Raw genomic sequence first — 144179 nt, forward strand, 5'->3', positions numbered from 1 at the left:
CCTTTTACGACAAGCTTAGCGCTGCTGCAGGCCTATTCTTTTAACACCCGGACCTGCACGGGGCCTGGATAAACCAGAAACCTGTGTACACCAGACAATCTTCCAAAGTTCCTACATGTATGTACTTATACAATAGTAGCTTATGTAGAGGGCATTATACTAATAACTTGACTGTGCAAGGTACAATTATATTGTACAAAACTTTGCACTTCAGTTAAAGCATTGTGCCATATCATCCCTTGCATCAACCCTCAATCCATAGCAGCCATTGAACAGATCTCTAGGGATTGATATGGAAGCTCATCTCTTGTTAATGCTCACCTCAATGTAACAATCTATAAATATTTAATGTTACATAATTAAAAAAACTGTACAGTACAACATGAATTACAGGGTATTAAGATATGACTCAAATCCTAAGATAATTAAGACCTTGACACTGAGATGGTAAGACTGTTATTAAAAATACAACTGTTTTTTGTCAAACAAGAAGTTGTACTCTGGCCCGACTAAAGGCAGACTTATTGAAAGCTTTTAACAAAATATAAAGCAGCAGTGATGGGCTGTTGGAGAGGAAAGTATGTGTAATAGTATAACATAGAATATTGTAATGAAAAGAAGATCTGAGGTAAAACAGAGTATTGTTTTTATCCTAGAGAAAAAAAAATGGCATTTCAAATTCCATGACTGCAAATAAAGATATCAAGCAGGCAGGAAATCATATAGGGCAGACTGAGCAAATCCCACCTCCTTAAAATTAGGAAATTTCATAGTAAATTTTTTTCCATGAGATCTTGAATTTTCATAAACTCATCTCCAAAATATTTTCTTGTCATTGCTTTGCTTGTCATAACCTGAAAACCTGTATCTGTCCTAGTGTTAAATATAAGTTCAGAACCTACTGTGAATCAATCCCTCATCAACATTTTATGTCAATATATCCAGCAGTTCCATTAGTAGTTTAAGAATGAACAAAAGTAATAAAGAAGACAGGAAAAGTGAGGAGGGTATTTGTCTGGCTAGATGATCTGTTGTTTTGATAAGTAGTCAAAAAAAAACCCAAAGAAATATGCAGTTGAATTCTGTACATCAAAGAAACACAAAAAAATCAATCACCATCAAAATTAGGTCAAAAATAAAGAATTTATACAATTAAAATAAGTCATTATTTGATTTTGAAAAATGACTAAAAAGTATTTTGTAAAACTTACTCTAAAGAGGTGTCTTAAATCATGCAGGCTTTGCTAATTTTCTTCAATCCAAAACAGTTCCGAATTCTAAATAATAATTTGTTCAAATTTTATACTCTCTCATCTACCTGATGGATACTATATAATATCCATAGAAGTCTACTATATTTAACCAACCGAATAACAGAAATTCATCTAATTCATCAGATTCTATAAGGGGACACCTTTATAGGGTTGAATAATTGTTTATGCTAATGAAATGACAGAAAAACTATATTTTTGTGAAGGATGAGGAACACTTAAGACAACACTTGTTCATTGTCTATCTGCTTGTTATACCTGGAAAAGTGTTAAATGGACTACCATCACATTTCCTACAGCATCGTCCTTTGGTTTACAGAGAAAGTACTTTAATTTGTTAATACCATTTTCATGGCTTAGGGAAGAAACATAAGTTCATGGATTCTTGAATTCATAGTTTTCAGGTTTTCAGTATACATACATGTATCAATGAGATTCTCCTTTCCACTGGGAACAAAATTTCGTGGTTTGGCGTACGAAAGAAAAACCACAGAAATTGGTACCCCACGAACAAAGTACTTTCACAGTACTTTACATAGGGGTAACCACATACTGAAAGTAATATTAAACAACTCAAAGTAAAATCAAAGCAAACTTTATTCAGCAACATTTTCTTTTATTATATTTTATATTTTATTTATTTATTTATCAAACTTTTTTCCAAAAGTGTATTATATCTACATTAAAAAATACATCACAATATTGTCTCTACAATAACACCATATCTGCACTGCAGGAAATCCAACAATGAAAATTAAAAAAATTAAATGTATATCTATCTACATGTATACTATAGGATTAATAGGTTTTCATATGCAGCCTCATATCACCACGTGGGTAATATAAAGTAAGGGATCCTACATTTGATATGAACGTGGTGGTTATAATTATATAACATATTTAAAGATGTATTCTCATATGTGTCTTCTGTTGTATTTATCATATATATCATATTTGTCATTGCCCCTTGTGAATCCTTAAGTAGCACTCTAGCTAAGAATCATGCAAAATGTGATTCATGGGTAAAAAGCCTACATATTTTTATTTTTGATATTTTGTTTGAATTGCCATAGTAAACAGAAATTAACATTCAGTTTTTCATATAACCCGTGTTTTTAGGAGATAAAAAGTATATAGAATGCACTGTAGATTTAAAAATTAAGGGAGATAACTCTGTAAATGACACTCAAATACAATAGAATCTTTTGGATTTTCAATGTTGATTATCTCCTAAGAGCAGGCAGATTTGAATTAATTACACATTTCATAATATACTCCCATAAAACAACTTAATTACAAAAATAAAATTATGTAGCCTTTTTTGGAGTGTATTACATTTTTAAGATTTTGCATGATTCTTACAAAGACAGCTACTAAATCGGAAAATAAAGATTCTGATTTGATTTTATTGATTAGTTATCACAGTATTTTCTTACTATATAGCTCCATTAATACAACCCTGATATTTAAAGAAGTTTTTCTCTATTTGAATTTCTATCAAAGCTGAGCAACTTCAATTAATTACTTTGGAACAATTTTTTTGCAAATAAGAAACTAAACTGCATCACCTATGCCAGCACATATTGTGACAACTTCACTACCTGCATGTACCATAAAAGACAATTGACCACTGTTTGTCAAAATGCCAATAAAAAGCCTCAAATGCACAAACAATTTTAGGAGCAGAAATTGAAGGTCTCCAATTAAGCTGCTTTAAAAGTTGATGAAAACATCATGATCATATTTTTAGTTGGCAGTATAATTGTTCATAAAGATAAAAATGAGTAAAACATATTTTAACTGTGCTTCATGCAGCTCATGTACACATTTATTAGTCCCATTATGTCCTATGAACAAAGGAGTCCCAAGCATTTTTTGGGGGATTTTTTTTGCTTCCAAATAGGCCTGACATTTACAAATTTGACCAATTAGTTTTAGAGAAAAAAGCTTAAAAATACAAAAATAATGGTTACCTCCATATATGACTATTGCGCTTAATCCTTTGACCTTTCAGGTAAACAGAAAGTTCATTCTTCAAAACACCTGTCAGCAACAATGTATTAGTCTGGTCAACAAGGTCATGCATGACTGCATACAATATGACCTTTTCCATAACAGTTCCTGGGGTCATGGCTGCACCTATGTTAATCAGATAATGTATAAGGTTAGAGGCGATTGACGAGGTATAGATAAAGTATGCAAATTAAGCTGTTTATGTTGTTTGCATGTTATAGTTTGAGGCTAAAAAATTTAAGATAGATTTTCTCTTACTTAAAAAGTTGATGGACAGATTAATTGTTTGATTCTGAAATTTTGATGGTAAGATGTTATACTTTGTCAGCTTGTGTATGAAGTTGACAAGCCTAATCGTTTAATGACATAAAAGGATTACAAAATAACAATACACAAAACAAATACCAAAGAAAGGCCCTAAAATCACCATGGAAATCAAATTTAAATGAGACTGAGTGATCATTACAATGATGTATTTTGTAAGATTAACATCATAGTAATTTGCATTCTTATTGCTTGAGATTAAGTCATAATTTGTAATTCGTGTAGATTTTTAAACCTTTAAATTTACATGATAGTTGTAAATAATGGAACACATTAAAGTTTTACTTAGTCATGAAGCTGTCAATATGGTTTTTAAATTTGGTATCATATTTTTCTAGCAAAGTATAGCGGATCCAAACACCTTGAGGTGTGCCAGATGTGGTCCCTCAGAATAAAGGGGTGCTAGGACATCATGGACATTATTTACAATTTTTTTGTCAATTTAACACATGAAAATGACAAATATTTTTCCAGAAAAAGGAGGATACTAACCCCCTGCACCCCTCCCCCTGGATCCACCATTGAATATATTGTTCATTTACTATTCTTGACACAAATTTATCAATTTTACCTAAAATAATGCATGTTGGTTAATGAAAATGAAAGATAAAAAATAGTACGCATACAATTTATGAATCTGGGTTGTACATGAATTGGCCTTTGAATGGGATACCTGTTATGTAATAAAGTTTATAGAAAGTTCAGAGAAATTCTTAATTCTCAAGAAGATCTGGACCTGTAGCATTTAAGAGCAATTTGCACTTTTATAATTATGTAGTTAAACTGAAAGTTTTATACATGTTCTTTTTTATATTACTGTTTTTATATTACTGTTTTTATATTACTGTTTTTTATATTACTGTTTTTTGCAGGTGCCTTATAAGATTAAATGATGAAGAAGAAAACTAGTTATCAATTACTAAACCAGCTAGTGTTCTCATACACATTTGCCATTTGTTTGTTTGTTTGTTTTGTTTTGTTTTTGTTTGTTTCTGAATAGTTTTTTTGTTTGTTTTTTTTTTTTACTTTTTTTTTTTTTTTTGGCGGGGAGGGGGTATGGAGAGGGGTTTTAATGGGATCACTGCCTCATAGGAACATCTAATTTGCCATTACTATGGCTTATCATCAGCATGAGTATTGTATAAATGGAGGTAACAATGAGTTTTCATCCATATATGCTGACGTTGATGTCACTCATGGACTATATCCCACTGGTGTTACATGTGAATACAAAAGGGGGTTCAAGTTATACTTTATCCACTTTTGTCAAATTCTACCACAACACTAACACAATTTTCAACCCAAAACAAGAGGCTCTCATGATCAAGAGCCTAAATTATTCACCTGGTTACATAACTTTAAAAAGTTTACTACATGCTAAAGCTAAATATGGTTGAACTCCTTTGACCAATTTACACAGATGATATTTATCATGATACAGAACATTTTTGCTATTGACATTAATGAACTTTCTACTTATATTAACTGAATAACAGGCTAAAAGTGAAAAAAAATCACTAAAAAATGAAGTCAATAGATTTGTTCCAAATTTGCATTAATCAATGATCTTTAATTACTTAGAACTTCTTTTTCAATTTATATTAAACATCAGTCTGCTGTTGTTTTGTTAACAAAGGACAAAAAACTGGGAAATGGTAAATTCTGGAACAGAGTTTTCTGAAATTTGCACCAAAAATAGATTTTGAAATACTGAACACTTTATTAATTTACCTAAATCTTCAATCTACTACATGTATTGTTTTTTGAATAAGAGGCAAAACTGGACAATTTGTAGAAAATGACATTTTCAGGAACCATAACTCCAAGAATAAGCTACCGATTTTTCCAAAATTTACATCATTGATGATTCTTGTCTTTTTATTGATAATAGTTTAAATTGTGCAGCTAGCTGTTTTATTTTTCAAATATATAACCAAAAACTGACAAAAAGTGAAATCAGCATAAAAAGGGCAATAATTCCAAAATCTGTAAGGTCTCACTAACCACTTCCGGGTCAAATGGCCACCCCCCCCCCCCCCCTATGTAGTACCACAAACACACTGAACCTAGCCATATGCATTGTAAGTGCATTATTTGTTTGTATTATGATTAAAAGTAGTCAAAATAAAGCTGAGAATGTGTACTTTAAAATCATATATGTAATTAACTACACAAGTGTATGAATATTGTTTACATATGAGTAATTTGCCTCCAAGCTGTCAGTTAGCAGAAAAGGTAAAGATATGGATTTTCAGTATTATTTATTCAAGTAAATTTTGTGAAAAATTTCTAAAATCATTGTACCATTAGCATAATGATTTTGGAAGCCTTATTTTCTAAGCTTCGCAATGTATGCAATTTTAAGATGTCATTTGTCCTGGGAATTCACAATGAAACTTTGAAAATTATTTTTTAACCTGTAAATGAATGGAAACCTTAGAAGTGGTTAGTGAGACCTAAACCTATTATTTTGAAATTTTCCATGATAGACCTCTTTGAGCCAAAGAGCCTTAATTGTCTCAGATTTCTTTTATCTGTTATAGTTTTTGATAAGTAAACAAAAATACACTCCTTGAGTTGTAGGATACCCAAATACACGCTAAACGCTAACTAAATGCATAATAAACGAACGATTCTATTGTGTGTGTAAACGCACAATAAACGAACACTCCTAGCGTGAGTTTAAATGCACGATAAACAAATGTCCATATCGTGCAAACGACAAAAAATAATAATATTAACAAATGATGAAAGAAAAAAAAAGAAAATAAAATTATTTAAATTATATAAACTAATAATAGCAAAAAATATAAAAATTACAGTTGAATCAAGGAAATAAAGTACAAAAATAAACAAACACGTCTATCTTGTGTTTGAACGAATGCTCCTATCATGCATTTAAATGAACGCTCCAAGCATGTGTTTAAATGAACGCTCCTAGTGTGCTTTTAAACAAACGCCTCTATCGTGAGTTTATCTTGCATTTAAACGAATGCAAAACTCTGTGTAAATGCTCGATAAACAATGTGCGAATGCTAAAATGGGAAACATGAATGTTTCAAGGAGCGGCCATATTTTTAGACAAGGAACCATACAGAAAACAGTAGACATGCCAAGGATTCCAAGATGACTCATGAATTTTCTCATAGGGTCAACAACCAATTCTTGTAACATGAAATGGGTGATTTCAAATAAAACTATAATGGGCCAATAATATAAATAATACATTATTTTACATTAACATGGACCATTGACCAATGCCTACCTATATTGGGTCATTATAACATTTTTTGTTATGACCTCCTTCAAAAGTGATCCCTGAAGTTTCATAAAATTCTGTTCAGCTGTTTCAAAGGAAATGATTTGAAAAGAAAAGTTATCGATGGATGGCAGATGACAACAAAAACTATGATGAACACCAAGTGATGACAAAAGCTCACTTGGCCTTTTTAGGCCAGGTGAACAAAAAAGGGGGACGAAGAGGAGGTTCTGTTACTTCTGGAACCATCATCCTGCTGATTGGCCACTGTATTTTATAGGTTAAATCTATTAATAGGTGTTACTACAGGTATAATGAAGAAAAATGTACATGTAGTGTTTCATTCAGTCTATTAATTTTTCACTGCATACTAACAACTTGATTGACTGTTTAATAGTCCTTTTCACATTCTTGACTTTGGCTTCGTTTTTTAAGATTTTAAGTAAAGTAGAGTAACTTTCTAAAAATTTGTCATCCGACAGACTGGTTTACTGTCGAGTATTCAATTTATTAGAGCCAAGGTAAGTACTTGGATACATCAGACTTACTTATTTCAAACCATTCGGGTATTTATCAAAGTGAAAATAGTTTCAGTTTCAAAGAAAAATATTTGCTGTTTCCCCTTTCCCCAATAAGACCATCAACCAGGTTGTTAAGTGTTAGTGGGTTACGTCCCTTTGAAATATGTGCTTAAATGGCTTGCATTCCGTAAATATTAAAAGACTCATGGTACGTTATTTGAATTGACATGAAGATAAATCCTCTGTATCCTCTGATCTGTTGACAGGTCATCTTCCTATGGGGACTAACAAGGGGTCTGTATTTTCTCCCATTTGTCCATTTTGGGGTATATATGTAGACTATTAAAAATTTTCTGGAATAGGGTCAGGGTTTTGAACTAACAGAAGCCTACCCGCGTAAGACCTGGTGCCTCAGGCCTGTTCCCCTCTTAAGAAAATGTAAACACATATTTGTAAGTCATTCAGATGGAAAAGTAAATGGGTGGTGCATGTTTGTATCTTGTGATAAATAATTTGTGATAGTATCAACAAATTTTATTCAGTGGTTTTAAACTTTCTAGTGGAGTTGCAAATTAGTACACAGTCCCCAACTGGGTCCCCAATACCTGCTTTATGACCAACTCCGTGTTTTCAACCAGAAAGCCCAAAAAAACTCTTTCAAATGTTAAAAGAGAAATGAAATAGACAGTGCATTTCATTACATCATGTGAAATGATAATCCCTTTTAGTGAAATGAATGTGTGAACGTTTTTCAAATTCCAATCAGCAGTTTTAGTGGCGTTGTGGATTAGACCTAGGGGCGGACGGACGGGCGCACGGACAGCATGATTACTTCCGCTTTGCATGAAGTACGACTTACAAGTCTGAATTGTATCTTCAGATGCTATAACAGATATATCAAGAAGATAGCAATTTTTAGACCGGGGAATGAAATGAGCGCAAGTACATAACGCATACCATGCATATGTATAATTATTGTTATTCCATCCAACAAAGCTATATTAGCCTTCTCTACCAGATACATCATTTACTTAGATTAGACATGTCAATTTCATTTAGTATCAGGCTTGCATAATTTGTGTGCGTGCATCAGTGCGCCAACAAGGGTCGTTAATTCCACTGAGGCAGCCGGAAGAGGTCAGCTGTCCAGAACTTCAATTTTTTTCGTTATCAACAAAACTATGCCAAGTCTTTGCGGAATTTATTCTCAATTTATTGATATTAATAAATATTTAATATAAAAACAAAAACAAAAACAAAAACGAAAACAAAAACAAAAACAAAAGACAAAAGACAAAATAACAAAGAAGAAGGTCGTTCAGGGGTCATTTCATTCACAGAGGAATAAGATCGAAATTTTGGTAGGGAGGAATATAGTTCACAATTGAAATTATCAATGTAGGCCCTTAATATAAATGTAAAAAAAACACATGATTGTCACTTAAGTTGCATTTTCCATTTAAGTGCCAGTCTCTGTACGAATCAGGCAGTGGCTGAAACATGGTATGAAAAAAAAAACACCAAATAGAAGACGCTATGGAAAATGCAATTCCACCAACACTTGTACACAATTCTTGCGTGCTTCATCTTTTTATAATATCATATCTATGATCGTTTTTGGGTTGTAAGAAAATGTGTATATATTCATTCGTAAATATCACATAAAAAAATAGTGTTAAAACATAATTAAGGAAACTACAAGTACGCTCCGGTGCTTCTATTTTTCTTGTAAAAATACCCGACGTCATGTGTTATCATAATTTACAAATATAGAATGGAGTGTTGATTTGTGTACGTAGTAATCAGTATAGTACCCAGCGTTTCTAGTCGAACGAAAGGAAATCTTCGTATGTCCCAGGCACATTATTTACACACCATTTGTCTTTAATTTGGACGGTCATTGGGGCCATATTTTATATTCCGGTTTTCGTTTCGTCAAAATCATAGTGTCATGTAGCGTCGGTGGTGTAATGATTAGCATGGTTACTTTAAAGCAAGCGACCCGGTTTCGACTCCCGGCCGACGCATGTACATGTATATAAGCTTGAACTATACGGTCATAGATCAATTCTAAAACTTTGGTCTCATTTTGTTGAAATTAAGCCGTTTGGGACAGTCAGTCCACCAGAAATTTCAAGTGCTTTTTTCATAAAAAGTACATACTTACAGTTCTTGGTAGAGATTCCTCTTACTTTGTAAGAAATAATTCCAAATCATCTTCCAAATATACAGAGAAAGATGTTTACAAAATGCTGGAATTTTTAATTGACAACATATTTGTCCAGCGTGGTGGACGTGTATTTCAACAAAACGGTCGGCATTCCAATGGGAACAAATTGTGCTCCTTTAGTTGCTGACCTATTCCTTCACTCTTATGAGGCTGACTTTATAGCTGATCTGATCCGAAAGAAAGAATATCGTTTGGCTAGATCCGTTAATCTCAGTTTCCGCTATATAGATGACGTATTATCTTTAAACAATCCTAATTTCGGGGATTTGATACATCGCATCTACCCAAAAGAACTTGAGATAAAGGATACTACAGACACTGTGAAGTCGGCCTCATATCTTGACCTACACTTAGAAATCGATGGTAAAGGAAAACTATTGACCAAACTATACGACAAACGTGATGACTTTTCATTCAGAATTGTCAACTTTCCTTTCATCTGTGGCAACATCCCTTCAGCACCTGCGTATGGAGTGTTCATATCACAACTCATACATTATGCCAGAGCTTGCTAAAACTACGCAGACATTTTGTATCGCGCTAGAACTCTAACAAATAGGCTTCTGGAACAGGGTTATGTTGCCACAAGATTGAAGTCATCACTACAGAAGTTTTATGGTCGTCATCATGAACTCGTGGATCGTTATGGTGTATCCATCTGCACCATGACAATTGATTTATTCAACGGGTCATAGTTTTCCTTTTCTCGTTTGTCTACCCCGGACTTGACTTTTTATGAGCAACTCGGCGGGTGTTTCTAGAAAAGCAGAGGACGCTTACCCCCCCCCCCCCCCGGTGCACCTGGTCCATGCTCCCAGTTTTTAGTGGAGTCCGAGTTGCTCATTTGCTTTTGTTATTTTGTATGTATGATTTTAGTTACATTATGTTCTTTGTTGTGTATGTCTGTTTTCCATGTCTGGTCATTGAGCTGATTCGAATCTGGTTTAAATGGAATAATTATTGATTCATGTTTTTCTTGCCATACCTTTTTGCAATAGGAATGAATAAAAAATAAAAGTTATAATAATATAATAATTGTTTTATGCAAAAATAGCTTAAATCATTTTTTAAAGCTCATTAGTACAAAATATAATAATAATAAATAAATAAAAATATATATAATTTTTAAATACAGGTTCTTCATAAATGTACAATGTATCATATAAGCAATAGAATTATATACAATTTATCCATCCAGTTTCCTAGAATTCAGAATGGTTCATTTGCAAATCGAATCAACGTCTGTTTTTGCTGTGTTTCCCTCACTCTCTGTTTTTTTCTTCTCGACACTTTGCTTTCGCTCACCATTTCGAGCAGCTGCAAATAAAAGCAGTTCTTAACTATCATATCGGTGTCAAGATCCGATGCAGTAACTGTCGATCTGTTCTCACAGCTCCTGTAATGTAGAACATTGTCTGTTTCACTATCAAAAACAGATGTTCACGCTTGTGTTTTTAAGTTCTTAATATTTGCCACACAGTTCTTGGTTTCATTTTTCTTTTAAATAAACACATTTTTATTTAATCACAAACACAGACACATACACGTACACACACACAGTTAAATTACCAATGATATTTCATACAGAAAATTAAAGACTTAACTGGTCTCTTTTCTTTAGATTTCTGGTGATGATTAATACAGTAATTTTTCCAATATTTATAGGATAAGTGTTCGACGCGTATAATAATTATGTTGGAAAACTGATGTTTGTAACAAGGGCCAACATTTCGACTTTTCAAAGTCAGTCACTCATCTCTTTAACAGGCACCACGATTTCGACCTTTCAAAGTCAGTCACTCATCTCGTTGACAATCATCAATATTTCGAACTATCAAATCCGCTAAACACACGAGAGTTTGACCATTTATTTCAATCACTCAGTTACGAAGTTAGTCTCTTTATACCATACCATAAATGTAAGATTTGTTTTATGCAAAAATAGCTTAAATCATTTTTTAAAGCTCATTAGTACAAAACATTTTACAGATACTTACTCCAGCAGGCCAATCTACAAAGTGGTAGAATATTTCACATTAATCATTTAAAATACTAACATCCTCTTCAATTTGAGCGTCATTGTCCTTTCCTTTCCCTTTGAATGTCGGAAAATATTTCCCCTTCCCCTGCTTTACCATCATGGATACCTTTGAGTAGAAGTCTGAAAAATATCATCATAACATATTATTTTCTATACGTTTAAGTAATTTCATCCCCACAAATCAATTGGGGAAGGGGAGGATAGAACAGCTGTCGTGATACCTTGAGCTCAATGTAAAAACTTTTTAATGATAATGTGTTTTAATCTTCATGATACGTATGCATATATATATATAAACTTGTCCCGAATAATAGAACTAAAAATTGTGTGAAAAGTAAGACGAATTTGCACATATATGTACATTTCGTTTTGGCTCGCCGGGTTTTATAAACTAGATAAGTAAACAATAATGCAAACATATATCATCATACACTCATATAATTTATACATCTAGTTTAGTGTGTGGAATTAATAAGAAATTAATTACTCCTTTCTATGATATTATCTTAATCTATCCGACTCGACACCTTATCACCTGATCAGCGGGAGTCTTGTAGTCATTGTAAAGATGGCTGGATTATACAATGTCCATAATGAAGTGAATTAACCATGCAATGTATAATTAATTTAACACTTAGTTCATTAACATATAAGACAGAATGTGAAAATACTAAAATGCTTCGTTTTTGGAAGGTGTGTGTATAGCCTACGAAAAGTGGCATGGGGTCAAAGTTGTCTAGTTTAATGGGTCACCGTTCGAATCTTAGTAAACGAGAAGGAAGTTCAAAAAATATTTTTTGCAAAAATCTAACAAGCTAAATAGTAAAACTTAAAAGTAAATATAAAGATCTAACTTTTCAGCTGCCAGTGAGATGAATTTTAAATACGATTGTTTGATTCTGTTGTAATGAAATGCGCGCGGATTCTTAACAGCGTGGTGAATGGACATTTGATACATCCCGCACTCCTCTATCTATCAGAACATCAGTGTTTAATTTGTGTTTCATCTTTATACATGTTATGAAAAGCAAGACTTAAATGATATGCGATGAAAACATTTTCAAGAATGCAAAAATGATCATATTAAAAAAAAAAACAAGTCATAATTCACTTAATAGTACCTGATTAAGTATTGTTGTCTGTGTAATTTTAAATGTTCATATTATAAAAAAAACCCACACACACACGAAACATAAATTGAGCCAAGTCAGTTTGAAGTGGTAATTTAACACGTTTTATTATTACTCTTTGAAATTAGAATCTGTAAATAATCATGTCAATATTTATGTAGAAATTTTCGAATAGAACATTGGCATGGTGTGGTTTGCCCAACATCATACCTACCTTTGACATACATGTATATATATCGGCCCACCATCGGACCAACATAGACAATTTAACTTGTTGGACAGGTTTCAATGGGCCAACACTGGCCCAACAATATACAGCCAACAGTTGGTGAACACACGTTGGCCCGATGTTGGCCCGATGATGGCATGCAAACGCCAACAAGTTGCCAACTGTGCCAACAACTCGCCAACGTTGGCCCGACATGTACATGCTTTCTGGGCGCAGGCCATATATGACTGTGTATTTGATCAGGCGCGGGTCCAGGTGAGGGCATGATGAGCGTACTCGCCCCGTTTTTCAAAGAAAAAGAAAACAAAAATCTAAGTAAACGTAATCTGCTAAAATATTGTACTGAAAATGGCAATTTATTATATTAATAAATATACTGATTCTCATAATTATGCCCCTCCCTTCATGAAATCCCGAATTTGCCCCTGTTCATGTGGCTTTTACAAATCTATTATCTCTGGCGAATGCATTTTTCTATTCTGATCTTCGATTAAATTTGATAAATATCGTAACTGTTATGCACTTGAATCAGTCGATAGAGTACCATTGTGGCATAAACTATTGCACCATAGTGTTGATGATACATGTAAAGTGTGAAAACCTTTTTTGGAATGCACGGACTTTCAAGATCTAAAACATCATGCAGATTTTTATTTTAGTATGGGTAGCAAGGAAAGCCGAAAATTTGTCTCCTGCTTCGCTTTTATTATTAATTTAGTGACCTAATGGAATTTTCTTATGATGGTCTTACCAATATTTCTGGCGCCATTCACACCATGCCTGATACAGATGATTTTGAAGTGTATTTGAAGCTTTTACCTTTTATTATAAGCTTATGACGCCGTGTTATTAGTGGGATCTGAAAATGAACTACAAGCTGCTCTGAATGCCATGTTTCTATATTGTAAAAATTGGAAATTATAGTAGAATGAAAGAAAGACAGAGGATAAAACAAAAACCCATTTTTCGGTACGAAAGATGTATTTAAATGTTGTTTGATGAATTTATGCATCCTGGTATTTTGTTTTCGAGTAATGGTAAATTTGATAAAGCCAAAAATAAAGCTCTTAGGCTAGATCGAAAGCAATGTTTGGTACTTTAAAGAAAATCTAGAACATTGAACTGAATTGCCTATAGATCCACAGATTAATTTGATTTGACCCTACAGTGTATTCAACACTTATGTATGGTTTTGAGATACATTGTATACATCTGTTACTTTTTACAAAACAATCTTGAAAGTTAAAACAATCAACTCTTGGTGTTATTTTGTATGGCTACTCATCAGAGAGAGAAACATTAGAAAGGACTAGCAGAACAATCAGAGACAGAAGCGGTAAGCAGAAACTTAAAGCAGCTATATTATATCACCAAAAAGTAGCTGGAAAAATTAAACCACCTGAAAGACCAGTAAAAGACAAAGATGAAAATGTCCTGATATAGGCAGAGAGACAGCTCAATAGATGGGCAGAACATTTTGATGATCTGTTGAACCAACCAGCACCAGAAAACCCACCAGATGTACAAGCAGCAGATACAGACCTCCGTACCAACTGCGAATGATCAACCAGGGACAGATAAGATCCCAGCTGAGGTACTTAGAGCAGACCCTGATACAATGTTTGGAAACATCTGGAAAGAAGAACAGATTCCATCAGATTGGAAAGAGGACCTTTTGATCAAGATGTCAAGATGGGAAACCTCAGCTGTGGCTGTTTTGTTCACACTAGGCGTAGACCACAACCAGAGGACAAAGAAAGGGATTTCAGTGGACACTCTGTAAGTTAAACCAGCTCGACAACCAAGACTTTGCAGACGATCTAGCACTCAAATGTCGCACAACCAATAACAGATGCAGGAGAAATATTCACACCTACGCTACAGCTCAGCCAAAGTATGACTAAACATTCACTAAGGGAAGGCGGAGATTCTAAAGGTTAATGCAATAAAATGAACCAGTGAACCAGACAGCATTCCTACGTTGGGCAAGCGTTGGTTCAACGATGTCATTCACGTTGGGCCAACGTGGGGTACCCAATGTTGTAAGTGCAAAGAGAGCCAAAGTTGGCCCAACGTAATGCCAACATTGACCCAACGAACATCCAATGTTGGCTCAACATAAGCCCAACGTTTACCCAACCAAGTGGTCCGACAATGGTATTCCTTGAGATATATTAGAATAGTATTTTATAATTTGTTATCTTTTTATGTCGCAGAGTGCTGATGCCATGTACTACGTCAGAGAAAGCACTCAAATTTTCTCTCGGTTTATCATATATATTCTTTACAGTTAGAATATATCAGTGACAAGCTGATTGCAGTCCATGAAATTAAAACAAGAAAATCTATTATAAAATTAGTAGATATTACAAGCATTGGTATACTAGATATTGAAAACTTGCAAATCATTTGCATTTGATAGAAACATGATAATGCCTGTCACTGTTTTTTGTTTAGGTAGAATTTACATTAAAATTATTTTATACTTACGTTTGTTCAAAATGAAAGAAAAAATTGTTTTGAAAAAGGTGTATTACGCTATCAGTTACAAAACTGCATAAGGGGGGGGGGGATATTCACGTACATTATTGTTATCATAGGTTAGATTTGGTTATTTAAGTTTGTGTGTTATTAAGTTCTAAATATTAAGCACGAATACTCGTTACACCGTTGGCTCTGGGTTGGACAAATGTAGAAGAATGCAAATTATTTTATCATGGTTTTGATTTAAAAATATTGAAATATAACACAATACTCTCAAGTACAAATAGCTTCTAAAAAGTTAGTAAAGAAAAATTAACATAAAATGCAATGGTTATTCTGAATAGTAGGACCAACGTTGGGGTAACGAAAAACCTTTCGCTAGTATGAATATTAATGTATTTAAACCTTAAAAACGTCATGTTTAACCATTGGCTTGACAAGTATTGACCATTTCTGTAAAAATAAATCAAGAGGAAATATTTTAAAAAAAACGCTCACTGCTACATTTGGCCAATGTGAGGCTAACGTAGTCTTGCCAACGCCAAAAAAGCCAACGAACCAACCATCAGACAACGTTGGCCCAACGGGGGTATGCTGTCTGCATGGGGAAGCTTGATATGGAATCCCTGAGGCAGTCGAGTCCTTCGCGTACCTTGGTAGCGTAATTGACCAGAGGAGGTCACAGATACAGATGTAAAGACCGGGATTAGCAAAGCCATAGGAGCTTTTACACAACTTAGAAGCATCTGGAACCCGAGAATGGTTATCCTGCACATCCAAGTCCAACTGTTTAATTCGAATGTTAAACCCGCCCTGCTATATGGAGCAGACACCTGGAAATTTACCAAGAACACCGCAAATAGGATGCAAACTTTCGTCAACTTATATCTTCGACGAATTCTATCACAGACTGTGCACTAGCCAGACACAATAAGAAACACCGAACTATATAGAGACGGATCGACTGGCGTCCAGTGGAGGAATACTATGAAGGAGAAGGAGTTTAGACCATGCACACCCTGCGTAAGCCAGTCAATAACATCACACGACAGGTCCTTACATGGACACAACAGGGAAAGAAGGGAGGGAGACCAAGAAACACCTTACGCCGAGACTTAGATTCAAATGTTAGGCTGCCAGGGAAAACATGGGGACTGGAGCTGACAAAAAAGAACAGACAGTGCTGGAGGACATTCGTCCACAAGTAACTAGATTTGGCAATTTTTTTTTAACGTATTGCCTCCCTTGTATTGCTACGTGTATTTCGTAGTATATTTCACTTACCTTCATTGATTGCCTCATCTTAAAATTTTGTATTCAGTATATGCATGTATAAGCTGCATATTAAAATATGTAAAACATACATTACTTTGGGTAAGTATAGGAGAAACAAATCTGTCTACATTCTGAGAACTTAGGCGTAAACGTTTTCCTTCGCACTTCGACATATATAGAAATCAATGTTAAAATATAGAGGCATATTGACTCGAAAATTTAGATATATCTGATCTGTTCTTGAAAGATGCATGCATATAATCCAAATCAAAATATCCGTCATGGTATGGATCAATATCGTTTACTCTAAAATAAATTAAAAGTTGAAATTGAAAAATACAAGTTCTTATATACATATAAATTATATAGATTTTCTTTTTTGTACAAAACATATTCATACCAGTATTATTTTATAGAAAGCTGACAGAAGTGCGGATGGAAAATTATGTACCAATATTACTTTCTTAAACTTTAAGAAATCTTTCAGTTTATCCACTAGAAATATTAGGTATATTTTACATGTACCTTGCAATGAACAGAGTAAAACATTTCAGGGTGTCGAACTCAATTTGGGCCGTAATGATATATATAGAGCCAAAACCGAAAATTGGCTATAGCTGCTATAAATAGAAATAGGAATTCTCAAATTGTGGTGATGATACATGTGTAAATGCTTTTATTTCAGACCATTCTAATACGATGAAGATTATGTTGGATCATTTTACGAATTTCCATGAGAGGCTGAAGCATTATTTTTTTGTTCATTTTAGATGTTTATTCTGCAGTAGACCTGTGCGCAGACATACCGGACTGCTCCTTACACTTACAGTTACAGACAGTTGCAGTCTGATTCTCCTCCCCCAAACTGCCAAAGGCCCTATTCAGCGATAAAAATGTTAACACCAGGTCACCAGTAACTTGAAACTGCTTTAAAATGACAATCAAAAGATAGAACCGAACGAACATATGCAGGTGTCACATGACGAGGAGCTGAAGTATAGTTAAACCTAAGAAGTTAGTGTTAGTTTAGATTTGATAGAATAAGGAACAGCCAGGGCTTGCTTTCTTTCACAATCAAATATGTATAGAATTCATTGTAAGTGTAAGTATTGTATGCCCCCTTATAAATTTGGAAATGCTTTTTTTTTGCGTGATATCTTGATTTTCACAAAGTTTACCCCCATCATTTTCTATTTGTTTTGCCTTGCCTTTAATTCTATTTAAACTTTGTCCTAACCTAAAATCTTGGGTCCGCCCCTGCACCTTTTATGAATGTATGTTTATATGTTAGTCTAGCATTCTTCCGTAGATGTACTTCCAAGACAGTTAAAGTGGGGAAATGCTCCCAGACCTTACATGGGGTCAGAGTAGGCCAGAGCATCTACACAGCAGTCCAGCTGCTAGTAGGACATACTCTGACCGAGTTCTTCAGTCAGGTATCTCAAAGGCTGGGCTCCGCCACCTGAACACAAGTTGGTTCTTCTAACCTACTAACATTGACCGTGAGAGACCTGTATGGATATTCAAGGTCTTAAAAAAAACCTCATAGGTCGTAAAAAAAATTATCATTAGTCTGGCTGGGTATTTAATAGTGGAAGAAGTCCCTAAGTATTGTGCTTTAGATTTATATTATTATTATATTATTATTTAGATTTGTATTTTGAAGCAAGAAATTATGTTTTTCAAAGCATTTACAGTGTATGGGCCGGGATCTAGAAATATCTTTTTCTGACGATTAAAAGTATATCATAATTTGGCACACTGCACTAACTTTCATTTCTCACTACTGCACTACAAGTTTAATAACAAAAATACATGGGTAATCTTGTGACACTCAAAGCTCATTTATATTTTGTTAAATTTTCTAGATGAACTTAAGAAGAGACATGTAAATTGGATTCAGGAGATTTGTGTGGAAGGTAATTATACATTTTGTACTTGTATATTTGAAAGACAATATTAATTCAAACTTTTCTATTTTTGGATGATTGTTTTTTTGTCTGATGTTTTAAGGTTTTACATTCTAAGCTTGTGTTATGTTAACAGTTACTGTATATGCTAAATGATAAAATATGTATGCATATTCCTGAATGCTCATGGATAATTTCTGACTAGGAAATTCAGGAAAATAAATACACTGCATAAGTAAAATAAAACATTTTTTTTGTGATACTTTGATGGTTCTTTATTTTAAAATAATCTTCATCTAGTAATGATAAAAAAGAAATGGTTGTTGATGACATGTGATTACCAAAATTATTTTATTGAAGAAAGGGATTTTGTTCTGCAAATTAAATAATGCATCAATGTTTATTTAAACATGATAAATGATAAGTGAAAAAATAGGCAAGAAATCAGGAAGTAGATTTTATTATAATGGCTGAACTTGAGCTGAAATAAGTAGTTTTGTGTAAGAATCAGGCAATGGGTGGCACATTGATTTCTCAATTTGGTCATTTTTGCCTCATACTTATTCAGTACTTCGAGAAGTTTTAAGTTTATTCTGAAGTATCTGTAACATAGATATTATTTTACTGGTTATATAGGTTCAGGAAATTTTTCCTGCCATTTTTTACATAGTGCATTTCAAGTAAATTTGACCTATCAATATCTTAAAAAAAAGCAAACTTTACAAACATTTTAATGGTTATTGATTGAGTTTATCAGGTATTAATACTTAGATAAGGCAATCAAATCTCTGTGTTTTTTCTTCGTGTGCCACAATGCATATACATTTTGCCAGATTTTTAGAAAGAGATGATTGCACATCATTCTATTACAGTTAGAATAAAATGGTGTACTTTATAATTGGAAGATTTGAAAGAGTAACTTTATATTTTTGACTGATTAAATATTCTTAAAAATCTCTGAGAATTTTATTTGACAAAATTTTGTTGTGTCCAATTTACCAATGATTTAATGTAATTATTTTTACAAGTGATGACAATATGTCATGGGACAACTATAGATGGGCAAGGTTATGAACCACTTTTATATCCAGTTTAATAACAAGTAAGTTTGAAATGCTATATTTTCAATACCCATATCTAAATATGCAACACATCAGGTTTATGATCTGTAGCCACTTGCTCACTCATTTTGGAAGCTTATTTGGCGCCATTTTACTTTGATCTATTGTTTTTGTTAAACCATAACAAATTAAGAGTCCTTTAATGTTATGGCTCTGCTCTATTGTCCATGTCTGTGTCATCTCCTGTAGACACTCAGTTTTCATATTACATGTATAACTTAAGTATTAGTTGGTTGTTGGCATAGAATTTCTCAAAAAGATTCCAAACTACAAGATGATGATTGTTATTGAATTTGGGGTTTATGACCCCATATGTTTTAGAATAAGAGCCTAAATTAGGTCAGAAGAAGCAGTTCCTAGAATTTCATTATACAACTCAAATAACAGCATATTGATGTTTATAATATTATTCCAAAATAATCTGTACAAACAAGGTCTGGTCATACTGGGATTTATTTTAGAGGGTTCAAAAATTTGAATGTTTTATGAGTGAAGGGACAAAAAGGGTCAAGTAACAAGCATCTTTTTGACAATTAGTTGACTGTAAGTAAATGCATCTCCCTGAAAATTGTATAGGTATCATACCTGCAAAAGAGGACTGAGACTTTTTTGATGGGCTATGACTGTACCCATACTTGGAATTAAAGGCCAGAAAAGGGGCATTTTTTATTCTAGTCAAATTTTTATATTGTGTAAAATTTCTAGTCACAATCAAACCTCAAAGCTGCATGTATCAAGCTTAATTGTATTTCCATACTTGCCCTTAGTGTTCAGGGTTCAACTTCAGTAGTCGTACGGTCGTATCAAGCGGTGTTCGAGAAACATTTTATTTTTATCTTGTTTAGTAAAGTAGTACACACTTTTAAAGTATCATACATATAGATGGTACAATGGTTATATCTATGGAAGAAGAAACATACTTATTTAAGATTTTATGAAGAGAAAGAAACCATTTTTGATAAATAAATATATTGCCTTTCAGATAACATAATTATGACAAGTGCTGGGCATTCACGTTACATGAAAGCTTTAGCGATATCTCTTGGACCAGCTGCTGATGTACTTCATCTGTATTTTGAAAACAAAGTCATTGAAGGAAAAGAATTGTGTGACTTTCTAAATGATGTCAATATTAAGCACATCTTGTTCCATGAGAATATTCCAACTGTCCCTTGCTGCGAATGCCTTAAAGTTTCAATAGCAGCTCCAAAGAAGAGAGGAAATTTAGGCAACACTCAATTTTCTTTGTTATATTCTGATAATAGGACAAGTCAACCAAACCACATAATTCAACACAAGGGGAATATTAAGCAACATTGCCTATGCAGGTACCTTGCGGGAACGTCTTTAGCTGTTGAGGACCTTGATATAACCATAATGTGTATTATCATAGATAAATGTTGTCCACCAAAAAAACACTCTTCTGTATCAGATTTGAAAGTAATTCGGGATAGGTTGGTTCACTTAGGAGATAGGCAGTTGAATGAATCCCAGTTTGAACAATTCAAAAACGAGTTACAAGGTGCAACAAGAAGATTAGCAAATTTAATTGGGAAATCATATGCCAAAACAATTAAGGACCAAATTGAAAATTTATGCACAGAGGATCATATTGATGAGTTACGCAAAATTGTTCTTAAGTCTAAAGAAGATATCAAAGAGGTAAGTTAAAAAGGAAGAGAGAGAGAGATATTATTACATATTCTTGTTAAGCACCTACTACCTAGATTATTTTCTTGTATTTGCCCAAATGTGTTACAAATTTCAAAATTCTTTGACTGTTTTCATTCTGATCAGAAACTTTTTCTGTCTCAAACATTCAATCACAATCAAAATTTTGAGCTCTATCAAACTTGAAAGTTGTGTCTATACTTGACCCAACTGTTCAGGGTACACACTTGTGGATGTATCAAGCTGCCCCATATGTAGAGCATTTTATGTAAATTACATTTGAAGATCTGGAGGCATCAACTATGGATTTGATGGCGCGGCAAGCTGAGTTTACTGGCTATGCATTAGGGGAGCAAATAGACTGATATATGCTACTGTAAAAAATTATGGCAGTCAATCATGGAGTTGACACCCTCATTTTACTGTATTTTCCTATGAAATATTCTCTGTTTTAAACATTGTTGCATTAGTGTTGTTTTTACAAGTGTTGAAATTGATTATTACATGTATGTTATACAGTTACGTATTGGAATGAATGGAGTTCTGGAAGGTGGACAATTTACATCTGAATTGCAAGACATCACTAATACACAAAGGAAGCAAGGAGAAGATATTGAGCAAATGAAAGCTACATTAGGCATGTATATTAAAATATGTGACTCGTGGTGACCTCTCATTCAGTCAGTTACAACATGTACAAAGAAATGCTTGATAAAAGGAAAATGCAGAATATATGTTTTTTTTTGTGGAATTGGCTTTGGGTTATCGACCTATTTTACAGTGAGTTGATTGTTTCAGTGTGTTTCTAGTTCAATTGTATGTTTTGTACTGTTCCACTAGTACTTGACTGGGCACAAAAAAAAAAAAAAAACACACAAAAAAAAAAAATAAAGCAAATACTAGAAACAAGAATACAAGAAATAAAATAAAAACAAACAAACAAAAAACAGGAGTGACATCAGGTGTCCAAAAAGGGTACTCCCTGTTCCACCAGACAGCAGCACTCATCATAATTGTCAGTGACAGTGACTAAAATCCAATTAGCGTCAAGTTCAATGGATTGAGAATACTATAAGACATGAAATCTGACTGAAGAAATCTTGTCTCATCTGTGAGATAAAAATGTCATATCAGTCATGTAAATTGTGATGAGGACCATATATCTTCTGTAGTGATTATAATTTCATAGGCTGAATGTACCTCTGTCTAAGAAGCTTATTTGATAGTATCCTTGTTTTACTAAAAAAATTAGTGGAAAAATCCCATGCACAATAGTAATAGATCAACTATGAAATTTATACACCATAGTCTGGTATATCCACCCAGATAGGGGAAGTTCACAATTCGAAAGTCTGAATCCTAATGTTTATTGTTAAGTTTTCATATCAAACATCCTGTATCATAAATGTAAACATGTATATGCATAGATTAAAGTCTAGGTGTGAAATCCAGAATAAGAGGATGTATAAGATGTCTCTTGAATTAGAAATGAGGTGTACAAGGTAACAAATTGGCTATTTTTTTTCCTAAAAATTGGCAGATGTTTTGATGATTGTTTGTGTCTAATTGAATCTAACCTTGATTTACAGTGACCCAGAAGAAGGGATTGAGGGGGTTGGCACCTTTTTTGTCATTTTTACGAGTAAATTTGACAAAAAATGGCAAATAATGTCCTAGCGCCCCCCTTTTTCTGGGGAACCCCGGCTGGTACCTCTTCTTTGCAAAATGCCTGAATCAGCACCTGATTTCTTACAGTTGGAGTTTAAATTTAGTCTTCACAACAGTGACTGATTTTTGATGAAATTACATTCCATTGGAAATTTCATAGATATATTAATAAATATGCATAACGGAGATAGCTTTGTATGAAAAGAATATTATGTATATATGTCATTTACAAATTAATGCTTATGAAAATAAAAATTGTATAAGCTCTTGTTTCATTGATTCTTAATGGTGATATACAGTTCATATTTGATAAGGCATGCAACTTTCAAGTTACAAACTATATCAGAATTATTGATTTTGTTCAAAATAATTTTAATCTAGATTTTTATTTTTTCTTATAAGAGTGTTTGCTATATGCACAATTTGGAGAGGTTCAGACTCTTACAGATGTAAATCGTCTTCCAAAGTGTAGCAACACAGTTTGTGAAGAAGCATGTAATTTGAATAATAGTGAGTACATTACTATTTTTAGATATTTTTTTTAGTATATATGCTGTACTTTTTCTAGATCCTATTAATAAAATTTATGACCTCAGCATCTGTCTTGAATATTTTCATTGTCAGTTATATTCACTGTAGTGATAAAAAATTGACAAAAACTTCTCCTTTGAAACCATTTAGTAAATTTGGACCAATATTTGATAACACTTAGTTGTGTTAATGTTTAAGGTAGTACGGTGTGTGTTTTTTAAAGAAAATAATGTTTAATTAACATTCTGCGCAAAACTTCAATTTTTTTTATTCGTCATTTGGAAATTCCTCTTCTGACCAGATCAAATCAGATCTTACTCATGGATAGAAATTAGCAGTCTCCCAGTAGCCCATGGCTACTATATTCTAAGCTTGGCTACAAAACATTTTGGTAAAATTTAGTTGAACATATTGAAAACTTTCAACAAAAAATTAGTCTGGGCTATCCACTTGTATTTCCTACTCCTCATCCCTGTAGTACTGGTGTTTATCTTTATGGAATTCCTATAAACTCTGAATACTGTCTCAAAAAAATATACATGTAGCAATGTTTTAAGCTGTCTTTTTGTTAAGCTTTTAGGCTGAGCTTGAAAGCAAAACAAAAATAGAAGTAACTTAAAGTGATGTAGTAAGTCTTATGTCTACATTATCAGTGCTTCTTAGGATAGATTTGTAGAAGTGATTAACCAAAAGTTCATATCCTAGAAAAGTTAAAATTATCCATCTAACTGTTCAGACCTCAAGTGGCTGCTATTTATTGCAATGTTTCCACATAACCACTTGGTATTCTTAGAATATCATTTACAAATGACATGTAAGTTGTAGTCAAAATATATATTCTAGGTTAGCTGTATTCACAAGATAGCTTAACAGGCAAAATTATGAATAACCACTAAGTACATTGGGTATATTCCTAAATCCCAACTCCTGGCCCTTATATGGAGTGAAAATTCGGCTTACCCATTTAAAAGACTTTTTAGTGAATTTATTGTGTTGAACAGAGACAAAAAAAAAAAAAAAAAAAAAGTAAAAGGATTTACTAGATGCTACAACATTTACATGTAAGAAAATATTACAAAGTATGGTTTCTAAAGCTGATGCCAAGGAGCTGTACATGTATTATTGTTGCTAGACTATAACCATATTGTACTCACTTGCAATACATTTCATATTCATCGCCTGAATATAGCTGAAATATTGCTGCTTGGTCGTTAAACCCCAACAATCAATCAATCTTTGTTTATGTAGATTGTCATTGTTTCCTGTTTTTATGTTCGGGCCATATTTTTTTTTATTTTGACGTATTTGAAATATCCCACTGCTGTTGTCTCAGTATTTTGCCAATATTTTATTCAATTTTCAAATTTTTGGGCTGGTTGCACTTATGTTTTCGTCACATTTTTTTCTCAGCAACTATAAATCATAGCCATTAGATATTTGTTATGCAACTTCAATATGGGGTCCCATATCCTGGGATGCTATTTCAGGTCTGTCACATTTCTACATCCTTTTTACGACAACCCAACCATTTCTGTCTTTGACCCATTTTTTTTTTTTTTGCAAAATTGATTGGGTTGCATTATAAGGGAGGGAAAAGGGAATGTTTTGTAGAAATTGAGACCATACAAATACTAATATGAAAACTTTATTTAAACTCGGTATTAATCATAACAGACAACTTATGGTGAGATTCAGCCACATTTGTCAAAAAGTAATTATGAACCTTGAAATGTAAAAGCAGTAGAGAGAGTTGCTAGAAGCAGCTAAAATAAAGACCCAATAACTTTAGGGTACTGTAATTTTTTCAGGGTACTGGTGCTTATTTTTAGCTATTACCATCACTTGGCCTCTGTCGTCGTCATTAACAATTTATCAAAACTCTTCTCCTCTAACACTACTGGACCAATTGGAACCAAACTTAATATGAAAGTTCCTTGGGATATACTACATAGAAGTTATATGGGGATTTTTGATCCGTTGAAAAACATAGCCGCTGTTACTAAAAATAGAACATAGGGGTCAGACAGTTGTTTTTTGCATAAATCTCCAGAACCGCTTGGCTTAGCCGTATTCTGGTAAGGTAAAAGTGTTTAACACAATGAGATCTATCTGTGGTTAAATTTCCATTTTAATCTGTTCAGCCGTGTTGGGGTTATTGCATTTTTTGGGTTTTTTTTTATATTTTTAATATTATTTGTCAAATATCTTCTCCTCTGACACTACTTGACCAATTTGAACCAAAGTTTATACATTTATGAATGTTCTTTGGGTAGCCTGCATTATAAGAATTGATGTGGGGATTTTTGATCTGTCGGAAAAACATGGCTGCCATTACTAAAAAAAAAACATAGGGATTGGACAGTAGTTTTTAACTCACCTGGCCAAAGGCCAAGTGAGCTATAGCCATCACATGGGGTCCAACATCGTCCGTTGTCGTTAACAATTTTTCAAAACTCTTCGCCTCTGACACTACTTGACCAATTTGAACCATACTTGGTTTGAATGTTTCTTGATGTATCGTGTATAGAACTGACGTGGGATTTTTGATTCATCAAAAAACATGACTGTCGTTACTAAAAATAGAATATAGGGGTCAGACAGTAGTTTTTCGCATATATCTCCTAATCCATTAGGTTTAGTCAAATTCTGACTTAAGGGTAAATGTGTTCAGCTTGATGAGATCTATCTGTGGTCAAATTTTCATTTTGATCCATTAAGGTCTCACTAACCACTCCCGGGTCAAATGGCCACCCCCCTATGTAGTACCAAAAACACACTGAACCTAGACATATGCATTGTAAGTGCATTATTTGTGTGCATTATGATTAAAAGTAGTCAAAATAAAGCTAAGAATGTGTACTTTAAAGTCATATATGTAATTAATTACAAAAGTGTATGAATATTGTTTACATGTGTGAGTAATTTGCCTCTATGCTGTCAGTTAGCAGAACAGGTAAAAATTTGGATTTTCAGTATTATTTATTCAAGTAAATTTTGTGAAGAATTTCTACTATCATCGTACCATTAGCATAATGATTTTGGAAGCCTTACTTTCCAAGCTTCGCAACGGTATGCAACTTTAAGATGTCATTTGTCCTGGGAATTCACAGTGAGACTTTGAAAATTACTTTTTTAACATGTAAAGTAATGGAAACGTTAGAAGTGGTTAGTGAGACCTAAGCCATGTTGGAGTTATTGCCCTTTTTGACGTTTTTTTTGCTATATTAATGTTATTTCTTTAAAAAATCTTCTCCTCTGACACTACTTGACCAATTGGAACCAAACTAGTAGGGACTTTTGATACTTTGATAAACATGGCCGCCCTTACTAAAAATAGAACATAGGGGTCAGACAGTTAAGTTTAGCCAAATTCTTTCAATAGCTGTAATGATTCTTATTATAAGGCCTACTGTAAGAGTTATTGCCCTTGAAAGATGAAAATGGTGTTTTTTCACAGTTTTCACAATTTCTTGAAAACTATGATAGATAGAAAGAAACTTTCAGTTGCTGAAATTATTCTTATGATAAGTCTTACCAAAGTCTTATTGATTCATAATTTTTGGACAACTTCTTGTTAAATTAATTCCCTTTGAAAGGTAACATTCAACCAGGTGAGTGATTTAGGCTCCCGGGAGCCTGACTTGTTCATATATATATCTCCAACACAGATAGGTTTAGCCAAATTGTTTCAATTGCTAACATTGGAAACTCTCAATTGCTGAAATGATCCTTATGATAAGTCCTACCAAAGTCTTTTTGAGTCAAGATTTTTGGACAACTCTTTGTTAATTTTATTGCCCTTGAAAGACAGAATTCAAACAGGTGAGCGATTCAGCCTTCTGGAAGCCTCTTGCTGCTTTTTGTCTGACAGGGACCAATTTCTAAGTGGAAAACACAACCTGTGATGCTTTTTTACCCTATGAAATCTGCTAATCATTTGAAAAAAAATGATACTCTCGAAATATGTTCACTTTACAAAATTTGCAAAAAATGATATACTTACATTTATTTATCATGTATTTATAGACACTGATGGTGATGAAAGAACTCATGATGTTCTAGTGAAGATAAAAACTCCAGCTGATTGGGATAAAGGAAAGATTGCAGAAAAAATGAAAGAACGTGTCGAAAAAGACCACAAAATGAATTCCAGTAGAGACATACAGCTAATTGACTTTAAATTTAAATGTCTGCTTTTAAAAACAAAAGTATCAAGTTATCTGTTACAAAACAGATCTGAACTGATGTGTGCCATAGGACGGTTTCTTAAGAGCATTCTTGATGACTGTGAAATAGATTTTTCTAAACCAGAAACTATAATGATTACAATTGATGTTCAGTCTTCAGAGGCATTATGGAGAGGTATGTTCATTAATTTATATTTTTCAAGAAATATTTCAAAGAATGCAGAATATATTGTAACAGTCACCCCAGACAAAATGTCTCTTAATTTTAGAATTTTTACCGCCACCTCTCTGTTCAGAAATAGCCAGGGGAAACAACGTTGTTTTCTCGCTTGGAATTATCTTTTCAGATTATTTACCCTTTTATTTAAAATCATGGTACTGTATCCAGTGTCTCCCGAATATTAAAATCATCGTAGTATGGTTCAACCAGCTGAGTTTTCTCGTGTTGTTAAACCACATGTTCACTTTCATTTTTGTCTGTGTGTAATTTAGCTATTGTGGCGCCGCCTTTTGTTTTGACGGTGTAAACATTATGAATATTTATGAGATAGTGAGTGACCTTGACTTTGTTGTAGTCAGAATATAGACAAAAATAGAGAACGCGCGTATGAATGACATACTAATTTTACAGATAGATTTTCTCTTTATTATTGTTTTAAAATATCAGATATTATTATTTCACTGCACTTCTAAAATATTTAAGAGTTCCGTGAACATATTTTTGTGAAGCTTTTCCCAATAATTTATGACTATCGGGGATTATTTTTCTACTTTATAGGTTTCCCTGATAGGCTTATCGGAAATCGATAGTTGTCCCGATATCATAATATATCACTGAAGGCTAAAAACCACTAATTCCACTTTCCATAGGCTTCTATGCTAATTTCACAATATTCAATGGCTTCTCTGGACTTTACCTTAACTTTAACCTGCAGAGGACTATATATCAGCATGATTCTACATATGTCAGCTCACAATCCTCAGAATGGCATGTGGGGTTAGCAGACTTGCAGTGCAGTACTGGTCACCGGAAGTGAAGGGTCTATAAATAGCATGGGAAATCCCAGTGTTTTCACAAGATAGGGGTATATTTAAAAATCATTATGGAGATTAGGCTCACATCACAAGAAGCAAAATGCACCTATAAAATGTACAGAAATGTTTTACCTTTCAGAAACTGTTTAAAATTTTTAAATAAGATGAGAACTTTTTTCACAGCACTATGAGGAAAAGGGGTAATTTCTGCGTAGGACTATTTTTGCGTACGTTCCAAATGCTCATTGGTTGAATTGGTGGTCTGTAACCTAAAGAGTCACTTTTTGTCTTAGAAAAAATAAATAACTATACAGGTATCTTCCTACACACATACTGAATGCATTTGCAAAGTTTCAGTGAAATGTGACAAGCACTTTTTTAAATATTTGATTTTTAAATATAGGGTAACCAAGTTGTGTGAGCAAAAAAGTGACAATATTCTACCATACTTAAATGCATTAAATATTTGCAGAGAACTTTTTCTGACTTTTCAAATAAAAAATATCAATTACAACTTGTTTTTTAACAATAATAATGAAGAAATAGTTTTAAAAGTAATCATTTTCTGAGAAATTGGTCTATTTTTAAAAATTTATTTCTGACATGCCTCCCCCTTTTTCTTGATCACATGTCAAAAATCCTAAATCTTTAAATTTTCACAAAAGGTGATATATTTGGCTTTAAATTTGTAAATACAGTGTTTTCACATTAAAACATGACCAGTAAAGGGCACCTAAAGCAAAAAAGTGCTCAATAATGGATTTTCCATGTTGCCATAGGGGAATGCTTATATGGCCTTAACCGCAGTAATGAAAGTGAGTTTTTCCTCATTTCTAACCTAATTTTTGCTCAAATCTACACAAAACTTGATTTCAAGTGCTTATTACCACCATATTTAGTTAAATATAGCCCTCAAAGTTTAATATTTGATATTTTTACTAAATTTTCTACACTTTTTACAAGATAGGACATAAAAATCAGCCAAAAAGACCAATTTTCCATAATTTGGACCTATAACTTAAAAAAATGCATATTTTGAAGGATTTTTGTAGTGTATTCCTCTCATGGCAAAGTTAACAAGATCTTCAAGTAGTTTAAAGCTATTTCAAGAAACTTTTCATTTTGCCATGGCTTCCACTTAAGGCTAAAAACCACTAATTCCACTTCCCACAGGCTTCTATGCTAATTTGACAATATTCAATGGCTTCTCTGGACTTTACCTTAACTTTAACCTGCAGAGGACTATATATCAACATGATTCTACATATGTCAGCTCACAATCCTCAGAATGGCATGTGGGGTTAGCAGACTTGCAGTGCAGTACTGGTCACCGGAAGTGAAGGGTCTATAAATAGCATGGGAAATCCCAGTGTTTTCACAAGATAGGGGTATATTTAAAAATCATTATGGAAATTAGGCTCACATCACAAGAAGCAAAATGCACCTATAAAATGTACAGAAATGTTTTACCTTTCAGAAACTGTTTAACATTTTTAAATAAGATGAGAACTTTTTTCACAGCACTATGAGGAAAAGGGGTAATTTCTGCGTAGGACTATTTTTGCGTACGTTCCAAATGCTCATTGGTTGAATTGGTGGTCTGTAACCTAAAGAGTCACTTTTTGTCTTAGAAAAAATAAATAACTATACAGGTATCTTCCTACACACATACTGAATGCATTTGCAAAGTTTCAGTGAAATGTGACAAGCACTTTTTTAAATATTTGATTTTTAAATATAGGGTAACCAAGTTGTGTGAGCAAAAAAGTGACAATATTCTACCATACTTAAATGCATTAAATATTTGCAGAGAACTTTTTCTGACTTTTCAAATAAAAAATATCAATTACAACTTGTTTTTTAACAATAATAATGAAGAAATAGTTTTAAAAGTAATCATTTTCTGAGAAATTGGTCTATTTTTAAAAATTTATTTCTGACATGCCTCCCCCTTTTTCTTGATCACATGTCAAAAATCCTAAATCTTTAAATTTTCACAAAAGGTGATATATTTGGCTTTAAATTTGTAAATACAGTGTTTTCACATTAAAACATGACCAGTAAAGGGCACCTAAAGCAAAAAAGTGCTCAATAATGGATTTTCCATGTTGCCATAGGGGAATGCTTATATGGCCTTAACCGCAGTAATGAAAGTGAGTTTTTCCTCATTTCTAACCTAATTTTTGCTCAAATCTACACAAAACTTGATTTCAAGTGCTTATTACCACCATATTTAGTTAAATATAGCCCTCAAAGTTTAATATTTGATATTTTTACTAAATTTTCTACACTTTTTACAAGATAGGACATAAAAATCAGCCAAAAAGACCAATTTTCCATAATTTGGACCTATAACTTAAAAAAATGCATATTTTGAAGGATTTTTGTAGTGTATTCCTCTCATGGCAAAGTTAACAAGATCTTCAAGTAGTTTAAAGCTATTTCAAGAAACTTTTCATTTTGCCATGGCTTCCACTTAAGGCTAAAAACCACTAATTCCACTTCCCACAGGCTTCTATGCTAATTTGACAATATTCAATGGCTTCTCTGGACTTTACCTTAACTTTAACCTGCAGAGGACTATATATCAACATGATTCTACATATGTCAGCTCACAATCCTCAGAATGGCATGTGGGGTTAGCAGACTTGCAGTGCAGTACTGGTCACCGGAAGTGAAGGGTCTATAAATAGCATGGGAAATCCCAGTGTTTTCACAAGATAGGGGTATATTTAAAAATCATTATGGAGATTAGGCTTCACATCACAAGAAGCAAAATGCACCTATAAAATGTACAGAAATGTTTTTCCTTTCAGAAACTGTTTAAATTTTTAAAATAAGATGAGAACTTTTTTCACAGCACTATGAGGAACAGGGGTAATTTCTGCGTAGGACTATTTTTGCGTACGTTCCAAATGCTCATTGGTTGAATTGGTGGTCTGTAACCTGAACGCAGACTGAATTCCGGGTTTTTTCTTTTTCTTTTGAGTGTGGAGGTTCCCGGTTAGATGTGCTGAAGTTTATATTTTCGATTAGTTTAAACTTGCCTTTTGAAATGATTTTCCATACATTATGGAAACTATAGTTAGATATTTTGGCTATTAATCTATATTCAGATTTACCTAATTACGCTTGCTTTTGCAGTGTTTTTCTATTCAGTAGACACAGTTGTCTACTAGATATTTTCCAAATTAATTGCAAAATTTAGAACTGTGATGTTTCTTGACTATACTTGTAGTAAAGAACATAAATAAAATGTTTCTGGTGATTCCGAGACATGTAGACTCAAACTTTGTTTAGCTAATGCTATTACATTGGGTTTCCATGTTGTAGAATGCTTAAATTACTAATACCCATTCTCTTGAAATAAATTACAATTATGCCTGACCTTACCCGATCCAGTCCTAGTAAGGGTTGTTCAACTGTGTGACCTTGGATGATATTTGTCTTTTGACAGTATTAAAGGTGCATTTAAATAAGGAATTCCAACTCTGGTATATTAGGGATAAATTAATCATCTACTAAATAAGGAAAACTTGTATTTCCTAAGATAATCTAGGAAGTACTGATTTCATCACTATTTATTCTTTATTATAATTAATTAAAAGTAACACAATATTGAATGACTAGATAATCATTATAAGTAGGTTTTACAGTTAAGTTGGCTGGTTGAACACATGGCACTATGATACATGTATTTTGACTATAGATTGTGTTGTTATCATTTATATATTGAAGACGTAGTAGAAAAATGTATTGTCCTGTAATTGAATATTGATCTCAAATTAATAGATATATTCTGCTCCATATTTGTGTAGATTTCATATTACCCTATATAGTTGTCCGGTTGGTCTGGCTTTGTCGTTCCATGGTAGTTAATCCTAGGGATTGTCACATGAGAGAATAGCATCCCAAACCGAACACGAAAATCTATTAATCATCTGACAAAAACACTCATTTGCTGGCGAGATGGATCCTAATACATATTTAGCTTCCTCGTGAATGTAGTACATCACAAAACACATGTATAATAATAATGTTCTAAAGAGTGGAACCACCCCACACCTCTCTTTTACTTAGAAATGGGCAAGAGTAATCAAGGGAACCAAGGTTATAGCAGTAATCAAAAGAATGTAACCCAGGGACAAAGACCAGACATGGAAAACAAACATACACAACAAAGAACATAAAGTAACTAAAATCATACATACAAAGTTGGCCTTCCAATGGGCATTACTTGTGCTCCTCTATTAGCCAACTTGTTTTTGTATTCATACGAGACTGAACGTTTTCAGAATATCGTAAAGAATGAAACTATAAAAGATGCTAAATCCTTTAATCTCACATACATGTGTATTGATGATTAACAACCCTTTCTTTGGTAAATGGTTATCTTCAATATATCCACCAGAGTAGAAAAGAGAATACAGAAACAGCTTGTTCAGCATCTTTTTTGGACCTACATGTTAAATTTGACAACAGTGGTCATCTCAGTACTTAGCTTTATAATAAAAACATGACTTCAGTTCTAAAATTATAAATTTTCCTTACCTGTGCAGCAATATACATTTGTACCATTATCTCCTGCAATTATGGTGTTTATATATTTTATATTATTCTTTGTACTGATATTAACACTGATTTACTGATTATGACACTAATGCTATTTAATCACCCATGGTATATTTATGCCACAATTAATGGAAAAGGGAGTTTTAACGTGCTGGAATTGTTTGAATTGCGTGTACCAAGTCAGGACCATTGTGGTGCCAGCTACTCCGATGATGTTGTTGTAATCTTTATTTTCAATTCTTTTTCCCAACCATTTTATTGATGAATTAGAGTTATCTTTCTTGGATTGTAAATAATGAAATTATTTTTTTTTTTTTGAATTGGAGTTATTTTTCTTGGATTCTGAAGTTCCTACGAGGTTATGGAGTCTAGATAAAGTTTGAATTTGGGGTCAAAATGTTCCTATGTGATGATTTGTAATTCACTGTTAGTTGTCCCATTAGATGCCCTAATTATTGGGTTGTAACTTTAACCGTTTATGAAAAAGGATAAAAGAGGGACGAGAACCATGCATTTTTTCTGATGTCAAGACTCTAATTTGAAAAAAAAAAATTTTGTAGAGATCTCTTCAAAAATGAATCAGAAGATGCTCTACAGCATGTGCAGTAAAAGAAAAGTTGTGGTTGCTTTTGGAGCATGTGACTTAGTTAAATTAGGACTAAAATGGCACAGAAAACAAGATTGCTCTGTTGTCTGGACAATATTTTGATTATTGGGATGAAGATATGCACAATTTCAATACACATAATGTCAAAATTTTGAATTAAATGTATATCATATAGTTTTACTGATGATACACGTATAAGAGGATGGGATGATTTTACATGTATGTGGTAATACAGCTTTCTTTATTTGACAATACTTTTGATAAGCATCTAATAAAACTAAGAAACCATGATAGGGCATAGGTCAAGTTCACAAGGTCAAATTATACACTAAGGAGTAAGTATGCTTAAATTATCTATTGTTTCCAACATTACTTAGAATAAGTTAATTCAGGTATTTTTTTTCAAACAGATGAAGATGCTGACATGACTGATATGATTGTTGAAACACAGAATGCAAAACAAGACACAGTAAAAGGTACTTGTACATTCTGTGCCACAGTCAAATTTTAGTATATTTACCATAAAACTTGTATAGTGGTAATTTTAATTTTGTAGCAACATAACTCTTTTCCAGAAGATTGGAAGAAGTCTGTATAATACTAAAAGTCTGCATAAAACAGGCATTTCTTAGTTTCCAAGCAGTTGATATGGATCTCAATGACATGGTAGTACAAGTTGACATATTAATAAAAAAAATAATTTGGTGAATTAAAATGGTTTGGCTTTTACCTTTTAGGAATTAAGGGCCACAGGGTACAGAGACAACTTTCTATGAATTACCTATTTCTTTTATCACTTTTGTTTTGGTCATAAACTTATGCTGTATGCATGGTATGTGTTAACTATTGCATCACAAATTGATTTCAGATCTGTATCTGCATGTTATTCTAACCATTTTTGTCCCAAATGTTGAGGGTTATATATCTGTGGTGGTATCAAGCTGCACCCTTTGAAGCATTTCATTTTTAGAATACATTTAATAACACTAATGTAAACACCATAGAGTCAACTGTGAGAACTATCTAACCATAATAGGTTAAAGACCAAGGTCCCTATGTCTAGCATGCCCCTTGTTTACTTTTTTAAACAGGAATATTTGTGTATAATTTTTTTTTATAGATACAGATTCTGATATGGAACCCCAAACACATAATGCTGGACAAGGAACAGTAAAAGGTAAGTGATCATTGATAGCAGCTTGGATAAAGTTTCTTGTATATATTTGATATTCCAGAAATTTTATCAAAGCTTTTTAATTTTTAAAATTTGTTATATTATTTTCGATTTTTTATTTTAACGATTCTTCGAACCTTATGAATATGGTTAAATTAGCAACTTCCGAGAATTTCTCGCTTTATGGTACCTTCTAATGTTTCTTTTACTGTAGAATGAAGAATTGTATTCATCTCATGTAAAAAACAGTGTATATGTGTATATGCAATCATTGCACAATATAGGTTGAAAGAAATTGAGATAAAACAGCTATTCTTATGTGATGTGCTTCAAAGCTCTTTAGACCACAGCCATATTAAAAAAGTGAAAATCACATGACTAACATTTTGTGCAACTCATTGGCTGTGTCTATTCAAAAATATGGAGAAACTAGTCCTATTAGAATTGAAATGAATCCATAAACTCCATTATATCATTTTTTTACCACAGGTTGGTGTAAAACAATGCAACATAAATGGCCAGCTTGTGATAAAGCAATAATAGACAAAACGGAGTTTCCGTAATTTATTTCTTAATTCTATGTTCCAAAATAAATTTTATGGTCAGTGCTTGCTGTGTTCGAACTTATTCAACTATCAAAAGATTTTTAAGAAGTCACAATCAAATTAACTCACATGATAAGATAACCTGCATGCATAGGTTCCTGAATTGCATTTAATTTTTTTTTCTTTTTTACTCGGGTACTAATATATATATTTTTATCATGTAGAAAATTCATCATGCTCAATTTGCAATGGTGGGGTTATTTGTAATGTCTGCCGTGAAAACATTGCTGCAGAAATTACAAATAGTGAGTATGAATACCTTCAATTTATTGAATTTAATGGTCATTATATGATATATTTTATATACTTGTAGCAAGTTATAAATGTTTATTATAAAGATAGCAGTGATTTACTGAATGTTCCCAGCGTAAAACTTTCAATAATTCACACTGTGAAATTTCACTATTGCATTTTCTCCTGCCAAAACATCTCAAAAAACACAACAAGAATATTAATCTGGTGTTCACAAAATTTAAAATTTATGAATTTAAAAGTTCAGCACACTCGTTGAATCTAGGTCTTCTTCGGCACGCATATTCATACTTTGGTTATTCACTCCTTCCAATTAATTATCCTATTAATATCAATAATAATTAATTCATCATTTATTCTTATGAAACACACACATGGAGATATGGACAATCTAGATTTGTAGTTGAAATATTTTTGTGTCTTTTTCTACAAAATCAACACTATAAATGAATGTAATACTATTTTGTTTTTATAGCTTCATAAATTAAGCATTTCATATTATATTCTCCTTCATAAAGTTTTGAGTAATTACATTCCCATGGTAACTTTCTCCTATAAAAATATAAGAGATGATCATACAACCAACGTCTAAAATTATATTCTTATAACACTTTTCATATATCATATAAATAATGGTTTTCTTTAATGGGAAAAAAAATCTTTACTGTCCATGTGAAAGGGAAGGACTGGTTTCATACAATCTCGCTGAAAATATGAATACTGAACTGTAAAATTGGAAAGATTTCTTGAACATTACATTTTTTATCAAATAATGGTACATAAGGTTTTTTCTCCAGATTCAGATTCAAAAGCAATTGCACTAATTGCCATGAAACTTTATGAACTTTTTTCCCATAGATTTAAACAACTTTTCTAGTTTTTTTATCATACCCTCCAGAAGCCAAGTTTTGGGATTTATAGAAATTACATTCTTCATTTAGCTGGTTATCAGTCTATGAAATGTTTGATAAGTCTTATATATTGCAAGCATTTAGGTAATTTAATCATTTTCATCTTGGTCAAAATCATATCTTATCAAATATTCAATCAAAGATCAAGTTCAGAGCTTAATCAAGATTGAACTGAGTCCCTGATTGCCTTAGGATTTTACATCTGTGTTATATCAAGCTGCACTCCGCCAAGCATTTTATGTAAGTGCAAGGAGTTAAATATAAATCCTTGGTAAGAGATATTTGACATTTTTCAAGATACTCATCAGTAGAAATTAAATGATTTGGAATCTCCTCTAAAATTTCCTGGTAATTGTCTTCTATCGTATGAATTTATTGTTAAGAATTTCGAAGTGTATATATGCATACCATACCACTAATTTGATGTAGCAAATTTTGAAGTTCTTATGGAACTACTTCTTAGTGGTGGGTACATCAAATGCCTCATCCATGATATGATTTTAGACTTTGCCCATGAGGAACAGTTTTAAAACCTCTAGTTTGCATTTTGTACTTTGTCTGTTTGTAGATGACCAGGCTAAGTATGTATTATCCACTAGGAAAAACTCAGTCCAAGGTTTGGGTAAAATTGAAACAGATCAAATACTTGGTATGTATAATAAAATGCAATTTTTTATTATTGTTGCTTTTCAAGAATTATCAAATTATCGTAAAGTCAAATAATTAGATTCATATTTCTACAAATTTGACCAAGTCTGTATCCTCTGCCTTGATTGAGGTATGCAGTAATCATGCTGACCATTTGTATGCAGTAATCATGTTGACCATTTGTCTGTCTGCGCCTGCATACATTTGTTCATCAGTTTGCCCTTGTTTTGCAATATGTTTGTATTCTCAAAAACCACTTATCAAACTTACTTGTTACAATATATACAAATATGTCTTTTTGTGGGTTTCGATTTCTTCCTTTTTGAAGACTTTGCTAAAATTATAATAATATATTTTTTGCATTACTCATTGAGGGGTAACATGACTATGTAGTTATATGTAGATCACAAGTGGTGAAGGACACTTCATGCCTGTTTTATGGCTTTTCCAATCAAATGAATGAGATTGTGACATGAATTAGGAAGAACAAATGAGTTTGAATTCAGGTTTTTTTGACAATTAAAGGCCTAATTTGACCTTAAAAAATCCTGATTGCTAGAAAAATTGCCAAAATTGTGTATAACACTCTAAATCATGTAAGTGTGTAGGTTTTAGGTTTTACTTCATTGGGTGTATCAAGCTTCTTCTTGTGAAGCATTATATGTAAGTTATACTTATTTATGATTTTTATCAGTCAAATTGTGGAAGAGTTACAGGGCTAAGACAACTTCAATTCTTAGCAGTAGCATAAGGTATGTCAGTTTTGTTTTTAATAGTATTAAATGCTGTTTCCCTTGACCCAATGGTTTGTTGTTAGGCTTTGCCATAATGGACAGAGCTATAGAGCCTGAAGTTTTCAATGTGTACTTTGTGTTTTGCAGTTGACAATTCCAAATACACAATGCCTTCAATGGTATACCCAGTATCAGCCTCTAAATACATTAGAAAGGGTTTTAAAGTAGGTACGTACCTTAATTATGAATTTTCATTAATCATTGTTGATATTCACAAATTATCATATAGTCAAGTACTTTGATACATATTAATCCAAATTTTCCTTATCTCCCTGTGACCGTAGAAGAAATGTGATGTCTTAGTTCAAGGGTCGCTTTAGGAAATGCGAGGTGTCCGTCTGTGTGTCCATCTGTCCTACACAAACTCACAATTACAAATTCACACGGGGTGTGAGGAATGTTTTAACCAACTTTATTTATACAGAGAGTTTAAAAAAATGATAATCAGCATTGTATGATAGTTTCAGGGGGAGTTTTGCCAATTTGATTATCAAACATTTTAGCGTCAGTAGGGTGGGAAATATGTTACAATGTTCTTTTCTTGAAAAAATAGATCTAGTTTTCGTAATCCCAACTAGTTGAAAATTTTGGGAACAAGTCATTATTTATGATAGTCCTGTATTATTCCAAATATGATTAGAGTGCAAGTATTACATATTTTATATTTTTTATATGTTTCAGTAGAGAGGTCTTGCTACAAATCCATGCATATATTTAGATAATATCTTCTTTTACGTTTTGGCAAAATGGGTCTGAACATAGCCTAATGAAACATAATTCAAAATATCCAAAATTACAAAATTTTGTTGCTGTGGTATCCAGTTTTAAACCAATCAGATTGTTTTGTACTTTATTGTAAATTGTTTTACTTAAGACATATTTCATTAATATAACTATGTAGTTTGACAAATTTCCACCATTAGATATAAAAAATTACATTCAATTGTGACATTTTTGTGATCAGTAGGCTTTAAATTGATGGTTGCTAAGCAGTAGCTGTTGCTATGGTAATGGTGAAAATATTTTTGATTTTTTTTTTATTTTATTCATTGTTTTTCCAATATGTCCAACTGATTTTAAAGTCAATTTGGATCAGATGAAAATTATGCAGAAATGGGACACAAATGTGATTAACTTTCTTACATGATCGTTGACTCCCACTTTTTAAAGTTTATAGCATCAGCTAATGGATACCTTTTCATACTGCAAGTTTGAAGTCAGAATATGGTTCAAAAGTTAGGTTTTTTTGTGGGAAACGATAAAAGGTTCTTTTAAGGCAGAAAAAACTTATTGTAACATGTTGATTCTTTGGACACTGTCTGTCGAATTATAAAAAATGCAAATAAGGTTGACCTAAACCTTTTACTTTTTCTTATTATTCACCAATTACTATTTGGGTATTATTGTGTTAATTAGTATTACTAAAAGGCTTATTACTATTCCAGGAGAGCTATTTAAGTTACTTAGAACCCAAACTTGGGTTGGTATTAGTAATATTCAACTTGCTTGAATCAAATTGGAAGATTATAAAGCAATAACACTATTTAATTGACATGATTGAATTATTGTTTAGTCTTGGCTTTATTTACCATACCTGTACACCTCCCACTTTTTGGGGAAACCCCTGTATTTCAGCTATGTCTTCATAAAGAATGTATCTTCTGCCTTTTTCTCAATAATATGGGAAATGCAAATGTATATCTTTAAATTTTTGTTCATTCTACAACTTCCACAAGAATGGAAAAAACAGTGCTAACAGCACTTTGATTCATTTTGTACCTCACCTGGCCACTTGGCGTTCGTCATCGTTATAACATTTTCAAAACTCTTCTCTATTGACATTACTTGAATAATTAGAACCAAAAGGTATGAATGTTTCTTAGTGTGTTCTGCATATACTTGATGTAAAGATGTTAAGGGTGATGAGATCTATCTGTTGTCATTTTTTTTATCCATTGACGAAAATGACAGCCGTTACTAAAATTAGAACATAGGGTTCAGACAGAAGGTTTTTGCACGTATGTCCAAGACTGTAAGGTTTAGCCTAATTGTAACATGGAGTAATATGTTCATAATATATATCATATATATATGATAATATATATGAAAAGTGAAATTTGCAGGTAAATGTTTTTGGTCATATTTATGGCAAGCCGTTGTGGAATTTATTTCCCATTTATTGATATCAACTTGGCCGGTGTTTCTAGAAAAGCAGAGGACGATTACCCTACCGGTGCACCTGGTCCATGCTCCCAGTTTTTAGTGGAGTCCGAGTTGCTCATTTTACTTTTGTTACTTTGTATGTATGATTTTAGTTACTTTATGTTCTTTGTTGTGTATGTCTGTTTTCCATGTCTGGTCTTTGTCCCTGGATTACATTCTTTTGATTACTGCTATAACCTTGGTTCCCTTGATTACTCTATCAATAAATATTTAATAACATGTTAATAAATATTTATCAACATGTGCATAAATGATTTATTGATATCAATAAATGGATGAATTATTAACATGTTGATAAATATTTATTAAGGTGTTGATTAATCATTTATTGATATCAATATTCATTTATTAACATGTTAATAGATATGTAATATTTATTGATATCCATTAATGCCAATTTATTGATATCAATAATTAATCTTAAATGAATTATTGAGGTCAATAAATAATTTATTGATATCAATAAATGGGGAATAAATTCCACAATGGCTTGCCATACATGTTGGAGTTATTGCTCTTTTTTTTTTTACATTTGTTTGCTATTTTAATGATGTCATCTTAAAAAAAAAAATCTCGAAAACTTGACAGAAATTAATTGTTCCTTAGGTATGAGTGTAAGGAATTTTTATCCCAGAAAAAAACCTGATTGTTTTTATAAAAAAAAATAATGTTGATTATCGAGACTTGTACACTATTCCAGCACTTTAGAGCTTCTAGTATTATATGGCAACAGAACTTTGCAATTGTATAATGTTATCGTATAACGTCAGTCTCGTTTTTGTCAGTAGGCAGTTTCGTGCAATGCATTAATATTAATTTGTTGATCTTTAAATAATATATTACAAAAGGTTTCAAATTACAAAAGGAAGGTTGTATATGATAATAAGAATAAAGAATAAGTGAACACAAGTTACGTTTAAAAAGCACCTACATGTGCATTCAAATGAAATATAAATAAAACCGTAAAATATTTAAAGAATGTGTGGCCATATTTTTGTCCTGAAGGCCTTCGTCAGGAACAAAAGGTGATGAAAAGCTAATGATTTGTCAGTGATTTGGGGGGTTATGACTGCGGTTCCTGGTGTCCTAATAAGTCCTAAGCTTGTCGTAAAAGGCGACTAAATAGTGCTCAGAATCCTGGCCGGGGGCTAGAGCGATCTGCCCACAGAACAACTGGGTCGTGTGCCCCAAGTGGTAGAATGGGGTAACCCTGGCATGTAACATTCTGGAATAGTTGGACTATATTATGGAAAACCTGGCAGCAAACCATAGTGGTGCAACGTGTTGGGAAAGATGCCACGTTCCTCGCACATTAAAGAACCCTTCTGTGGTATTCTCTCGAAGTAGGAAACCATTGGGCTCCGCCACAGGAGGCTAAATTGCCCGACCCTACCCACCTCTCCCAGTTTCCAGTGGCAATCAAAATTTGTCCTGGTGTCCCATCCCATTTTTCATGACATCATCATTTCATGTTCATTTTATCATCCATTACATGTTCATCGTCTGAATATAGCTGAAAAATTGCTGCTCAGGTGTTAAACCCAACAATCAGTCGATCAACAATCAATCAACCTGTTTGGAATAAGGAGCCGAAAACGAGCATTTCATAGAATTTAACTACTGTAAACGTATTAATTTTCGCGGTTTTTGAAAAGTCAACATGTTCGCGGGTATTAATTTTTGGCGGTTTTCATGGTTGATGAAAATGAAATTTTTCGATAGTCTGGGCAGTGTGTGATTCTTCTTTTGATCAGTTATTTTATCGTTATTTTAAATAAATTAATGAGGCCGTTAATACGACATTACCATGGCCATTTTAATCTAACAGTGTATATATTCTTATATAAAACTAAAAAAGGAATGTACTTGATTGTCCAAGCTTTAGCTAATTGTAGGGATAACTTTTGACACTTTAATTGCATGTTTACGGATTAACTTTTTATTTAGAGTACTCGGCGTGTGTATTTAACAGTAACCTTTCATCGGTGATTACCTGTAGTGCGTGTTTGACACTTACATTTTATTCTTTTTGTTAATTGAATGTTTCCATGTAGTATTTTCTTGATGTAACAGGTATTCTATGGCCATTGATACAAATCATTAGGTAAACAAGATCATGAATTTAGAAATTATAAACCTCATGCTTAAATTACTGTATACGTTTTTATAAAAGATCAAGTATAAAATTCATACTTGATCACATTGAATGATACAACCTTTACACAAAACGAAGTTTCTATTCAACATTGTGGAAACCATGTTTATAACTGTCAAAGGACTTTTGGTAATATGAATATATTTTCGCTGGTACTATTTTTTTGCTATTGAGGCAACCGTGAAAATGGTGAAAATTAGTACACCACGACAATTAATACGCTTACAGTATTTAACTCCATGAAAAGCAAATTGGCGTCTTTGATACTGGTCAACAATCTTCTATACCATGAAAGTTAGGCTGGGATTGTGGCCAAGACTTGAACCGTTTAGCATGAGCGACCAAAAAGGGACCAGAAACAAGCATTTTCCTGAGGTCCAGACAAAATATTGACTATAAGTAGTTTGATCTTTTCAAAATTGTACGTAGGGTTCAGACAGAAGTTTTTTGCATATATCTCCAAAACTGTTAGCTTTTAGCCAAATTCTTACAGAGGATAACGTTTATCAGCATATGATGAGATATTTACGTGTAAATCTGTTAAGCCATTTTGGAGTTATTCCCCTTTTTCGACGTTTTTTTTCTTTCAAGTTTTCTCCTCTAACTTAACCTGACAGATTAGAACCAAACTTGATATGAATGTTCCTTACGGTATTCTTCATACAACTAGTGTAGGTAATTTAGATCCGTCGAAAATCCTGGCACTCGTTACTAAAATAGAACATTGGGAGCAGACAGAAGTTTTCCGCAGATATCTCCAAAACTGTTAGGTATATAAAAATTCTGAACAGGGTTAAACGATCAGCATGATAAAATCTATCGGTGGTCATTTTTATTTGGTGTTAATCTGTTTGGCCATGTTGGAGTTATTGCCCTCTTTCCCAATTTTTCGCTATTAGGTATAGCCTAATTCTGACACAGGATAAATGGTCAGCATGATAAATCTAGTTGTTGTAAGTTATTCATGTTGTAATGTGTTAAGCTATGTTGGAGTTGTCACTTTTTTTCAATGTTTTTTTTGCTCTTTTTAATGTTATTTCTTTAAAAATATTTCTTCTCTGACTCTACCAGACCAACATGAACGATATTTGGTATGAAATTTTTAAGGTGTTCTGCATAGAACTGATGAGGGAATTTTTTATGCGTTAAAAATATGACAACTATTACTGAAAATGGAAAAAAGGGGTCATGCAGAATTATTTTCCCCCTCAGCTAACCCCTAAGGCCATGTGGGCTATTGTCATCACTTGGTGTTTGTCATCGTTGTTGTCATCTGAATAGTTTGAAAATTCTTACAAATTTTAACTGTTTTCCCTATCCTACTCTAATCTTGGTTACCTTGATTACTCGGGCATTCGGGAGGATTTACTGCCAGAACTGTTTTTGCAAAGATATGCATGTATCACTTATTGTATGATTTTAAATGATTTGTTGTTGGAATTATATTGAAGATGTTATTTGCAGGAGGAAGATAGCGATGATTGTGTCTGTCCATCTGTCGATCTGTTCCTTTGTCTGTCCACAACTTTTTTGTTACAGTTTCTTGTTTCACTGATGATCACAGCCATTTCATATTTTGATAGAAGCTGTATAAGGGTTTGCATAATTGCTAGAGCCAATAATTTAAGGCTGAACCAACATGATAATCCTTTCAAAAGACTTTTTTAATCATATTCTATGTGGATAGGTAGTGAAGTGTAGTTAAGCGTGCTCAACTAGTTTTCCGTACAAACACACCATCAAAATAGTGGTATCTACAGATCACTGACTAGTAAAATTTTTTTGTACTTTTTTTTAGTTCCTTCATTTCTTTTTCAGGACCTTGGCCTTACAGCTCAGATTCTGAAGTCACAGTTACTAATGATGATAAAGAAGATAGTGTGTCATGTATGTAAATTTATAATTTCAATTATTGATATTTACCATGAATCATTGTATACGTAAATGTTTTAACCCATATTTCTACAGATCTTTCTAATGCTGTATTAACAGAAGGTATTAAAGGTATTAATCTGCTTGCTGCATATTATTTGTTTGACGTGCAACTTTAAGTGAACGTTTGCACTGCAATTACATCATTTCAGTATTTTTTTTTAATTGAGGACACCTTTAAATTTACAAAAAAATAGGAATGATAGGACTCTATGATTATCTTTTTTAACTCACCTGGCCGAAGACCATGTGAGCTAATGTCCTCACTTGGCGTATGTCGTCTGTCTGTGGACACACTTGCAAAATCTTCTTCCTTGAAACTACTTGGCTAGATTGTTTTATGTTGGGTATCCTGCACAAATTGACCGAAAGGTCAGTCTTAGGCCACCCATTGGTCTTCAATGAATGACGAAGAAACCCTCACACCACCGGGCAAGGTGCAGCTGGCCCCAAAACATCATTATACACAGGTACAGCGAAAGAGTTGCCCCTTATAATTCAAATATAAACATTGGAATGTATAATTTTGTTCCACAATATTCTATACAGCAATGGTCAGACTTTGATTTATTTTCAGAAATTAAGTGTAAAATATGGGTAAAAAAACATGCATTTTCCTGATGTCCAGACAATTACTTGATTATTAGTGAATAAAATTGTTTATAATGTGTCATACAACAAAAGGAAGACTAGGATTGATTTTGTGGGTTGTGAATTAAGCCAAGTAGGAATAAGTGGCCAATAAATCCTCTTTTTTAATTTTGGTGCGACTTTCGTGCAGATGTACAGACACAGTTATCACTATATACCTCCTGCAAATAACATCTTCAATATACAAATCATTTAAAATCACACAATAAGTTATACATGGATATCTTTGTAAAAACAATTCTAGCAGTTGTCAGACTTGTCTGACCCTGAATTATATCATATTGTATCTACCCTATTTATGAAACCTTGCAGTATTCCAAATTTAAAAATATGTAAAACACTGAGGCTTAATTCCCTGCATTGCATATGGTAGAAACTCTCAGTGATGGGTTTGGCTTCCTCTTTCAATAGTTTTGGCTTTGAGTACTTCTTGTATACACCTAATATTTTATTTATATTTAATATTTATTTACAATATATAAAACTGTTATTTTTTTTTAATTTGAAGACTTCTTTATTAGATTTCTCATGAAAATCCCTGTATGGATGTTTCCAATCAGAATTCAGATATTTCTTACCAAAAGGGACCACACTCAAGAAATTTGACTTTTTTTTGGTGTGATTTAAACTTTTTGTTGTTTTGGATTCCATATGAAAATCCCAGTCTCAATTCAAAGTCTTTAAGTAGTATGCTGACCAAATCAATCGTATTATTTACTAACACACGACTGTTTTTTACAAAGAATAGAATATTGCTAATCGTCCTAGGTGAGCGATTCAAGCTCTTTAGAGCCTATACTTTTCCTTGTTTTAATAAAGCCCTTTACAGTACATAATAGTGCAAAAGTTCTTTTTTTTATACCCTATGGCAGGGAGGGGCGATGTATTATGTAATATCCTCAGAAAAGTTGTGAACCTGTCCTTTTGTCCATCTGTCCGTCCGCCCCCCGACAGTTTCCAGATGATAACTTTAGAAGATATCTATGAATCTTTTTAAACTTTGTGTTTTCTTAATGATCATAAAATACAGTTCAAGTTCGAAGTTCAGTGTAATAGGATAATATATACAAACGTTAAGCCCATTTTAAGTAGTTCCAATCCACAGAAAAATGTTCTGATTAATTGGTGTTATCTTTCTTTGAACATAATAGAATTAGAGTTTGTTCTGTTGTTCCCGTGTAATGAATTGTAATTAAGCATGTTTTCATTGATTTTAAGTACCAGACATTATCAATGGTTAAGTGATTCACGGTCAAGAAAAACCCACCAAACAAATGATACATTTTAGTCTACGTGTGATATACTTTCACATACTTTCTGCATTTAGATCTGCACTTTATGGAAATCATACATTTATCTCCCAGTAAAATCAACCAAATGAAGCCAAATAAAGAATGATAACTCTTGCAAACTTGCAAATTTCACATACATTATATATAATTTTTATCTCAAAAGTAAAACAACCAAATGAAAAAACTAGACCTGGTTATGTGATCAGTTACTGTTTCTGAACAAGAAATAAAACTGAATTCAGTTGGCTATTGACATGCATAAATCACTTTCTGTCTGAGTTTTAGAAGGACTGCATCTTAAATACAACACAACATGCCATATGCCATAACTATCCTACTTTTGGATGAATTTATTTCTGTTAAAATGCTTTATAGGAAATCTACTTTTTCTCGTACACCATGGATATTAGGAAAAAACATATTTTATAATATTTTTATTAGATAAGGGCTCGGAACTGTTTGAAAGGCAATATGTTTTTCCATAGGGAATTAAATGTTTGATAAATAATTTTGAATATGAACATTGTTCCTGTTTTGCATAAAATGTGTATTATTGTAAATTTTCAGGCAAAACTTTAGATTCCGGATACTCAGTTTCTTGTGAAGATGAAATAAATCCTGGTGTAAAAATAGGTGACTTTTAAATTAACTGATTAACAGCCAATTTTTCCACAGTAATACTTAACAATTCATTTTCTTTCACCCATATGACTTTTTTATATGTTTAATATCACTTAAGATATTTTCGAGTGGTGTGGACAAAGGAGTTTACAAAGTGAACAGTGCTACGATTTTTTCATAGATTAAAACCTTCCTTTGAGTAATGGTGTTTGGATTTCTTTGAACTTATACCACAAAATGCATACCACCAAAGGAAAGTTTTGATGAGTTTTGGGGTTCATGACTTGAATAAAATTCAAAATCAAGATTTTCTGGGTTTCTGGTTTGAATAAAAGTATATAGATCTTTAGATCTTTTGAAATTATATTCCATATTCAAACCATAAAGGGAAGGCTTTGATAGATTTAAAGGGTTGTGGTCCTTGCTTTTTAAAAGTATTGGGGAAACAAGAGATCCGAAATGTACAGTTTTTAAACTGTATAAATTTCCAAGTTAATTTGTGTGCTCGCAAGTTCATTGAACACTTTTATTCTGGTCAGAAGATTATAACCTGTCAAACATGAGACCACAATTCCAATTCAGAGCTGTATTGTTTGAATGTTGTGTCCATACTTCTTCTAACTATTCAGACTCCAAACTCTGTGATCATACAATACTTTATATTAAACTTTGCCATGCAAAACAATTTATGAAAAATTGTGGCTGCAGTTAAAAAAAAGAAATATATATCTCAATTTGTGTCCTGTTTTACACCTAATACTTGGAATCAGAGGATATCTATGTCCATGAAATCTGTATATTAGTTTGAATAAAGCCCCTATACAATGAAGAATATGACAAATGAAAATTTGGAATATATATGTTACACCTATTCTCATCAAAGACGTTTTATTGTAAACTTTCAGGCAAAACAGATTCTGGATTTTTAGACTGTGCTGAAAATATAACAGATCCTGTTAAAAGTAGGTAAATTATCAGTACAGTAATGGTGTTTATTATATTTATCAAGCGACATCGAGTCCTCAAAACTTTTACTGATATCACTGTTCTCTAAGTTTTCTGTACCGAAGCGATACTTTTGCCGGAGTTCTACAATGATCTTCCTATAACCATTACACTCTTTTCTTACCAAATTTGCAGAAAACTATAAATAATTATAATATAAATAGCAGTGATTTACCGAATTTTCCCTGTGTAAAATGTTTCAGTAATTTCTCCCGTGAAAAAGTCACAACATGAATATCAATCTGTTGTACACGAGAATTTAAATTATATTGAAAACATCAACAAAGAATGGAATATGATAAAAAGGATAATCAATTTGTTATCATGAATAACCACAATATGATCACTTGTCGAGAACAAATTAAGATGTAACTCATGCGCGGAAAAAGTTCTGCACACACGTTACATTAGGCGTTCTTTAGCACTTGTTCTTGATAACATAAAAAATATAATGTGGAAAACAAAAGTTGTGAATAATTTATAAATAACAAAAATCCAAGAAAAAAAAGCTTTAAACATACAGATCCCCAACTTGATACCAAATTTAAAGTTGCTAGTTAAAGATTAAGAAATAAATGATTAAGTAACATTTTCATGAAATAAACTATGCTTTTGAGGTTATAATATACTCGATTTAAATCATTTTGTCTCAAATCTGAATTAATTGAATACCGGATTTTTAATTCAAAATATATACATTGAGATATCATACTTAACTAGTTCCAATTCCAAATTATATATGTATATATTGTTCTGACGAACATTAATGAACTTAATTCAGAAGTGTAATTTCAATGAAAACCTTTCACGTAAAGCACACAATTACAATAGCACTACAACATAGTCAAAATATTTATTTAATTTCAGTTATATAATTGCACTTATTCCGAATGTTTTGGCTCCCTCCGCAATACGAAAGGGGGATAAAGAAATACTGATGTCTGTGTGCCAATCACACTTTGTGGCTGCAACTCCTCAGAAACCCTCAATGGATTTGGTTAAAATATTGTAGGATTGTTAGTCATAACTACAACACAAATGAAAATTATATTTATCGTGGAACTTAATCCAAAACTACGAAATCCAGTGCAGTTAATATCAAACAATCTTATTCCAATGATAATACTTCAAATTTTATAGAGTTTACTTAACTAATAACACTTTTGAAAAAACAAGATTCATATGAATGTAAAACTTATTACTTGTTCCATAACTATAATAGGAGTTATACACTTCTCACTAAACTGGCACCTTATTAGGACTCATCTAATTAAATGAAGGAGGGAATAAACATTAACTAAGGTCTTATTTTTATTGTAATTTTTAAGACTTCTATGGAATGTAGCTTAGAATAAAAATTGTGATTTTAATATACTTGTCTAAATAATGTTTTTCATGTTGTTTGGTAATTTTTGTTACCTTTATTGAATCTTTCCAACAAAATATAAAACGAAAATTAATTAATTAAATTTTAATTACTCCAACCATTCAAAACTAACCCAGGGAGCTGGTCATTAAAAGTTTCAATGGTGATTGTTTTCATTAACTCTGGCAACTTGCCAGTTTTTACTCCCAAAAAGCTTTATCAATTTTCGTATTGTTCAGCAGATTGATAGCAAAAATGTGTCCAGGTTGTAAGAAAGTCACTGTAGTTTTTTTCTCTGTATGACCTGTAAATATACATATAGATATTTCTATCAAAATTTAGCAGCAAAAATTCATTATTTTAATAAATTTTGATAGCTAAAAATTGGACGAACTTAAAACTAGGCAAAGGTTTAGAAATGTCTCAGAGTTATTGCCTCTTTCACTCCTAAACACAAGAAGTGAGAGGATGTCTGTGAAGCACCAAATTACTTTTTATAAGTTTGAATGGAGCTGTACATAATACAACCTAGCACAAATTATCTAGGTTTCTTCAAACGCTGTGATTTACTTTTTATGGTACTTTTGCTGTGTTTGTAGTGGCATGTTTGTATTTCCTGGTTTTTTGCATGGTTTTCCTTTATAATACATGATTTTTTTTATACTTTGTAAGGAAGTTAAATTCATTGTTTAAGCTTATCATGATATATCATCATCCAAAATACTCCAAATTGTTCTTAAGTTTTATTACCTGAAAAGATGAATAATCATGTGATATAAATTTTATGTTATTTAACTTTTTATGAGCAACTCCGCGGGTGTTTCTAGAAAAACAGAGGACGCTTACCCTACTGGTGCACCTGGTCCATGCTCCCAGTTTTTAGTGGAGTCTGAGTTTCTCATTTGCTTTTCTTACTTTGTATGTTTGATTTTAGTTACTTTATGTTCTTTGTTGTGTATGTCTGTTTTCCACGTCTGGTCTTTGTCCCTGGATTACATTCTTTTGATTACCGCTATAACCTCGGTTCCCTTGATTACTCTTTTACCTCATTGTTCTATGTGCATTATGCGAAAAAAAAAAATGAATGTTTTTTTTGTTTGTTTTTTTTTTGGGGGGGGGATAGGAAGATTTAGGTGCCCTTTTTTCTGGAAAGCAGATGTTTAAAAAGAAAGCAAGGTAGTTTATCTCCTGCTGAATAAAAATGTAGAACATACAGATATATGGTCTATATTTAGAAACAAAAGCCTGCATTGCACAATCTAATTATAAGTTCATAATTTAGTTGCTCTTTTATCATGAGATGCAAGCTCATGCACCGAACGAAAGCCTGTGTACTATCTTGATATTGTGAAGCATTTTGTATATTTTATTTAATGAAATAGATTTGCTTGTTGCTCCTAAATAAGGCACAAACGTTACAAATAGTCTATATCATATCCACATTTTACTACTTTCTAACTAGGTCAAGAATTTCAGTCTAGTAGACACCCCCCAAAACATCCGTAAGTGCTTCTTGTCACTGGTGTTTTCATCTGTGGCATCTTTGTCCAGAGAAACAAGTCATTTTAGTATTCAGATAATAACCTAAGTAAAATTGAAATTATCTTTTTGATATTGTACCACTATGTGCCATGCTACCACAAACATTTTTTAATGAATCTTGGGGTTGTGACATGACCATTTAGGAATAAGGGGCCATAACAAAGGTACCAGACACAAGCTTTGTCTTGATGGCTTGACATTTACCTGAGTATAAGGGAATGGATTTCTTTGAATTGTACCTCAAAGTACCATATCATTGATGGAGGATCTCTTTGATATTTTTCCACAAGGTACCATATCGTGATGGAAGGCTAGAATGGATTAAGCAAAAAGAGGTCACTTTACTTGTGGTCAAACTCAAATCGCTTATTGTGTCAGAAATTTGAGACAATCCAAATATGAGCTGTTTCAAGCTTAAATGGTATGTCCATACATGTCCCAATTGTTTAGTGGTGAATGTTTTCAGTTATATAAAAGAGTGTCCTGAAAAGCATATCAAGCAACTGATCCATATATGAGAGTAATCAAGGAAACTAAAATTCTAGCGGAATCAAAAGAATGCAATCAAGGGACAAAGATCAGACATGGAAAAAAGACGAACACAACAAAGATCATAAAGTAAATAAAAACTCCATATGCAGGTGCTGAAGGGATGTAGTTTGTCTTTCTGTGTATTTTGAATAAAACTTTTGAACCATTCAGTGTAGTTTGATTAGACAAGGTAGTTTGAGTCTAACTATTTGCAAGGAATGGTAAAGCATTTTTAGTTCACCTGGTCGATGGCCATGTGAGCAATTGCCATCACTTGACGTCCGTCGTTGTCCGTCGTTAACAATTTTTCAAAACTCTTCTCCTCTACACTACTTGACCAATTGGAACCAAACTTGGTGTGAATGTTCCTTGGGTAATTCTGCATAGAACTGGTGTGGAGATTTTTGATTTGCCAAAAACATGGCCACCGTTACTAAAAATATAACAAAGGTTTCAGACAGTAGTTTTTTGCATATTTCTCCAAAACTGTTAGGTTTAGCCACATTCTAACTAGGTTAAAGTGCTCAACATGATTAGATCTATATGTGGTCAAATTTTCATTTTGATTTGTTAAGATATCTTGGAAATATTGTCCTTTTTGGACATTTTTTTTTTGCTATTGTTAATGTTTTTTTTTAAAAATATTCTCCTCTGACACCACTAGACTTATTGTAACCAGACTTGGTATGAATGTTTCTTGGGGTATCCTGCATAGAACTGATGTGGGGATTTTTGATCCGTCGAAAAACATGGCCGTCATTAATAAAAATAGAACAAAGGGGTCAGACAGTTTTTTGCATATATCTCCAAAACTGTTAGGTTTAGCCATATTCTGACATAGAATAAAGTGTTCAGCATGATGAGATCTATCTGTGGTTAAACTGTTGAGCCATGTTGGAGTTAATGCCCTTTTTAGATGTTTTTTTTTTGTTTTTAATGTTATCTCTTTAAAAAATCTTTACCTCTGTCACTACTTGACCAATTGGAACTAAACTTACTTTGAATGTTCCTCGGTGTTTTCTGTATAGAACTGATGTGGGGAATTTTTGATCCGTTGAAAAACATGGCCACCGTTACTGAAAATAGAATAAAGAGGTCAGATAGTAGTTTTTTGCATATATCTCCAAAACTGTAAGGTTTAGCAAAATTTTTAATTAATTTAATTGAAAGATAAAAAACGACGTTTTTTTTTTTACAGTTTTCTGCCAATGTTTTTAAAACTATGATAGGTAGAAAGAAACTTTCTATCACTGAAATGATCCTTATGATTGTCCTACTAAAGTCTTCTTGAGTGAAAATTGTTGGACACTCCTTGTTAAATGTATTGCTCTTGAAAGACAAACTTTAACCAGGTGAGCGATTTAGGCTCCTGGAAGCCTCTTGTTTCATGTTCAGAGTCAATGTGAAGACATTCATGTTTTGAGCCTGCTCACATTTCCTTTCATTTTTATTTAAATATGTATATCAGTTGTTTGAATCATCTATATATTATTATACTGCTGTTTTCTACTATATGTGTATAAACTTACTGTTTTCAACAAAAATTGTTTCTTATTATTAGCTGTCATTACTTTAATTTCATAGAAAGGTTTTTAAAGATGCTTAGGAAAGCATGGGAACATTCCTGTAGCAATGGAGGAACAGGAGGGAGCTTGGCAGATGCTAGTATGTTTGAACGAATGGTAATTCAAATTGCATATATTGTTATACATTAAAAGGAGCCGTTTCACTGCTATATATTAGTTATGTAATGTATGTCATATGCATTTAAATGTAGGGGTATTATTATCAATTCAAAGGAGTAATATTTTCGACTCGCGTATTAGCTTTGTAATTGATTGCTGATTTTTCAAAAACTGCAGTTTTAAAGTCGAGACTGGATATCAGAGTGAGTGCTTAGTTTGATTTATTGTCGAGGCAACTATTAAAGCTTATGTATTCTTTAATCTACATGTAGCAACCCACAATCATCCATTTTTCAGGTTTTCATTTAATATTACTCATGTGAGCCCATGCAAGCATTTGGCATGGTCTCATAACTATTTCTTTTAAGGTTTCACTCGTCAGAATCTATTTCATTGATTTAAACCTCACTCGGAAGGTTTCTACAAATGATCCATGTTTTGTTCCACTTGATTGAAAAATGTCATTTCATCTTCTGAAGATATTGAAACTGCGTTGATCTGTAAAAAAAAATTCTATAAGTATCTACTTTTCCTGAGCTAAGATTGCTAAGCAAACAGCTTTGATTACTCAAAGTTTCTGTAACAAGATGACATTGGGACTCATTTGGCTAAACTGTCATATATCTTTCTTCATACTAAGCCATTGGCAACAAAATTTGCAACATTGATGAATGGAAGTCCATTTCTAATTTAAGATTCATGTTCATTTAAAAATTAGGCAATTAATCTGCATGAGCTTTTGCTTACTTGTAATAAAGGAATAACTTGTATGCAGTCAAGTTGAGTTTCCATAGCCCTTTGTTAAAACTCTGATTTACTGTTATTACAGAGCATTGAAGAGATATGGACAGAAGTTTTTGACAACTTGATATTATCTGGTTTGGCACAAGTGATTAATTTTACTCAGTTATTTCCTGGGTTTACATCATTTTCTGAGTCTGATCAAATATCTTTACTAAAGAATGGTAAGTTGAATAAAGATTTTGAAAAGAGAATTTGATCATGCTGTATGTTTGTATGCTTAGTTTCTTTACACTTTAAGTATTTGAAGCTTTGTTTATGGTTATAGAAAAGAGACTTGTCTTTATACCTTTTACACTTTTTTTTAAATTAAGCTTTAAACAGAAATTAGAGTTTGTTGGTCATATATTGGCTTGCTGTTATTAACTGTTTCTTCGTCTTATAAATTTTAGCACAAATATGTTTATTACTTAACAAACAGGAAGTTTGGATTTGAATTTGAAGGTTTGGGATATAAGTTTTTATTTATTTTGGTAGACAATTTCAATGATAGTGTCACCAAGATAATGTGACATGGAATATAAAAAAAAATCACCATAAACTGCTAAAAAAGTTTTATATTTCCTTGTTAATTTATCAGTATCATAAAATGTGTAAAATATAAGTATATAATAATTTCTTAAATGTTTTGACACATCTCAATTTTTTTAAGGATGTTTCCAGGCATTACTGGTTCTGCTTTCCGACTTTTTGAAGGACAACGCATTTAGTAATCAAGTTTTTCTTTCTAAGTTGCAACAAAAATTAGGTAAGCATGCTGATTTCATATTTTTTAAAAGAAAATATCTTAGTTTTTGAATTCTTGAAATAATTTATTATACCACTGCAACAGAGTTGTTGGGTGAATACTATGAAACTTCTCGACTGTCTGTTTTTTCATCAGTTTGTCTGTGCACTTATCCTGTTTGCACAATTAAATCCTTAAATTTGATGTGAATTTCAAAAGATGGGTAAGAATCATATGTAGGTATGTATGAATATATTCATTGTGCAATACCAGAATAGAGATGACATCCAACTTTAGAGTTTACCATATTATAACTTTATAAGTACTAATAACTCCTTAAATGGTTAAAGTATTTTAATTTAATTCCGTAGAAAGGTTAGGTGCTGCATGTAAATGTGCAGGAATAAATGTAATAACTGTATGCTTCTGATTCCTGTAAAGGTAGATATTCCTGTAAAGGTAGATATTCCTACTTAAAGGTTTAACTTTTATGTCTATTTGATGCTGGGAGTGGTTTTAGCTCGCTCACATTATTTCAAGTTTCTATAATCGGAATATGTGTTTTTTTCCCTGAAGTTTTTTCAGATTCCTTTTCATGGAAAAGCGAGTGACATATTTTCCTATATTAAATGGACACAATCCTTCAAAAAAGAATTATTGAAGTGTGTGTAATAAAAGCATAACCAAAGGGTCCATAAACAACAAATATAGGGATCCCTTGTCCAAAACTGAACTCAGAAGTGAACGTTTCGATACATGTGGACAAGCATAATTTCCAATATTCCAGTTTTTTTAATATTCCTGGATGGCAAGCAAATGTGTGTAGCCAAGGATGACCAGCTGTTCTAGCTGTCTTTTAATCGAAAGTGAAAGTACACAGATATCGTTTTCTTATAATGTTGTGTCACATACGTTGCTGTTAACGATGAGTAATAACCATCTTGAGAGTCAGAGGCTGAGAGCGCTCATATTGAATATTATGATTTTATGTGATATTCCGCTGTTATTTATTTTATTCTTTAAATGTATGTTGGAACTTTTTTATATAAAGATATTTATGTATATTTCAGGTCGAACTGAGCAATTTTTCTTTGCTAGATGCATAAAAACTGCTCTCATCCTACAACAATTTATGCAGTTGAACTGTTGTGTAGAAATTGTTCTTGCCTTTATTCTTACAAATGGAGGTAACCATACTGTATGGCAGGATATTTTCCCTTATTTTGCTAGGTTGGGGTATTGCGAAAAAACTTGTCTAATATATGTCATAGTAATCTCCAGTAGGCTGTATCTTCGGAGGCAAAAAAATTAATATCCCAATTTGCAACCGTGAAAATTACACGCTTTACTGAACAATATGTCAGTTGCACTTATGTTGGTAAAATTGTCCTGAGCAGTTATTCATTTTCCATAGGATTGCTAGCGTTATATGGTAATCTTAAATGAATCATATTCACCTCAATAAATAATGATGATAATAATAATAATAATAATGATAATTAAATAATGCAATTAACCTTGTAGTAGGTAGCAATGGATATTTTAGGAATCCTTTTGTGCTTGCATATCGGCATTAATACTGAAGCTTCAGTACTGGAGCAATTCAAGTACGCCAACATACAAAAAAGACATAGCCTGAACATGAAAACAGGAAACACAGATGATTGACATGGACACAAAGCATTCTCTTAACAAAATCTATTTTATATTAAACTTGTTGTTTAAAGTCGTTTAATTGTCGATCGGAACTTCATATTGACCTAGTGCATTACATTTCTTACTTTCAAATTTCTCAACGAGGCAGATTCCACAACAAAAAATGTATTTTGGCCTGACTTGTATTATTCATTTGGTATTTACACTTGACAACAGTGCAGTAGTATTGTATCAGAATGCAATGATTAAAACTTCTGTGCAAATACATTGATATATTACACGTTCATTTTATCAGCTTTTTTATTAAAAAGGAAATATCAGCAAAATAAATATGCAGAACCTTTAATGATAAATAAGATGTTTATAAGAAGTACCTTTTAACTGTCCAAATTTCCTCTGACCCTTGAACTCTTCCCTTTTATTTTGATACTCATGAGTAGTAATTATTTTTTTTTGCATTCTTTTATTATATGGCATTAAAATACATTGTAATTTCATTTTAAACAAAAGTTGAATCATTTTTTACAGCAAAACCTTTGATGACATTTTTTGACGCTACTGGCATATCACTTTCCAAAATTTAAAGGGTCATTTACATAAGGTTGCTGACAAAAGTGTTGCCAGAGTCCCAATAATGGAGTGAATAAATTAGCATCATCAATTTGCAAATTAATTTTGAAAAATAATGTAAATATGCAAAATTGGTATTGAATTATAGTAAAGACTTTTTACATCTTAATGAATATCATTTTGAACAACTTAATTTTTTGTAGATTCTATGAGCCTACAAAATGGAAAGACAATACAGTCACTGAAAACACAGATACTTGGCTACATAATTGAGAACATAACAGAAGATCAGTATGTGGAGTTTTTGAGCTTAGTAGGAGACCTGAACACTCTGAGAGTTGATTTCATGCCTTTGTTTCATAATTTTGTTCGTCGTCATCCGTCCATAAAATTTCATCCTTTGATAAAAGAAATGTTTAGTGTTAATGCTATTCACTGTTAACAAGCTACAATTATCTTTATGCTGTTGACTTATTATTTAAAATAGGTTATTAAGTTACAATTTCTGTTTTGCTCATGGTATCAGCCCTCGTCTAAGGCTGGTGTGGGTGGAAGGCTGTTATGAGGCAATATTTTCAATATAGATAACCAATTCATTACATATTTATGGATTTAAAGAGAACAAAACATAATAATAATGGACATTGTATTAAACCAACACCAAAGTGTTAATATTACAACAAGAATAAAGACCAATAGCTTCGCTCAAGTTAGTAAAAAATTAATTTGACATTGCATTTCAAAGCATTTGTCATTTATTGCCACTTATCATAACTATGTATATTAATTGTCTCACTGGTCTATAACTTAATAAGAATAATTATTGATTCATTATTAATTCTGGATTAATTCAACATGTGGTCAGAAATGCTTTGAAGCATTGGAATACCAAAATGTCATTTCATTACTTTTTTATCATTGTTGCAAGTTCAATAACGTAACAATTGAATTATCGTGTTTGCCTGATCTAGTAGCAAACTCATTTTCAAACGGTATTATTATGTGCTTGCTTATTCACAAACCGGTACTGAATAAATGGGTATTAGCCCCATGCTGATAGCTGCTTAAATTTGCTTCAATTTAGTTTGGTGCACTTATTATAGTATTGAAATATAGCTAATTGATAAATTACCATGGATATACCAGTTTTTATTATCGAAAAACAATCATGCTGAGAAATGATATCAAACAAATTTGATTAAAAAAATCAAAATTTAAGTACCAGTCCATATTAAATAATTCATGATTCATAGTGTAGAAAGACTCACCGAACAAATGATGTTCATTTATTCATATGGTATATTTTTATATAATGATTGTCCTTTTTGTATTTTGATTTGCATTTCTGAGGAAACCACACACATTCATCTCCCACTAAAATCGACAAAATCAAACAAAATCAAACAAAATCAAGAATGATAACTCCTGCAAAGTGCCAATTTCATAATCAATTGGTATATATATTTTTATTTCAGAAGCACAACAACCAAATGAAAAACTTAGACTAGGTTTGTGGTCTGTTACTGCTTCTGAACAAGAAATAAAAGTGACTTTGTCAGGTTTTTGACATGCATGAATCGCCTTCTGTCTGATGTTTATAAAGACTGCTATGCTACTTCAGTACAAAAGCAAGGCAAAAAAAATTTTTTTTAGTGATGTGCCATAGAACTAATTTTGATTGAAAGTCTGGTACAAGTATCCAGCACTCCCAGTTTGGTTATTTTTTGTAGTGTGATGTCACCAATGCTTGCAATTTTGAGCCTCAAATTCCAGGTTACTTTCCCTGTATACATGTACCATTGTTATTTTTACTATAATCAAGTGTACGATGTTTATAAAGACTGCTATGCTACTTCAGTACAAAAGCAAGGCTAAAAAAATGTTTATAAAGACTGCTATGCTACTTAAGTACAAAAGAAAGCCTAAAAAAAAGGTTACTTTCCCTGTAGACATGTACCATTGTTATTTTTACTATAATCAAATGTACGATGTTTATAAGGACTGCTATGCTACTTCAGTACAAAAGCAAGGCTAAACAATTTTTTTTAGTGATGTGCCATAGAACTAATTTTGATTGAAAGTGTGGTACAAGTATCCAGCACTCCCAGTTTGGTTATATTTCGTAGTGTGATGTCACCAATGCTTGCAATTTTGAGCCTCAAATTCCAGGTTACTTTCCCTGTATACATGTACCATTGTTATTTTTACTATAATCAAGTGTATGATAACCTTTCGTAGCCTATGGGAAAACAATTTCGGGTTATTTTGTCGTTATGTTAATCATTCTTTGTACTTGTTCAGTTACATTTTTGAATATGCATAAAAGTAGCAGTCAAAAAACATATCAAACAGAAGGTTATTCACGCATATGAAAAACCAAAAATTTACCAAATTTACTTTCATATAATAGACCACATTACCAGTCTCAAATGAGTTCGCCATTTCATTGTTTCACTATTGAGATAAAAACTTAAAAGATTGTGCATGAAATTGGTACTTTGCAAGGGTTATCGTTCTTGATATGGGTAAATAAAGTTACAGTTTCTCCAAAAGAATGAAAACTCTTACAAAGTGCCAAATTTATGTACAATCTATATAATATTTATGCATAATGGACTAAAGTTACATTAAGGTATGGTGTAAAGAGGGTTTTTTTTCTGTGCAATGAATTATCCCTACTGTTGGCATTGTCTGATTTTTCTACAAATTGGTACTAAATGTACAAGTACTTAAAATCATAATTGACTTTTGTTATGTATAGTGTAGAGGCAAACTTCGATCTTTATTTGTCATTTTTCTTTGATTTGTAATGTTGTGCCTGTCCAGTGTTACGTACAATTTAAAGCTTATTAAAGAATATTTTCAGTCGCTAGAAATTTCTGTATTTTTAGTTTTTGTATTTTGTCGCGGGTAAAATGTATTTTGATATTGTATGACTGAATCTAGAATGTGGTATAGAAGAGTTTTTTTGAGTTTTCTGACCGATGTTTAGATTAAGTAGCAGTCTTAATAAAGATTAAAATAAGACCAGATGTGATTTATGCATATCAAACCCCACAAAATTCATATTTTATTCTAATTAGGTTATAGACCATATAATATGTCTTACTTTGTCGCTCGAGTGTTGCACTTTCGAGATGAAAATAATGTGCGGCTATAATGATAAGTAACTGTGTAAGACAATGTCACTTTAAAAGAGTTATCGATCTTGATCTGGCTAATCAAAATGGGAAATGAAATGGCTTTTCCGAAAGAAAAATACGGATCAGCATGCAGACAGGACTATAGTTACTGGTACGTAAGTGTATGGCATATTATAATACATATAGTATGTACAACGGCATCGTGTATTTGGTGTTTTTATTCTGCAACACGAATAACTTCTACTATTTGCAGTGGAAGGATTGTATTTGGACTATTTAAATTTTACAGTGAACTGTTAAGAGGAACATTTTTATCATTGTTGATGATTTCATTTGTTGATTACTTTATTTTGTTATTATACATTGTCATATAAATTCTAATGATTACCAGATGATATATTTTAACATTGAAAACTGTGTTACTGTATTTTTGTCGTGAGTTAGTCTTGTTGTATTGAATTATTGGTATCAATGAACTGCAGAAATGTATTCAGAGATAACATTATGAAATATATATATGTAATACACAGTTCATGATAGAATGGTTAAACTAAATAAAAAGCATGTTTGCACATATTTAGATTTGGAGAATTTATCTAATGTATTTTTTTAACACATCAATGTAAAATGGATTTATGGAACCGCCAGCACGCTAGTCGGTGATGCTGATATTAATTCCTTGTGGGACGATACAAAATTGTCAAAATGGCCAATTTGACTTGTTTTTGTGAATTTTTATTAGTAAGTATACTGACCAGTAACTGTACACCTGGATATTTGAAGAATTAGAAGCTCCAGCATCTTTTTAAGCTTGGTATTTATATGTTTACTTTTAACTGATAATATTTTTTGAAGAAAAATTTCCATTAAGAAATATAAAAAAAATATACAACTTTGAACTACTGAAGTGTAGATATTCATAAGACCAAGGCAATAGTTGATTCGTGGTAACAACATGAGATTTTTTTACATATCGATGTGATCAAAGGCGATACAGATTTATTTTTTCTCAAAAACTTAATTTCAAATTATCTTAAAAAAAACATACGAAGAACAAGTAAATATAAAAAAAGTGCAGGATATTTTATTAGTGTTGTTATTACACCTGCATTGCTTTTAGAAATCACTGTACATTAGCGATCGACAGTATATTACATTTTAATGTTGAATACTTTTTGAAGAAATATTTTACATTTACAAATTACTCAAGGAACAACAGTAATTGAAGAATGTGAAGCTATGTACGAAAATGTAATATTTAAAAGATGGAAATAAAGAAAATGCCGTTATTCCCTGGGGTATTAAGTAAATATGTTTGATTCATCATTTTGGATAAAAGGCTAATCTAAATTGGAAGGTTTAACTTAAATGGTCAATGGAAGGTTAATAGTGTATTATTATAAGAATAAACATGTAATTTGATTTGAAACATGATCCTATCGGCCAACTAATATAATGCGTACAGCATATACGTATCACTCAGGTTGGTTGTTAGAATATTTTCCACCGGTTTTTACTGTTTTTGGAAGTCCATGCCTAGAACAATATAATAATTTTGATGAATGTGTTTAGACGGACATAGAAAACCTACAAATGAGACATTTAAAAAGTTAAAATGACCTTGGAAAAATTTGAAAAGGCGTTGCATTTCGCCTCGTGTAGTAGCTAAGGGTTTCAATTTGTCCTTTTCATCCTTTAGATAAAATTTGCAACAACGAGGATTTTTATTTCAAATTTTAACTCCTCTCCGGTCAATACTCGTTATCACTGATGCGTCTGACCGTTCAAGCTGTCCAACATAAACTTGAACGCCTTCGTCTTGAAAAAAAACCTTTTCAAAAACAAGTTCTTTTCTTATTGTCATCTAGTAGTTGCTAAGGATATTGTCGGAAGAGTTCGTCAACACAACAATGAATTATTTGACTTCCGGCAGACAAGTCAAAATACAACGGATAATCCAAGATCGTCATCAATCAAGGGAACCAAGATTCTCGCAGAACACAAACGAATGTAATCCAGGAACATAGACCAGATATGGAAAACAGACAAACACAACAACATAAAGTAACTAAAATGATTCATACAAAGTAACAAAAGCACATGAGCGACTAGGGCTCCACTAAAAACTGGGAGCATGGACTAGGTGCATCAGTAGGGTAAGCGTCCTCTGCCTTTCTAGGGACACCCACCGAGTTGCTCATAAATAGTCAAATCCAGAGTAGACAAAAGAGAAAAGGAAAACTGACACATTGAACAAATCAATTGTCATGGTGCAGATGGATACACCGTAACGATCCACGAGTTCGTGATGACGACCATTAAACTTCTGCAGTGATGACTCTATTCTTGTAGCAACATAACCGTGTTCCAGAAGTCTAACTAAGAATTTCAGCGCGATACAAAAAGTCCGCGTAGTTACGGCAAGCTCTGGCAGAAACCTATAAGTTGTGATATGAAAATTCCATATGCATTTGCTTAAGGGATGTTTCCACAAATGAAAGTAAAACTGACAATAAATTCTGAATGAAAAGTTATCCCGTTTGTCGTAAAGTTTGGTCTATAGTTTTCCTTTACCACCGATCTCTAATTGTAAGTCATGATATGAGGTTGACTTCAGTGTCTGTATTATCCTTTATCTCCAGGAACCTTTCAATTGCTCTAACCTATAACCCTATAGAGGCGAGATTGACGAGATTCTCCGTTGTATACCAGATTTTGTAGCCTTAAGCGACCCTGAAAAAAGTCTGAAGTCGAAGGGATTGAATCTTGTCCATAGGACACCTTTGGCCGATTCATTCCAAAGTCAAACCGACCTCCAGCATTTCTTCCGCCCTCTCCTGTTAAAGTCATATTTGTTTATGCCAAAACGTTCTGAAGTCGCTGACGCCACTTATTTTTTGTTCTCTAAATTTCAACCTAATAATTTGGGTTTCACTACTTAAATCTTACTGGTTCCCCATCCTTGACAAGTACACAAGAACATGTCAAAGCCAAACTGAAAACTTAATACAAAACCCCTGAAAGGATATATCATGATGAGCAGGCCGCCATCTCAAGACGAGTACAGACATTGCCATCAAAACTGCGAAAAAAAGTCAGCTGTAGTTGCCTGGGATGCTTAATGCTATGTCTCAGAGCGGGATTTTCAACTTTTATATACTAAATTTTACATAAAACGCCGGGCTAGTAGTACAAAAGACAATCAGAAAAACCAACGAATTTATTTCAACATCAATGGATAATCATGATATCCCAAAAGAAGCCCTCAAATTGGTTGTATCTCTGTGCAGAAAATCACCCTTCTAAATGCTTTCTACGATACATAAAATTAGGAACACTGAGAGACCGTTTGTATCGGTCTGTAGCTGTCCTACTGAATACATTTGTCGTTTTCTCATGATATTTTCATGTCCATCATGGAGAACCTACCAATATATATCAAGGCCACTATGCTTATCCTCAATATTCTTGAGTTCAGAACTTCAATACCTTTCATTTCGATGGCAAACACTAAAGCTAGTCCGTTAGGGTTGATGTTGGAACTAAAATAGGACTCTGCTTTGCTTGTATATTTGTTGGCTACATGGTGGAAAAATGTTCTCTGAGTACATAGTCCCATACCAGATCTGGGGTATCCTCCGATGACGAACATGATTTCATGTAATTCATCAATTTTGTTTTTTTCACCACCCAGTCATCAAGTATATCTTCAACATCATCCAGGAGAGCCTTTCGTTTCTTGACATCAACTGTAAAATCCAAGATGGTAGAATTTCCACACCAGTTTTTTTTACAAACCAAGGAATGCTCATTGTTACTTAAGTTATCAGTCCTGTCATCCTCGGTCATGCAAAAATTCCATTCCTAAAAAACAATTTCTGCAACGATGACCAAGATTTTAGGGCTCACTGTAACACGATGAAATCTTTTTTTTTCAAGAGAGGCTATCTGAACAAAGTTCTGGATCGAGCGATCGCGTCAGTTTCCAAAGTTAAGAGATATGAATCTATGGAAAAGTGGGTGACACCAATGACCGTGTTCCTTTGTTCTTGACATATCATCCTCATGATATTTCATTCCAGAATAAACTGATTTGCAACTTTAAATCTATAGTTCTTAAAGACGAATACATGTCGTCAGTATTCAACTATTCCCGTATATTTTTTGCCTCTAGAAAGGAAAGAGTCTGAAAGGGCATTTTGCAACTAGTTCTTTTAAGAGTGCCACTAGACAACCCCTGCTTGTTTCAACGGCACGCGACACTGTAAGCAAAAATGCTGTTTGACATGCCTTCACTAGGGAAACTGACGACGTCGTCGAGCCAGCCAACGTCTGTAAGTTAAAATATGGTTGTACTTGTACCTCTGAAAACGTCGTTTACGCTGTGGTTTGCAAACGCTGTAAAATGGTTTACGTGGGCAAGACATATCGGAAGTTTGGTGATCATTTTGTAGAACACAAACAAGGCGTCAACAGTTAAAAGGATTGTCCAGTCTTTTTGGAACCATGTTCAGGCGAAAAACAGCAAAAGTTACTAGAACAAAGTATCATCAGTTTTCTTGGGACTGCTTACCCCTTTGGAATGAATGTCAAAATCCGCATTATTAAGTCACCATTACACGAATTTCAATTGCTTTTTTTGTCAGATACATGTACACTTACAATTTAAAATTTTTTCATCTTGAACTTGACGAATATTCACAATGATCAAGATAAATTTTAAAGGACACCTCGTCTCTGTTAACGTTATATGTTTAATCTTATTTGTATGTAGTTGCTTTTTAAGTTTTAAACGTGGCTATTGTTTAGTATTCATTATTATTTTTTTATCTAAAAAACCGAGCGTGTTATTCAGTAAATAGTCTTCGCTCATAGTTACATTTTTCATAACTTACAACACCTTTTGCTGGACTTGACATGGTTGTAGTAATTGATATAGCAATAACGGTTAAATCAAGTCATACAAACTTGTATCTAAGTATTCTACTGTTGTTATTGTGACCATCATATTGATTACATGCACGCCTTTTTTAAATACGTATTAGTCAAATATTACACAGTTTTACCAAGATAACAAATCTATGATCGAGGATATGATACAAATGTAAACATCAACAGAACATACACAAACATTGAAACACGCATATTCAGAGAAAAATGAAGTCAACAAAATCATGTTATTGTAATATAGTGATGGAAGTTGTAAATTTAAAAGTGGAACAGCTAACACACAAATGCATTAATCATGCAAAAACCACTGGAAGTATTAAGAATTAAAAGTAAACACACACAAGGGGAATTATATCAAGTTTTGGTTCTCTGTGTGTAATTAATTTAATTTTTAAAGATATGAGTAAATATTGCACTGAATGTAAATTGTACATGTATAGAAAAAAGTCTTAGTTTTTGTAGTAGTGCCCACCCCCCCCCCCAAAAAAAAAATGCACACAAAAAAGTGTATGCGTATGTTTGCAGTATTTTAATCGTTTTGAAAGAAGAAAATTCCTCGGAAAAAGATAGTTATATGATCCCTGTTAACATATAATGTGAAAAAAATTGCAGAACATATCAGAAATTACGCCACGCAACGTATGAAGACTTCGACCGTACCATATATGAACACAAAGTTATCAGTCAAGACGTCGTCTGTCTTAATATTGTGCGAGTAAGTCTTTATCCATACCATGTGTTATTTTAATCATTCATGACATTTATGGATTTGATCTGAAATTAATTCAGAAGCATACAACTCCTGAATAAAGTGTCGGTGAATACATACACGGCCTGATCTAATTTGTTGCTTTTGTGAGACGTCCAAATCTGATTTAAAAATGAATTATTGATCAAAAGATGACATATTCTGTTTTAATTTGGCAACTCTTTATTTTATTCCATTCTTTTCATTAATTTTACATTAGATAAAACCGTGAACTTGGCACAATAACAGGGAAGGACCAGACAATTTACTAATATTTCGTGTAAGAAACGCATATTTGTAAACATTACAATTTGAATATGATTCGTTCATATAATGTTACAACAAAATCCAGATTTTATTTGACTACGTTTGTAAAATGGCTTTTAACTACCGGATGTTAGTTGTTCATAACATTTTGTATGACAATCCGGTCACAAGAGTTAATTAGTAATATGTTCGTGTACAAAGGAATATTGAATTTCGTTTAAATTCGTGTTTTCCATGAAAATTTTCTGTGTGACTATCCTCTATATTATAATGTGCATAGTAGCTATCTTCCATAATCGTTTGTATGTTTATTGGGATAATTTAGGGATAACGCGTCAGTGACGTGCTATATATGTAAATGATCTGAAACATGAATGGCGCAAAATGGTTCTGTCGGAAGTGAGGTATCTCGGAAATGACTCATGTAATTAAGAAACGATTGCTTGAACTTTTAACGTAGACGCGCGGCGTTTGTCAAAGGAAGTCTCGCATATTCCCCTATACGAGACACTACCCATAACAAAGTCTTTATTTGAGTACAAAAAGTTCCATCCTCATAGACAAATTAAGTGTAAAATCTTAGAAGTGCTTTACTTTTGAAGTCAGTTGCTCCTTTTTTTTTCGCGCGAACCAATGAAAACTAAACATTTCATTTATCTTAACAGAATGAAAAGGAGTTAATTGATTTTTTTTATCTTAACAGGATAAAGAGAAGTTAATTTAAAATTTCTGCATTGTTTTGTTCGAATAATTTCTGTTTATGACTTTTTAATGATGTAATCGTAACAAAACATTTCAGTGCACAGCAACTGAACATTTGTGGCGTAAGCAAATATCACAAGGTGGTTTTCGATCTAAACTAAAAGCGTCGATGTCGACTCTGATAGTTCTTCTATCACCTTATTTCCGATAGTTAAAAAAGTAAACAAATCACGCTACTGAATAGTTAAAGACGGTGTCAGTCATTGCTAAACCAACTCTCAAAATTAAAACATTTCTAAATGTGCTTAATTATACATTCAATTTCAGAGTTTGTTATGCTGTGTGTTCGAAATAAAATTTATGTATCTGTAACAATAAAACTGGTAAAGCTTACAACATTTATTAACTTAGAAAGTTGGGAAAAGGGGATGGTAACGAACAATGTGTTAAGATAATCGGGATCTCCCAAAAGAATATAAGATATGTCCAAAATTAACAAAGAATAATTTTACATCTTCTTTTCCTTTACAAAGAAATAAACAGCTATGATAAGTTCAAATTTAAATAGATTTAATAAATCAATGTCTGCAGAATTTTTTTTACAATTGAATTTCACAGTCAAAATAAATCCTTGAAAACTTCAAAGTCCTACTCTAAGCACGAAAATAAATGAAAAGCTCCGATGCTAAACATGAAAATTAAAGTCTACAATTTGTAAAAATTTCATGTTTAACGAGTCGCTCAAATATCTTTATGCATCTTCCAGATCTGGTGATAACGATTACACCAGTGTTCTCATTGGCTCCACTGACTGCAGATATAGTAGCGTTAGTGTCATTTGCAGTGTTGTTTGGTTCGTGTTCATTTGGTTGAATGTCACTCTGATCCTCATTAGCAAAATTGTCACTTGAGGTATCTCGTTCATAGTCCTTTGAAGCTGTTGTATAAGTACGCAATTGTTTATGATTTCTGCGGAACAGTCTATTATTTTCAGGGTATATCACTCCGATCAACATGCGATCTTGGATTGTAATTATGTTTCATTAAAGTTCATGGTATCCAGTTCTTTGTACCGAGTAGATGTGTCATTCGGACGGCACTGTCGGTTTTTAAACGGTTGAAGTTCGTTTACCTCTCTACGCTTATCTTAATAACATTTTTTTTCCCTCACGATTTGAGTGTTTCTTCTCAGAAAGACGGTTGGTTTCAAAACATCATTCGATGCAAGTAGAGTGTTTCCCGGTTTTCCACCCATTAGAAGTTGTGAAGGTGATAAGTTAATACCTTTTAATGGTGAAGTCCTGTAGTCTAATGTTTGTCTTCAGAATTATTTTTGGTTTTTGATAGTCTGAATTGCTCGTTTAGCTTCTCTATTGCCACCTTGGAAATGAGAACTAGATGTTACATGATCAATTCCTAGTTCTTTACAAAACTTTTTGAATTCGGACGAACTGAACTGAAGTCTATTGTACGATCTGAGTTTAGCAGGAATTTTATGGGTTGCACAATGGATATCAGAGCATTAACGATGAATGTTGTATTTGATGAATCCAATGGCAGAACATCAATGTTTTGGAAATAGTACAAAGTAAGTAAGTTTTGCTCTGAAAGTCAAACAAATCACATCCTACATAAACGCTTTAATTTATGATAACTCAATTCCTGTTCGCTTTCCAACATGAAATGTGCAAAAGATTTCAAGAGTGATCTAAGTGGAGCGTCCCCTTGATTCATTATAAGTCAGTAACTTAGCGAAGTACTAAACTAGTCCTAGAATTCTTCAAACCCTTCTTTGTTCTGGGGAGCAGGTATGTCGACAATGCCGTACTTATGCCGGAACTAGGCTAAAGACGTCAATTATAACGTGTTCCATGAATGTAACTTCTGAATTCCATACAAAACACTTGTCAAAGATCAGACGAAGTTGTGACAATTTGCACTCTCAACTTCCAATATATCGTCATGTTTCTTGACGTTGCGGCCAGTGATAAGAATGTCGTTAATAATAGCAGTGACACCTACAATAAATTCTACTAACATCTGATCCATTATGTGCTGATACATTTCCGGTGCACTTTTTATTCCTAAAGGTAATCGGAGTATTGAATACGGACAAGTAAGAAGATGACTCTTCTAGTTTTATTTGTATAAATCCTGATCTAGCATCTTAAACTGAGAATACCTTTGCGTTCGAAATCAACGGAATTTCAAACTCCACAGTTTACAATGGGTAATTTTCCCGCTGAATCGCTTCATTAAGATCCATGGGATCTATACGGATTCTCTCGTTTTCTTTGCGAAAAGCTACATACACAGAGAGTCGACCCACTCTGTCTATTCTTATTTAACCGTTTTACCTGTGATTTGAGCTCAGTGTCCGTAGGAATTCGTCTTGGTGGATGTACTACATTTTTCGCATTGTTGGCAATTTTAATTTGATATTCACCTGGAAGTGTATCTGATCTTTAGTCAATTCTGGAAGTCGTGCAACAAATCATTTGGTGTGTCAAATTTATCGACTATTTTAATCATTTGAACACAACTGAGATTTTGGGCAAAGGCACCACTGATAATGTTGTCCTGTTTAATCTTTCCTTTTGTGTGCACTGATTTACAAAATTTTCTCGCCTCGAATCATCTTAAGTTATTTTTCGGCGGGTGTTTCTAGAAAAGCAGAGGACGCTTGCCCTACCGGTGTACCTGGTCCATGCTCCCAGTTTTTAGTGGAGTCCGAGTTGCTCATTTACTTTTGTTACTTTGTATGTATGATTTTAGTTACTTTATGTTCTTTGTTGTGTGTGTCTGTTTTCCATGTCTGGTCTTTGTCCCTGGATTATATTCTTTTGATTACCGCTATAGCCTTGGTTCCCTTGATTACTCTTTTAGAAGGTTAGATTTTTTCCCATCTATATAGTCTTTTCTATTGTCAAATCTGATTTTTTTTTGTCTAACCGACGTTCTTGCACTTTTGCATGTCTAACACCACTTATGTTAAGGTCAATATGTCGTCAGTATTTGTGCGATCACAATCAATCAATAAAAATCTCAAGTTTTTCTACAAAATTATCAAAACTTTTACCTTCCCCATGTCTACGTTTACCTGTTTAAAATCGTGCTACCTTTATGTAATTTTCAAGTTTGAAAAGAACTTTGGTTTTGTTCATCTTGTTTATCTGTTTCCCACTGAAACGTTTTGTACACTTCAAGACCTGCCTGCCTTGTCAAAAGAACTTACCAGTCTGCACGGTCTTTAGGCTTTACTTTTACTTTGGCTGTCGTTCACAACCTCATTATCCTTATTGATGTTTAATTTGAGACACTTCACAACATAGATTATTTTTATTTTACTAGTGGGGCCTTGAATGTGTATTCTACATGTTTGAACCTTTGAAATTCTTGGTAAACGTCTGATGCCCTCTAATTAAATGACGGATGTTAAAACTAAAATCCGGTTTCCATTATGATCCTATATCACATGTTGTTCTAAGGTATTACGCTGAATTGATTGTCTAAAACTTTCATGAACTTACTGCTGACAGGATGAAATGAAACAGTCATTTACTTCAGGCATTTAATGTCATAACACCTAAGATCATGTAACAACAACACTGGTGCAACTTGCAACATTTAAAAACTAAGGGAGTCTGGTGAACGGTGATGGTAACGATCAATGTGCTTTGATGTGTCCAAATACAAAGTTAGTCAAAAATGATATTACAGTATCGTTGTACAGAACATTCTTATGTTTGGCAGGTGAAGTTACCTTTACATGATGACAAATTCACGTTAAATTTACACGAAGGCTCTATTAATATGGTTTTATGTTACCTAAGTCAGAAAATGCATTTTCTGAATTTAGGTTAAAATAATTTCAATTTATTCCAAAAAATATAAGAATATGGTTTTCCTCCAAACATATCTAAATTAGACTGTGCATTCGAAAAAAAAGAACAACAACATAAAGAATAGCAAAATATGCAATTTTATTTAAAAAATAAAATTGTGATTCTATACTTTGTTTCAGTTTGGAATAATGGGGGCCTTTTCTATTGGAATGAGTCATAGAGAGTTTGAGTATTTGTAATGTAGAAATCAGAAATTTGGTATGAGGGATATTAAATGGTGCTTACATGACGTCTACTCCTTTTTAGATCTATTTATATCATTGTGTAAAGCTACACTTATATTTTATTTGTATATGTGATATAACCACTAGTTGTATACAGTTCCAGTGAGTTGCGATTTATACACTGATTTTCATATTACCGCGTGGATTGTTCAGCCTGTGTTGTTATCATCACTACAGAAACTTTTGATTATCAACACATAATTTGATTAATTGACAGTTTCTATCTCACAAAAAAATCTTCATTTTGTAACGTCTTACCGGATTGACAACCCCAAACACTGATAAAATTGTACATACATGCGTCATGTTAATAAAGTTTTAACAAATTATGCAAGGCACGGTTTTTTGTGAGAGTTCATAACGTAAGTGCTATAGGTTTTAATTTTTGTCGTGATTTTCTTATCTCCAGGTTTTGTATTTAATTCCATTTTTAATCTGATGTCAATATCATGTCTCTGTGGATATTCTGTTTCATGTTTTAGTAATGTCTTTAGACTCTGATGACTCTGCATGGTTCTCTGGTTTTAATGGTTGGTTTTTTTTGTTGTTGTTGATATCTACATCACCAGACAAAAAGGATAATTATGGCCATAAACAGCAAAGCAGTTCTTTTAAAAGGTAAAGGTAAATTTTATTTTACGTCGGTGAATGCATATATGTCAACAATGAACATAAGCTCTATAGAGGTTTTGAACCAACGGTAAAGTTTTGCTAATATGTATACATGAATGAACTTCTCGCATGGTTATCAAGTGTTTTCTTTGTAGGGAGGAAAGCCCGATATCCAACTTGGAAAATCAGTGAAACCCGAGTCTAGGGAAAGTGCCATGATACACATGTGGAGCTTGAACCCACAGCGCTATCGACCTTATGATTATAAGCACACGTCCAACCTACACCTATGAAAGTGATTGTTAATGATGCAAACATAGCTAAACTCTATCGAAAAATAATACATTTTCGTAATTTAAAAAAAGAACCACTTATGCATGTTTGCTTTAACTGTCTATTGCTAACATCCTGAAACCCACTCAAACCTTGATGCTTTTTTTTTAAAATATAATTAACATGAGCACTGTCTCTTACTATGTAATGCCACTTTAATTTTTCATTTTAATTAAACTTTAAAATACAGAAAACATACTGTGGTTTAAATGATGGAAGGACCACAAAAGTTGATTGATAATTATTTGGAAGCTGTAAACAGACATTTGAAGATGTACTCTATTTAAATTCCCGGTGCAGGATTTGTCTTCCTATTTGTTAACGACATTTACACAGCATAAGAACCTGTTTGGTGTAAGTCAAACTATCACTGCCTTGACTATTTCTTATATACTTATAAACAAAAGAAACAAAAGAAATATATCAAAATTGATATTTTTTAAATTGTTCCCAAACGGATTTGATGACAGTTACTCTTCCGTCCGGTCAACGACTTTGCCATGAATCAATAAAGTGGTAAAAATGGTTGGTCTTGTAATTTAGGCTACTGCAATCGGAACCAATTTGTCATAAAAAAGATAAACATAGAATTGTATGCCACGGTTACTCCCAGGTGAGTGCGAACAGACAGTTGTAATGGCTTGAAGTTGGTTGACGCCCGCTGACGTTGCAAAACATTGTCATTTGGTAAGAATGACAATACAATGTAATAAGACATGGTTGGCTCATCAAATGAAGTCTACCCCGGACTTGACTTTTTATGAGCAACTCGGGGTGGGGGTGTTTCTAGAAAAGCAGAGGACGCTCACCCTACTGGTGCACCTGGTCCAGGCTCCCAGTTTTTAGTGGAGTCCGAGTTGCTAATTTGCTTTTGTTACTTTGTATGTATGATTTTAGTTGCTCTATGTTATTTGTTGTGTGTGTCTGTTCTCCATGTATGGTCTTTGTCCCTGGATTACATTCTTTTGATTACCGCTATAATCTTGGTTCCCTTGATTACTATTTATAATACATGAATATTTATCTATATACATTTATCTAAAACTTACTGAAATGTATTTAAATGCATTTTAACTTTTCATGCAATTTCGTTCAACCCCTTTTATTATTCATAATAGAATTGGTACTTCATCTTTTTCCAAATTGTAAATTTACTACATAGGGAAAACGATATTTTGGGCATATTCATATGCTACAAAACTTACGACAATAATTTCAGGTTTCAGTTTAAATAAATAGAACTAAAAGCAATGATAATCTTTAACATAATAAATAACCCCAAAAATGGCAAGAAATGCCCCTTATCGATAACAGTAAATGCACCAACCCAAAACCAAAGACCAATTAGTAGGGTACAAGTACATGTATTACGAAAACTTACGAAACTGGCAAGGCAGAATTATGAGTTGGGAAATGTACAATAACATTTATGTTAATGTTAATGGAAAGGGGATATTTTATCGAACAAACTAGCAAAATCAATTTAAACCGGAAAATTAAAAGGTTCCGTTAAAGTTTAGAAGTAATAACATTACCCTTGAAGTTAATATTGTATGTACAATGCCATAACAGTGAATGCCCATCTTAACTAGCAAGTCCCTGAATTGCGTAAGAGCAGATACAAAATGGATTCATATCATAAATAATGACATCTATAGCAGAAAGTCAATTCAAGCAATCTGTACCTTTTGTACCTACAAATGTTTTTATGATTAACACTTTATTTGTTTTTTTCCTTTATACTTTTTTATATTTGTTTTGTTTCTATCTTTATCTTAAATTCGTCAGGTATTTATAATATTTCTACCATAGACTTTAAACTCACAGAATATATTGTGCTTATTTAAAAAAAAACAGGAATGATTAAAATACGAATTATGTAATGATTTGCAATATAAAAAAGGATATGTCAAAATATTCTCTACTCTTGGTGTAAATGTACTTTAATCAATGGAATATAAGCATGAAATAAGATAATATCCACATGCATTGATAAAACCCAATGACAGTCGTATATTTCTAAAGGATATATTTGGTTACATTTTCAACAACGATTTTTGTAATACAACAAATGAAACATTTCAAATAAATTTAATATTGTCTAGAAACTATTCAAAGGTGTGTGTTTTTCTGTACTTTTCAGAGGTGACTTTCCTAGATAATACTATTTATTTTTATATGTACACAAATTGCAGGCAATTTGTAGGAAACAATGAACGCATTCATCAAGGCATGATATAGTTAGACTCACATAAAATCTCATAAGACCAAGGATATTGCAGAACCTTTATTAACTCTGTTTCATCCGTTCAGGATGCTTGGTACCGTGACAAAAGCGTCTATGTTCCAGGGGAATTTTCGAATCACTTCTATTGTATACAGTAAATGTCCTTTGTTAAAAGCTTTTATTTTATTTTACGAAGATCAAATTTTAAGCAAACTGGCTCTTAAGACAAATAAATCATAACACAGACCACGTGTTAATTCTGTGAGTACGGACATCAAAGGATCATTCGCCCTCTTGACTTTCCATAAATGGATTAGTGAAATAGACCTTCCCGCCATTGATTGACGGAAAACCTATTGTCTTACCAGCCATAATATGTGTCCGATATTCTCGCGTGATCTTGCGGGAATTTGAACAAATCACATCTTCGTAAAAGGTTAATTAGCTGTAATTGCTTGTCAATAAAAACAGATTTTATAACGCCCGCCTCACCACGTCGTTGTTGGCGTATAGATTTTTTGACGGTTTATAAGCGACGTTTTTATTCGATGCAATCACTTTGTACAGAAGCAGACAGCGCCGAAAAAAGGTAGGAAATTTTTAGATGATTATCTTACATTTGGAAAATATATTATATCCGTATCACGGATTAATTTGATTTCATTTTTTTTCAACATCTTGGAAACTTACAAAATATATCACTGATTATACATTTGCAAAACATTTTGTGAAGAGGAAACTTTTTCGGAAATTTTCATCAGCTCTTTAAGTAGTTACACACTATACATTCCAGAAATTTCAACCCATTTTTTTTATTTAAGCTGCAACCTATGTCAATGTTTGAAATAGGAAATGTTTTAAATTGTTACGTGTTCGTTAATAACGAGTATGCTGTATTTATACTTGTATATTTTTGATGGTGTAGAAACTATATCTGTGATATCCGTTTACTGCAGAGGTCTTTCATTTTATCAGAGAGAAATGTCGGCTTTCATTTCATTTTATTTTTTTATTGAAAATTTGAATTTTATTCTGCAATAAGTGACTTTCATTGAAAGCACCGACAATGACTACTAACAAGATGATTTGTGGGAGTAAAGATGACCACCTTAAAGACGTCTCAAATTGACGGAAACCCAGCACTATCTATTATATTGTTTTCCATGATAACTTGTTTTGAAGATATTTTCCTCACTAAATCTATGAACCGACAGATCACATTTTGATAAATGAAAAAGTGTTAGTAAATCAATAAACGGCAAGCTGAAAAGCATGAATGAAAACATTCAAACGATATTAATGTTAACACGTTGGTCTTTCAATAATCATTCTTATTAAGTTAAACTAAATGTTTCGATTGATTGAATATAATAAACTTATTTTAACTAAAATTGGTTATTTGTGTGCTTTTTTATTTACATTGTTTTTGTAAAAAAAAAAATCATTTCCAACATATTTCAGTTTTTAAATAAAATTCTTGTCTTTTGTGTATTTTAGTGATGTTAAATCTGGCTTCACTTATGATTTTCAATTAGGAAGTTTAAATTTCCCTTTTTAGAATATGTTAAAAGACAAAAGAAAAAAAAATCATATTTAAACGTTACTTAATAAGAACAGCCCAGAAAATAAAGCAGACGAACAAACAAGCAAACAGACAAACATACAAAAACAATTCAACTGTAAAAAATTAGAAACAACAAACTACAACTCAACCTATAATAGAAAAAAATAAGAATATAAAGTTGAATAGTCTTTAAACTGACAATTTCATTTGTGCATTAATAAAAATTTCCATATGTGCTTTTTATTAGGATTTACATTTGCCCTTGTTTTAAGTCTTTTAGAAATGAATCTAATTTAGTTTAATTGTGCACATAGCCATAAGATTCACTTGATAAACAAACATATGTACGCTTTAAAATTTATTGGTATGGGTTCAGTATATGTACAAAGAGGTACAATCTTAATACAAAAAACATAAATCATTGTTAAAAGATAGTAATAGAGCAGTGATGTTGTATGTTTAAATCAAACTGGTTAACTTTCCTATCAGAAGGACTTTTAAATTTAAGAAAAGTGGCTTCTGTGTTTATCTAACTGAAGTTTTCATTGAAAATGATACTTCAACTTAAGATAAGTAATTTGCGTAAATGCACTTTTGGGCAAAACATTTAATTACAGCGTCAATAGAGACTACTTTACAAACAGTTTTAGTATTTCGCTTAAATTTCAATTGTCGCAATTACCACTTGGTGTTAATACGATTTTGAAACTCAATTATACTTGAACATTCTTAAAATATCTAATTGTTTATTAGATTTATTGAAAAGATTTTGTTACATTTTATAATACTAAAATGAAAAAGTAATTCTCAGCTCTTGATTGCACGAACGGGTTTTGAGTAACACGCCTCTAGCCTTCTGCGCTTTCCAGAAAAGATGCGGACACTAACTAATGCTTGCCAATTAGGATTTTGTGAAGGTTCTCGTTTCATATTCTGTCTTCAGGATTTCGTATTTAACCTATGTTTTCTTTTTTTTTGTTTTTTTACAGTCATCGATACACTTCTAGAGTTCTTTTCACAAAAACTTAGGTCATAACTTACGACTAATTTTACACTACGACTTATTTTGTGAAAAGGACTACTGCTTCTTTTAATTTTATTAACTGAATTGTATTTTAGAGGAACATGGTTTTTATATGACACAAAATTTGGCAAAATAATTGAAAACATTCATTTTATAACTTAATTTCTTTTTTTTTTTCAACGTTATTTTGTTGTTCATTTACTATCGTGTACTAGTGGAACAACAAATATTATTGGAATACTGAATGAAACCATATACTATATATGTTTATATATATAAACGCCAATTATCAATCTTAAACACATATCGAAGGAGTCGTCTACGTGTCAAACAATGCAACTCAATCCATGCAAACATAGAAATAGCCTTTTAAACAGACGTGATTTGCGTATTATGTCTGTCGTTTTTTTGTAAACAATAGTGGTGTATACTTTTACCAGGTTTGCCTTCTGGGACAAAAAAACCAAATTGATATCCTGAATAAAACAAATATAAAGAATTTTCCTAAGAGGTTCGGATTTTACGAACCATTATATTATCAATATCCAAGAGCAATAGCAGCAATAGTTTGTAGTGAATGTTTTGTTTAAAGAACTTTGTATGCTCGGCCTGAAATGTGAAAGACAATGGAATTTTTCCCACATTAACTGGAGACGATTTAATGATAAATGACACCACTGAGAAATCTTGTCCAGATGTAGTTAAGCGTCCGATGTCTGTTTTAACAATTAATGTAATTCATGAATCTTTTTTCCATTTAATAAACTACAAATATGTTTTAGTTTTGGCCGGAAATTTTGTGGCGATTGAATTTTGAGTTTATCTCACTCATATCACGTAACAATTATCTTGCATTACTAGAAATTATACTTAATAGTGCTTTTTCATGAGTTAGGTACAGAACTTCCTGTTTTGTGTTTACTAATTAAAGTGTATTGAAACTACAAGCATCAGATAAAACTTACCACAATATAGTATTATTGCGTAGGGTTTTCCATATTGGTCTAGTTATTTGTCTGAGGCTAATAACTTAGCCACCATGGAAAACTTTACGCAGTGAAACCGTTATTGACTAACAAGTACAATATGTCATGTTGGCTAACTCGTCCAATATAGATTTTAACTCGTCCAATATGACATATTGGACTGGTAAAAGCTGTATTGGACGGCTTAATCCCGTGTTAGCGCACTTTTGCATTTGGTATTGTATTTGGTATTGTATTTACAGTTCTGATCATATTAAGCCTACTATTTGAACGTTAGTCAATGATATTTATTATAAACTTTAAGATGTATATATCAATGTTACCCATGATAAATCTTCGTACTCATGAATGTGGTGTTCATTCATATTGTAAATTTCAAGGAGTTTGTACAGATATATTCTAATCTTATCTTATATAATTTTATCATATCTATTAATAGAAAAAAATGTTTTGAAGTTAAAGATATCATTTGTTATGTATATTTTGGCTATTTTTTGAAAATTTAAGAAAGTACCAACTTGAAAGGAACGATTTCAGAAATTTAAACTTTAAAAGCTTTCTCACTGTGAGAACCTTTCTCAGTTAAAGAAATAGTTTGTCTTCAAATATTCAAAGCATGAATAGACATGTGTTACTTGTTTCAAAGTATATAATACATTTCTACTCAACTGCCTGTTAATTTATATTTCACATTTCATGAATGCAACTACTGAAATGTATTTATTATTTGTGACAGTAAATATGAATTTAAATATGGCACATTAATCGTTGCTAGCAGTAGCTAGAAAGCCATATTTAAGGAGATAGTCCTAAGGTAAGGGACACAATTGGAATATTTGTATCCACCATTTTACATCAAATCTCATGTAAGCATCAGAGTAACTTGGACTGATTTCATTATTTTTCAAAGAAAGCTTGTAAGGCTTTGGTAAAATTGAATATAATACAAACATACCACTGACTTCAAGAGTTATGTCCATTACCCTAGGTCTACCTCCTTAAGGAGTTAGAATTTCCAATTCTGAAATGTTAAACTCCTCTTCATTCGTTTGTACAGTTTCCGTGAGACTAAAAACAGAACAAAATTATACCTCATTCAATGATGATATTGACAGAAATAGTTGTTCATTTAAATATACGAGAAGGATAAAATCATATTGAACAATTGACAAAACGATGCATGATTCTGATCGATATACACTACACAGTATATACTAAACTAATTTATTATACAAAATATATGGAAAAAAATATAGTATTTAAAGTGTATGAAGAATTTTATTGTTTAAGAAAGTTTTTTTTAACTTTATAACCCGTTATACTGCAAATGTATAAGGATATGCAAAACACAACTTTTTTTTAAGAATGTTGGAAAAAAAAGTTTTAAAAAAGTCGACGACGCAATTTTCAAAAATAATGATCTTTCCATTGTTAACCACAATACACGGCTTTGATGAAGTTAAGTCTCAAAACGTCAGTTTCTAATTTTAAATTGTTTCCGGAAATACTGTTTTATTTAACGCTGGTGAAAATATCGTGCCGCTCTTTTGTTGTTTTATTACGCAGCTTCATGTTGGAAAATGAAATTACCACATGAACAATGCATATAAATGAAACTTGCATTGCTCTAAAGTGATAATCAAAGCGTACTGTTTGATTGAAGGAAACATTTCTCGTCTGATTTGATGAAGTTAGATTTTTAAATCAAATATAAATTTAAAGCTTGAAATTTTGACGATTAAAGGAACTATGCGATTTTACACTATTTTGTGATATATCAGGGTATTTTGATTTGGTGTCTAAAATGGAAAATAAATATAATAATAAAAGGATTGTCATTTTACATTCGTAAGTATGCATTGGCATGCAACTGTATAATAAAAAAAATAAATGGGTAGACTTTAAGATCAACCACAAGTAACAGTCAAATATAGGATACATCGTTCCCAACAAATGTCTTCGTTTAAGGTTGAAGGATCCATAAAGCATACAAAGTCATTTACTGAAATGAACAAGATATATAACCACTTTGACAGGGTATCGAAGCCGGGCAAGCAATATTACCATAACTGACTAATACATATTGGCTTATTTCATCTGCTACACGCATGCAAAAATGTTTAAAAAAGAGCTCTTAAGGTAAACTTTGTTCTTCGTTCACCCGTACTTTTAAGTAATAACAGTAATTTGAAAAAGGCCACATTAAAAAAAAAAGAAAAACAAATATTCTTTACTCTTCTGTTCACTTAACAATTAAGTAGTAGTCTTTGTAAGAATCGCGGAAATTCTATAAAATGTGATACATCCCAAAAACTCTACGCATTTTTATTTTGGTAATTAAGTTTGTTTTATATGTCTCTCCAATGAAATGTCTAATTATTCATTCCAGTCTCTCTGTTCTAAGGAGTTATTTTACATGAAAAATCAAACAGGTTCTTTTGTATCTTAGTGTGATTTATCTCCCTTGTTTTTTAAATTCTACAGTGCATTCTACGCTATTGTTATCTCTTATGAACAAGGGTTCTATGAAAAGCCACATGTTACTTTTTGTTTACTATGACATTTTAAACAAAATATCAAAAATAAAAATATGTAGGCTTTACAACCATGTATCACATTTTGCATTTGATTTTCAACAGGAGTGCTACTTAAATGGAACAGAAAATAAAAATTGAATATGGTTTTCATTATAATAAATTTAGCAATACAGAAAAGAGCAATGGACAATGTGAAGTGTTGCAGAATAATTTCTATTAAATTACAATTTTTCATGAACCCCTAATAACAAAATAAATCATCTAATTAGCAAGAACTATATCGTGAAGAATAGGATATGAAACTGCTCGCTCTAATACAGTTCCCCTGCCTTATACATCAATGCATTCAAATAGAGTTTTCATGATTATTTCAATCCGAATTGCACTTTAATTATAATAAAAAGATTTAGGTTCAGATATAATTAGAATGTAAAAATCCATGATTCAGTAGAATATTTATAAACAAATTGTATTCGACTACTTAAGTGCCTCAGTTGTATAAAACAGATATACAATTCTTTATAACTACTAAATATCAGCAGTCTTCTTGTGCAATTCGTGTCTTGAAACAATACCCTTCGATGAAAACAAAATAAAAAGCATAAAACACGGTGTTTAGAAGAGCTCTTGTTGCATAATCGTATAATTTGTTAACAATGTGACAGTTATCGCATCAATTTCCAGTTAAATTTGATGTAACGGAAGGTACAGATCTTGAAAAGTCGTTTTCGCATCTTTACCATTTTAAGAAATTTATGATGGAGTAAACCCATTACAAATCTGCACGGCAAAGATTACTTATCATTTCTTATTGTTGATTTTCCATACTTTTGTGGTAATATGCCATCCGCTTCTGCAAATGAAATTTCCATTTTACAACCAAACCTTGACGAAATATAACTTTTCTCTTGCATGCATTAGAATTAGGTAGCCTCTAGATTAAAGTTAACTTCAAAAGGTATCCGGTCATATGAACGTGTCGACCGAAATGACGTTTCCATTATATCAATGAAGACAATATGTTAACTGAATTCTTTTACCTCATAAATGCATTTACTAAATAAATGACGTCAAACCTGTTACTTGATTCGTGTAATTATATACTTTACATTAGTAGCATTCAAGTATAAAACAAAATTCGTACAGAGTTGTGTTTCATTGCTCTTTATTGCAAATGCAACATCTAACCAAAAGACTGATATTAGAATAATACGTATAAATAAGACATCATATTTGCATAAATAAATCTGTATCACGCATTTGATGTTCTTTTCTATAACAATTATGTTTTATTGACAAATATTTATGAGACGTCTAGCAATTAATGTGTTCCATTGTCAGGACAAGTCTTTCAAATTATCAAAAACGTGCATTAAACAGACAATCATATTGCATTACTGTCATTCATACAAACATGAGTCGAGACGTTAAATTCATAACCTTAAAGGGATAGAATTATTATATTTCAAATGCATATTAGAAAGGCTCAAGATATTAGAAATTTATAATTTGTCAATAAAATCAAAACATTTTTTTAGTTCTCAAGTAAAATAACAAGGATTACTTTATATCAATATGAATATTCAAATAGTATTATTTAGGTTATTATTTTAATGCATGACAACTGCATTGAGTCAGAACTGAAATAAGCTGGAAGTAGTAATAAAATAAAGTCATGTTCAAGTACAGGTAAGCTTTTCAAGCCAATAAAAGTATTTGGAAATTTCAGTTAAATCTAAAGGAATAGCCTCCAGCACATAACTTTCTAAGACGATGTAGGCTAACTGGTTTCATTTATATTAGTTTTGATACTTTAGAATCGGTATTATTGTATTGTCGAAGGTTCTGTCGAACGACAGGTTTAAGAAAGTGCAAAAAAGTGAAAAAAGGAGAACAAATGTTTTGAAAATTTCGGGAAGAGGGTACTCTATATGATGACACTTATCTTTACCAAAAGCCAAGTAAATAAAAACAAACAACACAAACACAATACATCGTATGGTAGAAAATTTCCGCGAGGATCGGGAAATCGCGAATCCTACGATTCGCCATATTTAGTCCTGATATTTCAAAGTTATCTCTCGTAGACCGGATTCATCAACACAAAAAAAAAAAAAAAAACCAAAAGAATTTATTACCCATTTTAATAAAGCAAATCGCGAAATTAGCCGCCGTACGTATTACAGAGATACGACGTCCGTATTTTTTATTTCGTTCTAAACATCCGAAACATGTAAAACTGTACCAAATATAGTCATGCATATGGGCACGGTTGTTTAGATACTCTAGTACAAAGAAACCACAAATTTTGTTCATTTGCAATTATTGCGGTATAAACAAAAATTAATCAGATCATTGATCGATAAAAGTCAATGACAACCAATATACGGATAATGCAATTAACAAACAAATACGCTTAATAGTTATAATTTATCAGGATAAATGTCGGAAATTGTTTAGAAACAACCATTCAACCATATCATTAATAAGTATTACCTTTACTTAGGTGGCATTTGTCTTATAAATTGTTTGTTGTATCAAGTCGTGACTTTGAGGAATTACGCAAAGTTAATGACGACAGCATCATTCATATTATTAAAGATAGAAATTTAGAAATAACTACATTGTCAGGAAGTGATTTTTTTAAAATTCAGTTCATCATTGGGATATAATGTTATTTCCCCAACAATGCGCTTACAAGAGGTTGTTAAATAAAAGCATTTTGGCGATTCTAAACATTTATTGTCATTTCTCGAAAAAAAAAAAAATAAATAAAAAACTTTTTTTTCTTCCAATCCTTTCTTTTAACCGAGTGTTGAATATACTTTCTATCGATGCATGCAATACTCAGAATTTTGATAATTAATTAAACGTAATATTATTTTTAAATCTAGATGAATACCAAAGTGTCATGTTTCCTGCTCGTGGCAGTGATTGTACTAAGCTGTATATGCAGTGTGGAAGGCATTACAAGGTCCACAAGTCGACTCATTGGACAACAACCTCTTCTGTTTGGGAGAAGAGGAATGAATCCAAATATGAATAGTTTGTTTTTCGGGAAAAGGTCATATGAGGCGCCAACATTTGATGACGTAAAAGATACATGTGTATCAATTTACAACAGATGCCAAAAATATATACAGTCAAGACTTATGGAGATGAGCGACAGTGGAGAAAAATGAAAGCTATATACTATTCTAATGAGGTAAATTTTAGTTTTGTTTTAGCCTGATTAGTGTTAAGTTTAGTTTAACATGCAAATTAACAGTTATAATATTTGAACCATGTTTTATTTATTTACGAAATCCGTCATGTATTATTTTTGAATAATCGAGAATGACTTAAAGATCAGTTCGATGGTTTAGCTCATTTGCTTTCAACTCGTTTGCTTTAGATACACAATAAAGTGCTGTAATCGTAATCCCAAATACCTGAACAAATATCATGTATTGTCTCGTGAATTTACCAATGCAGTATTTTTTTTCACACAAATAAAAAAGCATAGGCTTTAATTAATAGTTTTATTTAACCTTATTCAAAATGGGGTCTAGAAGGGTTCCATTCTATAATTTTCCAATTTTGCCCACATTTCCGAAAATTAAAAAAAAAAATTCTTATAAAAAGAGAGCTCCAGCCGACCTCCCCCCCAAAAAAACAATTAATTAATTAATACCTCGTTGAAACGTGAAAGTAAAAGATGTTCCAAAAGGTTAAGTTTTTGTAGAATTATTTCCTCTTAACAGTGCATATTCCTTGAAACATTAGGTCAGAGAATACCTTCACAAATTGAAATCAAACTGCATTTTTTATCTTACTCCCTGATTATAATCCATTACCCACTTTTATTTGCCCTACCTTTTTACCTGTTCTTATATTAAGATCTATTTTAATGCGACATCGCGGCATGTTACTGTATGCAAAATCTTTGAATGATACTTTCCTTTTTTAAGGATATTAAAAGAGCTAGCAATTCTGAATGAAATCCTCCAGACATGTGCTCCTAGGTTTAGTATTAAATCATATATAAAAATACATTACCTACAGTTCCATGCCCCGACTGGTACAAGAAGTAGTAACGGAAGTTACAAATTCCGTTATTTACCGTCTCTCAACAGGATTTTAAAATGACTAAAGCTCATCTTCGACTACTATATTCTGTTAGAATAGGAACTTTGCACATGTATCGCGTGCATTAAAACCATTTAGTCATTTACGAACTAAAACATTCTTACGTACAATCAATGCTTACTACAATTACTAACTTTTGAATATTGATATCGGTACGGATTCAAAAATGACTGAGTGATGGCATTGATGATAGCAAAAAATGGTTTTAAAGGTAAAATGAGCACTTGCCTGAAACATAGTCTTAAGTCACCATCCAAGGAAGAGCGTAATGATGGTCACATACGACATGTTCCCGTTAGATACTTTTCTTACAAAAGTTGATCTTAATCAAAGACTTTTAAAACAGGTGAGTGCTGAATACAGCTTGTCACAAAGACATGAAATTTATTAAATTGTAAAGACTCGGAAATCTAAAATCAATATATATATATATATAGATAACGTTGTATGAAGAACGACGAAAAAACAGCACAGACATAAAAAAGAAAGCCACACACACATACAAAACTTAAAAAAAAGATATAAGAATAATAAATGTGCTTTTTTCTTGTAGGCAGAAAGCAGCTTAGAAGAATTTTACTATGAAAAGAGATGACTGTAATATTTTATATTTATAGATTTGAACTGTATAACTAAATAAATATAACACAATTGTAACACTGCATTCGTATGGAAACAAACTATCAGGATAACATCATTTTCCACAGCTTTGATAATAGATTATATTTTGGCCTTTAGTAGAAAATGCATGGTTTTTTATTAAATACGTTGTGTCTACTATACATTATTCTATAGTTTATCATCATATTGATGTAGATACTGCCGGTTCTATCGTAGAAAAAAATAATCATATTTCAGCACAAATTTCAGTTGACTTTAATAGTTGCTATTCAATTTTATTGAAGTTGAGAATGTATTAATGGCTTGTTATTAAAACCATTGAAAGTGTTGTGTAAAAAGCAATACAATATTTTTTTTTTCTTCACTAAAATAAATTATATTTTTTGTTGACGATACATGCATTGTATTACATATTATAATTACGACTTTAATTATATAAATAAATACGTAAAACAATTGTATATGTTGTTGTATGTTGTTTTCAACTGTAGTCCTTTTTACAGTATTTTTTAAATGATTAGAATCTATTTCGGTCCCCGAATTTTGTTCATTTGCTTTTTCAGTAAACACAAAAGCAAAGTTATGGAACTGCAGTTGATTATTTTTTATAAGAACACGAAATCCCAGTTGGTCAAAATTAATCTGAAAGTGAATATATTTCAATTTAATGTTTTTAGTTCTATGAAGTTTTCATTTAAATTTTATTTAAGTTCTGTTAAAAATTAAACGTAAAAATAGTACTCAATGTCTTCATAACTAGCAAATCTTTTTTTTTTAAATTTACCTCAAAACCGTAATCATCAGTGTTGTAAAACAAGTTGATAGATAAACAAAAATATCCGTATTTTTACGGTAGTTTAAGTTTACTTTTCTACATAATTGTCATTGAAATGTTCGTGTTATGCCAGACAGATATGAAGACATATTTTTGCTCGTGCATTAGATACACAATCCCCATGACAACGAGCAAGCATTTATGGTTGAAAACTGAAAAGACGAAACCGCAACTAGTGTCTTTTAGTTATACTCCTTTTTCGAAAAACGTATGTGTAAAGTCACAACTGAAAATAATCAAGTAGAAACGCAATACCAAAACAGTACAACAATTACTGCCAGAATTATTCATTGGACCACTCTTTTAAACACAATATGCTGATAACACTAAAACATGTACATTTCTTCATTTCAAAGGCCAAAAGGACTGCAGTAGTCCTGACTGTACTTTTACAATATAGAAAGAACGATGGCTGCATGATTAATTAATTAAGATTAAACAGTTATCACTATATTGTAGAATTTATATATACAACCTTTACAAGTTCATTTTCCTATTCACTTAGGAAACAAATCAGGATACAGTTAATTTATATAAACATATATCTTTTTCTATGTTTGTGAACAGGTTCTGATACTAAAGGAGACGTCATTATATGCAAATTTTATACATGATTTTATGAACTAAACATCAATCAACTATACTAATTGATGATTGGCTTAATCGAAATATTTCAATCTTAGGCATCCACCGTTTTATTAGTAGGAGGGACGGTCCGGGAGCTTTTTAAAAAAAGAATGTTCTAGAACAGTATTACTTTACTCATTCATTGAAAAATAATAAAAATTGCGATTATATACATTTCACATTATTTGACAGTGCAGATTTTTCAAATAAAAATATTTACTCTGGTTGAGTAATAGAAAAGAAATCGTATCGGACATAAAATCCATGAGCCCCCCCCCTTCCCAAACGATAAAATTGGTCGGTGCGGTAACATGGCAAGCAGACAAGGATGGCAGAATTAATTCCTTGATCATTTTATGTGTAAGTACGGAAGTACGGGGTTATGTAATGTTTTTGCCATAATGATCCTTCGCTACATTTATATAAATTCGTTTTTTTTTTGTAATTGATAGCAGGATCAGCCAAAGACATTAAAAACAAAATTGTTAATTGTTAGGTATTCATGTAAATCTTGAACAAGTCAGTTATAGTTGTAACATACGGCTAGAAGTTAAATGATTATTTGATATAATCATAAAGTGTCCGGTTCATCCAGGTCTCTTGTTGTACTACAATATTTATAGACAAATCTCAATTATCTTTTGTTGCCACACAAAAAAGTAAAACTTGTCTAAACTTTTGGACATTGATGTTGGTTCGGTTTAGACAGGTGTTTGGTTTATCAAGGTTCGAAATACATATAAACTGATATAAAGTGTCCGGTTTAGACAGTGTTTTCGGATTATTCAGGGTACGGTTTAGGTAGATTACGTTGTAGTATTACTTTTGTAATACACAAAATGGGTATTCACAAAGAACGAAAGTTATGAAAATTGCATATTGAGTGTTCAAGAATCGTAGATTCTTTCTAAACTGAAGAAAATCGTTTAAACACTTCGTGGACAAAGAAACACACACACACACACACACACACACACACATTTAAACAAATTACAGATAATCAGACGTAAATTGAAGGTATGGATGATTTTGGAATTTCCGGTAATGGTCTCTCAGTATTCTTACACCCCCAAGGTTCTTCATAGCCACTTGACTCCTTTGTTGGTTCCAAATTGTCTTCGTTTATTTCTGCATAATGTTGATATATGGTCTCTGGGTTTTCTTCAATGTAGTCACGTTCATTAAAGCAACGATCGTCATTAGTTCCTACAGATACTGAGAAAGATTGTGATGGACTGTTGTTGGTACCAATAACACAGAGTCTAATGTTTCTATTTTCGTCCCTCTTTATTTCAGAATTGAATTTGCAAGACTTTCTATCAAAAAAAATGTTTTTCATTTTATTACTTATATACCGTTAAAATTAACAGTTTCCTGATGTTTCCCTTTTACCGAAGCCATTGTTTAAACATATTGTAAAATACTGTTTACTATCATTTTAATACTTAAATGAAAGTCAGAGTCATATTTATTACATCCCGTGTGAAATTAATTATTTATTTTATAAATTCAAAACCCAGTTTGAAGTCTAAAGAATAAAAAGAAACAAATCAAAATGTCAAAAATCAAAATCAATTGAAAAAGAATGAATGTAATAAATTTTCAAACAATTGCAAATACTTGCCTGCAGCACAATATATAAGCCGCAATAGATGCAAAAAGAATGCATAAAATCATGGCTGCAGTTGTCAAACTTATCACCATACCTAGAATCAATATATATAAAGAATATTCTACATATTATTTTTCAAATACTCTTTAATCAATACACGATTGAGTCTGGCCAAACCATGGTAAAACAATGATAAAATGGATTTTCCGTGATTTATTTTGATTCTAATAGGACTGGTTTCTTTATATTTTAATAGACACAGCCCAGGTGTTGCACAAATTGTTGATCATGAGTTTATCACAGTTTTTGCCATGGCTGTGGTCTAAACAGCACGTCATTGAATTGTTATTACATTTATATAGTAAGTTAACCCCTCGCCATCGGTCAGAGTAAAACAATGATAAAATGGAGTTTCCGTGATATATTTCTTAATTTAATGATGCTTTTCTGCATTAGGGTTTTGATCAATGCTTTCTAGATATATATAACCCTTGTTCATTGTGACCTTTGGATGATAAATTGTGATGCTAAATTGAACTCTTTGTCATTTTTCTCACCGATTGAAGAATTGATTTTGTGTAAAACAGTGATTTATCGAATACATGCAATAAATAATTATCTACGTAATTTTTCATACCAGGGCTTTGATTTGCTTTCCATGTGTAAGTACACTGATCACTTTAACATTCATATGCATACAATTTGAGTTATAGCTCTTTCTATTGTTGGAATTCAGAAAAGTAATTTTATATTCACATAGGTTCATGCTTTTGTCCTTCATTTCACAACCTACCATACTTTTTATCCTCTTTCGAAGGAAAATATGTAACGTTGAAATCTGAAATATGAACTTGCACATTATCAAGAATAACATCAGCTATAATGGTAGGATTAATCAGATGGAGTACTGTGTTGATGGAGAAAATGGTTCGATATGTTTATTACCTCTGAGTTCTGTAAAGTCTATATAATATGATGTTCGATTTATTTTGTCTGTTTTACTTTTCGGTGTTCTCGGTGTTCTTGGCGTTGTTATATCAAAGGATTTCCTCTTGTTTATCATTTTGTTATTGTAACTCGTTCATGACATGCGAAACAATAAAGTTCGTCTTTTGGTAAAACTGATGCAATAGATTATTAATTCTTTTTCAAGTTTAACCTATTTTATTATATATTTATTTCCTTTCTTGCTTGAAGGTGTTTTATGTGTTTTATGATATGATTGTATTTCTAATTAATTTAATACCAATTTCATTGATTTTAATTTAAATTATATCAGCCATATAGTAATGTAATTACCTTCAGATATTGTAGAATAAATTCTTGTAGTTAAACCAACAACAAAGGGTGTGTCTAAAAAATACAATGATATAAATCATATAAATCATATAAAGATATTGCTTTTTTATAGGTTTTACATTTGTTTTGGGAATGAACTTTCAAAGACAGCATTGAAACTTTAACTAACAAACCGAAATGGAAAGCCAAATTTAGAACTGAGACGTTCTGTGATGTGCAATAAAAGAAAACGGGCTGAGAAGTAAAATGCTTCGGGAATATGTGAAATGAATATATAAAATGTACATTTCTTGCTGAAATAAAAAAAAGGGCGAACGCTAACCCATCTAGTGCACTTTTTGTGTAAGTAATTCAATTAAGTTGTGTTATGTTTTGGGGTTTTGAATGTTTTGCTTGGTAAAGACTCTGTCATTAGGTTTGAATACCATGTTTTTTTGCATCATCAGTACGATTGAAAAACCGAGGAATGGAAAGCACCCCATGTTCCAGTATGACTAAATTATGCCCATAATCTTTCAAAGGAGGGAATATGTAAATAGGTAAATGCGATGATGAAACCAATCTGCATATGTTGTAACATCTGAATAAGCCTCGTGCATGCCAAACAAAACTGTATATAGCAACAAACCGTTAATCATACACGAATGGACATAGTAATTTTCTTGGAATTCGATGACTATTAAAAACTATCATCATACGCATGTGCAATGTACCTGTGCTAAATTGACACATATATGGTAGTTTGGTGAATGGTTGCGTAGTTTCTGAGTTGCATGATAGTTCTCCGGAAGCGTTCCCAATTTTACATTTCATGGCTGTTGCAACATCAGTCCAGGTACCAATTGTTTCTTTTAAAAAAATGGTATAAAATGATTATTCAATAAATTGATAATTGATTTGGACGAATACCGAATATTGTACGATACTACTAATTCTGTAAGCTTAAAAAATTATACCCTCGCTTTACATGGACATTAATCATGTAAGATTTCTGAAATGAAAAATCTCTTCTTGCAGTGATCCCGGCAAATTATCTTTCTTCAAGCACGTCTTCATATGATGCCTTGTCCAAAACGTAGTTTCATCAAATCAATTGAACGGCGTGAGATATTTTACTATTTTCTAAACATGGAAACCTTGAGGTGGGTTAAGTATTCGTGTGAATACAAGATTATATATCATGTATGTCAAAATTTAGGGTACTAAACAAGTACATGTGTTTATAATAAAAAATATCATCCTAAACAACTTTTTATTTAACATAAGCTGTCATTAACCGATAAATCCATACTAGGATAATTGCATCACTTTACAAAAAGGTAAATGCTCGAGTACTTAGTAATATCATTCTCATACTCAGTAATAAAATTAACATACCAGGGGGTAATATTTCACGAAATGCATTTATCCAAACCGTCTCTCCGTTTTTATATCTCATGCAGGTATTTGGTATATATCCATGTCCACTTCTTATGCAATTAAGAAATGCCATTGTCCAGTTTGCTGCAGTAGTTGGTGTATCTAGAATAACAAACAATCTATATTATAGAAGCCTGTGGTGTGATATTGTTATTAAAAAGTAATGGAATTTGTACGAAAATCATTATTTACTTAATTTGATTCAGTCGGATGACGGTATCTATCTTTATACCTAAAATAGCTCAGGAAAATAAAAACAAAATGTTTATTAGGCAACCAAATTAATGATGGTTATTTTTTTTTTTGCTTGTTTTGTTTTATGTTGTTTTGTTTTAGTTTAATTCATAGATTGTGTGTTATTACTGGTTTGTTTAGCAATGTATTGGCATATTTTATATTTTTTCAACGTGATATTTTAAACGTTCAACTTGAAACATGGGAGTTATTAGTGTCGTAAATATACGCACGAGTTATCATATTATCTATGTCAATAATATTTATCATTATAATATATTGATTCATTATCAAACATATGTTTTTCTTTATATTGCATTACTTTACTCTTCGTGCACATTACAAAACCGCATCATAGTTGGGTAAAGAGTTCGTGGAGAGAATGTGCGTGAAAAATTCACACTTTGGTATTATAACTGTATTATACAAATATATGTAACTCAAATAACTTAAAACTATTTAAGGACCGGTACAAGAGTGACATGCTAGTATACCCATGTATCGGGTTACATTCTAGAATGGTTCCAATATGTCGATAGCAGTAGCAGCCATTATACAATAAATTACCACTAGTTTCACAAATATATCGTAACGAATTTCCACACGATTGAGCATAATATTTGTCGGTTATACAATTTCTGCTTGCGCATTCAGAATAATCACTTTGGGTGGTATACTGTCCCTTTGGAGGTAAATTACTTTCCATGTTCCCTGTAAAATAAACGAACACTGTTAAATCATTAATTTAATTAAATGTAAAACCACCAAATGTGTATTGTATTGTGAATTTCGATATGCTGTACACGTGTTTCAAAGAGTAACTTCTTACAGCAGCGTTAGAATCAAATATGTACTAGGGGAAAATAATTGTAAACAAGAAGTACTCAAAATCAAAACGATCGAAATAGGAAGCCAGATTGGTTCTACCTTGTGCGATACTGACGAAAAGCATATATATATATATTTTCCGAACCGAACCCCTTTGTGAATGTAGAATTCGGTTAGATTTGAGAGGTGTACGATTTATCCAGGATCAAAATACATTTAAACTGACACAATGGGACTTCAAAAGTTGTCTGTTGCCAGGTTTTCTGTTAATTCAGGTTCGGTTTACACAGGTTTCACTGTACTGAAAAAAAGCCAAAGTTACTTATTACTAATTAAAGAAAACATATTTTATGACCAAAATATGTTTTAATATTTCAGTAGAATGCATATAAAAAACTTAAACCTTTGTTGAGAGGTTAAAGCGTTCTATAACATTTCTTGATATTAGCATTCAATGGATATAAAGGTATTAACCTTCAATATTGCTATTAGTATAAACAGATACATAGTGTCCGTCATCAGAACCACATAGTCCTATACCTCCACTACAAACATAAAGACATCCTATGACATCGTGCTGCGGTCTTCGTGGCAGTGTCTGAAGACATAAGCATTGTCCTCTCTAAAAGATAAAAATAAATGTTCTTTGGTGATATATTTGTTAGGTACATTTTTCCGTGTATTTCAAAAAGGGTCTACATCACTTCAAGGAGTCTTCATTTTAGAAATAGGGGTTAAAGAACAAATGAACCGTTGCCATTTTCTCCGAGATTTGGACCACAAGAATGGCAAGTTTTAAAAGCTGTTTTTTATATCAAAAATTAACATTTAACATCTGTAGAAAAATGCAGAATTGTGCAGAATCAGAACAAAAATCCAAAACAAAACAAAACAGAAGAAAAACGTTGAATTTGTTGCATATTTAATTTAATAAAACACTTCCTAAGTAGCACCTTTTCAACAACATCAATGTATGTCTATCACGTTTTTTGTTGCATTAAGCAAAAACATTTTCTCATAAGACGTGATTGTTAATTAATGATTTAAAATGAAAATGCATTATTCTCTGATTACAAAAAAATAAAATGTAACCACATCATGGCACCACGAAAGCTCCGTTGTGTCCACAGCCAAACTGACTAGGCAGTTGTATGAACGGTCCATTGTGAGAAAAAAACTGTTTTTGTCCGATCGTGCCTGCCTTATATATAGGTATATGTTTTTTTATGTTTTGTTTCGCCATAATGGCGCTTCTTATTTTCCATAATCGTATATGCGCTAATGTTTCAAAGGAGAGCTTGTATTTTATAATATTTTATATAAGTTTGGTCCTTGTCATCTTACAAGACACCGAATAGTCACTTTCTGAAACATATTTATCATAACATAGATTTAATGTAGTATAATTAAATTTACTGATGTGATAATAATTTTCGAATTTAGATCAAGACTGTAACATTAGGTCATGACAAAATCACAATGTAATGACACCTTAAATGTATATACATAATCCAATGATTTACCATTTAGCGTTACAGTAAATGGGAACACTAGCTGGCCATTAATCTGAAAAAAATGTTTTTCTTTTCACATGCATTTGTGGCATTACGTTCTTCCAGGAATTTGAGTTCACATGTATTCTTATAAATGTTACTTGAAAGACTCGTATAAAGAAGTTACCCTCAAAGCAAAGTACTTGTATCCATTCTGATGGCATTCATTCCAACAGGGGGATTTAATTTTTATTGGCATCGGCATTTTCAATTGCACTTGAAGAGTGTCCATGTGATAACACCCTTCTATAGACATCCAGTTAGAGTAAACATAATATCCAATCCAAAATTCGAAGGAAGAGGAAATGACGTCAGATATTCCTGAAGAACTATATTCGCTTTGTAGTAACATTCTTCCGCCTTTTGTCTCGCATGATTTTAAAGCATCTAGCCACGATTGTTTGTCTTCAAAGAGATGTATACTCGATGACTTTACTAAAAAAAAGTAAATAAAATAAACAAATAAATCATATGTGGTTGCATTACATTTTGGAAATATAATAAGACTGTGACGGAAATATAAATGAAATCTAGTAAATAGTAATACCCCGCAAACAAACAAATAACATGTTTGAATTTTTCGGATATGTTGTTTTAGTGATAAATGGTAATTAATCTGGGATTTAATAATTCGATATCATTGAAAGCAACAGTGGAGCTTTAAATGCCTAACAATTCATGTTTATTAAACTAAAATATCGCAGTATTAGTGTTTTGTAAAGTCTGACAAGTTCATGAAGAAATTAGCAGTTTTTGAAAAAAAAAAAATTCATTTTTAAATATAATAATCAATTGTATGTTTATCTAAAACAATAAAAACAACGAGACTTTGACACACAACATTTCATTAGTGAAAGGGGCTGTGATATATATATATGTATCCCCAAATACGTAATACTTTTAAATGAAAAAGCGAAAAAAATCAATTATTTTCTCACTCAACAAAAAAATTCCAGCCTCCCCTGGAGAAGTTAAGTGGCCTGTGTCTTAGTGCTTTATGTATAAAAAGTATTTACCTGCAAGGATGAATAACAACAAAACTGGAATCGTCTGTATATCAAAACCACTTGAATACATTGTGAATGTGGAGAAAGTTCATCATTGAGCGTCTGAAAATGAACTGTTCTTTGATATTAACTAAGTTTGATTTTGTAGTTGTATTGTCTATTTATGGAATGATTGTTAAATATTTTTCCGTCTGTGAATAAACAACCTCGATCACGTGGTACACTATAAAGATTAGGGTTATTTCAAAAAGACCGAAAAAAAAGTCATACCTTATAATTAATTTTAGTATAAAAATCCAATGAGTACATTATAGCTATGTTGATGACGACAGTCACAATAATTTATAAAATTTGATCCATGAGATTTGGACAAAAAATTATCCCATCGAAGATATTTACACCTTCTAAAATTATTTTTTTATGTGTAAACATCTGAAAGTTTAAGTAGTTGCCCCTCAGAACTAGGTATTATCTGGTTTCGTTCTTTACGATACATGTACTATTGAGTTATCTTTCTTTCCCCACTGTAATGCACAGACAGTTTTAGCGGATGGTAATATATAAAGAAAATGTTTTTGACAATGCGATGTTCCTTACAAGAAAGACAAGGTCATTAGAGCTTCATTAGAGGAACATTCTGCGCCTACCCCCACCCTGGGCACCCCCTTTAAAGGGGATCTCTGTGTTACCGTACACGTGATAGATACCGAAATAACCAGTGTTCAGGCACTTCCCTACCTATATATAACACTAACCGGCAATGAGCAACGATTTTTTGGAACATTTTATGTGCGATGCATAGGGAAAGACATATTTCACTTAGTCTAGGTTGTCCTCGGTAGGATTTCTTTCCTCAACTGTTGAAAGAAATAAAATAAATTGTACATTTATAATACAATGATAAAATGGAGTGTTCGTGATTATTTTGATTCTAATAGGACTAGATGAAGTTTCTTCATATTTTGGAATAGATGCAACTTACAAATGTATTTGATGCACGAAATGTTGGTCACGTAATTATCACTTTTTGTAATCATGGATGTGGTCAAAAGAGCTATGAAGCACATCATATTAGAATATTTGGTAGAAATATCTTCTGAATCCATTACGGAAATTCAATGCTTGGAGAATTCCGTTTTCATTGCAAGGCCTAGAAATACAGGCAAAATGTTCAGTCATATACACTGAATACTGAAGAGCTACATGTACGATGATTGCTGGATAAAGTTGTCACTAGGAATTTAATACAAGGAACAAATGACATTGACATTCAATGTGAGTGGCTTTTACCAAGGCATGATCTTATCAAACAGTTTATATTTTCCAATAGATGTTTCTAGCATTGTGGTTTTGCTTTTGTTTTTGTTTTGTTTTGTTTTGTTTTGTTTTTGTTGTATTTTGCTTTTATTTAAGTATTTTTATAAGTTCATCCTCTTGATTTCATTTACTGAAGAAGAAAATGAGGAATTTACATTCATATACTTGTGTATGTAGCTATTTCCAGTAAGGATAATTGAAAAAAAAAATGTAAACATTCACAATAAGTATTGCTTAGATATATCATTTTCTCTGTGTTGTATGTTGAGGTTCCTTGATTGGTTATATTGTTGAATGCATTTTATATAGTACTATGTTGATTTGTTTTATTTTTTTGATTTTATTTTTGACTTTACATTAAAGGGAGGTGGGTAAGGCCTTATGAAACCAGTTTAACCCCAACGCAAACATATGCATGCGCCTGTCCACAGTCAGGAGATACTGGTCATTATTACGTTTTTGTATCGTTATTTGACTTTCTAGTTTTAATTTTGAATAATTATCATCGATTTGTTACTATGTATTTTATTACTTTTTGTTGTCGCTACTTTTCTGAGCTTACTAAAAGGTGTGTTACACTTATTGAAGACCTTTTGGTGATCTCTCTACGAATTAATCACACGATAGTGCATGCGGATTTGTTGCGTTTCACCGTATTTTGTTAATTTTTTTTCCATTGGATGCTCTTGAATAATAATTTCAAGTTTATCACTTACAGTGTAACAATGTGAAGCATCTATATCTATCGATGTCAAAATGTCTATGTCTACGGCAAATTATAAAGTGAACAATAAAATTATCCTCGAGCTAATAGAACTTACGGAGTGAAATTTGTTTATTTTTAATACATGTAACCCCGCTTTTCTAGCGGAATATGTATAGGGATCATTCTGTCCGTTCGTCACAAGTTCTAATTAATCAACAACTTCTCTGAAACGGCTAAATAGAATTTGATGAATTTTTCACAAATTCTTTATCATTTCATGACATTGTGCACTTTCTACTTTTGTTTTTCCATCTGAATATTTTTTAGTTTTCTTGTGTTGTTTCCATTGAGGGGAGTGGGGTATCAACAAATGAGATTTGATAACAATTTTTCTAGGCTAAATTTGGTAAAATAATGAACATTAGGTTCAAATGTATATTCACGTAAGGTATAGGGAATATTTGTCTACTTTTCCAAAATGGGTATATATCCTTATATGTTAAGCTTGCTACGAGAATAAAAAAGAAAGAAAGAAAAAGAAATAACTTACCGAATTTTCGAAATACAAATCCTTAAAAACAAGCATGTTTTGTCATAGTTATAATAAATACTCAGTGAATGCTTTGTGGGATATTTTATCAGTAAAATGACCAATTCACTATGAATAGCTTCTTCTCTCTTCGTATAGGCACAACAATAGGAACCCAGGTGGTCTTTATTCGAATGAAGTTATAAGGTTGTGAAAAACAGATAATTAGTGACAATGACATTGAAATATGACACTTTAATCTTACATGTACACGTATACTGAATTTCGATGTACGGGGTTAATACATTATGTAGAATGCATATTATGTCAGTGTCTTATAAAATTTGCGCATACATTTATTATGGTTCATCATTAATCTTATTTACTTTTCGACAAATATGGCCTCAATTTCACCACTTAAAATTTCCTCTGACTACATTTCTTTATTGTAGAGTGAAGCCAATATAAGAGAAGTTGGTAAAAAAGCTCGGCACAGTTTTACATTTCCTCGCTTCATCTTGGACCGGTTTTGTGTAATGTCGCCCCGCTGCTTTTGTGCAGTGGCGTAACCAGTGAAGGGATTCCGTGCTCTAGAACCGTTATACTTTTTGTTTGAAAATTTGGTTAATTTTGTGAAAAATTGGACAGAGATAAACAAAATTTAATGATAGCCTGGAAACTCCGACTTTTCTAAATTATCTGGATCGGCGCCTGTCGTCTGTACATCAACAAAAAGGCAAATAATTAAAAGATTATTTGGAGTATATTACCAAGTAACATGGAGTTATTGTACTTTAACAAAGAACAAAGTGCTCAAGAAGTAAATGCGTGTTTGGTTGAGCTGATATTCGAAATGTTGCGAGTCAATTTTTTAAAAGTGCGTGTAGTATGCAAAAAGAATAGCTGAAATTGATTAACAGATTTTAAATTAAGCTAAAGCTCTTTCGCTAGCTTCAAAAATTGTCGATGAAAGTTTATTTTTCAATCAGTACTACTCATCCATTCTCGTTACACAGGAGGAAACCTCGTGTGCACTGGGCGGGAGAATATATCCGGAATTTGACCGACCAGATTCTAAAATTATATCTAAAGTTGTTGAATTTTTTAACATTTTTTTTTCTCAGTCCTTCGTTTCGCACCAATTTTCTTGATAGAGTATTCTTTAACTATGCGATATCTAACTGTTTTTTAGTGCCACCTGGTGGATAGTATTATCATGATTCGCGTATGACTACAGTAACGGCAAAGTTCTCCTTTTTGCATCCCAGGTTTTTTTCAGTGTAGCGGAAATGGCCGAGTTGATCCGCTTTGTTCCGACTGCTTATTTATAGGTCATCAAAAAGATTAAACAGATAAACTGTTCATCGCCAACATTTGATAAATACATGTTATATTTGTTTTGTTGAAATTGTATTTCATGTTAAAGCACTGGAATATGCACAAGTAAAAAAGAGCAATGAAGATCATTATGAACGAAATATGAAAACAATTCCTGTATGTGTTTGTATAATACAGTCCTCAAAAAGGTGACTGAGACAGCAACGCAAAACTGAAAAGTTTTCAGTCGTTTATTATCAAAATAAAGACAAGAATGAATATATTAAATTGTACTCAATATCATAAAAACTATAGCAACCATACAGTAAATAGTAAAAAAAATTGCAGTTGAGTAAAAAAAGTATCAATAATAAACCTGAATTATGAGATTAAAAAAAAAGACAATAAATTTTTAATCTTTGGTGATTGTAACACTTAGATTTAGCTTTAATTTATTCATTCCAAGAGTTAAAATTACTTTTGATACATACTGGGAATAAATAAAAACAAATTACCAAACGATATAATCAATATACTTTCATCACAACCTCTCATGTGGAATTTCTGGTAATTTTCTTCCAAAATTTGGAGATTTCTTAGGATCTAAATATCCCTCATTGTCAACACCTAGCATAGAAATGTTTACATCATTTGCATTTAGTGGTATATTGCTTGGCACTTTAAGGTAAGAATCGTTATTGAAGCCAGTCGACTGTGCATCGTTTTGTTGGCCATATGACGTACTTCCGTCATCCTTCAATTCGACGTATGAGTGATAAACGTCATTAGTATCTGCATACTCATGTTCAGATCGTTGTTCTCGAGGTTTTGGGGTTTCGTATACGGATTTTGGGATTGTTTTCACTTGCTTCTGTTGAACTTGTTGTTCTTCTGCCTTGAACTTATTATTTTTTCTGTAATTCAGATAAAAAAATTTTATATCACCAAAAACGTTTTATTATTCTTAAGTTGACATTTTATACCAATATTTAAAATGAATGATGTAAATGTAACAAAGAAAACTACACCAGATGTAGAAAATTTTCTTTTTTTTGACTGAAATGAAATTTAAACTAGAAAAATAAACTATGAACCAAAATAATACCCACGCTCCCCTTCCCAATTATCACATGGTCAAAATATTAACTAGGCCAATTTTCTGTATGTAGATACTACATCGGTCTAAAATTGAATCCAACAATATTGCCTACCTATATAAAGCTTCAGTCTGTCAAAACATGTGATCAGTAGTTCCAGAGAAAAATAGAAACGGAAATAAGGTGAAGACGGACGGAGTATACCTATCGTTTTCAAATCGGGGTGTATTTAATGAAATTAATATAGGTCTTTCGCCTTTTTGATTTTCTATTAATACCTCTCTCTTAAGACTTACTTCCTGCAGAAATATACAAATGCCACTATTGCCAAGGAAACACATACACCACCAAAAGCACAGCCAATGATGATACCTATATAATCAAAGTGAAGCAAAAAAAAAAAAAACAAAAAAACGTGCAGTCAACTTAAATGTTGATAATTACCTGTAACAAAAGTTATTTTTTAAGTTTGACCGAGCGCCTAAATTTTTCAGCATTTATAGTACATTTACATGTAAACTGACAAATTTTAGAAATGTTAAGTCTTTCAAGGGTTTGATTAAATTTGAATTATCCCCCCCTCCAAAAAAAAAAAAAATGATGTACAATTTATGATATTATTTTTTATGCTTATAGATTTTTTTCATCAACGTCTTAAAATAAGAAGTATTCCTATTGGTTGTCTCAAGCAAATCTTCTTGTCAAAATGATCAATAGTACATGTATTAGATCTATGAGTGGGGAACTGAACGGGTTTCGGGATTTTCAACTCAAATTTTAAGTAGCAGTCTAAATATCAGACAGAAGGTGATTCATGCGTGTCAAAAAACATCGAAGTCAGTTTTATTTTTTATTCAGACACAGTTACAGATCATATAACCAGTCTTAGTTCTTCATTGGGTTGTTGCGCTTTTGAGATAAAAATATATAGATTGAACATGAAATTGGTACTTAGCAAGAGTTATCGTTCTTGATTTTATTTCATTTGCTTGGTTTTAGTGTGAGATGGATATATGATTTTCTAGAAAGTGCAAATCTGAATGCAGAAATGATTATCGTTACATGTATGTGAAAGTATAGCATATGTGGCTGAAAAAGCATCGTTTGCTTTGTGATTTTTTCTTCATTATAAATCACTTTACCACCGGAAGTGTCTGAATTTTGTGTAGACTGGTACTTAAGTTATAAGGGGAATTAAGGGTTAGCTCCTGTAACCCCTAAATACGAATAGAACACATCTTATACAGGGTTACATGATTTTACATTGGTACGAAGTTATTCGCAGAATATGTAACGGATAGTTTATGAAAAAAAGTCAAACTGTAAGAAAATGAAAAAAATTAAAAGCGAAATCTTACCTGCAGTCTCGTCTGAATCGTCATTGCGGTCGGGTTGGATCGAAGTAGTACTAGTTGGTGGTGATCCTGGTCCTGTTTCTACGATTGAATAAAATTGTACATGTAGTTATATATATATGATTTTTAAAGAATTTTCCATAGGTAAAGCTTCAAAATATATTTGAACAAGACGAATGTTATGAGGACACAAGGGAAAGTGAAGAAATTTTATTTACATCGATGATAACTAACTACATATGTTCTTTGATTGTCAGAAATCATTTTTTACTTTTTCAGAAATGGGTACAATAATAAATTATAGATTTCACGCATATGACGCTTAAGAGGGCAAAGTTGAATAATCAAGATTAAGAAACTGCTTTAATGAGTAGCAAATCGCCTATTTACAGCGAATCAATTACTATAATAAAAAAATGAAACTTTTAAATAAGCCCGTACAATCTTAAAACAGATCTGATAATTACGTTTTTTACAGACGAAAGGTAATTCCGTTTCCTCGTGTGTTGGTATACAGTTTACTGATCCTGATGTATATTTCTTACATTTAGCTCCCTTTGCAACAATTAATCCAGGTAGAGCGCCACCTTTGTTAAAAAACCAACAACACAGTTATCAAGTGATGTGTCATCAGATTATACACTTTTTCATTAAAGTTTTTTTTTCTCTCTAAAGAAATGTACTACATGTAATAAGAGGCACAGGTTTACCCTGTAAAAGAGCGCAGTTTCAAGCTAGAGTGTATGACCTTATCGATGAAACTCAGTAGCACATGCAGCTGACAGTACTTACATGTATTATATTTTCGTACATTTATCGTTTACCAATTTTGTTAACATCAGGTTATCTGTTCGCGGTATAAAGCATTTACACGTACTTGTCAAAGGCTTAATTATCGTGTTAGTTTTATGGTGTCTTCTGGCTATTCCACCATTTGAAAAAAATATATATATTCTGGCCTTGCCAACATGGAAAGAACAATAGAAGTGGATACATTGTAACATGCTTCTTCCGACCTTCATATTGATTTGGAGGGGGTGTACAAAATGAACATGCAATAAAGATTATGAAATAGTTGAATCCAATTAAATTCAGTGGAGGAGGGAGGAATGTAACAGACTCCATGTCCCCATATTCACAAATGACTAAGTCCATGTTTTGCCATTTGGAACCCCAAAATTCTAAACTTGGAGGCGCACAATGGGAACATGTAAAGATTCTGTGAAATTTTCATTCAGTTCAATTCTATGGTGAAGGAGGAGTAAGGGATAAGAGGTGGGTTCCCTTGTTTATAAATTAGAATACTAGTCTAGACTGACTACCCTTAAGAGAAAGAAACAAAAGATCAGTGTACTAATACAGATGCAGCTTCACATTAAAAACATATTGACACTATGATGATTATAATGTATTCTATTTTATTTTTTTTGCTGACCAATATATTATTTGTTGTTTTCAATGAAGTGTATTTTGTGATGCTTTACAAGTTTGTTTGAGTTCAATAGATAGACATGCATGTATTAATAAATTATATATTTTTAAAAACAATTGTGATTTTTTTCTTAAAAAATGGAGTATCACCTAGCTGTATTTCCTCATACAAATTAAAAATATTGTGACAGTATAAAACAAAGTTTATCCTTTGTTTACACAAAAAATCTGGCTACTTCAACATAGATTTCTGACTTTTTTACCGGTAAAATTCAACGTATTTGAATAGCCCGAAATAATGTAGAAATAAATCACGGAAACTCCATTTTATCATGATTGTTTTACCCCGTGCGAAAGCGAGGGATAAAATAACGACATAAATGGCCAGCTCATGGTTAAACAATGGTAAAATGGAGTTTCCGAGATTTACTTCGATTTCAATATGACTAGTAGCATATGTGTTGCACGAAATGTTTTATCACTTTTTTACCATGGCTGTGGTCTAAAGAGCTTTGAAGCACGTCATATCTGAAAGCAGTTTTATACCTGGAGATTGTGTTATAAACCGCATTGGCCCAATCCATAAAACGCTATTCGTTACGTTAGCGCACGAATCTTTGAAGAAGGTGCCCGAACTGCTATAACAGCTGGCCAAAGCTTTAGTGTAGCTCGTCTGTGTGGAAGTTACACTGTCATCTCCTACAATTGACATAAAATATACTGTGTTGGACAAGACGTACATGTAGTATGCATAAATACGGGTGAAATAATGCATCTACATGTACATTACAAGTGGCGGATCCAGAGAACAACCTACATGTACGCCAGACACACATTATTGTGCTCACAAACACAATCCTTGATAAACACATTTTAATGCATTTATTTACGCACATAAATACGATGTTTTCACATGTTTTTTTTTCAAATTGATAAGGGGGCCCATAAGATTCGCCTATGATAGCCTAATTTTGGAAAGGATATTAAATAAGGACTTGCCGTAACAGAGAACGATGTTTTTTTTTATTCGTATTCATTTTAAGCACAAATAATATTTTTGTGAACAGTGCTACATGTGCATTTACATAGCAAATACTGCCGGGGCTAGGGTGCTCTGTCCACAGATCAACTGGGTTGTGTGCCCCAGGAGGTGGAATGGGGTACCCCTGGCGTGTTACATGCATGGGCTGTCAGGCTATAATACGGAAAACCTGACCGCAAACCATAGTGGTGCACCTTGTTGGGAAAGATGCCACGTTCCTCGCACGTTAAAGAACCCTACTGTGGTATTCTCCCGGAGTAGGAACCATAGGGCTTCGCCACAGGAGGCTAAATTGCCCAACCCTACCCACCTCTCCCTATTTCAAGTGATAATAAAAAATTTCTCGACCCCCCATTATCCTTGTGTCCCATCCCATTTTTCATTTCATTATCATTTCATGTTCATTTTATCATCCACTTCATTTTCATTGCCTGAATATAGCTGAAATATTGTTGCTCGGGCGTTAAACCCCAACAAACAAACAAACATAGCAAATAAACAAAGAGGAGCACCGGAGAGTATGGACTGATAGGAAATAAATTGGAAATAGCGAATTGATTATCTTACTTATCAAATAAATTTTCTCCTTTATTTGATGCTATTTTCAACATAAAATTTAAATTCTGATGGGGCAAATAGTCAAATTACACTATCAAAAGAATGTTTTTTTTCATACCATGATTCACCTACTGCCAGATTTTTACAGGAACTGACACTTAATTGTGCATGTAGTTTAATACGACAGTAAATCAATCTAGTCGGTACAGATTCAGGAAAGAGGACGCTCGTGCTTTTTGCATATTAAACAATGCATAAAATCAAGGAAACAGTTAAAGAAAGTGGAATAAGTTAATAAGACCGGAACACCCATTGGATTAACCAACACATTTATAAAAGATAAAATTCAAGGCAAGTGCTTACCACAAAGACCATAGAAGATCTGAGATGAACAATGCATTCCTCTAAAGTCATTCTGTTGACAAAGAGCAGTTAGACATTCAATGTAAGCTGAACCCATAGAACTCGGTGTTTTTACATAAATTTGTGGATCTAAAACTATAAAATAAAATGCAAAATAAGATAAAACATGCTGCACAGTTGGTTTCAAAGTGATACAATGTACATTCATGATAACTATGATTAAACCTGTTACAAGATTTTATCAGCGTGTGAAAATCAGAAAATACTTTTATACTTTTTGAAACTCCTATCCCCAAAATAATACCAAAACAGAACAAATTAAAATACACCCCGTTATACAAAACGACAGGTTTTGCTGTAAATACAACGCTCTAACGAGATTTACCCAAGCAGTGCGCTAATTTCGGGTCTAGTCACCATCAATCGCTTTACCTTAAAAATGAATACAATGTTTTTCCAACGCAATTTTGGAAAACTTTATATCAGTATTTTCATAGGTAAAAATCCGAGAAATAGATCATCAAATAGTCAACATACATACAATTCAGAGCTGAATAAAATTAGTTAGGCGAATCTCTTGTCCTTGACTATCCCCACGGACGGGTCTCGAACGGGTGGAAATATTGTTTTCTGTAATAAGGACAACTCTTACCTGGTTCGATTGCATAGATATTAACATAGTCTCGCCCTTGACTATCTTGTCCACCACAAAAACCAACATCAATGCATTCCACTGAGCATGCATTAATATTTGTTGCTAAATTGTAAGATGAGTCTAAGCAAACGCAGTAATCTGTCTGAAATTTAGTTAACAATACGATATATAAAGTTGTGTGTAGTTTATTTTTTTTACCTGAAGAAAAAAAGAGATGAAGTCAGGATTTTTTTTCTCCGAGTTGTGGCAAAAACTTGAAACTGAGTTGTATTATTAATAGTGTTATATGTGTCAGTGAAATACAAAATACACGTACATGTACATGTACATCTACATGTACATGGAAATATAGAATATGTTAAAAGGTTGAATTTCATATTGTTTTCTTTTCTAATCCAATACAGCATGCCGTCGTTGGGCCAACTTTGGTTCAACGTGGGGTATCCAATGTTGGCCCAACGTTGTAAGTGCAAAGAGAGCCAACGTTGGCCCAACGTAATGCCAACATTGACCCAACGAATACCCAATGTTGGCCCAACATAAGCCCAGCGTTTACCCAACCAAGCGGTCTGAGCATGGTATTCATTGAGATACATTAGAATTAAATTTTATATTTCGTTTAATTGTTATGTCGCAGAGTACTGATGCTATGCACTAGGTATCAAAGTTAGAACTCAAATTTCCCCTCCACTTATCATATAAGTCTTGACAGTTGATATGTACCAATGACAGACTGATTACTGTTGATAAGATTTAAACAAAATTTATTATCAAATTAGTAGATATAACAAGCATTGGTATAATAGATATTTAAAATTTGCAAATCATTTGCATTTGATAGAAATATGATAATGCCTGTCACTGTTTTATGTTTAGGTAGAATTTACATTGAAAATATGTATGCGTTTGTTCAAAATGAAAGACAACTTTTGTTTTGAGAAAGGCGTATTATGCTCTCAGCTTCATAACTAAGGGGGAGATAATCACGTACATTATTGTTATCATAAGTTAGATTTGGTTATTCATAATAAGTTTGTGTGTTATTAAGTACTAAATGATAAACACGAATACTCGTTACATAAATATTAAACATGCACATAACAATATTTTTGAAAAAGCCAACTGATCTTTTTTTTTAAAGTAAAAAAATATATATCTATAATTTTTTTGGTGTTTCAACGTTCGGCCAATGTTGGCTCAACTTAGAATCGCAGTTTAGATGCAACACATTTTTTCTTCAATATGTCTGGATTTGATTTCTTGTTTCACTTAACTTGAGTTAAATGTTTTTCATTTTAACTTGTCCGGACTGGAGGGGCAAGTTACTCCAGATATTTTTGTTTCACTTTACATGAGATCAAAAGACACTTTTGCATCAAGAATAATATGAAATCTGTTTTAACATGTGTATCACCAAAGTTGTTGAAAAATACAAATTATATAACTAAAGCATGGTTTTGATTTAAAAATTGAAATTTAACAATACTCTCAAGTACAAGCAGCTTCTAAAAAGTTATTAAAGAAAAACATTAAATGCAAAGGTTATTCTGAACAGTAGGGCCAACGTTGGACAAAGTTGGGCCAACGTAAAACCTTTTTATGATATGAAAGTATTTAAATTATCAAAAGGGCATGTTTAACCATTGGCTTGACATGTATAAACGATTTTGGTAAAAATAGATCAATGACAGACAAGAGGAAATATTTTCCCAAACCACTCACTGCTACATTGGGCCAACGTAGTATTGCCAACACCAACTAAAAGCCAACGAACCAACCATCAGCCAACGTTGGCCCAACAGAGGCATGCTGTCTCGGACGATGCTATGAAACGATTTCTAGCCTTTATGAAAATTACAGAAATCGTGATGGCCAGCTTTGATTCATTATCGCTACATATTGCAAGGTTCGTATTGGTGTACCAATGTTACTTGCAATGCTTTTTTTTACGCACGATGAAACAATTGTTACGGGTTAACTAAACTCCTTGAGACGTCCACGTTTCCCATTTGAGCGTTCGTGCATCGTTTATCGTGCGTTTACACATCGTTTTGCGTTCGTTGAAACGCACGATAGAAGCGTTCGTTCAAACGCACGATAAAAGCGTTCGTTTATTTTTGTAAATTCATTATTTCCTTGATTGAATATTATTTTTGCTATTATAAAGTTATATAATTCTATTAATTTTATTTTCTTTTTTCTGTCTTCATTATATGTCATTATTATTATTTTTCGTCGTTCGTCTATCGTGCGTTTAAATGCACGCTAGGATCGTTCGTTTATCGTGGGTTTAAACGCACGATAGGAGCGTTCGTTTAAACCTACGGTGGAAGCGTTTGCTTATCGTGCGTTTGGGTATCGTTTTTTTAAAAGGCCAAAAAACAAAGAATAATTAATCATAGTAATACAACTAAACAATTTTAATTCAAAAGCAAAACAAATTTAAAACAAACTTATTATTATAGTCTAAAAAAAACAACAACAAAAAAAGAAAAAAAATAAAGAAAAAAAAGAAAAAAAAAAGAAAACACATGGAATGGTTGTTTTTACCTTTATTGCAAAGAATGGGTAGTAATGACAGTGTAAAACACATTCAGCTAACTCGCTCGTCACTTTAACATTCTGGGTAGAACTACTGATGCCAGATTTTCGCGCACAATCTGAGAAAAAATGTACATGTAAAACGTAAAATTTACCGATGAGATCACATCTAGCATCTTTGAATAACTGTCAGAAGAGCCAGCACTGCTAAATATGTTTTTTATAGAGCTGAATAAATTGGTTCAGCTAGATGTGTAAAAGAAGCTGACAGTTAAAACTGAGCTAGCTATACGAGAATAGTTCTACACATGCATATCTAGCTCTAGAAAAAAATAGAGCAAGCAGTGAGAGAGCTGGCCAATGAAGAGCTGAAAATAGAACTGATTTGTGGTAGAATAGTTCTTCTGACAATTCTAGAATAATTTTAAGAGGTTACAACATATATAGTCTGCACATTCCATAAACAAATGAAAAGTAAAAAAGGTGACATGCGTTTCCATAGAAGAGCGCCCTTAAGGTCGAAGGATAAAAAGCGGAACTATACCGACTGCATCGAAAAAAGTCGGAAAAAGAAAGATGAAGATTGAAAGCCATACATTTATGTTGTACGTGTCGATTGCTGTTACTATTATTTTCCTGCCTAAGGTTGCTCAGCGGAAAATTCAAGTTTATATTGTCAACTTGCCCATATACCTGTCCAAGATACATGTAGTTTGTTTTTCATTTTAACTTGTCCAGACTGGAGGGGCAAGTAACTCCAGTTACTTTTTCTTTGGTGACTGACTTATGTCTAGCAAGTCTTTTATTCCTGATTCTGAACAGTGCGTTAAAACGGAACATTAATTTTACTAAGAAAATAAGAGACAAAAATTAGTATATTACTGGTGGTGTTCAACCTGATGTATAAAATTTGTTTGAAATTTTCAATTACAGAAAATGCTTATTTTCAGGCACCTCTGTCATAATGATTTTTTTTTATAATTTTGTTATTGTTTATTTCTGCACACTATATATCAGCAGTTTTTGCCTTTGTTAAAAGAAGCTTTTAACCACAGAGTAGAATCTTTACTTTATCATTTTCATCAAAATTGGAATTCTTGAACTTCATTTATCTCGATAAATGAAGACATGGTTTACTATTTAGGTTTTAAGCTGTAGTTTGGTTTAATATATAAAAGCTCTTCTTATGTTGTTAATGATCCTCTAAACAATGCTATTATAAAATTTGAAATGCGTATTTTGAGGTTTCCTGATGTTATATCGTTAATTTTTTGTCTGCGCTTATTATGGTCATAATGCTATAGCTTAAAACTTAAATATCATCTGTTGTAATTGGTTTAGATAAAGGAAAAAGTTTTTCTAAATTGACTGGACTGATACAATACTAATATACATTGTAAACAAAACATGTATGCTTACAGTAATATGTAAATCTCGGAGAACTAGTGTACCATCAATTAAAGCCAAACCCAAATGCACTGACAAGGCAAGAGTCCTTTAAATTGTCGAATCATGTGAACATATCAGTTGGATTTTTTAAACGTTCTCCTTTCAGAAGTGAATTCCTGTAACTTTTCTATTTCAGAAGTGTATTGCCCAACACTGTTCATCCTGTTCTACGTTGGGTTGTTAAAGTTTCGACTTGTAGCTTTATATTTGAAACATGACTTACCGCATAGGCTATTAGTACTTCAGGAAACTTAGTTTTAATTCTTACCATTCGGAAGGACCCATCCAGTGTATAGATGATCAGCAACCCAAAATTCCTGCCCAAAAGGAATCGTCTGGCTAGCAATGAGTTGGTCAAAGTCTGATTCCTCTTTCATGAGAGGAACCCCACCCTCTAAACTACACTGAGAAGACAAGTATCTGTAGTTTATCGGTTGAGTGAAGAACTCGATTGTTGAATTAGCTGAAATTATATACTGGATAAGAACAGCTTCTTTTTATACAAAATGCAGTCACTTAAACGACGGGTATCAACACCATTTAGATATAGAACACCTAGCCTGTTAGCATACAAAGTCATGTACTATGGGTACATGTAATTGGAAACCACAAAACGAAAAGAAAAAAAATCGATAAATACATACTGTTTCACTAAAAGGAATAACATTTATATGAATATGTAATTACTACGAGTGCTCTAGAACGTAGAAAAAAATCTCGATGGTGTCTGAACGAGTGCAACAGGGTGTTGCTTTTTATTATCTTTTTTTCATTTTGTCCCTTTTCGTTACTTTCACTTTCTGTTTACAAGTACGCCAGCATGCCCCGTACAAGTTGTTTTGTACATTGTACATACAGAATAAAGGGCGGACATTTGAACACGTGTAGTAAATGTAACAAATCTGATAATACACATAGTATGTAATATAGCAGTTTCGGTCCCGTGCAGGTCCGGTGTCAAAAGAATAGGCCTGCAGCAGCGTTAAGCTTGTCGTAAAAGGCGACTAAATGGTGCTCAAAAACCTAGCCGGGGGCTAGACGCTCTGCCCACAGAGCAACTGGGATGTGTATATAATACGGAAAACCTGACCGCAAACCATAGTGGTGCACCTGCTGTGGTATTCGATAGGAGTAGGAACCTTTACACTCCGCCACAGGAGGCTAAATTGCCCGACCCTACCAATCCCTCCCTTCTAACTTGTGGCAATCAGAATTTATCGACCTTATTATCCTTGTATCCCATCCCTTCTTCACTTCATCATCATTTCATGTTCATTTTATCATCCCTTTCATGTTCATCGCCTGAATATAGTTGAAATATTGCTGGTCGGGCGTTAAACCCCAACAATAAATCAATCAACCAATCGCGACTTACCTAACTTTACCCGACCTTACAATAAACGAAATCAATATGGGAAAATCGTGATAAATCGTAGAATGTGGCATAATCAGTGTTACGAAAGTTTTTATAATAAAGAAAAAACATACTGAGTCATACATTTATAGTCTAAGAGCTTGTAAAACGATGTTTTACTCTATTTTTTAAAATTTGATTTTGATTTGCGAAAGATGACCACCTTGACTGGATTTTTGCAATTTTTTACTCAATGTGCTGGTATAACAACCTTACATGTACATGAAGATACACTAAGATATTAAGACAAAGTAAATGTACGTGTGAAAATATAAATCTCTTCAATTCCAAAATGAAATTTAAACATATAACTGTTACAAATGTATGTTTATGCAACGAACACGCTGTAAGGCTTGTAATTTAAAAAATACGAACGAAATACTATCAGTAGTTCTAACATCTTAACTAAAGTAGTTTCTATCAAACCTACCTTGAACTTTACAAATGACGAACACCACAGCTACACATACACGTAAGTGTACATGTTTCAGCTTCTTCGTGTCCATTTTAAATCTTCTGAACTAAAATGCAACATTCATTGAAATCTACTGAATCTTATAAGATCGTGATATTTTTTCACTATGTTTGGACCTATTGATTGTTTGTAATCCATTTAAATATGTCATAGTTTTGGTTCAGTGTGATTGAATTTCCACCCTATTTACAATTCCATGCGTGACCGCCCACTGGAAAAGGAATACAAAGAGGTTTAAAGACCATGCTTTTCAAACCTTTAGGTTTAAATCTATACATACAGGTTATTCAAGTGGAAAACAATGAACATAATAGTAATTTCCACTACCGTCATAAGCCCCCGTATGTTCGAAAAAGCATGAGACAGATTCCTCATTTGAACAGCAAATAACCAGTTCTAAGAAAACACACTCACAAAAAAAAAAAAAAAAAAAAAAACAAATTAAAAAAAAACAAAAACAAAAACAAAAACAAAAAAAACAAAACAAACAAAACAAAACAAAACAAAAAACAGCAAAACATATCACATTCATCGAATATGAAGTAGAATTAAATATACACACAATAAGTCATGTAGTCTTTAGAAACCTAGCTGGGGGCTAGGCGCTCTGCCCACAGAGCAACTGGGATGTGTGCCCCAGGTGGTGGAATGGGGTACCCCTGGCGTGTTACATGCTGGGGTTGTCAGGCTATAATACGGAAAACCTGACCGCAAACCATAGTGGTGCATCGTTTTGGGAAAGATGCCACGTTCCTCGCACGTTAAAGAACCCTGCTGTGGTATTCGATAGGAGTAGGAACCTTTGCGCTCCGCCACAGGAGGCTAAATTGCGCGACCTTACCCATCCCCATTTTTCCAGTGGCAATCAAAATTTGTCGACCCTATTATCCTTGTGACCCATTCTTTTTTTTTTCATTTCATGTTCATTTTATCATCCATTTCATGTTCATTGTCTGAATATAGCTGAAATATTGCTGCTCGGACGTTAAACCCCAACAAACAAACAAACAAGTAGTAAGTAAATATGCTTTAAGATTAAAAAAAAACGACAAAATTATATTAAAAAAAATAATGATAAAAAATCCACATTACACAGCAACTTTTTTGTCCATAGATGGGAAAGTCAAAGTAACTTACGTGTAATAATGATAGAGCGTTATTAATATTTGAACATATTTTATTGATTTAGTTGGGGAAAAAACACAATTGAATTACAACACAAGAAATTAGTTACCACACAGTTTGATGACAGTTACATGGAAGTCTTGTTGTTATAGTAATTTATTATAATAAATTATTAAGAAAGATCTTACGAAATAACATTTGAGTGGATTTATTATTCCATCCTATACAGGCTTCAATGTATGCCATTCATGTGGTTTTCTTTGGATGGGACGGAGTTTCATACAATGTACGAATGATATTGTCTTATACATGTAGAATAATAAATTCATTCACGGTATATTTATCGATGTATGTTTTTTTCAAGTAATTGTAATCAAGATGGAGCTGAACAAGTCAGCTATTATACAATTTTGAAGTGAAATACCTCTATAATTACTGAGATTAGTGCTATCCTATTAATTTAAAAATTAACACTGTATATGAATATCTCCAATTATTTGGATACTTTCCAGTCTCTAAAATTTTATTAACCAGTTTAGTAACAGCCTTGACAGTAACCATGACTACTATATTTAATAATTTCATTTGAAATATGATCTGGCCCGCACTTTTCCCTAGTTTTAATTTATAAATGTAATTCTTAACTTCCTGAATACTGAAAGATTTATCTGTTATTTCATTTTCTTGTAACACATTTTTGTAATTATCTACATACTGGTCTACTTTCTTGCAAAATTGTTTATTGTAATATTCTGGCTTCCCTTGGGACTGAAAATGTTTACTTATTTCATCAATGTTCACTGGTATATTAGAATGATTTGGTTTACCAATCTCATGTTTCAAAAAATTCAAAATCTGCCAGTACTGCTTTTATCATTTTTTTAAGTTTTTCTGCATGAGTAAAGAAACTATTTCTTACATGCATATTGAAGGGATGCAATCTCATCAACCACAGTTTTTTTCATATCTCTTACTTCAATATCTGACCACAACCTTTTCTTATTTGTCTTTTTTTTTCAACTTTATTATCTTACAACATTTTCTGGCCAAATTTTCAAAAATATTTGTCAATTTTTCTGAAGCATTGTTAAGTGCATTGTAGCAATCCCCTATTTCAATATTTTCAAAAGAGACAATGTCATTTTATACATTTACATCACTAAAGTCTTATAGCATTAAAAAATTTTTCTTTTGATACCATTTCCCATTTATAGGAATAGTCTATAAATATACAAGTTTTTGAGTATTAAATTGTACATCTATAGACAAGTTACAATGGAGATGTACTGAAATTTGAGGATGATCTGATAAATTTGTTGCATTTTTGTTTCTAGAAAAGCAGAGGACGCTTACCCTACCGGTGCACCTGGTCCATGCTCCCAGTTTTTAGTGGAGTCCGAGTTGCTCATTTACTTTTGTTACTTTGTATGTATGATTTTAGTTACTTTATGTTCTTTGTTGCGTGTGTCTGTTTTCCATTTCTGGTCTTTGTCCCTGGATTACATTCTTTTGATTACCGCTATAACCTTGGTTCCCTTGATTACTCTTTCACTTGAAAAAAAATTTGCAGATTTTAAGAGGTCCATATCGGCCAAAGCATACTGTACAACACTTGCTCCATAGGATTTTTGACAAGTAAAATTTCCCAAAATATCTCCTATGAAGCAACCATTTAAAATTCGGAGCTGGGAGGCAATGCAGAGATCTGCAGGATTTTGACCTTCAGTATTAAAAATTTTATCACATGAACTTCTATTGTGATTAGTAAGCTCAGTATAACTATCAGGCAATATATTGTGAGTTGTTCATGTGTCGATTCCTCGTTTTCAATAAAGTCGGTCTTATCCCCTATTCTAGCATTTAAGGCCCCTAAAATTAATATATTTGCATTCGACGGGATGCTGGATTTATTACGACCGATTAGTCGCAATAGGGTGAGATTCGAAAAAAAACATAGCCAATATTATTTCTACGAAATTCCTTAAAGTTGAAAAAACTAAAACAAAACAAAACAATAACAAAAACACAAGTTTTTTTTTACAAATGCAAATGACACTTGAAAATGTACGAAAAGAATCCTCGTTTCTCTGCTGCTAGGTAAATCTGGTTCCTAATTATCCAGTCTTACATGTCAATGTATTGAAACCCAGGCAGATAGAGCCTGCATGGTCGATCGATGCGAGGTTTGATTAAAACAATAGTTATCTTTCTTAATTCAGTTTAATAATAAAAATCGAGTGTCTACATGCATGTGCAAAGATATGTCGCTTATTCAGCATTTACATCCGACTGAAGTCCGTTTCATTCAGTGCAGTTGCATCAGAACAGTTCTATTAACGATGGAATAAACACAAACAGGTATTTGAACAAGAGAACTAAAAACGTATATTTCCACAGAGGCGAATCATTCAAATCGAGAATGACGCCTTTCCAGGGGTTTCTGGGGGCAGTCGTTTTAAAGAGAACCATATGTTTTAATGAAATACATACCAATACTGCTTATTTATTAATGCGTTTATAGATCTTCTTTTCTTTTAGTGTTTTTTTGTATTTCTGGCTGTGTACATTTATGTCCTCAAATTTCTTGACGCTTTACACCTAAACCAGCATTTCTTCAATAATATTATCTCCACTATGAATCACTGACTATCAATATTATATGGATTTTCGAAGTAAGAAACAATCCACACTGAAATTTCGGGTTGGAGACGCATGAAGTAGAAATTAATCCTGTGGACGAGGGGAGCTAGGTTGACCAAGGACCTAATCTAAAGGGAGAAATGAGCAAAAAAACTTCTCCTTGTTTTTGCTCTCTTTGACAGTAATTTGTAATAGATTAAATGAACAAATGTGTTAATATAATTTGTTAGTTTTCAAACAGAATTTACTAATTTTAAGCTTGTCCTTGTCATTGTTGTCTAGATTAGGCCCTGAGTTGAAAATGTCAAAACTGCACTTCTTTACAATAAATAATTACTTTTCTCTAGGTTTTTTTTTCAATTTAAACAAGGATATAAACTCTTGTTGTAAAAACTAGTATGCAGTTTAAAAATCTTTAAACTAAAAAAAACTTTGGTTGTACCTCACATATTTTAGCAATTTAAGATTCCAATCAAGATGGAAAGTCAAGGATAAATAGATGTATTGAATACAGGAAATTTTTAGTCTTTCTTTATAACAAATGCACTTTGAATGTAAATCCAACTTTTCTACTTTCAAAAACAAAAAAAAAGGTTACTAGTGAACCCATACCCCATGAGTACCACTTTTTATGATGAATCACTATTGTGCTTAAGCAGAGTGTTTTATACCTGTCTGCCTTCAATTATGTATGTGCATTTCTTTCATTTTTTTCTGCATGATTGTTTCACCCATATGTATTATATTAAAATACAAGTATCTCTTATGTTTTGCCAACAAAAAAGTGCTACGAAATCAGACTTCATATTTGTAGTTTTTATTAAGAGATGTTGACATGTACCAGCACTTGGGAATCATAAACTTTGTTTCATGCCTAAATAGTGTCCCAGCACAAAAATAGTTAATTTTGCTTTTGCTTCCTTCTCGCTACATTTAGTGAAACTTTAAAAGGGATTACCACTGAAAAGAAATCAAGGAAAAGATGATAACAGTGCCTTCGATAATTGCAAAATGTTACAATATGTAAATGCATGAAAATATACATGTATTTTAGCCACATCATATGGAAATACAGAAACCTCCTCTTGATGAGAAATATTGTTACATGTACATATAATTGTGTGCAAAATCTGGTAAAAATAGAGGTTGGGTGGTTATCATTGTCCCAGGTTTTTACTGATTTTGAAGCCACCTAGTCAGTACTGGTTGATTGAAATTTTACAAACAGTATTTCTGTAGCATTATAATTTTTGTCCTACATTATAAAAAGTTAATACAATAAATACATGTTATATTTTAGTGTTCTGAAATGTTTTTCTTAAAATATCTCTATCAGCTGTCTTAATTCAGAAAAAATAAACACTTCTTTCTGTAAAATAATTCAAATTTATCTAAAATAAAACATAACAAACTTTACAAAAATGTAGTACAGTGTACTTCATGAGCACATCTTTGTTCCAATAACTGTTAATAATAGGTAACATAAGTAAGAGTAGAATAGGTTACTTTTCACCTGACTGACAGGTGGTCATTGTTGAAACAACATCCCCTCATAACCAGGAAGATCATTAAAGTGGTTTGAAGTGGTGAGTTTAAAACAATAAATTAACGCCATTTCATGTACTAAACAAAACTTCTAAATACAGGAACTGGAAAGTTGACTGATGATATTGCTTTAGGGCTTCTCCCATGTATGGTTTCTAGTTACCTGATGATTTATAATGATGTCTGGATCCTCCATTTCAAAATATCTGGATCCATCCATGTATGTTGATTCATTTATGAGCAATTAATGTCACACTGTAAAGTGTAAAGTAAATAACAAATTTGATACATGTATTATTACATTACAAATATCATAATTTCATGTATGAAATCTTTAATTAACACTGTACTGCATATGCCAGTAACTATAGTTAGAGTACATGCACATGTATTTTTGAAGTTTTCAGTATAAAGTTACTGTTCACAGACATACAAATGTAAACTGCAAATTTTGCGAAGACATATGACAACTGTTCTACACTAGCAATGTTTACTGTAGACCTACCACCAGTTCTGAAAATTTCAAATCATTCTGTACATTGGAAGTATATGAACAAACTTATGTATACCTTCACTTACCTAATACATTGTACATGTATGAATGTCCCTGAAAATCAGCTCTTAGGAAAGGTCTACTTTTGAGTGCCTTGATATCCATCATATTTTCAATCATTTTTCATGGATATAGAATTTCTAACCTAATTGACTATGTCCTTCATGTGTCACATAAATCCTGTATCTAACTTTTCTAAATGTATGTCTTGAAAATGCACTAAAAAGAACCATAATGATAATCAATTATGACTTACATGTGTATGGATATAATACACATGTACATTTCATACTGAATATTACATTCCATTATCAGTATCACATGCGGTATCAACACAAGACTCCTATGTCAACCCATTTAGGGCTATTGGTCACGGGGTGATATAGGTCGAGGATAGATACCCCATCAGATACAGATTTTGGCAGGTTATCTTCATCAAAACATATATTTTAATTATACTTCAAGTGTGTTCTATGTAGGGTGTGATATAAGGTATGCAATATAGGTCAAGGGGTGTGATATAGGGTATGCCATATAGGTCTAGGGGTGTGGTATATGGTATGCCATATACCCGATAGGTCTAAGGGTGTGGTATATGGTATGTCATATAGGTCTGGGGTGTGTGATATAAGGCATGCTATATATATGTAGGTCTAGGGAGTGATATGCAGTATATGATGTGCATTTTATGTATGACTAAGGGTGCGATATAGTCCAGCGGTGTGATACAGGGTTTGCGATATACACGTAGGTCTAAGGGTGTGATATACAGTATACCGTATAGGTCTAGGGTTGTGATATACATTTGTACAGTATGCAATATAGGTCTAGGGGTACGCGAAATAGGTCTAGGCTTGTGATTTAGGGTATGCAATAAAGGTCTAGGGGTGTGATATAGGGTACTTAAATCGCAGGTCAGCCACAATGATAATGATTGAAAATTTGAGAATGGTGCAATTTCTAATACAATAAAAATGTAATAAAATCGTTTTTAACGTATTTAGGAAATTTTCAGCAGTAATGTCATATGCTCTAAAAGTTTGTTTGGCTACATATAAATACCTAATTTTTACTAGATATACCTCTTTTTGATAGATCAAGATCAACTACTGAATGTGATAAATATGCCACACGGCTTCATTTCATCCCAATCTTTTCAAATTAAATTTTAAATGCTCCCCCTTTTTCCTTTGTCACATGACTTCATATGACATAGAAAAAAGGGGGAGCAATTAAGATCTAATTTTAATTATATTGCCTTTCATTCTTACCTTTGAAACAGAAATTGTTTATGTTTCTGCTTTCGAAATCATATCAATTTAACAATTCCATGATTCAAAGGTTTATTTTCTAGTTTAAATACTTCATATTGTTTGCTACATGTACATTTGTATGTTTATTCATGTACATGTACACATTGCTTGAATTTTAAATTCCTGGCATCAAATCAAACACACATGATATATATAGGATTTACATGTATTTAACAGTACAATGTGTATAAAATATAGAACAACTTGAAAACTCTTAGCATATGTAAAAATATTTTTTATCAAAATTGTTCACAAAATACCTGTAATTTACAAACACTAGAACACCTTTTCAAACCTTCGGGACCCATCTGGCAGAGGTGGATCCACAGACTTTGAAAATGAGGGGTGGCAGCTTGGGTTCCTAAGAAAAAGGGGATGCTAGGACATTATTTGCTATTTTTGTCAATTTTACACATGAGCATTATAAATTCCCATAAAAAGGAGGGATGTCAACTCCCTCCGCACCCTCACTGTAATCATAAACATTAAAACTGTACTTACATTTTTTTGTACATCACAAAAAAAAAAAAAAAAAAAAAACCAAACAAACAAATAAACAAACAAAAAAACGTACGTTGCAGCTCCGAAAATCCGTTATTAGAAGCTCCCGACATTCGCAATAGATTTTTACAGTCATGATAGTAGTCCATATTTAACTCCTTGGTAAGATTTGACAAACAATTAACACTTTCAAACCTAAAGGACCCATCTTGTTATGGTAGACAATAACAATATACTAACAACTCAAAGAGTGTACTTTGCAGGTAAAAAAATCCGTCATTAAAAACTTCCGACATCTTCTTGTGAATGTTTGACCGAGTTGCTCGAATAACCAAAAACCTCGGTGTTGACCGAAAACCAGATTGAAAATCCGAAAACCTCAATAAAACACGTTTTGGGTGGTATAATTGCTCACTGTGTTATTCAAACATACTTGCAAATAAGTTTTCTTTATTAGTATTACAGCACTTCCTAGATACCTAACGAAACTCTGTAATAATCAATATGGCGTCAGTACTTTGAAATTAGTCACTTGTCCTTCCGACGCCATATTGTTTTCGGTTATTGGAGGTATCATGTTTGACCTGCGTCAGGTCAATTAGAAAAAAATAGTCCTGCTCGCTAAGACAAAATTCAAATACTTTAAGATAAGCACATAATCATAAAAATATTGCAATTCAACAAATATTACAAAAGCTTTGATGGCATAATACTTCCATCTCTTGCGAAAAATAAAGCATCACATATTGATCGGTGGCGGAGCGATATACTAACGTAAATTTGCAAGATGGAAAAGGGGGAGGGTACACAGAACAGACCGCGGAATATTTTAGCAGTTCCATGTGACAATATCCACGTCCGGTTGAATCCCACTTGCCGACGCTCTCTAAGTCAAGTTCAGGCTATAAATAGCCTTCACTGACAAAAACGTTCCATTACAGTTACCCCAGTGATTTTTAAGAGCTTCCTGCTGTTTTCAAGTGACGCGGTCTAACATGATAATCGACATGAAGTTGGGAAGCCTAGTAATGTAATGTTCAAATACAATGAATGTGCGCTTCAACATGTAACAAGTGAAACAAAAAAAATAAAATAAACTTCATGGTTTCTTTGAAAATATAGAACTGATAATTTCAGCTACATAAACATCTATCCAAGTGAATTCCGTAGGATTGCAGAGAATCTGATCTAACCAACAAGGAGACTCTATGCAAGGAAATAAACTTAACTTTTAAAACATTGCGCTTTCGTTAATTGTGAACTACTTGATCTCTTGAATGTCTTTGGGCTACAATGTGGCCCATTTCTGGTAATGATAAATTCCGTTATTTTCAAATAGTTCTAGATATCAAATAGTGCATGTCGTGAAATATCTTGAAATGTGGTTCGCCATTTGAAAAGTACTCATTGCTATAAATGCTATATATAAATGCATGTCTAACTTGCGGCATGTTTCGGTTATTGTACGGTTCATTGACACCGAAAAGACACTAAAATGCAATCAGTAGTGAAATGCTTAACAAAAATAAAAATAAACAAAAAATAGTGAGCAACAACATGAATCAGATGTGTACTACAGTGACTACGGAAACTTCGTACGTTGATAACGAATAATAATGTGTACTTTTAACAGACTGGAAGTCATGTAACAAAGGGAAAAATCCGCTTGTGTTGAATAAACAGTTTTTCTTTTTCCTTTTCCATTCAAGATGGAAAGTTTATACATGTAGTTTTTTTTCCAACGCTGAAAAATACCAAATGAAATAAAACAAGACAAAAACTCGTTTTCTTTCGCCGATTTTTATATATGACAACTGGTCTTACAAATACCAGCAATTGTTTCTTAAGAAAGAGAAACAACAGATACTGTTAAAACAGCATGCGACATTTAAAAAGAAGTAAAGTGTAAACGAACAATTATAACGGACGAAAACTCACAGGTATATAAAAAGAAACACACATTTAAAAGAGCAGTTATAACATTAGCAACTCAAATTATGAAATAAAAAAATGAAGAAAAATATAGATAAAAAAAGGAAATAAAATTTAAGAAAAAAGAAAAAAAGAAAAAGACAACCAAAATTATGAGCACAATTGTTCCATTTGGTTAATGCATATTAGGATCTAACAACACCCCATTCTACTTTCTGTTCAAATGACATTTTCAGTATCCTCGGGTTCTTACCTTCCAATTGAATAATGCAAATAAGAATAATGACAGATGAAATCTGATTGGTTTATCAAAAAGTCATCAGAAAGAAAATAGAATGGAGTGTTGTTAGATCCCACATGCAGTGACTGGATGGGACAATGGATAGATCAAATTTTAATTAGATTTGTTGTTAATTCCAACACTACATTCGTAAAAGAGTCTGAATTACTCTTATTTTTTAACAAGAAAATGACGAAGTGAAAGAGTAAACAAGGGGACCAAGATTCTAGCAGGAATCACATGAGACCAGACAGGAAAAACAGACACACACAAAAAAGAACATAACTTAAAAATAAGCAAAATAATACGTACAAAACATCATGAAATTGCTCCCTCTCTTGTCAGTGTCATGTCTAAGCCTTCACAATGGTAATCATTCATTTTTAATGCTCCCTTTATTATAGCTTTATCAAACATTTGGTCTTGTTGATTTTATTATCAGTAACATGTTTCTTTTGTAACTATTATAACTCTATGGTTTCGAGAATCAGTATTTAAAGGAAACCAAATTATGACATGTTTAATGAATGAATATAATAAATTGCCTTATTCAATACAACATTTAGCAGATTACGTTAGTATGTTATTTTTTTTCTTTGAAAAAAGGGGGGGCGTACTCCCATAGTAAGCCTTCACCTGGACCTGCCCCTGCAAACTTGATAAATTAAAACTAGTATCAATACTTCTTTCAATTATACGGTTCGTTCCTCTTGAACCACACGACGAAGCGGAAGTAGAATTAGAGAAATTTGGTTCGTACCGTTTAATGGAAAACAAGTAAATTCAGTGTCTATTGCAGAAGAGAATGGTGACAGCATCTTGATAGTAGAATGCTTTGGCAATTTTGATACGATATCTGGTCCTCAGATAGAATCTAGAGCAATTATATCGAATACAATAGTAGATGAATCGTGTCTAGACATTCCATTTCAAAACTTATTTGACAGGACATAATAAGATAATTTGACATACTAAGAAAATATCAATTTATATTTATTTGTTCGTAAGATAATTAGCAAGATATCTATAGTATTGTCTATTGCAAGCAACTAATACAGCAACGTATCACCAAACATGATTCCCATAAGGAACAAGAATTCAGTGATATTTTTTTTATGATTTTGAAAATTTGTATCTTATTTAGAAATATATGCAGTATTATCTTTATCAAACTATAAAAAATGCAATGCATCACTAAATAAGATCCCCATGCATCAACTGCATAAAATGTGTTTTTTTTTGATTAATTTGATATCTGTAATGACAATTTAATTTGTGTATACAATGTTTACACAGCTTTGTCTATATTATAGCTAATTTTGTTTCTTAAATATCAAATCCTCAACTATGGAGGAAATAAAGATAATCAATCAATCAATGAGAATAGATATGAGAACCTAAATCCCCCTACTATTCACACCGAACCGTAACCGTGGACCAGGAACACGACTTGTGCAGAACATTTTGGCAAAGTTAAAGGCTTACCCTTAATTATCTTATCAGTTAAAATATTTTGAACTGATAAGATATGCTGTTTTAAGAAAAACTAATTTAGTCTAGATTACTGTAAATGAATGTCGAGTCGGAGTAGTGATTGTTGAAAATCTTATCCAACCCACTGATAATTTTCCCTAAGCTTCTGCAACATAAATAGCACTAAAATATCAATAATGAAAAACTGATATAAAATGAAATGCATTGTTTTTCTGGACACATAGTACATGTATGTACCATACATTTGTTTTGGTCCATTAAGCTTTCCCCGTTTCATCGTTAGTTTAGTTTATTACTCCTGCAGCAGAAAATATAAGAAATATATCAAATTTCAGGAAGCAACACAATACTTTGAATGCAAAGACGACGTCTGTTACTTTTAATTAGAAAGAATATGAAAGAAAATATATTAAAAACTCATGCCCACAATAATATGAAACTTTAGAAAAGGAAGGGCAAACACTCATTAACATGTCTAGACATTTTCAATCAATTATAAGTTTAACTTCGTTTGAGGAAAGCTGAAATGTGAAATGTGCATCATAAGTAGGGATTTAAACTAAACATGCTCAGTTATCAAAACTGAAATATTGTACAATACAATACTTTATCCCGAATTAATTTACAGTGCATAGTTATGGCCTATTATACATAAAGTTCCAAACAGCATATGACGTTCCGAATTCACTTTAGTAAGATAGGAGACGAACGTCTGCCGCTACGTGGAGCTTGATTAGATATAATTACATAAACACAGCAAGTAGGTTAGGCATTACTTCATCTACTTGCTGAAACTACACAGATATTTTGTATGATGCTGACTTCTTAGCATAAGCTTTTGAAACCATGTTTTGATACCACAGGGCGGGCTTACGTCATCATTAAAAAATAACGGTCGGTGTGAGCATCATGAGCCCATGAGCTCCATAGACGGTATGGAGTGGCCATTTTTTGCAATGATGCAAAGAAAAGATTTGTCAACGGTGTTTTAGTTTTAACCTGGAATTAACACAAATAGGGCAACTAGATCAGTATGTTCAGCAAAGCAGACTGAGGACACTTACTATACCGGTGCACCTGGTCCCTACTAAAAGTTTTTAGTGGAGGCCGAGAGACTTAGAGATATATTTTTTTCGTTAACTTGCGATACTTATGGTATTTTGTCTTTTTTTCTGGATCTACACCTCAAATGTATTATAGCAGAATACTTCAAATAAAAACAAATCATTACTCTTTCAATCAGTGAAATGTATAACATGTCTGGACCTCATCATAATTACATGTACGCTTGTGCTTGACACACATATTTTCAATTTACATGCATATTCACACTATGTAATGCTAAGCATGTGCTTGATAATAACATATACTGTACTACCGAAGAAATTGCTGAGTTTAAAAGATAAAAAACAAACAAACAAACAAAAAAACACACTAAACAATTTTGTTGTGTGCAATTGTGTTCGGAATATTTTCTATCAAAAAAGTCTGACTTTTAATTTGTAAAAATGTTCATTTAAAGTTGAACAAATTAAATAATTCATTGAAATACGAAACATAGCATGGTACGACTGCTTATTCGTGCAAAATATTTAAAAAAAAACAAAAACAAAAACAAAAACAAAAACAAAAAACAAAAACAAAAACAAAAACAAAAACAAAAATAAAATCAAAACAAAACAAAACAAAACAAAACAAAAAACAAAAGAACAATGTTTGTTCGATTGTAAAAAAAAAATTAAAAATAATCGATACGATTAAAAATAAATATATATATTTTTCTCTATTAGGCACAAGCAAGCTGCCGTAGTATAGTGGTCTCACAGTTTACCATATAAAATCTAAAATAAAGAATAACACATACTGTTTGCATCACATTATAGTTTTGTCATTTAGGTTCTTAATTTAAGGGGTTTTAACGACAATTACCATTTCGAGAATCATAACCTACTGCAATTTGAATGAACAGACTGATAATGCAAGAAACTGTATCGGATATCTTTTTTTACAGTTATTACTAGTTTTCATTTTTTCTCATGAAAGGAGGTACACATTATACATGATATATAAGTATATATGCAATAACTAGTTTGACACTTTTGAGTAACAGATAAGTACAAAAAGTAGGTACCGTTCACGACATGAAGTGGAAAAAAGTTAAGGTAAACATGCTGAAAGAGTAATTAAGGGAACAAAGATTCTAGCGGAAATCAAAAGAATGTAATCAATGGACAAAAGACTAGACATGGGAAACAGACAATAGACATAGACAAGCTTTATTTAAGTCGGCATAAAAAAACAATAAAAATAAGCTATATGACCTTTTGAACCGACAATATCTACAGTTATATATAATCATGCAGGTAAGTAAAACAAGACATACATATACACACAGAAGACATTTAGACAAACATAAAAACAAATATTTATATCCGTGTGTACTATGATACGAGAATATAAGCAGTTGAAGCATACAAACACTAAAAAAATATTACTACTACTAGCTAAAGAATAAAATAATAAGCAGATAAGGAATAAAGCTATCGTGCAACTAAAACAAAGTAGCTAAAAATAATAATAAAACTGAACCAAAATAAAAAAGTCTAGTATGTATGGTTGGTATGCTGCATCAGTAAGAAAATTTTAGTCTTATTTTTATTTACCATTCCAGAAAGATAATTGACTTTTGAACTGATTAAAATTTGAAATTTGCCTGAAAGATTCTGGCAATGAATTCCAAAGAGCAGGTGCAGCATACCTGAAAGATCTCTTACCATAGCTAGTAGTTTTCACACTTGGAATGTGCAATAGATCTGTGGATCTAAAATTATACTTGTGGTCTTTTTTTTTCAACAATATTTGAAAATATAGTCTTCATAAACAAATCTTAGAGCCCTTTCCTGTATTTTTTTTTCAATTTTTCGAGTATCACCTTCTGAACAAAAATGCCATGATGGTGAGCAAAAGTTAAAATTTGACTGTATAAATATGTGAAATATCGTTAGTCGATTTAATTTGCTCAAGTTTTTACCTATTCTTTTTAAAATATTTAACTGTTGCACAGCCTTTTTACACAAATTCTGTATATGGAAATTAAAATTTAGTTTAAAGTCTATGTCTACTCCTAAAAATTTTACAGTTTTATCATAGCTTATTTTCGCAGATCCAATATCAAAAGTGGGTGTTTTGTCAAAAGTCTTTTTGCCAACACCTATGGCCTGAAACTTTTCAGAATTTGCCTGCATACAATTAAAGTGAAGCCAGTTTATCAAAATAGTACTTTCTGATTGTAGTACATCTATTACTTCATTAAAATCTGGTGAATGAAAAGATAATGTGTTGTCATCAGCATAGTTGTATAAATTTTCTTTTTGAATAAAATAGAAAATGTCATTTATAAACACGTTCAGCAGCAGAGGACTCCAAATTGATCCTTGCGGAACCCCCTTTTGAATTTCTGCCCAGCTACTGACACAAGAGCCAATCTTTATTTGTTGCTTACGCCCTGACAAATATGATAATAATATGTCAGTAGACGTTTTGCTGAGACTATATGCTGATAACTTACAAATTTAAATATCATGTGGCAGACAGTCAAATGCCTTTTGACAGGTCCATAAGAATGGCTGCCACATATGCATTATTATCTAACGCCTGTTTCCAGTCTTCTAATAACCTTTATAATGTTGTTTGGCAACCATGGCCTTTACGAAATGCACATAAAAAATTATCACAAATAGTTTCAAAGAAAGTAGACAACTGTTCAGCTAAAACTTTTTCGAATATTTTTGATGAAATAGGTAGTAAACTGACTAGTCTGTAGTTGCTCTTTGTAAAAGGTCATTCTTTTTAAATAATGAAGTGACTTGTGCCTCTTTTAGTCTGCTTGGAAATATTGAAGTTTCTATTGAATGGTTAACTAGTTTAGTTATTGTTGGCACTAAGGATGATTTGCCATATTTCATGAGTTTAACTGATATTGTATCAACTCCTGTTGCTTTCTTTACATTAAATTTGTCAATGACCTTTGATACAAAAGATTCATTTGTTGGAACAAATTCAAAGTTATTCTGTCTAAAGTCTTTTTCTTCAATCTTTTGAAGGCTTGGGTGGTTACTCTTATCAAAATTATAATCTTTACCTATTTCTTTGGCAACATTTACAAAAAAGTCATTGAATACCTCTGAGACTTCTTCATTTTTTGTTATAATCTCATTTTCTTCTTGTAATATAATTTTGTTTTGTGTACCTTTTGATTTTTTGGAGAAATATGGCTTGATGGTTTTTCAAAAATCAGTCTGTTGACAGTCTCCCAAACATCTTTCTTGAAAATAAACATTTTCAGATTTCCTTTTCAGTTTATTTACTAAATTTCTTTTTGTTCTATATTTTTCCCAATTTTTAGCATTTTTGACATTAAGATATTTATTATAAAGCTTTTCATAGATTGCTTTTCGTAATTCTCTATTCATATAGGGTAACAGATTGTTTTTAACTTGCATATCTTTGATTGGTACATGTTGATGTCAACATCCACATTTTTGAAGCTTCTATATTTTATTTTCTGCTTTTTATTCGAAGGCGTATTATTGTTTATTATGGTACTAATCATGTTGTGACAAACACATTATTTGTAAATAAATAATATCTAGTAACAATGCATACAAAGAAACAATAGTAAATGAGCAACTCGGACTCCACTAAAAACTGGAAGCATGGACCAGGTGCACCGCTTTGATAAGCGTCCACTGCTTTTCTAGAAATACCCACCGAGTTGCTCGTAAAAAGTCAAGTTCGGGGTAGAAATGAGAAAAGGAAAACTATGACAAGTTGACCAAATCAGTTATCATGATGCAACTTCGGTAGTGATAACTTCAATCTTGTAGCAACATAACCCTGTTCTAGAAGTTTAAAAATGTAGAATAAAATCAACAAATTACATCCTAATTATTGGTGTGTACACAATGAAAATTTTGATTTAAAATTAATAAAGATTACACGAAGCAGGTACCCCACTCATCGTTCGAAACAAACCGTTGATTACGGTGCTTTGCCTTCGTAGAGCTACTAAATATTTTAGACGACTGCATATAGACAGTGCCCTATGAAATAAACAAAGAGTCCAACCCCCTTGCTTGTACAATGTACTTGTGAGTTAAGGGCTCATGAAAACAACTGACATGTTGAAATCTAAACAATCCTTAAAATCCTGACAGAAGACACAACATCAGTTTGTCACTATTGACAGGCAAATAGTTTCTGGAATCCGTTTTACATATTAGGTCTGGTTTATATCTATTTGTCATTTGCGGTAACACTAATTTAAGACTAAAGCAGTCGAATTAGTGATTTTGCAATCCTCTTCTTGGTTTTTTTATTCGACAAACGAGACAACTATATGTACCAGGTTGGCTGCACTTCACACTTTAAAGGAAAACAAATGTTAACATTGTTGGCTTCTATATGCACTTTACATACGATCAATTATTGACCTTTCACCGTACATGACGTTTCTTATTCTCTAACATCATATATTGGTATGTTAGAGTTATATGAAACGAAAGAGAAGTCCGAGGTCGGTACAACATGTACTTTTGTATCAGGTTCATATACGATGTTCCTCTTAATTTGATTCATTATTACATGCATTTATTATTATTATTATATTTTTTTTTTGGGGGGGAGGGTTATTTATGTTAGTACTTGTAGTTTCGGGTTGCCGAAGAAGCCATATTACTCTCTACATCGGGACAGAAGAGGGATATTACGCAAATATGCTACTTTTAAAGGAGAAAATGTCCTGAACTGAATACATTTACTATGTACGAATCGAATATACATTAAAACGATACTCGTACTAATAAATAAGGAATGGATAAGAAGTAGAAGGATAAACCCATCTTGTAATGGTGTTTTGTAGTAGAAAGGTCACCTCCAGTGAATTCGATCCTAGTATGCCAAAGACCTTAAAACCGTTCCTTGCTTTACAGTGGCATTTAGTAGATGGTATGACGATTGATTGGCTTAAATTCAGAATAAAGTGTCTGACTGGGTGACAGGCCTGTATCTGCGGGCTGTTGCTTCTGTGAACTAGCAAAGAAAAACTTCCGGCTCAGCGTATCGAATTAGACTAAGTACGAAGTATGGTCTGTTTAATTAATCAATCAGTCTCGCCCTGAGTTGCATAAAATACCACAGGAAATAAACTACAATCAATCAATAAATAACAGTAAAGTTAAGAAATTATATGTAGTATTTTATACTGTCATTAACAATGTAACATTCCTTGTGAGCTGTACGTGGGTTCATCTACGAATAACGTTTTTAAAACAATTTTGTTTAGATTTAGCAATATTAATGGTATTACTATTTTCCCAATAATCTTTTTTTGTAACGATGCTTATCTTTGCACATACACATTGTGATCTAGTCGTAAAAAAGGAAAGCTTGGGAAAAATTAAGACATAGAAAAGGTTAATATGTATGTGCACTCTATGTTGATAAAGTAAATCTAAATATATTTTCACTATTCCAGACCTTAGTTTAATCAGGCCTGAAATAAAACATTTAATTTACTTCTCTTTATGAAATTAATGTGAAAAATTTTTCAATTTCAGAATATTTAAGTTATTTATGGCACTCGTCAAATGATATATGCAAACAAGTACTCGTAAATGGTTCAAGTTAAACAATTCAATCGCATTAATTTGACCTGCACATTCCAGTTTATTTCTCCATATGTGGAATTAGATTTTATTGTTTAAGTTCAGGGGACTCAAATGTGTAAGAGTACACACAACCATTTTTTTCTCATTCCAAAGCCCAAGCGTGACTTTGGTCATATGTAACAATTAATTTAAAACAAATAAGTACTATCTTTGAAAAAGATAGCCGACGCATATCCTCGCTTTGTTACAATATGTAATACCCATATCTTGTTAAAATTTTTATTTAGTAAACTGTGTGAGTACTGTACTATGTTTCGTTTTTCAATTATTTTTAAGTGATTGAAAATATTTCGAACACCAATGCCCCCAATGGAGCCTTAAACTTCACAGTTGCTATCACTTTTGTCCAGTGAAAATTCGGTGTTGTAAGCAACATCGGTTAGGTTGCCATGGTTAAGCCTCATGGATGTCAAAGCGAACTCAATACCGATTGCGTGAAGTACAAAAATGTATGATGTGATACAACTCATGTCAATATCAGTCAGGCAGTGGGTTAAAAAAAAATCCGTTTTGAAAGTCAAATTTGACTATTTGCACCATCAGGATCAAGGAAAAAGGACAAGACTTTCCATGTCACTTTGGTAAATTGGGTTATTATAGTTTTATTGCAATGCACTGAATATGAACATTTCAAGGGCAGATAACTTTCTAAAAAAATCATTTTTTCTAACATTCTGTTAAAAAAATCTGAGTCAACCCAGTGATGCAAAGATCAAATAATGTTTTTTTTTACAAGTAGAGAAAGAACTCTTGTCAGAAATAACATTTTCAGATCGGTGGAGTTTTGACATGCAAGATTTTTTTCCTTGTTGCCTTATTCTCACAAAACTTGCACTTAAGCATTTATTCCTGTGTAATATTCTGCAAAATCTGACCATTAGATGCATCATAATGGTAAAAAAAAAAAACAAAAAAAACAAAACGAAAGCAAACAAAAAAAAAAGAAAAGATATCATACTTATTTAAGTACTCCTCCGTATACAAATAGGGCATGCCATATGAAAAAAAAAACAACAAAAAAAAACGCAGTGATTATATTCCATTAGATTATAGATAGCAATGTTCTATCAAATGTTCCCAGTGTAATAAATTTCGATAATCCTCACTGTGAAATAAATGCGGTAATTTCTTTCTCTCTTGAGCTTTCTCCGGCCAAAACGTCACAATTTGATATCAATCCGCCAATCACAGAATTTAAAATTCATATTGAAAATATCGATAAATTATGAAGAAAATCTATATAATAAATAGAATAATCATTTGGTTATCGTGAATAACCAAAATATTATCACTTATGCCAAGAACGCTTGAGGATTTAACTCGTCCAACAAGTTCTGCACACTCGTTAAATCTAGGCGTTCTTCGGCACTCGTGATAATATTTTGGTTATTCACTCTTTCCAATTAATTATCATATTATTATCCAAATATTTATACCTCATAGCATCCAAAAATAACTATCAAAGTGTTAGTAAAGTTTGCCTTTTTAAGGTACTGATTGGTCAAAATTTGATGAAATGCACTATGGAAAAATTGCGGGAAAAATTTATCGTACTTTTCCCTTTTATAAGTAGTCAAAATATTTACGTTACAGATGTTTCATGATAAAGGAATATGTTCAGAAAATATCAAAATCAGCCTAAAATACTTAAGTCTCAGATTTGAAAATTGCATAATTCATTATATGAATTATATATATACCATGGTTAAAAACGAAAATGCATACAACATTATGTTGCTCTAAAATTGTAGTTGAAAAAAGCAAATTTAGACAATTTAGCCGAATTGTGTTAAAATGGCTGATTTCCTCAGATATTTATATTTTGAAAATATTGAGCGCATTTCTTGAAGTCTGACATTTATACAAAAATGGGCTCATGTATCATCACAACTCTTTACAAAATATTTTGTTGTTCATAGCTTGGCATGCGCTCTGTATTTTTGGATTAAGAAGACCTAATCCTCTCATTTTTTGTAATGTTTTTTTGAAAACTGTAGAAGAAGAGTTTTATGCGCTCCTCGTAACTAAATTATGACACAACATCTTGTATTTTTGTATTTTAGTATTCAGATAGAATTTTAGCTTTCAAAAAGGGAAATAGAAAATTTCAAAAATTAAGTTGAAACTTAGGCAGAATAGTAAGCCTGAAACAAGTGTGAGTTAATTTATCCTTCTAAATAGTTTTTTCGGTTTCTTTCTAAATGTATTGAATATAATATTTGTGACAAAAAGACCAAATTGAGAAAAAAATGATGTGCCACCCACTGCCAGGTTCTTACTTAAAATTGTACTTAAATAGCGTAAACATTTGGCGGACACATTAGTTCACAAATGATTCCCAAAATACAAGCTCGGTTTACTACAGATTTCGAACACAAGTCCACGATCAAAGGACAAACGATTTTAGCATGAAGAGTCTAGACACGATTAATTCTCATGTAATCTGAATATATAGCTGTCGTGACCAGTCACTAATCTACCCACGATCCAATGCTAATTGTCAGCATCATGATTATATAAGGCATTGGATATTTTGTCTTGTCTTGTTAATATGGTGAGAAGAGAGACTTATTGGTATAGTTTGAAAGTATTACAAGGGTCTGCAAAATAGCTAAATTACTTTTGTCTGATGGCGACATGTTATCAATTGATACGACTGTTGGCAATGGTTTGTCATAAAGTTTTGAAGTCTAAGGATCTAATATTTTTATGTCTGATTCACAGGGTTAATGGTACGTGTATTTATATTTGTTTAATAGTTCATGCTCTCAGTATTTTTCTGGTCTGGGTTTTTATAATATATTTAAAAACAAGAATTTCTCCAAATCTTCTACTTAAAGTGATATGACTGGAAAAAACTTAGGCTTTGGAAAGAACAGGACAAAAATCAATTAGAGATTTTTTTAATATAAAACCGGTCCCGGTTTACTCGTTTTGTTCTAGGCTCCTGCCGGTTTACTCGTTTGGTTCTAGGCTCCTTCCGGTTTACTCGCTTGGTTCTAGGCTCCATCTGTTTGCAGTCACTCCTTAGTTTATTATATTCACGATTTTTAAAAATTTGTTTCATGATATTAACCGTAGATCACAACCAAATAACATATATTTGGTTGACAAAACGGTGTTCAAATTGATTTAAAATCAAACTTATTGAAATTTGTATCCATTTGATTGAAATTTGGTTGGAGAAAACATTTTTGTGCTAACAGTACAAATGTTCAAATTAATTTTATTCATGTACACAATCATTATTTGATCGATATAAATTATCGATTATGGAATAGTCTTTTTGCTGACTCGTTTTGTGAAAATTTTATTCCTGTGAAACAGATGTAATTCAGGTACTTCAAGGATAAATTGTACTTTCCATATTTTCATTAGATACAAATGTATATTTATACATACATATGGACCAATATTCAATTTGCTAAGTCTTAGATTGTCAGGCATATTAACCGAATTTCGTTCCACCACGTCTTACCATCATAGTGTAACTTGATTTATTCATTTTTCGCTTTCTTTTTATAAAATGTTATTTAATTTTTCTTTTCTTCTACCAGACATATACCAAATCAAGCATGAAACAGACGCGTTTATTGACGTAATTTGATACTGCTCTTCGAGTGATTTAACATGCAAAATGTCACTTTCCAAGAATAGCTGGTTATATATAGCGGGCATTAAGAGTGATTTATGCAAATAAAGAAAATTTTCAGTGTTTGTAAATTACAATAATGTATCTTGAATGCAAATTACTTAAAAATTCTTTCCTGTTCGTAATTTTCGTTGTAAAATGAAGCAACAATCAAAATTTTAAAACAAATTAAAAAAACAAATAATAATAAAGACGACTTCATTTTGTCGTACAATTTCGTACCGATTGCAGACCAAACCAACTTTCAAAATATAATAATTCCATTCTAGGAATAAGCATAATTTATACCTTATTCGTAAACAAACATGGCTACCATCATTTTTACAAAAATTATAACCGATTTAATATCCGATTTTCGGATATTCAAAACAACAATTTTGAAAGAGTATTCATATTACTTCTAATATTAAAATTGACAACCATTTCACGAATGGTCAGTTCAATGCGCCCATCCAAGATCAATTTCGGTGTCAATTTCACTGAACAAAAAACATTTCAGACAGTTTTGGATTGGAATTAAAGGTTTTTAAAGCACTGTATTCTCCAGTATTTGTGGATGTGTCAAATCGGACCATTTGCTAAGGTATACACGACATAAAGTCTGAACTTCGACCTTAAATTAGTTTTGTGAGTCGGCATGAAACCAATGCTCTAGAGTTTGGTAAATTGCCGAATCAAACATGTTGAGTCACGAATACGCACACGAATTGTCTGATGATACTTTATAACCTACAGTTGTATTTTCTACATACTTTACCAGATGAAATATACATATATAATACATACATCGTCAGCCAACATTGCACAATTAATAACGCACAAAGTGACGTTTCTGTACATTTTACTACTGACGTTATCATGGGATTTTTTTTTATCATTTCTATTGCAATATTGTATAAATGCTACTTCTATATTTACAAAAAATATAGCATTCACTGGGTCGATGTACTGATGGTGGACCATTTGTTCCCGAGGTTTTTTTACAAGCTCAATATCGCACTTGTCTGACCCGATTTATAGATTATTTAACGAAATTTTAAGTATTACGAAATTCAAAAGCGTTAAAACAAGGCTTTATTCCCTGTATTGCACTCGATGGAACTTCTTGGAGTTGAATTTGGCTTCCCATTTCTATGTTTTTATTTTGAGAACTTCTTGTATTATAATAGATTTATTTATGGATTTAGATCTTGCCCTGTATTTGGTTCTAATGAGGCTGACGAATGATATTTTTGTATCTATATTTTTTTTCAGACAACCCAAGATAATTTCTGTCAGACCTCATTTACTCAAGTAGACAATCATTCTTTCCTTAAAAAAATCAGATCGAAGTCATACAGAATTCTCTTAATTTAATGATATTTTAATTAGATTTCATTTCATGAATGCAGTCACTGAATTATTATCCCAAATGGCGGGTTTAAGCGGTACAAAATAGATACCAAAATTTGCAAAGATGTTATATAAATCAAATAATTTATATTTCGATGTTTTAACAATGAAGCTGCTTCCAAAGTTAATTGAATTCCATCTACTGGAATATCAAATATTCTATTTTAATTGTCAGACGATTTAGTAACGGGATTCATCCTAATGAAGTACGATTGATAGACGTTATTTAAAGATTTATTGATATTGCTCAGAAGCATTTACCCTAAGTACCAGTCCATATAAAACTTAGACACAGCCTGTTGTAGAGATGACTCACGGTGTAGAAAAAAACAATGATGCTTTTTCGTTCTTGCTATATTTCAACGTCAGGATTATCTTTTCTGTATTTTGGTCTGCATTTTTGAGAAAACCCCACATTCATCTCCCGCTAAAATCAACCAAATGAAACCAAATTAACCAAGAACAATAAATTTTGCAATGTGCCAGTTTCATACACAATCTATTTATTTATCTCGTGCAACAACCAAACGACAAACTAAGATGGCTACGTGGTCTGCAACTGTTTCTGAATTAGAAATAAAAATGAAATAGGCGGGTTTTGGCATTCATAAATTAGCTGATAGATAGTAATTGATTCATGCATATATATTCTGACTGTAAACCTTTTTGAAAGCTTAAAAACACTAAGTCGGTTTTAAATTTTAACACTGACAAAGCCAACGAAGTTGGGTTAGTAAATACTAGCTACGAAGGTTTAGCTAAAGTGTATTTAGAAAATTTGCGTTAAAATGTCATCCTGTTTTCTTTGCATTATTTGTCGCTTTTTTAATTTTCTTATGATATACAACATTATTTGGGAAATGAACATTGCAGGGATTCTTTAAGTGGTCAGTGAAATATCGAGGCAGTCGACGAGCATGCTCAATATACACTTATGCAAGAAAAAAAACTTTTGTTCTACCCTTCGCGGAAGTATATCTCACGCAGGCTCGTCGATTGTTCCACAGATAGCACAGCACGGAACGGTCCATTAGTGGCGCATTGAATACTACATGATTTTAATTCGAAACTATACTCAGTAGAAACAAATTGATACGTTATACAAGAAATAACCATACACCTCACAACACGAAGCAATTAAAATTAAAACTTGGTTTACATGCCCCTATCCACCAATTGTCATGCATTCAGATTACGCTGTCAGATATCTGTAACACTGTCTTGGATAATGCAAAACAAAAATGACTTTTTAGATATCAATTGTTTTACATATTTACATTCCAAGGTTATCAGAGGACGAATGCCTCAAAATGGTAATCAGTGCGAATTTAATCTCTGACATCAGAAGTACTGAGAGCTCGATTTCAGTCTGACAAAATGTTATATTGTTATACCGAGTAAGGATTCTAAATTTTTTTCGTACCTTTAACAACACAAAATGTTCATAGCTCACACTGTTTTAAAATTTAGTCAAATTATGAAGAAAAATATATGCTAGTTAACGAAAAACGGTCAAAGACATAAAGGACTAATAGGACATATATCGATATATCCAACTTCGTCTTCCTACAGGTTACACCTGCCTCAATTATCCTAGTTGTTATACACTGTAAAAGACAATACGTTTTGAAAGTATCGTTCTAGTTTCAGTTTCCCGTCCGGAATTTCCGATGTAGAAGGTATTGAAATCCGAAGACTGATCTGCATTTTTATTATTTACTAAAAGCTGCATCACAATACGAAATCTTCTATTTTATGCTTAACATTTTTATCCTGTAGAACAAGATATTAGTCGTTTGTTATAAGATTTTTTTAATATTGAACCCATTGATATTTTTTAATGACGAAACTCCATGCATTTGAAGGGTGGACGAGGACCCATTATCGTGAAACCACGGAGTGAATCGACGAGACTTACATACCCTATATCGATATATTCAAATTCGTCTTCTTAAAGGTTTCACCTGCCTCATTTTACCGAGACAATACTATTTTAAAATCAAAATAAAAACGCATTGTTATACATCGATCATTTGAAAAGTTTACCACATGCAGTGGATTATAAGAATAGAGTGATCAAGGGAACTAAGATTTTTAAAGGAAATTAAAAGAAATGTAATCCAGGGACAAATACCAGGCAGCAAAACATGAAACAACCAACACAATACATACAATTTAAAGTAGCAAAAGTGAATGAGCAACTCGGACTCCACATAAAACTAGGACCATGGACCAGGTGCACACATAGGGTGAACGTCCTCTGCTTTTTCTATAAACAACCACCATGATGCTCATAAAAAGTCAAATCCAGCGTAGACAAAAGAGAAAAGGAAAACAATGACACATTGAACAAATAAGTTTTCATGGTGCAGATGGATACACCGTAACGAACCACGAGTTCATGATACGACCATAAACTTCTGTAATGGTGACTTCAATCTTGTAGCAACATAACCCCGTTCCAGAAGCCTAATTGTTAGAAGTCTAGCGCGATACAAAAAGCGTAGTTACGGTAAGCTCTGGCATAACCTATGAATTGTGGTATGGAAACCCCATACGCAGGTGGTGAAGGGATGTTAATACAGATGAAAGTTGACAATACAAAATGAAAAATTATTGCGTTTGTCGTATAGTTTGCTCAATAGTTTTACTCTACCATCGATCTCTAAATGTAGGTCAAGTTGTGAGGCTGACTTCACAGTGTTGTAATATCCGTTACAATTTATCTCAAGTTCTTTGGAGTAGATGCGATGTATCAAATCCCGAAACTATGATTGTTTAACGATAATGAGTCATCTATATAGCAAACACTGAGATTAAAGGATCTAGCTAATTAATGTTCCTTTTTTCGGATCAGATCAGCTATAAAGCCAATCTTATAAGGGTGAAGGAATATGTCAGCAAGTAGAGGTGTTCAGTTTGTTTCCATTGGAATGCCGACCGTTTGTTGAAAAAGCGTCCATCACACTGGACACATATGTTGTCGATAAAAAAATTCCAGCATTTTGAAAACATCTTCTTCGGTATATTAAGAAGATAATTTGGAATTGTTTTTTTACAAAGTCTCAGTAATCTCTACCAGGAACTACATATTTGTATCTAGGTGTACTGTCTTTTTTGGGGTAACAACGTGCAGTTATTACATTTTGTGGCTGGTTTTGTGGTAAGAAAATAATGAAATAAATGAAAATTATTAATAACACACATGTAAGGATATTTTTATATAGACTGGATGTTTCGAGATGTAAGTCTATGTATTTACATGTAGATATAGTTTTGTCCCTGTAGTCTGCAACGTCCTTAATGTAAGCGCGTTAGTTCATTAGGTATTGTAAAACTCCACATCAAATGATTTTCATTAAGCAACGGTATAGGCAACAAATTGAATTTGTAATGCATGCATATTTACAATGTATGCAGCTAGTTAATGACTTTGAAGATGTAAGAAAATACAGAATTGTTCATATTATTTCTTGGATCATAATATATAAAAACTTAAATTGAGAAATTCAAAATAATAATGGTCTCGTCTTCCTTTCGTATCATTTAACATAATGTTCGTATTGTGTGCACATCCTATTTCTGTGATGTTGCAAAGAATAATTAAAGTAAGAAATACATGGCACAGGACAACCCATGGGAATTACATAACATAGCATGCATTAATTTTTTTACCTTGAGGTATGATTTATTTTTTTCCTACATTTTCCATTTTTAACCACATTTATTAATAAGTTGACAAAATGCATTGCTTCTGACGTTTTCAAAACATCACCGTAGAGATCCAACCACATATGAAAAGTGGGCGTTTTTGTAGAAAATCATAGTTCTAATGAGGAAGAGGTAGCATTTATGAACCTACCTGACGTATAGGTATGTCCACCATCATAAGTGCTTACTTGAAACCGAAAAGACTATAAATATAAATGTTAACAAATACAATCTAATAATATCAAGTTTTATACGCTGTCGACAGGCAGTAACTTGAAGAATGAGTCTTATTTATGCTACTTTTAACGAACAAAAATAATAGAAAATGCCATTCTATAAATTCTTTGAAAAAATAATGATGAAAATCGGCACAAGTCATTAAAATAATCCTAATTACATACATATAATGGAAAACACAAAAGTCGTTTTGTACTGAACCATAAATCCTGACATTGAAAAAAATATGTCAATCAAAGCGATTTCTCGGAGGAATAGGATTACATATTTTGCAACTCAAAACCTTAAGTGCGTCACCAGTTTTCTGGATACCATTAAAATACTTAGTTATTATGTTCAAGTTAATCCATATTTTCATGAATGTCAATTTACTACGTTCTATAGAAAAAAAAATATAAAGAATTGCCTCGTCGAAATATAACAAGGGGCAACCCCCCAAAAATGACCCAGTTTATTTTTTAGCTACGAATTGATTCGTAAATGGGAGATATTTAGAAAAACAAGATTTTGGAGTTAATGAATCGGAGAAATGTAAAAGATTATGGAGGTATGAGACTAGCTAAATATCACTTTTGCCTGGTTGCAGTTCTATACTACCTCTTTGTATTGCAATATACCGGAACCATTAACCATGGTAATGGAGACGGGAGGATTAACGCGCAATAAAACCTGGTTAACCCACCGTTTCACCGGAAATACCTGCATCAAATTTAAAGCATTAAGGGTTTTTTTTTCGAACATTACCTTTTTTGCCTTGATATTGTCATATGTTATACGGACTTTCCTTTTGACTACTTGTTTCCCTTATGATTATTGTCTTTAGTTTATCAGTTCAGTAATTTTGTTAGTTCCGTACTCTATTTGTAACTTAAAAGTTAAAAATAAAGATAAAAAAGAGTGAAAGAGAAATCAAGGGAACCAAGATTCTAGAGGAAATCAAAATAAGGTAATCCAGGAAAAAAGCCCGGACATGGAAAACAGACATACACAACAAAGAACACAAAATAACCAAAATAATAAATACAAAGTAATAAAGGTAAATGAGCAACTCGGACTCTACTAAGAACTGGGAACATGGACCAGGTGCACTGTTAGGGTTAGCGTCCTCTGCTTTTCTGGGAACACCCGCCGAATAACTCATAAAAAGTCAAGTCCAGGCTAGACGAAAGCGAAGAGGAAAACTATGACAAGCTGAACAAATCAGTTTTCATGGTGCAGATGGATACACCGTTAAGTTATACAATTTATATAATTGAAAGAAGAAGAATAGGCTGTCTTCTTTCGACTTTTCTCTTACTTATTGTCAAATAGCATGTCTTCATACGATATGTCACTCACGTTCCATTTAGAAAATTGCCGTTGATTAAACTCCTTTTTCACTTTGTGATTATGTAACCTTTAAATAGGTCAATTGTTAAGAGAGATTAAAAGCATTGTTTCTATTGTTACATAATAAAAAAGAAATGTGAACTTCAGTAACGCGGATGTAGAGCAGTTAAATTATAAAATTCTAAAAAAAGATGCTCTAAACCATAAAGATCATTGTTTATACTGTGTAGCATGATGGACGCATAGACCTATTCAGTTTAGTAAAAGCATTCATTCATATAATAACACTAACAAACTACGACTCCAAAACTACAAAGCACAAATATCTCAAACTTCTTAAGCAATATTTGTCGAAGATCTGTTCTTAATCTGCAAGTTGAACAGTTCAAACCTGATTCTACTAAGAAGTTCTGTACGAAGTTAGAAGAAAACTAAATTGAGAAAGGGCTAGCAAGTTATTATTCCGAATTGATTGAAAATTATTGAATTACATATATCCGAAAGAACAAAAGGATTTTTTTCTACCTCCTTAGTCAGTAGATTAAAATACTATAATTACAAAACCATACAAAAATACAAATAAAAACAAAACAAAACATGAAGCAAAGCCAACACATGAAAGAAACAAACGAAACAGACAAACAAACACAATTCTTGTTGGAGTTTGTGTTAATGAAGCAAGGAATGCAAAAAATGTATACTTCAACTATTTAATAAATCACTTTAACCATTCTTTATAATATTTGTTCTTCTTAAAACACAAATTGCACGAAAGCATCTCACGTTGAATGAAGGGCACTAACAAACTTAAATTACCGAACTGCTAAAATCTTGGCAGTAGGCAAAAAGAATAGTCAATTACAAATGGAAATATCAGTATATAAACTGAAAAGTTGGAAACCACAGCAATGGTCCTTACTTAGTACGAGCAGTTACAGAATGAAGGGTGGATAAAACCCGGTTTTATGGCACATTTAAATCGAACCTCCCACTTCCATCACGTTTCATTATTTATGGTATATTTTAACACAATAGGCAGCATAAGATCAGCACCAGTTACAAATCGATTGAATATTCGTCTAATCTTTACTGATGTCGTCCACACGTTCATACATGTCAACTCATCTGATAAATTAGTTTTCTAGAATAATCATATTTCTAATAAAGATGAAAATATCGGATTATGTATGATCATCGCATTGATGTAAAATGTCTTTATTGTTCTGAAGACGTATTGAATATATAAGGTTTATTGAAGTAAGGCTTATATGCTTATATGGTGAAAGGAGGTTTATCAAAAAGGAAAAAAACCCAAATAAGATCAAAGTGACAAGATAATAAAAATAGAATAAAATAAACAACAAACAAACCACCAGACAGACAAACAAAGAAACCAAACAAAAACAAAAACAAAAACAAAACAAAACAAAACAAAACATAACAAAAACAAAACAAAACATTTCAATTAAATATTGATATCGAAAAATGTTTGGTACTGCTTCGACCAACAAAATTATTTAAAATCAAGAATGTTAAGAATAACTATATTTTTGTGCATTGAATAACTTACAAGGTTTATGTTAACCGATGATTGCATCTATAATCAATTCAACGCATTTCAGTGAAACGGTCACAAGGTATAAATCATGGTCAATAGAAAATCAAGAATGACTCATCTTGGCAACAAGTAACGAAATTGTTTTTGTCAATATTTTCTAAATCAATACAAAGAAAGTGCTTTTAACAAACGAACTGTTTTACTGTACTTAGTGAATATTAATTGTACACGTATAAACTCATGTGAGCTTAAAAAAGTACACATACATGTATTTACAAAAAAAATGTATGGATAGGTCTCGTAGTCAATTTCATAGACCCAGCTGCTGAATGGCTAAATAGTATTACCACGGATACATTTGTACCTATTGACTGTGTAACATAATCATGTCTCCCAGTGCGTGAGATTAGACATATGAGCTCAGAACACATGCCAGACTGGTGTATATTACCATGTATAAACACCAGCATCACTAAGCGGTATCCTTTAAAAGATACTTTGTAGGAGTAAACAGTTTTATTACGGATGTAGGTAGCCATTCCTTTAGTCAGGAGAAGACAATTAGCTTTGATGTCCTGTATTTTCTATTTAAGAAATAATACAAAGTTTACTTTATCGACTTCGGTGGATTAAACAATACAAATAGATATTATATAAGCTACTTACAGTTGTCAGGAATTTATTGTTATAAACCAAATACTTCAATTGTTTATATTATTATAGAGGTTCATTATCAATCCTTTTATGGCTTTCAACTTCTTCATTTAAAAGTCAGGGTCCAGCTTCATAAAAAATCTCAAATTTTAAATTTCAAGCAACCTGTGGTCATATCAGTGCACAAAAAATAATGATTTACAAAAAGCAATCATTACTCATTGATATATGAGAAACTGTGTATTTTCAACCAAGGACTAATATCAAAATCACGCTGACATGTATGGCGTTCGAGGAAATTAGAGTAGTTTGTACTTGCTTTAGCGTATCGAATCAATTGCGAAATGTTAACACCATATTCAGGAGATGAAGGTATAATGCTGCACAGGTAAGGGCAATTTATAATTTTAAACCCGAAGTCGACTATTTCATCATATATATTAGTACTGAGATGACCATTGTTGTCGAATTCGAAATGTAGGTCCAAAAAAGATGTGAACAAGCTGTTCCCGTAGTTTCTTTTATCTCAAGCTCTGATAGATATATTGACGGTAACCATTTACCAAAAGGAGGGTTGTTAATGAAAAATACATCAGTATATCTGTATTTGAAATTTGATGATTTAATCTAGTATAAAATTAACAAAAAGTTTGGCAATACATTACCAGTTCTTTTGGGATAAATTCAGTCATTGTTTTATGTTTTTTTCTTTTGATGAAACCTGTCGCTACTAATAACTGTTCGTTGGAATTGATGTTGAGCGTAATATGTAAAGTAATCATGTACACAGACGTTTATATAAAGTGCGTCTTTCCATTTCTTATATCGGTCGTCATTACATTTCATTACTTAAAGATTGTTCGTAATTTTTTCGGTTATGAAGCAATAAACATATTAACTTCTTTACACAAACTGAAGCCGATGACATAAGCTGTGTACATTGTATTTCGAATCAATAGAACAAAACTTAAAATCATTCTTAAAACTTTAATTCACAACCTGCTTTTTGTGATAAAAGTTGCCTTTTAAAATTACCATACAAAGCATGACGTCTTAAGAAAAATAAAACATTTATTTATTGAAAATATTTTAAAATATTACGCCAATCAAAACAATGTCTTCCGAACCGTAATTAAATTATATGCACTTTATCTTCTCATTGAATCTCAGTAATCATCGAATAATAGGCAAAGTTTTACCTCATTCCATAGGTAGGAAGTAACACAGAGTGTTACAGAAGAAGACTACGGCGAATCGGCTTTATCTCCATTTCAAGAATCATTAAATTCTAGATAAACAGCAGTTACCGTTGCTATCACATCGTGCTATATTTGATATTTCCTTGGCCGAGCAAGCATCAGTGACGTTAAATGGCATTTCAATAGTTTTAAGACAAAGTAGTAGGAAATCGGTCCATTTTACAAGTCATTTGATTTAGGGTTTGGAAAGATACAATGTCATTAAAAGATTCTTGATTGCAACTGACGCTCGTAATATGACTATCCTAGAACATGAGTGGGGTTTACAAACAACAAATGTACTATGCTATACAATTTAAAATTTAGAAAACAATGACGAAGTCTATATATATATATTAATCTAATCTGCATTTGTCATAATCTTATTATTACATTTATTTTTTTTTAAATCCGAATTAAGTACTTTGTTATTGAAAACTAGACTACTCCTACAACATATTTAACAAACATTCTTTAAATGAGGCTCCAACTAAGCGTGATACGATAACATAGATATTACCCAGTTAATTTGTAAATACTATCAAGAAACCAATCAGTGTATCATATAGTTTGTACCAGGAAGTCTGTTGATAACTATTCTTAACAGGCAATATTTTTGAAATAATGTCATCTGTTCGATAAACCTAGCTGAGGCTTTATTGAAACGATCTCTTTGGCTTATTCTGTACCCGAATTTAAAAATCATAAATACCCCGTAGGAGGCGTAATGAAGCCTAATGACTTCTTTCCATTATGTCATTAAGGTTCAGCAAGTATGGAGATACAGTTTGTCACTTAAAGATACGGCGATGTAGTTGTATCAGAAAAAAATAGTATTCAGTCTAAGATAAAAGTACGTTTATGATACCTTAGGCACCATGGAACAGTTAATTATGATTTATAATATGCATAACTGCAATCATCAATTCATTGATACGGCGATGAAAGTACCAATCACTTGTGTAAAACTGATGGTCAAAAATGGTAGCATTTACCATATATATAATGTTATATGTTTTAGGTCACTTTGACAGAAAAAAATGAGAGAAATTTTATCAAAGTCTTTCAAAGAAAAACGTATGTATAGAGGTTGTAAGAATATTATTGTTTAAGGGTAAATGCTGCAATAACTGTAACAATATGACACTTAAATATTTGTACACTAAACCCGGTAGGTTAATAACACTCATTTATTAACTGTGCATGATATAGAAGTTAGCTGCAGCATAAAAATACTAATCATATATATTCCAAATTCCGATATGTGTACACGTGTTTCTAGGAGTAACTTCTCATTAACAGCATTAGAATCAAATGTATAAAAAAAACAAAATTAATTCTATACAAATGCTCAAAACAAAACCTTTTCAAATAGGAAGCCAAATATTAATACATCAACGATAGGTTTTACCATGTGCAATACAAGGGACTGTTTGGTGTAAG

General features: G+C 32.3%; 2 protein-coding genes and 2 long non-coding RNA genes across 10 annotated transcripts; 2 read left to right on the forward strand and 2 right to left on the reverse strand.

Moving 5' to 3' along the window:
• Positions 1-17373: 17373 nt before the first annotated feature.
• LOC148612342 (uncharacterized) lies at positions 17374-58629 on the forward strand. 7 transcript variants are annotated; one of them, XM_088593682.1, is made up of 21 exons: positions 17374-17443; positions 17548-17791; positions 18646-18696; positions 19716-19789; positions 20791-21470; positions 21999-22116; positions 23550-23657; positions 27705-28040; positions 34490-34555; positions 35200-35256; positions 36023-36103; positions 37590-37670; positions 38551-38631; positions 44660-44728; positions 47284-47349; positions 48243-48299; positions 53366-53463; positions 54296-54431; positions 54920-55015; positions 56065-56181; positions 57424-58629. In XM_088593682.1, the coding sequence occupies exons 5-21, from the start codon at positions 20802-20804 to the stop codon at positions 57660-57662; spliced, it is 2475 nt and encodes an 824-aa protein (XP_088449808.1). In that variant the 5' UTR covers positions 17374-17443; positions 17548-17791; positions 18646-18696; positions 19716-19789; positions 20791-20801; the 3' UTR covers positions 57663-58629. The 7 variants fall into 7 exon arrangements, with proteins under 7 accessions (XP_088449808.1, XP_088449811.1, XP_088449809.1 ...); XM_088593683.1 differs by lacking the exons at positions 17374-17443; positions 17548-17791 and adding an exon at positions 17812-17879 and having other exon boundaries at positions 57424-57810; XM_088593684.1 differs by lacking the exons at positions 17374-17443; positions 17548-17791 and adding an exon at positions 17813-17873 and having other exon boundaries at positions 57424-57810.
• Positions 58630-74814: 16185 nt separating this feature from the next.
• Positions 74815-85647, forward strand: LOC148612343 (uncharacterized). Its single transcript, XR_015924622.1, has 3 exons — positions 74815-74920; positions 83337-83647; positions 85124-85647. It is a non-coding gene; the product is annotated as an uncharacterized LOC148612343 (long non-coding RNA).
• Positions 85648-98707: 13060 nt separating this feature from the next.
• LOC148612344 (uncharacterized) lies at positions 98708-111037 on the reverse strand. Its single transcript, XM_088593686.1, has 10 exons — positions 110810-111037; positions 109234-109428; positions 107526-107635; positions 104973-105117; positions 104321-104455; positions 102904-103056; positions 101394-101513; positions 100930-101007; positions 99868-99943; positions 98708-99388 (listed from the first exon to the last, which is right to left on the reverse strand). Exons 1-10 carry the CDS (start codon positions 110883-110885, stop codon positions 99016-99018), a joined length of 1461 nt encoding a protein of 486 aa, XP_088449812.1. The 5' UTR covers positions 110886-111037; the 3' UTR covers positions 98708-99015.
• Positions 111038-115414: 4377 nt separating this feature from the next.
• LOC148612345 (uncharacterized) lies at positions 115415-116415 on the reverse strand. The gene is made up of 2 exons (XR_015923961.1): positions 116328-116415; positions 115415-115579 (listed from the first exon to the last, which is right to left on the reverse strand). It is a non-coding gene; the product is annotated as an uncharacterized LOC148612345 (long non-coding RNA).
• Between the last annotated feature and the right edge of the window lie 27764 nt (positions 116416-144179).

Source organism: Perna viridis, chromosome 7, assembly GCF_037379345.1.
Source record: "Perna viridis isolate PV_CMFRI_1.1 ecotype Kerala chromosome 7, ASM3737934v1, whole genome shotgun sequence".
NCBI classification, from domain to species: domain Eukaryota; kingdom Metazoa; phylum Mollusca; class Bivalvia; order Mytilida; family Mytilidae; genus Perna; species Perna viridis.

What these genes read in the sequence shown, in the direction of transcription:
- LOC148612342 (XM_088593679.1), top strand. Translation starts at nt 17,858, where the DNA reads ATGTATAGAATTCATTGTAAGT. An exon ending in AGCATGTAATTTGAATAATA is followed by an intron (nt 23,658 to 27,704) that starts GTGAGTACATTA and finishes ATGTATTTATAG; the next exon opens with ACACTGATGGTGATGAAAGA. An exon ending in TAAGTTGCAACAAAAATTAG is followed by an intron (nt 55,016 to 56,064) that starts GTAAGCATGCTG and finishes TGTATATTTCAG; the next exon opens with GTCGAACTGAGCAATTTTTC.
- LOC148612344 (XM_088593686.1), bottom strand. Translation starts at nt 110,885, where the DNA reads ATGGACACGAAGAAGCTGAAACATGTACACTTACGTGTATGTGTAGCT. An exon ending in TGGATGGGTCCTTCCGAATG is followed by an intron (nt 107,636 to 109,233) that starts GTAAGAATTAAA and finishes ATTTTTTCTCAG; the next exon opens with ATTGTGCGCGAAAATCTGGC. An exon ending in CGATTCAGACGAGACTGCAG is followed by an intron (nt 99,944 to 100,929) that starts GTAAGATTTCGC and finishes TTGATTATATAG; the next exon opens with GTATCATCATTGGCTGTGCT.